A 144,179-nucleotide genomic window follows, 5' to 3' on the forward strand; every position below is an offset into this window, starting at 1 on the left:
GATGAACACGTGCTGAAGATGATATCTCTCAATTCCCTTGCGAAAGAAATTCAGTAATTTTTTTAAAACAAAGGAAGTTATAACTAAGAATGAGATTCTTTAGTAACTTGTCAGTTTATTCCTAATCGGAATTTCTTTTGACCACATAGCGTTTTTCAATTAAAAGTTGGATAGAAAATGTTAAACTGACAATCGAAAAAAGCCCGTAATACATCAGAAATATTATACAACTTATTTTTTTAATGAAGAAAGTCAAAACAAAAATTTTCTGAAATAGTTTAAAAAGCAGCCTAAAGTAGTGTTTCTATTGCGAGCTCATACGTACAGGGTGTCTCAACTAAAATTTGCACCCCTTGAAATCTTTAATCTCGTACAAGTTTAGAAAAAATGCTGAAACAAGTCAATTTTTGTTAAAAAAGGAACCAAATTTTATCATTCTTCTTGAGCCCAGAGCTTCATTTTAATTTTTTTTTCTCGATTTTTTTAATTTTTTCTTTGTTTTATTTTTATTTTTTATTTTTATATTTTTGGTTTGGATAGACTTATCTGGACCACTGTTTTTAAAAATCGATTCTACCTTTTTTTGGAAATTAGCAATACATTAGTTAAAACGATTTGTTTTCTCATAACTACTTTTACTTCCTCTCACAGCAATCTAGTCAATGTTCTCCAAAAGTAAAGGTTTAACATTGAAAAAAGAACATAGTATTTGCTATTTGATTTTGAGTGGGTTTGTTACTTTAAACTAACAATATTACTATATCCATTCATGGCAAAAAACGTTCGAAATTTGAACGAGAGAGTTCAAGATTAACAATTTTCAAAATATCAATAATCATGTGATTCTCGCCAATAAATCGGACAAAATTAAAAAAGTACATGGTTGGATAGACGATAAAACCAGCTTCAAAATGATGTGTCACTTGACCCATCTTGCCATTTAAATTTTTTCAAGTGGTAGCTCTGGGCGCTAGAGGAAGGCAGAAAGAACTTTGAAACCAATATAAAATTTGGTCTCCCTTTAAACAAAAATTGACCTGTTTCAGAATTTTTTCCAAACTTAGACGAGATTGGGGATTTCAGAGGGTGCACCCTGTATGGAGTTTGTGAAAAACGTAAAATTGACAAAATGTCTGTAAATATGACAACATAACCCGTGAAATGTTAATCGTAAATGTTTCAAATTCTTAGATAGTACATTCCAAAACTGTAACTTTTGTAGCTATCTACAGATAATTATTTTGTCTAAAAAAGAGCTTTATTACCACTGGACCCCTTAGTGACGTATTTTTAAAGCCACTGAAACTTTATGGTTTAATGCAGAAAAAATTTAATCTAACAGAATTTCAATAGATGTGTTATGGAGTAGGTACCATGTGATCATTTTGAATTTTTGTATTTATTAATAATGTATAATTAATTAGTATTACAAATACTAAAAAATTCATTAATAACTAAAACATCTAAAACGTTTAGTAAAAAATATACAGTAAAATTTGCAGTTTCCATCAAGTTCTATAAATTTAATAGTTTTATTGAAATCATTTCTCAGACAAATTTTGAAAACTTAGGTAGTCTTCTTTAGTTGGTTTACCCTTCCAAAAATTGCAACAGGTTAATAAAATTAGATAGGTTACAATCATATTCCTCCAAAACCATTCGTGCCAGCACGTCTTATACAACTTGTATAATGTTATACTATTTTAAAAAATTTATTTTTTATGGTGTAAAACGATTATTTATTGTAGAATATTAATGGCAGGTTTACAGAACATTTTAATCTCAATTAAATATTAATTTGCGATTAACTTGACTTTTGTCAATATAAAATAAATGGCAACTTAATTCAAATTACTTTAATTTTGAGTAAAGTTTTAATTTCGCTTTCTGTAAACCGGCCCTAAAAGGCAATGTAAACTGAAAAAGTGAACAAAATAACTTTGAAAATTTACGAGAACTTTTTAATATTACACTACCGCTGTCTGATACATTCCCAAGAGTAGGGATAAACCCAGGACTGCATTAAATATTTTTAATAAATAATATATTTAAAATTCAGGTACTACACTGGTAAAAGTAGAAATGCTTAGGCGCAAAAGTAGAACTTTTAGCCAGTATCTAAAAACTAAAACTTTTACCAATGACGGATAAACTGTTATAATATTGCGATTGTTTTTGAGTCCTTTGTTTGTTCTTTGTTTTGCAATTTTTTCAAATGGCGACCCACCTATAACAAAATTTTTAAACAAACAGTGTACGAATTAGCGAATAATATGTTTGTATATTTTTAAAATGTTTTAATTATACAGAGTATATCAGAAATACGTGTATACATTTTACCACGTAATAAATTTAGCAAGTGTAACAACTTTTCTATATATCATTTTTTCAAAATTCTTGTTTATTATTTTCACTATTTTCCTTGTTTCTTTTGGGCAAACGGGCTGGTCAGTGTTTAGTAATTAGTTTGTATTCATAGCAACAATGTTAATTGTTGTGTTAAATTGTTCAAATTGTCCGTTTCTATAACAAAGAAAATATTTTAGTACTTTTATCTTTGTATTCATAGGCGGGTACACGTTTCAATATGTTATTTTTTCCAAATTGTAAGCAAATTGTTAAAATTTGTATTGAAAAATTACAAATAAAAACACTGCTTTATTTATTGAGCTTTGTTACCTTTTAAAATTAATACATGTATTCCTGATACACCGTGTATACAAATTCCTAACAAAATACAGAGTGTTTTGGGATTTGTTTCAAAGGTATAAAACAAATCGAAAATTAAGAGAAGAAAATTTTCTTATTGTCCTTCTATTAGTATCTCCATCAGTTTGAACAATTATAATTAAAAACAGGGGCCTGGTTTCAAAGTGTAATTCTTGATTTTTTAAACAAATAAGATTGGCAAATTTACAAATTATCTAGATACCTGCTAATTAAACAATTTTCAATCTACAAAGCATAGTACAATCTAAATTAATTGATTTTCCGATGTGTACACAAGTATAGACGGTATTTTCAAAATAAACTTCGGTTAAAGCCAAAAAATTACAAACAGAGTAGCGAAGAAGTCAAATTCCGGTTGTAAATATTTATGAAGCGTTCTGTTAAGCTACTCCTTTGGATAAAAGATTCCAAATCTATTAACACTAATATTGAAGTTTTTTAATGAACTATTCTTCACTGCGATTTTAATTTTAACAACTTTTATGTTAAGTTTTGAGATTAAAACATGTTCCATGGCATGAATGAATAATCAACAAATTCATAAGGCGAAACTGTTTAGCAAAACACAATTGTGTTAATTCCATAGTAATTTGAAACAATCACTAATCGGATAACAGCACGTGCAACACCGGCACTGTTGATAAAATTTATCACACCGATTTATCTCACGATAAACTGTCAAAGTGTAATGGCATTAATATTGTTGTGAATGAAGCCCAACTAACTGACAAGTCAGTTACAAATTTATTTACACTTTACCAACAATTTTTTCAATGTCGCAAAAAACAAAGCAATCATTCTGGGTATTCCATCAGCAAGTCTGCCGCATTTAAGCAAATGCGTTCGCCCCCTTCAACACACATCAAACATTCATCCTATTGAGCCGGTCGTCGGATCGAGGGTCCTCCGAAGGCTGTACTAGCTAGTAGTGCCCGTCATTGTAGGGACTCACAGTCGTTATCGTGCGGACTGTCATGCCAAAACACGGGCCCAGAATGTTATCAGAGATCTCTTTCAAATCTTGCTGAATGCATAAGGGCGGCCGTGATGTTATCGCCATCGCCGCTTGCTGCAGGCGCGGCAGCTGGGACCTAGTCCGACTTCTTCTTCGTTTTCTTCCTCGTCGTCGTCTTCTTCTTCGGGAGCGAATTCCGGCGTTTGCACATTTTCCGCAATCGTTCAAGGAGTCGTGCGTTTGACGTCTTCATCTGGGCTTTGGCCGCGGATAAAGAGATGTATCTTGGAGATAATCCAGCGATCTGGGTGATAAGGGCCAGCGGTGTGCACCCGGCTTCATACACGCATAGCCAGGCTTTCTGTTAGTGTTCTTTTATGTCAACTCTACTCAGTTTACAATGCCACAAATTTGTTCGCACAATGAGGACGCGTATGTTCATTATGTCGTACAACATCAAAGGGTCACAACTTTATTTTGACTAATTTATGCGGCGACATATTTCTCCAAAGACTTTTCACTCAGCCTGTTTCAGCGAATTGATAAAATCTGTTATTTTCCCTTAAATATTATTTTTGTACGTTATAAAAAAAATGATAAAACTAGTGGCGGAATTAATTTCCGAATTAAAAGTAAAAGTATTAATTTTGAACACAAGCTGTTTTGGCGAGTTGGTAAAGTGCAATTGCAGCTATCGAAAACTAAGACATTTAATTCTGGCATATTATTTAATTTTTAGTTATTTAATTATTAAATTATTTTATTCTTTGACACTGTCAAAATTTACGGTTTTTCTCCTGTGTAAGGAAGTTTTGACAACTGTTTGGCATTTCTCAGTACGAAACGTCAGATTATTTTTAACAAATTTAAAGCAATTTTAAGCCTTGCTGTGTCTATTTCGAATAATAAAATGTTGTATTCAACTCGTTTTTGTGTAAATCGGTTCATTTATTTCGCCTCGTGGATGATAAACCTCTCGTTTTCATTCGTGGTTTAAAAACCCACTCGTGAAATAAAGCGTCCGATTTACAAATAAACTCATTAAATAAATAACTATTATTAGTATTTAGTTTAAAAAATCAGGTTTTCCAATTTACAAGTTTTTTTTATTCTACATTTGAATTTTTTGTTTCTCAGGCTTCTAGTCTTTCAGTCTTATACTTTCAATCTTATACTTTGTAAAATTACAATGTGTTCAAAAATGGTTGTTCATTAAATCACCTATAAGAAATTTGAACGTAATGTGCCGCTTAATTTAAATTGTGCATGCCGCCAAAGAAACATATCCATCAACATAATGCAAAGAGAAAACGAAAGAATACACAAATCAAGTCAAACCCTGTACTTGAAACAACTTTGCCGAAAAATGCAAAAAAGTGAGTAAAAAGCTAATTTAAATATTTATTTGACAGAGAAACTACAATAGTCATTTGAACGAAGCGGCACATTAAATTTGACCTCCATAGTCGACTTGATGAATAACCATTTCTGAACACATTGTATAAAGAATTAATGATCTTTAATCCTGATTTAAACCACTAACAACAATTCTTGTGACAATAGTTGCTATGCGTTTCAATCAGAATTAAAGAAGATTATTTTTTATTTATACACGAACAGTGTTCTTAATTTGCAGTTCAATAGTTTTTGTATTTCCTGTTTTGCATTCTCTTAGTCTTAATCTCCCAGAGTGTTGTTTTTTTATTTAGAATGTAAATGTTTCAATTTATTAGTGTTTCTCTTTTCCAGTTCTAGTTTTGTTTTTTGTTTCTCAGTTTTCAGTCACTTAGTTCTACCAAATTTCTATCTCACTATTTTTTAGTTTTTTTGTGTTTTAGCTTTTTAGTTTTTTCGCGTTAGTTACTTACTTAACAAGTGAGTTTTTAAATTTTTTATTTTTCTAGTTTTTAGTTGAAAATATTAGTTGAATATTATTTTTTTTTGGTGACATTTTAAGCCTTCTTTTTAATATCTGAATCCTAGATTATAAACACCATTCTAAAATACGTTTCCGATAGCAACATATTTTCACTATTTTAAAACACGCTTCCCATAACAACGTGTTTTAAATTAATGTCTTTACTATTTTAAAACACACTTTCCGTAGCAATGTGTTTTAAATTAAAATGTTCCAACAAAAAAAAATAACACTTGTGAGAAAACGTTTAAAGTTCTCGGGTGTCTAGATATGCAACTCGGATACGCTCGTTGCATAACGACAGCCGTCGAACTTTAAGCTTGTGGTTTCGCACTCGTAATATGAACTATTTTAAAGTTGCACTGTTTAAGTTATTGAACAAGTGAATAACTATAAATGTTTATAAAAAAATACCCCATTCTACTGAATTCTACTGAAAATAAGGATGCAGTTAATTGAATATAAAAATATTGGTAATGATTGTAGTAGGTTGTTTCCATAAAGTGAGTTTATGTTCTAAGTTGATATGAATTCTTACAGACAAATGAACTAATTTTACATCAGCAAATTAAGAACAATATTTAGGTTCAACGATTAATTAAAGTTTAGATACTTTTTTTGTGTAATATAAAATTTAAGCTTTTTAAAAACGTATTTCGTGATTAGTGAATTTTCTTATAGAAAATCTTTCTAAAATTAGGTACCTAAAAATTTTTTGGGTTCAACAAATTCATTTTGCAAATAAATAATAAAAAGAGTGCAACAACTAGTAATTTTTTTTAAATATAAACTAATCGAAAAAAGTTAGGGACAAGTTCTGCAAAAGCTTGAAAAATTATAACATGCACAAAATGAATAGATTTTAACCCTCTGCAGAATTTTGTATTATTTTCAATAAAACAAAAAGTTTCAGTGATTATTTAGGTGCAATATAAACTTTTTAATACCCTGACTTACGAAAATTTTTAGTGTCGATACCGTGTCTTTTCTATTATTTTTTTAATAAAATCAGAGTTTTTTAAGTCTTTGTTAATTGGAGTAAAATGTAATAACGTTTGGACTGCTTTCTTAAAGGTATCTAAGTAAAACAGTCCTAACGTTAAATTTTATTCCAATCAATTAATCAAAGACGTCAAGAACTTTCACATTAACTATAAACCCAAAAGTAAGTAGAGATAGAATAGTACCTACGTGCAAAACGAAAACAGTAAAGAACAATAATAATAAATAGAGATTAATATTTTTTACAGTAATAAATATGTAATAAGAAAAGTTTGTAATAATATTAAAAAAAGTAGAAAAAACACAGATGAAAAACAAAAACATCTCAATTTTAAAAAAATTTATCTAGAATTTTCTAGATAGCTGATTTCTGGATTGAAAGAGTCGATTATCCAAAAATCTTTGACAAAATAATTAATTCACGTACACTTTTTAAGATAATTCAAACAAGTCTTCAATGTAAAAGAGTAAAATAGATATTTTTGTCATTATTTAATGTTTCTTTGCAAGTTTTTTCTAAAACTTTCGGATTATCCGAAATTTCGATTAACCGAAAGGGTCTTTCCTCCTCATGTTGTTTCGTATAATCAAAAGTCTATGTAACGATATCTATGTAAAAATTTGTTAACAGCCGAAATCCAATAAATGTTAAAACTAGAAGATAGTAGGACCTAACGGATTATGATTGTGTACGAATTTTCAGATGAATTATTATCACAACTTCCAATACTTAGTATAATGTGGTTCAGGCGGAATATAAACGTCAATAATGGACGTTTCTAACTTTTTGGGGACAAGCTGTATAAAATCAAGATAAGTGAGACAATCGCTGTGGACAATAGTGGGCTAGGCATTGTACAAATGGTAGTATTTTGGCAGTTTCCAGTTGACCAAAGGTTTTACCTGTGTAGCTGACCTATCTGCGGTCGCATCTTATCTCTGGTAGAAAATCAAAAGCGTGCCTCCTGTAACGAAATATTACAACAAAGCTTAAAGTGTCGATTGCTGATCTCCACCTCCTTGGTTTCAAAAAGTTGAGATCTTATTCCGTCAGCGACTTTATGGAAATTTCAATCGTGAAAAGAAAGGGAGTGATATTCATTATGGAAAAGTTTTACGAAAGTAATTTAAAAATTCTGTTTAAGCTCGTGCTAATATCGGCGAGGAAACTTTTCTAAAGTATATTCATCACAAAAATTAATTCTGTTTGTCTTAGGAAATGCGACGTAGTGGGCCTCCCTATTCGTTATTTGATTTACCACCAAGTGCCTAATATACTAAATCAGATGGGTGAGGTTGATATTAATTAATTGGGAATTAATTAATGATACGTTAGGCGGCTGATTAGATAATGCTGCTATTACTGGCGTATGCTAATTCCTTGTAAATCACCGGATATGATTTTATCTAATTGTATGAATGCGAATAAACGATTCTAGGCAATCATCTGCGACTGTAATATTTACCTACAATTTATTATTATTACATCTATTTATTATCTTTACCGTCCTATCTTCTTATTGTTTAATTTTTGAAGAATGCCTAAACTGCCTTATAATTTCACATAAATTTATACATAAATAAAGAATAAACAATAATAAGAAAAAATATTTAAAAATAAAAAATAATACGTTCGATGTCCAAATTTAACACGAAACAATTTTTAAAAAGCAATTGCGTGCAGGAAACACTTTATTACACACGTTTGTGGTAGGTACGATTGTCAACTATACATTCATTTGCTTGCAACAAACACGCAATAACGCAAAGATGGTGACAAATGCAAATAACACTTTTTCATTTTTTCTGAAAATGAAAAATTTAACTTGAATTAAGTTGTTATTTACCAACTTGTAAGTTGTTAAATGGCAAAAAGGTGCATTTTAAAATTTACATTCTAATGTAAAGTCGATTTACACTACAGTAGAACCTCAATTATCCGAGCTCGTATACACCATTACAGGTTCCAATTCTTTAAGATGTATGAAGAAATAACAATTTAATGTATTTCAAAGCCACATTGCTCATTTTTAAGCAAAGAATTAAGGCGATTTGTCGTATTTCTGGTGATTTAGTTCGCTTTTAGAAAATAAACTGAATCGCAAATTTCAATAGGTATTTTTTTTGTTTTGTAACTTTGTTTTTAGGGAAAAATTTTGAGATATTCTGCCCAAAATAGGCTCTTTTACCTCGTTTTTTACAAACGCAATTATATTGCTAAATTACTCAAAAATCAGTCAGAAGATCTAAAAGTGCATTATTTTGGCTTTTCAGGTATTTTAGCATATTTTTAGTCAAAAAAGCAAATTTTTGAGCAAATTTTGCATTTTGCTATCATATAATGCAAAATTTTGCTGCACCTCGCTAAAAATTAATCAATAAATTGAACAAAAGTTTTATCGTTTTACCATTTTTGCAAATTTATTTGCACATTTGTTTTATCTAAAAATGCAATTATTCAATACAATTTCGTCAAATATTAGGTAAATTAGGTCAAAAATAATGTTATTTTTGTTTTTTTTTTGAGAATCTTGAAAGAATTATGAAATTTGTTTGAAAATGTCATTACTTATCCTGGCGTTATACATATTTGGCAAGTTTTTCGTTTAAAAATTCTTTTGTGAAATTTATTAGCCTAATTTAGGTTTGGTTTTTTCGAAAAATTAAACAAATTTTCAAACAAAAAATAAATTAAGTATATAATTCACAAAATTTCCTTAAAAATATAGAACAGAACATTTAATAAATTAATTGGAAATGGTGTAATTTTGTGTTTTTGTGTGCTTAAACATGCATTTGAAAAATAAACTCAGATATTTAGTGAGATTTTGTTAAACGTAAAAGTTAGGTCAAAAATAATATTTTTTTCTTATCAGGCTTTTAGTGCGTTGTTGAGCCAGAAAGGTAATTATTTTTAAAATAAATTGCAATATTTTTTTTATTAATTATTATTATTATTCATGAATTTTAAACCTGACACAATATGTATTTGTTTTTTATTTTGTCTTGTTAATACATTACGCCTCCCCATCTACATATTTTACTTTATGCTATGTAAATAAATGTTGAGACTTGAGACCAGCTTTTCAAAGTAGCAGATTTAAAAAAAATATTCATATTCGTTTTTTTGTTTTAATGTAAATGACTTAATATCAAATCGATTCTAATTCTTTTACTGTTCTGGTATTTTTTTGTTTGTAGTTTGTTCAAAACCAACATCATAAAAATTTATTTTTACAAAAAAAAACACGACAAATAATTCAACTTTTATCATTCGACCATCACTACCATCAGGTAAGTTATATTTTAATTTATTGGCATTTTTAATAGTAATTATTAATTATAATCATTAATCCTTATACTATCAATTAATTTGTAACGTATAAAGTAAAATTTTCGACAGATGTTATAAAGAATTTTTTAGTTCATGGTTTTAAAAGTGACAATCTGTAACACAGGTAGTAATAAGAATACTACTTAACAAAAATTATACAATTTTTTTTAAATAATTTAATTTGGCACCAACTGTATTTCATCAAAATTTTCTATTAGACGTCGAATTATTTGTTCAGAATTTAGAGCTTAAAAGCTTTACAAATACATACACCCAACAATTAAGAAATTATTATAATAATAATTCAAAATAGTTAATCAAATTACTAAAACAAAAAAACTGTTGGTATTATGACGATATGAACAAAATGATAAGATAAATTTTCTGACAAAAATTTTGTGGCCAACATGATGAAGGATCAATTAAAATCACTCTGTATTAAAAATCTAAATCATATCGTGCTTTTTTGTGTTCCCTTAGACATTTTTAATTCTTGATAGTTTTTCTTCGAAATAAAGCAAGCATGCAGCATGGAGTCAGATTCAATAAAATATGTAAATTGTAACTTGGTTAATATAGACTTGAAATAGATTTAATTCAGTTTCAGTAATTACATTATATTTTCTGCAATCAGCGTTAGTTTGAGACACAATGAAAAGTCGCGATGTCTGAAAAACATCACAGCACAATCATCGTCGATGTCATTGTGAATTCGCGCTATTTAATCAGTAAAATGCTTTCCATCCCTTTGAAAACGAAGCAATGTTTTAATGGTATTCAGAGTGTCAGTTGGAGTAGTCGAGTAGCACTTTTCAATGAAATTGTATCGATTCCATTGAACGTCTAGTAAAAGAGGAGGACGACGTTCTATCTGTTGATTACTGATAGAACACGATTCGGACCAAGTACGTATGAAATGCTGACCTGAAAGCTCGTGTTCAACAACCGCCTCTCCTCATCATCACAACAACAAGACGAAAAAAAAACAATTCAACCACCCCTGGAATCAATTCAAATCACACTTTCCATATTTCCACGACGGAAAATTAGCAAAGCTTCTGTCATTAAGGGAGAGTATAAAGGGAGATTCGTTGTCAAGTTTGGGGTGTGAGGAGGAGGAGAAAACTAAGAAGAGGCACTGGGACTGATAAGAGCGAGATCCGGGGATCGCTCCGGGACAATTTATAGCGGCAACTTTTAAAACACACTCCGGGGGCGGCGTATATAACGTTCGGTACAGTCCGGGGATGTTTTTAAGTGCGCAGCGATGGCGGTTTTATAACGATGAAAGTTTTAATTGAGCGGAAATAAATCGGGAAAAATCGAAACGCGCTGGATTAGCCGAATTCAAGTGTCAGGGTTTCGGCTCCGGTTTTGTGGAGTCGTTTGGAAGCGTTATAAATTTTTCCATATGAGTTATCTTGTGGAGTTGGTCCCCGAGTGTACCGATGCCACAGTGAGTTTTATCAGCGCGATATTATTTTCGCTGCTGTTTAGATAAGAACGCCGGGGTTGGAAAAATAAATTGCCCTCCACGGAAAATAGCTGAACTTTTCCAAAGAACGGATTCCCCCGTTTCTATTGTGCTCAGCCGCAGTGTTCGACCCACCCCATGGCTCACTTTTGCCAGCACCACGCGCGCTCTTTTACACATAAATTTCACGTATATATAACCGTTTTGATTTATTTAACACAAACATATTTTACGAGATAAAACTAAAAAAGGGAATTCTGGAATCGCGAGCATAAATCTCAACGTGGGGGAGTGTTGCAATTAAAATTCTAAATTATTGTTTTACACAGGGCTATTCATAAATATAAAGCAATCTTTGAAACTCATAAAAGACAAAAGTATCAAACTTTGGCGAAAATTAATGCCTGACACCTTTTTTTGCATATTTGTTGTGGACACCACAAGACGAAAACAGTTTTTTTTAAAAAGTATCAAATATCTTCGAAAACTATTTGGAACTAATAAAAACTAAAACCGACCTTTAAGCACAGACCTAACAAAATCAAAAATTCCGTTTATTACAATTTTATTACAACTTGTTCTGCACTGCTCAAATACCGAATGCGGATCCTACACTATTGAAAACTTTACAGACAGAAGCAGCAACAAATTATAATAAAATTCGGTCAGTGCTTATCAACCAAAGATATTTTGGTTACCAATTTATTTCCTGTTTTGACGTATTTCAATGCTTGGCTATGATTTGACCAAGTTTAAATTTTCACCAAACGAAATGTTTCGGGTTTACCAACTTTTTTTCAGCGTTAGTCATACTCATGCGCAGTGTCCTTATTTTTTTAACCTAATGTTTTTTGCGAGATGTCACGCAATTTTGCCATTTTCTGCAACCCGTTTTTAGTTGTGTTTTAGTGGCGTTGTAATTATTCTATATGAAACATGAGTGCTGTGGATATCTACTGCATTTTAAGGAATAATAAAAAAATCACCAAAAAATCAAAAACATATTCCTACTTTTCAACAACAACAACGCATGCGCATTAAAACTTCTTAAGCGCGGTTTTGCCAAAAAGCTGGGTGTTTAACCCAATTTCTACTAAAGCACTCAAATACGCATTCAAGGTTAAAATCTTGGGTAAGAGTTAAAATACGTTAGTTATCAAAGATTTTACCCAAGCACTGAAGTACTGGGCGTGAGAGAAGGTATTCCTACATAACCAATATAATCAATAAAATTAAAAATTTCACAAAACATATACATATCCAGGCTGTTCCGTGTAAACCCCGCATTAGACTTGTTACTTTTAATAAAAGAATCCTTCTGAAATTCTGTATATAGCCAAAATTTGTACCCTGCTCGTTGAAAATTAATACCTTTATCATTTAAAGCATTTCCAAAAAAGCTAACAAAACAGATATTAACGTTATACGTTTGAAGTATACATATCTCAACTTTTTCAAATTAAATGTTCCAGTTTTTATTTCCTTTTTAGAAACATAATGTTGAAAAAAACTTGGTTAGAAATAATTAATGAATTTTCCACATTAAATACAATTTTAATTTGCAAAAAGGACAAGGGTTGAACCGCAAAAAAATCACAGGAAATAATTCAAAAAAAATAGGAAAAATCTTAAGAAAATCAAGGGAAAAATTACATGAATTTCAAATGGATGCTTTTTATTAGAAGTCACAATACTTGCTTTTGCTGAATTGTCTTTTCATATACATCTATCAGAATAAATTTTTCAAAAACTATAAATTTTATTTCAATAACCATTTAACCTACATTCCCATTCCAAAAATGCTTTTTTTGTCAAAAAAACAATATTTTACCTGCCAAAAAAGTTGCACCATTAAAGGAAAGTCCAGCTAACAAGCCGAAATTTTCACTGTTTTAAAAATTACAGATTTTAAAGTAGAAAAAAACTAGACAAAAAAAATTGAATACCACAGTTTACATCACGTTTTTTAAAAGACCGACGCATTTCCTCCAAATTAATAAAGTGTTTATTACTACGACATTTTTAGTATTTATTTAGTAAAAAATTATTACATTGCCTTTTCCTCTCCTCAAAATCGTTTACTTTTCCTATTGTTCTTCACTATATATCCTTAAAATTACCACAAAACTATTGAAGTACCCTTTACAAAAATTTTAGATACTATATACCTGCCATCTACATCTCAAATTAAAAGTATTGTAAGTTTTAATAATAATATTAATGAACTGCTGTACAAATTATTTTCTAAAGAAACTAACCATAAATGTTTATAAAATGGCGAATATATTATATTTTTTGCTATACAATAAGTTTCTTGTCTCCAAAATTGTTATATTTGTTTTGGAAAAGTATTAGTTTTGAGTTTTTTTATTTTAGAGATTTCTTGAGGTATTACCTATTATTAGATGTACGGCTGGTTTGATTTGATTAATTTCCAAAACATACAATCTATTCCAAGTGAGATTTCAATTTCAGTACAAAAAAAATTCCATTTAGCTATATAAAACAATATTTTATGGAATAACTAAATTACTTGGACAGTTCAAAGACGGTATTTATTGAATAATCAAAAACACAAATTTTGGTTATTAGTTTAATTTTTTCATAAGAGGTTTTGCCACATACGACTTCGTAGTTCCAGGATAAGGGTAATGACTAATGACCATCTGTATAAACCAATATTAAGTGGTTGTGGTGTGCTAAGAATATTTTCAGTTAAATTTTTGTGAAGAACAATGATACTGACTGCATTTTTATAATGTCATCGACAATTAAGGGGGAGAATACCCACGCTATACAGCGTCGAATTTCAGCCATTTTCCTTGTAGTCTTAAAGCCGTTGTAAGTAAAGTTTTTGAAAGTTATTTACAGTATATATTCTCCTACGTGAGCTGTAGGTGCGAAAGTGTTTTAAAATGCTGTAAGTGCTTTATTTAATTTAAAAAAAATAAATAAAAAAAAATCTGAAAACTGAAAAAATGGTGTTTTTTGAACATTAGGTATTACCCATGAACATTGTGTGTTAAAAAAAATAAATTACTTTTGCACTTGTAGTGGACTCCTGGGAATAAAATTGCTTTTGTTGTAACCTGAAATTGGCAATCATTAATTCGTAAGATTATTAAAACAATCTTGCGCTAGTGGGCTATGATTTCCGCGATCAGTGTCGTACGTCCGCAGATGTGGGTATAGTGGGATATCAGGCAACCCAGATAATGGATTCGTTTAGTGAAACCTGATTCTTATGCTAAACTTTATGCTGAATTTGAATCCGGATTTAGAATTGCCTTCATCATGAAAAAGAGGCTTATGTGGAAATTTTCGAAAAACTAAAATTAGTCAAATTTTGCGTATACAGTGTCGTATCTTCCTTCTTGATACAACTACAAACTTTATTTTGCAAAAAATTGCTCAATCAATGTTGTTTTTACATAAATACACAAGTTTTAGTTTTGAGATAAGAAAACTGAGGAAATTGGGCAACAACGGGAAATACGCGGCAATGCCATTTCAAGCGCATATCGTAAAAAAATTAAATTGCAATAACTTTCTGATTGTTAAAGAGGCAAGATGATTCTTCCACCAATAACATATTTAATCTATTAGCTTCATTTCTTCTCGATTATATATAAGTCTATCTTTTAAGATAAATAAATCTCTTATCTCAAAAATTTCACTACACAAAAAAGAAACGTTACAAGAAAACAGCAATTTTCTCACTTTTATTTTATCAAAACGAAAACTTGTGTCTATTCCTTAGAATTAAAATTCAATGATGAATTTTGTGCAAAAAAAAGATGTTTCTAGCTTTATCCAGAAGGAAGATATGACGATGTAAACACAAAATTTGAACAATTTAAAGTTTTTTAAAAATTGACAAAAAACGACAAAAACGTCTTTTTCGTGATGAAGGCAATTCCAAACAGAAAATCGTACTTCGAATTCGAAGTCAGCAGAAAATTTTTGGATCAGATTAAAAAAATGTATGTCCTCCGACTCGGATAGACAAATAAATCATTAATTATTGTGCGCTACTGATAGACCCTCTTCTGGCAATTTGACGTAGAGTACATAAAAAACATAACGTCATAACGGCAAATGACTTTTTGCCGTTTACATTCGAAACAGAAGAATTCTTATTCTTGCCCTTCATCATAGTTGACTGACTGTCGTCAGAATGAGAAATGGTCTTCAGTATGATTCTGTATTTAAATTTTTCAAGTAACATGTTTTTTTTCAAAACAAAACAAACAAAAAAGTAAAAAAACATCCTCTCAACAAATGGTACTAGCTTATCGTTAACAAAAAAATACTTAGGTACTGCTCAAATATCTCAGAGAGGTATTCCATAACTATCAGAAAATTCACTCTCGATAGGTAGGTAGGTACAGTCACATCAAAAAGAATGACACCCCGACCAACCAGGCCGGATAACAAAAGTCCGACTAAAATCTTTTTGGTCAGAAATTTCAACAAACAAGTTATTCTACAAACTAGCCAGCTAGTTTACACAATATCCAGCTAGTTAATAAATTAGCCAAACGTACACATTAACCGTATCATATCGATAAGATTTGTGGCTGCGATTTTAAAGTGTAATTCTTTTTGATCGTGACTGTACATCTATTTGGTTTTGTCTGATATAGTGAGTAACGTATAATTCTTGGTGAAATGATTCCAAAGATATCATGAAAAAATGAATTTCCTTACCCCTAACTTTGAGAATTGTTATACAGGGTGTAATATGTGTACAGGAAATATGTGTCTTAATTTTAACAGGTAACAGAGCTCAACAAATAAAACATATTTTCCATTTGTAATTTTTCATTAAAAAATTCGCAAATTTGCTTAAAATTTGAAAAAAGATAACACTGAAACGTGTACCGCCTATAGGTACAAAAATAAAAGAGCCGAACTATTTCGTTGTGATAGTAACGGACAATTTAAACAACTTTAAACAATAATGAAAATTATTGCTACAAATACAAACTAATTATCAAACACTGACCGGCTCGTTTGCAAGAAAGAAAGGAGGAAAACGGTGAAAATTATAAATAAGAATTTTGCAAAACGTTACAGAAAAGTTGTTGTATTTGATAAGCTTTATTACGTGTTAAAATTAACACACGTATTTCTGATACACCCTGTATATTTATCACTTGTCCGCAAAGATTGGACTCATTCTCATTTATTAAAAAATCCTTTTTGGGTCTAAAATATTTACGAACAACCTGTACATTGCGACCGAAAGTTGAGAGACGCTGGGGGAGCAAATAACAGGCGTACTTCGGTGGACTATTATTAGTTTTAGTGCATAGTTCGGATAGATACTGAAGATTCGATACTCTCGGGCATTAGGCGAAATGCTGAATCATTACCACTTACAGTTGCAACCTGTCGCGATGAGCCGTGAGCGGAACATCTCCGATCGAAAAACCCCCAGACCCAGTCTCACAGACACGTGGCGACTTTTCCAACGCCACTTGTTCCAAGCGGAAAACTATCACCCCGGAAAATCCGGCATCAAAGCGGTGAAATCCCCGTAAAGCGTGTGGCAAAATCGCACGCTCCCTCGAAATGTTGGCTCGAACTGGCTAAATGCACCGGGTCGATTTTTAATTTTAATAACATATAATTTGATTCTTAAAATGTTGTGATGTGGCCCCTGTGGCTTTTGCTCCATATTCTTCAGGACGGTCCGAGCCATTGTTGCTTAATTATAACCTGCTCGATGAGGCTGTACGCGTGCAATGTGTGCTGCTTTCAATATTATTTGTATCGAGATCTTATCACGCGCTGTATAGATGAAATTCCTCGATCGTTAGGGATTTGCTTAATTTAAAATCGAAATTATTTTCATAAACAAATTAAACAGGCAATTATTAATAATGACGTCTCCGAATTAAATTATAAACGCGTTCATTGAACCATTATTACGGTCGCGGTTATTTCACTTTTTTTTGGATCACTAAATATCAGATGCTGATGTACTTCCTTACTGTCAAGATCCTAGATTAGGCAATACAAAATGTTGGTAGCAACTACTGCGAGTAAAATCACATAAATTACATTGTTTTTAATGAACTTCAAAATTAATTAGTTTATTAAATTAGAAAAAAAAACAATATTTATGAACCATCCCACTAAATTAGCAATAATGCCTACGTGTTTTTGGCAGATGATGAAAGTTGTTTTGTCGTTATGATAAATGTTTGCATTAACAATGCATAACCATAATAAATGTTAAGCAGTAAGGTGATGTTCCTTTGATATTCATTCGTTAATGCATGATCTATTGTTGTTTCACATTTACCATTTAATTTTGCATTTAAATAACGCTGTTTCCAAATTAATTAAAATGAAATATTTAAACAGATAAGAGATATGTAGGTACCTATTTGCGCCCACATGTGTTTGTACATTTATATTTTTAAGATTTTTTGTTCCGAGGAAACTTTTGTTCAATTTACAAATTTTCGTTTAGTTGCTTGAAAAATATACATGTTCTACTTGAAACATGTAGCTTTTAGCTTAGTTTTCAGAGCTTCTCTTTCTTAAGCGTTCATTATTCAACATTCTAGCATTCTCTTGTTGAATTCTCAAAAGTGTGTTGGTGGTACCGACCTTTTTGTTAATATCTTTCAATTAACTGTTTTCTCACATCTTAAAAAATCTTAAATTATTGCTCACCAGTCGACATTTTCCAAGCATTTTTTCTAAAGACATCACATTCTTTAGAAACTTGTAAGTTCTAGGTACTTGTTATTTAGAAAAATTCATAAATTTCCATTGTCAAAAATTTGAATCCTTTCCGTTAAAATTTTAAAGCTTTTTCACTCGACATAAAAAATAACGTATTAAACAAATGCAAATACTACCCACTAAATATAAAAAATATAATATGGAAAAAACTCACACTGGAGTGTCTGTCACAACACTGATGCTTAAAACAAATAAAAACAGTGGAATACTTTATTTAAAAAATCAGTGCTAAAATATTCAAAAACTATAATAATGAACAAAACAGAGTTAATTTACCCTTGAAAAAACTATAAGTTGTGAAACAACAGCAATTTTGAGCACATTAGAAAAGCATTATTTTTTACAAAAATTGGGATAAAAATATTGCTTGTAAGAATAGGAATACGAGTTTATTAACCAGGAAAGATATTGTTTGATCAGATGGTTTCGAATTGACTACTTTTGTTTTTTATTAATTCATTTAGTAACTGATATAACTAAAAAACATATTTATTAAAAAATCGATTTTTTACAGGTTTAGAATTTTCTAATTAATTAGTTCCAATTTACTAAAAATCAGCTTATTACATAGTGTTTACTGATAATTTTGATACTCGTACATGTTTAAAAAAGTCTGTACGACATGACGACAAATTATATCAGTAATTTCGAAAAAGTCATCTACTCTTTTAGTCTTTTATAAATGCAAGAATTAAGAAAGAAAAAACTTACTACTCGTTTTTCTATATGTCACATTAAATGTATGCTCATTAAACTAAACATTTTTTACTAGTTAAGGTTTATTTAGGAAAGAACCAAAAAGAAAAGTGGGATCTTCTGCAAATAAAATCAAACCCAGCCTAAGTATTAAAAATTTCAGTTTCAATTTTTTACATTGTTTAAATTACAATTTTTAAAAAATTGTTTCTAATACCAAGGAACCCCTCAGCAGAGTTCTTATTAATTTATTTTAATCCAAATTTATATAGATCACCGACAATTTGTTTCAAACAATCTTTTCTATTTAAAGCGAATTTTAAGATTTTAATTTCGTTTTATGTCAATATAATAAATTCCGAAAGCGCTAGAGCAAATAAACTACATTTATATTCGAAAGGGAAGACTTCGTGTTTCTTCATTTATTCCTTTATATTCGACTACAGAAATAACAGAAACACTGAATTTGTTTATTTATTTTTGTTTAAGTTTTTTAAATCATTTCAAAATAATAAAGTAGCTATTTTTCGATTTGTGGAAGCACTTAATTAATAATTATAAAACAGATGTCTTTAACAATTTCCTGAATTTTTGTTGATTCATGCCCTCATTATATTGATTTTCTTTTGAATAACATCGTATAACCAAAACACACCTTAAATCAAGACTTTTTGGGCCTGATATTTACAAAAGATTAATTTGTTTATAAATATAGTCGAAAATCGAAGGTAGGGGAAAGTGGGGCAAGTTGTCGCTCACCATTTTCACGAAAACCTATTTTATATATTTTTCAAATAGTTATGCCTGATGCCTAGAAAGTACAAAAAAACAAAGATAAATCTTCGTATTTCTGTAGTGGGGATGCCTTCTATTTAGGTTTTTCCATACTGAAATTATTTGTAATTTTTAATAGTCGTTTTCTAGAGCGCATTTCTGGAAAATATTCTTAATTGTAAATAGGCCAAGGTATTCTATAGAATGTATGTTTATTTATTTACATATTTCCAAAAAAAATCAAATGTATGCAGTGATTAGATAATATAAAAAATAATAAAAACGAAATGAATGAATTTTGCACCTTTATAGTTTTAAATATTAATTATAAAATCCAATAAAAATTGAAAATAATAAACCTAAGTTTAACGTAGATATTACCAAATAAAATAAGGTCAAATTTTTAGAGCCTTGTTAATCAAATTGTGCCTAATCAATTGCGCCTATTTTATACACTATCAAAAGTTAAATCAGACCTCGTATCTGCTTTTTTCTATAGTCTTTAACACTGAATTAAAAAACGAACATTTTTTTTAATTACAACCCTATAGGAAATCCGAACACATTTGGAGCCGTTTGATAAAAACCTTTGAGTTTGGGCAATAGTACCTATCTATAAATAGGTTATGGTCTAAAATTGGAATCTAAAAAATCCATCAAATAACACTTTTTGGTAGTTAATCATCAATAATTTTCTACTACCTATTTACGAAAATTTTCTTCATAATTATATATATTATAAATATAAATATATTATTTATATTAATAAATATATTATTTATAAATATATATTTTGATTGCCTACTTATATTTAGATTTACTTACTTAGGTATAAAGCTTTTGAATCAAGCGACAATAATTTAAATGTGCCGCTATTTTTGTTGCAAGTAGTGACACTGAGTTCCTTGTCAAGTAAACATCAGTGTTTCAACATACCTATAGGTTATTTTGTTTTGTTTCAGTGCTCTCTATTTTTTTTTTGATTTCGTATATTTCGATGTTTCAGTATGACAATTTATTGTTTACTTTTTTGATAATAATGTGGCTAACTAGGTAAAGAAAATTGGTAGTGCACTACTTCGCCTAATAAGGGAGAGTTTGGTAAATCTAAACGACACAAAGATATAAAAAAGACACATATTATGTAATAGATGTATATCTTTCATTTCCCAGCTTCTAAATTCAAAGTTTGCCCGTCTTCTATTTTTAAATTAAAATTAACGCCTTTTTTGTAAAAAAAACTATATTGATTACAATTAAATTAACACCAAAAAGTGTAAATCATCGGTGGTTCAGGTGCAGCTGTCGTCCACAGCCGGCCATCTAATATATTCGCGAAATCCTTAGATTACAGTAGCTCTCAATATTTCACAGCCAAGTGATAGCTATAAAACAAAAGAATTACAAGACAGATCAGCTTAAAGCTCGAACTAAAAAGAAGAAAGAAATTGAACAGAGAACCAATACCAGACATGGACATGAAAAAGGGGCAGACAATCGTTAAAGAGGCGGAGCGAGTTGATTTGTGGTCGCCATTTTGTCAAATAGTAGTGTTTTGTTAGACGCTTTATCTCATTGGACGATCTCCCACTTCTCGAAACCGGACTCAAGACTTTTAATGTTACAGGACCAAAAACAAAACTTTTGCGATATAATTACTGACATTACCACCTGAACTAACTAGATCAAGCTTAATTACCCCCACCCCCACGTTTTAACCGGATTTTGAAAAAAACGCGCCAAAATAATTCAAACCGGGCGCGCTTCGCTTGTAATAAATCGCATCGTTTCAAAGCATTTTTAATAACATGATGATGATAATGGTACAAACAAGAGGACAAAATTAAAACGTCTTGCATCGCGTGTAACGCCTACGTAGGGGAGACCCGCCCCAGTGCCGGGTGTCCACCAATCACAAACCGGTTCTAACCGAACTGGGCCGAGTTTGGACGAGGCTGGTTGCCAGGGGATACGCTGTGAAGCTGCCTATACCAACATTTAGTGCGATCGTGTTGTTGGCCGTGTTAGTATCGGGTAGTTCACTTATCTACTGTCAGAAATTATTGCAACAATGACACCGTTGTTTTGACAAATAGCGTCGGTTCGAAACCCGGCTGACTGTGATTCTGTGAGTGTGTGCGAGTGCATGACAGCCTTAGGATTGTTACATTTAAGACGTAAGTAGCGATAAACTGATAAGGGAAAAAATTGAAGTATACAATCAAAAATAGAAAAATTGTACGTGACCACTTGACAAATCGATGAATTGAAATTTTTTGGTCTTAGATATGATCTTATCATGACGTAATTAAGTATTCCGTGATAAGGAGCAAAATTTACTGATACCATCTAAATTTTTAGTTTAACCCAATTTTGTTTTGTTTAACCGAGAAACGATAATAACAACAGGATTGTGGTTGAGTTGGTCAAAAATTTTGACAAGAGATTACGATTTTATTGCTAATTTAATTATTGATCATTGATCTATTAGTGTAAAAAATATGCAAATTGTACCAATTAATTATTCAGATTTGGCGATAAATAATCAGATTATATGGGTAATTTCAACCATTAGTGTCTCGAACTTATCTTCTTTCAGTAGCAAGTGGCTAAAGACTGTTTCAATTTCCTGAAATAGGAGCTTCTGTTCCAGTCGCTAATTGAAGTCTCTTCTTAAAAATGCGTTTTTAACACGTTATTGTGACTTTTTGGCAAAATTTTCACTTCTCAACTTCTTGCCTTGAGTAAGTTTGTTACTTAAGGTGTGAAATTTTTTTGCAAATATCAATAATAGTCCTCCAAACAACCAAAATTGGTGGCATCAGCAAGTTTCGTCTACAAATTAATTTATAAATTTTTACTGTGATTTTTCCAAGATTAAAATTTCCAAGTCCTTGAGTTGGATAAGTTTATTTACATTGCAAAATTCTGGCAAAAATATCATTAAGGATCCTCGAGATAATCAAAAATGACTGCATGATCAAGTCTTGTCTTAAAAATTTGTTTATAATTTTTTATTGTGATTTTTCCAAGATTTTAATTTCCAAGTCCTTGAGTTGGATAAGTTTATTTACATTGCAAAAATTCTTGCAAAAATATCGCCAAGGGTCCTCGAGATAACCAAAAATCACTGCATCATGAATTGACGCATGTTATCAGTTCTCCAAAACTTTGATAAACCACTTTGTTGCAGATAGCGCGTCTTGGATCACCGTCAGCTGCGTCCGTCGCAAACCAATTGCTATGCCGACCAACACCAACCCATCGTTGTGTCCCAGCAGCAGCAACTGAAGAAAATTTCCGTTTTCTTTGCGTTGTTTTCCTCCAATAAATCGTTCGTTTTTCGCGTGTGAAAGTGGTGCAAAAAAACTGTTGTAACCCATGATTATGGAGATGACGAACGAGTCTGCGGCGGTCGGCCGGTGGTACGAATCGCCCAGGACTGGAACTTCGGCGAGTCCTGGTCAAGGGACTCTCGAAAGTGGTAATTCGGACATAAATACTAGTGTTGCCGAACATATGGGCGCGTTTTTCCTCGACCCATCGGGCACGCAAAGGGCCGCGAGGTACTACCATCAGAGCATGCATTCGCCCTACGGGACGGTCGCCAGCCACGGTAAGGGACCATCATCACCCAGAATCTTAAAATTGCATTTTTCTGTCTCTATCCCCGAAACTTTGCGTCGAGTCTTTAAAAAACAAAATTTTACTTGTGAAAAATTTTTATACACGAAGTGGACTAAAATAGTTACGAAATAATATCTAAAAATTGGTCCTTCGAGCCGGATTGTTTCACAAACGAAACTTAATAAATACTTACAAAAATAATAATTCTAAGCATATAAGAATTAAATAAAAATACATTTGGAAATTACTTAATAACTAAAAACGGAAACGAAAAACTATTGCCAGCCGCTCAAGGAAAGATGAAAATTGAACAGGAAAAACAATCTTTTGGCTTCATTTTCAGCGTCAATTAGCTAAATCAGTTGAACAAAGTTAATTATTAAAAAGCAAGAATTTTACTCTTAAAAGTAGTAATCACTGAATTTCTAGAATTAAAATTATCGATGCAACAATTTTGTTAAAGGGCTTTTATTAAACAATAATAAACAATAATATAGAGATGAGGAGACAAAGTCTAGCTTGAAGGTATTCAACTTAAACTTAATAACTAAAAACTTAAGTAGAAACGAAAAATCATTACCAGTTTCTCACAAAAGCAAAAGCAACAAGAAAGGATTCTTTGAGAAGAAATGTAGAAAATTGATAAGAATAAAATTCTTTTACATTCATTTTCAATATCAGTTAGCTAACTCAGCTGAGCAAAGTTAATTATTAAAAGTCAAATTCATAAGTTTACTCGTGAATGGAAACACTGAATCTTTAAAATTAAAAATATCGATGTAATTAATTGTTAAAAGACCTTTATTAAATGAAATTAATCAAAAATAAACAGATGAGGAAGCAAAGTCTAGCTTAAAGCTATTCAATTTAACCTCAAAGGAAAATTAATAAACAATTATTATAATTATTACAAACAACATAAAAATTAAATTTTGAATTGGGAAACAACTTAATAACTATAACTAAAAAGAAAAACCATCGCCAATTTTTCAATAACGAAAAGCGACAAGAAATAGGTAATCCTTTAAGAAGAAAAGAAAAAAATTGAACAGGACAAAAATCTTTTTCATTTACTTTCAACATGAGTTACATAAATCAGAGGGAACCAATTTAGATGACTAAAGTTAATTCTTAATTTTATGTAAACACTGAATGAATTTCTAGAATTAAAAATATCAATGTATTTGTAAAATGTTTTAATTCCATTATAAGAAAATGATTTTTGATGTAATTCTTTTTCTAGAATCAAATTTATTTCTCAGGTAGAGAGGTGTTGATGGTAAGAATAAGCGATAAATAAATACTGACAAATAATATAAAAAAAGACATCAGTTTTTAACCATTTTCGGTCTTTAATTTTTTCTGATACATGATCGTGTTTTTATAAAACGGAAGCAATTGTTTTGTATTTTTTGTAGACGATATTTTTTTAGACAGTCTAAGAAAGAATAGTAAATAATAACAACAAACGAGTTTCACAAAGTTTTTTGCAAAGTTCAAAATTTAAGATAAAAGACTTTGGTTTAACAAATTTCACATTTATATTCCGAATCTTCGAAGTTTAGGTACGTTTATTTGGTAGTAGAGTAGAAATTTACATTTATCAGAATTTAAGAAAATATAAATTTATTAGAAAATATGTATTAAAAATTTCAGTATTTCGGTAAATAATTTTTACTTTTGAATTTTGCATAAATACCAACCTTGAAAGCGATTGTCATTGAATTTTTTTTATTACAGTTACGTTCAATTAGACATTGGTAAATTAGATTCTAAAATTTTTTCGCCCATTTATACAAAGCCAAAAAACAAATATTTACAGTGGAACTCGGCTATAACGAACCAGGTTTTTAACGAACGCTCGAATATAACGAACAAATTTTAAAGTTCCATTTTAAAGTCCTATATTATGGTAACAAATTGGTTCGCTTTTAACTTCCAATTTGTAGAAAAAAAGCGTTATACGACTCGGTTATATCGAACACACGTGAACTTTTGTTACGGTCTACGAAACAATAAGCATTTTCGATAGTGCTAAAAGTGATACATACCTCGAAAACAGCTAAAATATTAAGTACAAACAATCAAATGTACCTATACCTATGTAATTATGTATCTTTTTTAATTAAATAATTATTTTAAATCTTAGCATTTAACAAGAAATTCAGAAATTTCTTAGGTGTTCGTTATAATCGAGTTTCACTGTACCAAATATTTTCCACCAAAAAGGCAATTACTGATGTTTATGCTAAATAATAATTGATTAATAAAAATTAAAGAAAACATATACCAATTAGACTATTAAGATTTAAACTATAAAATTGTCTTCGTTGGTGAGCTTTTACTTGAATTTTATGTAATTTTTAATTTTTATATTATAATATTTTTAATTCGTCATTATGATGCTTTCGCATATCGTTGGAGAAAACATTTGTTGCCATTTTTTTGGTACTGTTTGCAATGGTCTCAAATTACTGTAAAAGAGCTTTTCGACTGTTTTATTTTGGCGGAATTGGCTTAATTTTTTGAAGCAATATGGACAAAGAACATAAGTGCCTTTTTTGTGCCATTAAGTGAAAATGGTTCCATTTGGTGGGAACGAGCCTCTTCTCGGAATTGTTCTATGGTTTAGAGCGTAAATCAAGGCGTGCATACAAACCATCCTGACGTCATTTCATACCTGTGCGAATACAATAACAAGTGGGCATTTAAAACAATCTGTTCCACTACTGTCTGAAAAAATCGAATTTCTCGGTGTTAATTTACCCGACGATAAATCCATCATTTCGGGCCGACGATTACAATAAATATAAGTTGGGAGATGATCACACATTCCTCCCAGTACGGGATTTTTGAAATTTTTCAGCTTTCTCACACAACAACGTTGTTTTTTATTTCGTACGATGTTGACGTTGTCGGTTTGATTTAAATTCAGGTTGGGTGCGGGCGGAATATCACAAACGGTATATTCGGGGAATAAGTCGAGGAATAAAAGGCAGTGGCGTCCGGTCGTTGCATGAGCGCACGTAAAAATCAATAAGTTCGAAGTATTCGGAGAAGAATTCCTGGTTTCATGGCGAGTTAACGACGGGAAATTTCTAAACAATAAGTCACTTAATAGAATGGGAAAGGAATTATTGGTAAAACGAAAGAAAAATATTAATGGCACGAATCGAACGTGGAACAAGGTTTCATTAGTAATTTCCTCCTGATTGTACTTTTATGACACGTGATGGAATAATAATGAGCGATTTTGGGTAATAGCAAAGCGGTAATGGAAGGCTAAAGAATCATTCACTGGAATTACGACATAAGTGGACACTAAATAAATACAAATTGTTTAACAATAACCATTGTGCGCGAAATTATAATAACATTTTTGTTATTTTGAACAAATGTAACCACTTTATAAAAATCGTAACACATACAACTGTAGCACATACTTTTCTATTTTACTGATAAACTAAATATTTGTCCCCCTGATTTACTTAATTAATCACAAGATCAAGAATATTGATATCACTTCTCAAAACATTTTAAATTTGGGGTACAATATTTTTTTGGAAATTGTGGTAGATTATCAGATTATTATGTGTTTATCTAGACCTCAGATCATGAGATAATAATTTATACCGATGTTTATTCTGTAGTTTAGTTTAGTCGGAGCTTATCTGGGGCTTGTAAAATTAATTTTTTAATTCGTACCTACTTGGAATAAATATAAGTTATTTCTAGATTACTAATGTATTGTAAAAGGGTAAACTTAATAAACTTTTTATAGAGAGAAATTATAAGTTGTTAAAGATTCTTAGGTAACATACTGAGAAAAATTAAAAAATTATTTTTTATAATCTGTCTATAGAATACAAACATCTTTACCAAATATTATTACATGTATTTTCATAAATAGCACAGTTATCGCCTTATATTTCTTTTAAGTATTTGCAGATAACTAAAAAATACTTGAAGCATAAATGAGTTAATTCTGAAATTATTTGTTTCTAAGTGAGCTATTTTTTATTGGAAGATGCGAAACAGATACAACAAACGATAAAATAAAAAGTTTAAAGAAAACACATATAATATAATATTGTACGTTCTTGCTTATATTTTTTCATTTTCTAAACTTTTCAAGCTTTACAATTTTCGTAGTTATAAGGTTGTCAAACTAAAGAACGTGTTTTGATCTTAAATTAATTCAGAAACATTACTGCATTCTCAACTCGCAGAATGGGTTAGTAAAGTTAATAATAATTGCAATGCTTTTTGAATTTTGAGGAAAACAAAATAAGGTTTGGCGAGGAAATTTCTTTGGAAAATTTAACTGCATTAAATTTGTTTGTATTCTGTTTCTTATTTTATTTTTATATTATTTTATATTATTCTTCAGTTGGAGTAGGTGCTCTCACAAAATGAATCATTTCATCAAAATCAAAATAGTTATCTAACTATTCTGTAGATGGCAGCTTTATTGTAAAATCAAAATAAAACAATAAAAAAAATTGTTCCGATGTATTTAATGTTTTTTTAAATTTTTATTCGTATTTTTGGGTCTACTCTATAACTTTAAAAACTTCCTCAAAAACATTTTCCTTTAAAGATTTTATTGTTTCTAATTAGCTTTTTTCCAATAAAAACCAAATTCATATTAAAATTATCTTCAGTTTTATTTTCCAACAATGCATTTTCCCGTAGTTTCAAAAGTTCAAAAGCTGTTGGAAAAGTGTTTATAAGAGCATTACAACAACAAATTTTGATATCCACCTTTTTTGGCAGATTTTATTCGATGAAAAATATTGTGAAATACATTTTTACTAGAGATTAAATTTTTAAGAGTTTTAAATGTTTAAAAAATTTTCAAATTTTTTTTATTATTTTTTACGTATTTCAGTAAATAATTTTAACTTTTAAGTTTTGCATAAACATTATTTGAAAGCGATTTTTAATGAATTCCGTTTTATTACAGCTACGTTTGTTAGACATTTGTTAATGTAAACCTAAGTAATTTAATTTTTTTCAATTAAAAACCACGAAAATGTTAATCCAACAATAATGATTGTTTACGAAATCAGAAAAAAATACCTATTAGATTTTAACCATGTTAACAGTGAACATTATTTTTCTTGATGCGCTTTTACATCAGCCGTCAAAGTTTTATGTGACACAAACAATTTCAGTATAACTGTTGGATTAAGACCAGTCATCAAATTTTGTTAATTTTATGGCAAAATAGTAAATAAAAGGCTCCAAAAACATGGGATAATAATCTCAGTTGAATAAACAGAAATATTTTCAAATCGATTATTTTTGGAATGGCAGAAATAACGCAAATAATTCGAAAACTGTTGACCGCGGAGTTCTAGAAATCAAAATTTTTTATAAAAATTTTTATTCGTAATATTTATATTTATACTCGTTTTTAAAATAAAAGATATCGCGGTAGGCCATGACTGTGTAATTAGAAGTGATAAAGTTACGTTTAATTGTCAAAACTCAAAACGTCAAACAAAATTTGAGGTTACTTTAGAAAAAGCAATGTCACAGTGCTTGAAGAACACTAAAACTTTATAAAAAGCTTTGATATTCAAATTGAATAATTCACTACAATAACACACAACACAAAAGTGACAAATCTTAGACACATCTAGTTGGAAAACAAATACCAACTATTAATATGTGAATATACTAAAAATTGCCGTATAACCAACCTAAATTCAAATTTTCACAGCCTACTAAGACATCATTTAATTTGAAAAAGAGTACCTCTAAATATCGGCGTAATTTTTGAGAAGTTTCTTTTATGAATGTGTTAATGCCTTCGTGATTCGGCGTGAGCTGTACCGGTCTGAAAAGGGAGTAAAAAACCTTGTATAGCAAGTAAGGTCCTTTGTAATAAAGGTTTTTCCTAATTTCCGTGAACAAACCGCTGTAACAAATTTAAGTATATAGTATGCGGTGGCGTATTATGTTGCATGCCGATTCTGTAAATGCACTTTATGATAGCTTGGTTAGCATAAAACAAGAAAGCTCTGCTGTTTTCGTTCGCCGTGCTATATGATTTGAAGCACATGTTGCTGAAAATAATGCCACAGTTTATATTCAAATGAAATTATAGAGAGACTGGCCGAGAGATGTCTGTCGCCACGGGGTTGAATCGAGATAATGACCGATCGTAACAAAATGCCGTTTTTTAATGACATTTAACTAATTATACCTCACACAACCAACAAAGGACTATTAAATAAATAATGCAAATGTGGCCCAGTTCTTTATTGCCAATAATACGCTTATAATAATAGATTTTCAGTAACGTGAGCATATAGCGTACAGGAAGGAAGTCCAAGATACGATCTCATCAGATCTGAAGCTACGTGTGTGGAAACAAATGAAAACAAAACATATGATTGCTAAATACATGCTTTTCGTATAACAGGACCCAATTAATTCATTCGCCCAACAATTATTTATAACAAGAAAAAAACAATTAAATTTGTTGCTCGCCACGCAATTAACTCGAATTTATTTAATTTGTAGTTTATGGTTTTGTGAGTTTTTGGCGCAAGACGCACAAATCGATCACTACTTTCTTCTTTCCACTAATTCCGTTTTAATTAAATTGGGAAATCGATCCCAAATTTTAGAAATATTTATTCAAGAAAAAATTAAAAATGGGTGGTTTCTTTCTTATGTTTTCTTTCTTTACTGAGGAAATTAATTCCACATAATTAACACTTTTGAGCATGAGGCGACTAAATAAGTGTTGAATGTAAAGATTTAAATCGATTTTAGTAAGTAAGAAATTGAGTTTTTTAACTTGATATGTATGAAAAATTTAGGGAAGTATATACAGGATTATTCTGGTAAAAGTACATTTATAATATATCTGTAAAATTAATGATCACAGGATCAAACAGAATCTAACGTTTAATACTTAATATTTTAACTCATAAGTAATAATTAATTAGTTAATATTAAGGGCCGGTTTAAAGAAAGCTCTTTTTGGTCACGTGATTAGTTAATCACGTATTTAATTAATGACGCTTTTATAAACCAGTCCTAAGTCGTTGAAAAAATATATCTTATGTCTGTCCAAAAAATATTTAGTCATTTTCACGTTTAAAAATTTGCTTTATGGAGGATTCTATGTTTTTTAAAAACCGATTTACAATTTATACCCCACCTCATTCAAGTCAGCAAGGATGTATAAATTGTAATTACTTAAAATAGTCCTTTGAGGTAAAATTTTTGTGGCTCCTGGCGGTTCAGTTTCCGGAAAAACACTAACGGCATTTAAAAAAAACGCAAAAATTGTGTCTCACACGTTAAACTTTATCTTTTTTGAATAACATACAGCGTGCTCAAAAACTGGTGCACCAACTCAATGGTGTGTAGTAGAGAAGTGGTTACATATAAAGGTAAAAATAGTAAAAAAAATCTTTGCATTAAAGTTATTGATAAATAACTAATTTTAGGTAAATGATATGTGGCAACGTTGTCTAACAGTCATGATCGCAATAGAATTTGAGCAACAATAAAAATAAATTATTTTTGAAACGGTTTCCTAGGAAATTATTCTCAGTGTTGGCACATCTACATATTGTGATTTTTTGGATGAATTTAAATTTTTTTTAAATTAAAAAAACTGCTAAAATCTGATAGTAAATTTTAAAATAATTATTCATCGTTTTGTTACGGAACGATTACCTGGTGTGAAACATAATAATATAAAAAAATAATGAAAACTAAAGAAGTTAACACAATAAATTTATAGCTCCAGATTTTTTAAAATATAACTTTAGGAATTTTTTCAACATTTTTCCCGTAATCTGCACTTGCTTCTCAATAACGTACCACTGAGTTGGTGCGCCAGTTTTTGAGCACTCTGTATAATCAATTATTTATTAAAACAATTTTCTTACACTTAGTTCACAATAAATTTTAATAGCAGCTGATGGTGCGATGAAAAAAATGCAATTGGTTTTGATTATATGGAATTAATAATAATAAATTATAAATAAATAAATGTTTATAATCAAGTTGTTTGTTAATGGGCTATTAATAATCTAAACTATTAAACACCCTCACTACACTCCCTATCCCTTGTTCGTGCTTTAAACAGAATAAATTATGATTACCACTTACATTTATAAATTAGTTGAGTAAATACCTAATAATTAACGTTTGTTTAAGAATAACATTAGATATAATCAAATTTTGATTAATTAATACTTATTTTTGTTATGAGAGATCTTGTAGTAAAATTCTGAAAAAAAATCGCTTGTAATAGAAAAAGAAACACTGATTTTTGTGTGATTATTTGTTTTTAGCAAACTTATCTTATACAGGGTGTCTCCCTTGTAACCACAGATTAAAACAAGCATTGATATATATTTTGTGCTGATATCGACTGCATTTTTTCATCACATTTTATGATTTTACTTAAAAACGGTACATTTTACAAAAAAATTACAAGAGACAAAAATTTATAAATTCAACAAGCTTTCAAATTCTAGTTATAACAAATCCAAATTAATTTGTACTATAAAGCTATGAAACACTTTATATCAAAAGGGCCCTTTTACAATTTATACTGTTAAATAATTATTATTATTTAAAACACTACTTTTTTTAAACATAAAATTATATAAGCTGAATTTTTGGGGTCATTTCTGGAGACACAGTTTTTAGAAAAAAAAACGATGGTTCTAAAATATAACACTAAATGCAACACACGAAAATAAGGCCAAAAAAAACCACTTCTCCTTTAAACAATTTACAATGTACAGAATTTTTGTTCAAAGGTTTGTGTACTTTACGCAAGATTTAGAGTATGACAACAGTAGTGGACTGAAATGAATTCAGTAATTAAAATAATTAGGTAAAATAGTTAATTACTTCATTTATCCGTTCCTGTATAATTATTTGATTACCTTTATTAATTCACTTAGATGTAAAATATAAACATATCAATTTCATGCTCTGATTTGCAAAATTTGTTATTTTTGCGTTTGTGTAAATTGTTGGCGGAGATTATGATCAGAGTTGCAAAATGAAGTGGTCCCGACAGATATTAGTGGATTTCGGCTGCAAAATATGAACAACAGACGACTGGCAATAAAAATCTTGGACGAGATTGTCGGCGAGATGTGGCTGTAAATTGTGAAAAAATGTTTGTTAATTCTGTTAGTGTGATGCGATCCGTCGCATATTCGGCAATAAAAACTTTAGGAAATGAAGTTGTCTCATGTCGTGTCTTGCGGCAGTGAATCGTGGAACAATCGATGGAGTTTCGTCATTTCAGTGTGTATCGATTGAGAGTTTTGTTTTAATTGTTGTTTAGCTGGAACGGGCTGTCGACAAGAGAAGATGTAGAAAATAAAAAAGCGCAATAACATTGTGTAATTCCACTCGAGCAAGCAAGGGGCTTAATTGGTAGCGAGGATTGCATATAAAGGAGATGCTTATCGGCCAATCAATTGTTGTCACTATTTCTGAAAAAATCGTCAGGAGCGGTCCGCGATTAATTTCATGATCCCAATTACTTTAGTTGAAGTTGGTATGTTGGGGCATTTGTGCCACAAGGGCGATTCTCGCACGCTACGAGGACATTTTTATGATCACGTCGGCTGAGATATAGCGCTATCAACTTACCAACTTTTATACGTTGAAAACAAAACGGATCGTATTTCAGACCAACTTATATACAAGTGTCATTCAATTCGAAATTGTTGCTTTTTTGCCCCGCATTCAGATGCTCACTATTCTTGTTGTGTCCGTTCCAAGATGGGAACCGCCGCCTTACCTTCGATCTATTTTAATAGGCCTTTTTGATAACAGAATCATTACAAGTGTCCCAAACACGCCAACGACGTGTGATCGTGTTTGTTTACGGTATTTGCGGTTGATAAAAATGCTCCTGTCTGAGATAAAATTCAGCTCGTCCGTGACCCTGATGATGGGGAATTTAATTTGGAGAAAACTCCAACATTATTAAAAAGTAATAATGCACATTATCGAATTAATAAGAAAAAAGTTGGCGGTGTAAGTGGGTCCCTAATAAGTAGCTGTGCTCGATCGATGACTATAATTTTCTTTTATCTGCGTCCACACATGTCTAGATAATCCGAAACCCACCCATTTACTTCGATTATCTATCCATATTGTTATTTTAATGCGGTAATATGCTAATCTATACGGTGTTTTATGATTGTGTGAGATTTCCATCTTATATTAAGATGTTAACTGGACGCATGGACATTTGTGCATGGAGGTGTTTATGTCTGTCACGTGGTCCATAAAGCTTTTACTTTCGTCATAAAAACATCACAATGATTTATGGTGGACACAAAGCGAAAGACAATGGAGTGACTGGACAGCCACAAGCGAAAACCACACAGCGAAAACATCAATCAACAAATAATATGCCCCAATTTTAATTATTTCATTTTGTACAATTTTAATCGTGTATTCAATGATCATTAGAATTTTGATAGTTAAAGGGTTTCAATTTATATAGTTAAGTAGCTGCAACTTAAGACAAAATAATTAAGACAAAAATTTTACCCAAAAAAAAAAATTATAAATAAAATTAAGCAATTTAAGTGTCGCTTCGCTTTACGTTTTAGGCATTTTTTCTAAAACTGCGATTATTAATGCGTTAATTATTTATAAAAGCTAATTTTGAGAGAAAATGCGACGTTGGCGGTAAAAATTAAGACAAGCCATGTTTTGCATTTATTATGTAACTGGATGCAGAAATTGTTTGATTTTTACTTTTTGGAGATTCAAGTGTTAAGTTGGACCAGAAATAATATTGTTTTATAAGTGTTTTCGAACAACAAAAATAATTTTATCTGTTTTTTGCTGAAATTTTGTGAAAAACTTATAAACTGAAAAGCTAACATTCAACAAATAGTCTCACCTTTACTTCGAATAACATACACTATTTTATCCAAAAACCTATTTATTCAGATAAATTGATACAGATAGAGGGAGAAAAGTACAGGGTAATTTAAGTAAGATGACCTATCGTGTTTTGTTGATTTTTGTGACGCAGTCTATAAATAAACAGAAACATTTTTTATTAAACCTCTTTCTCATTTAAATTTTTAGACCAAAAATACACCATACAGTGAATTTTTTATTGAAATTCTCAGAAAGAATTAAAAATCCATACTAAATTATGTCAGAAATAGTATAAATTTGCTATATTTTCCAGGCCTTTAAAACAATTTCCAGCAAAAAATTTTTTTTGTGAAAGTTTGCAAAAAATCACAAATTTTGGTTAAAAAAAATTATTATGCCATTTTAAGCGTTTTGAGAAAACGCAACTAATTTAGTCAAAAATTTTCATGAAAAATAAAACCAAAAAATTTGTAAATTTTGTGAAAAATTGTGTCCCTTTTGCGGCTTTTGAGAGTTAGAGTACATTTGTAAACAAAATCGCAATTATTTGGCGGAATTGTGTCAACAATAACACGAAACATTATTGAATTAAGAAAAATAACACGATTTTTATCAACTTTTTCGACTAAATTAATTTTCGACATCGATTAAATCGTTAGTCTCAGTTCGATCAAAATGCTGCAAAAACTATCTTGTTCGAGAATTAAAAAACTTAATTGAGATTAATTATTAAATTTAGTTTCTGTTAAATGACTTTTTTAGCAAAGGATTTCAAAATTTCTTAACAAGATTTTTGTTATTTTGGATAATTATTGTTAATTTGAAATTGTGAATTCAGCTATTGTTTTGATCTTGACTTAATTCTTGACAGTACCAAGTAATAAGAACGTTTCTTGATTTTTTTGATAACTATTAAAATTATGGCATTTTAATATTTTTTTACAAAAAGAGCAAAACAAATGGATTTTAGTAGTTTTACAATAAAAAAAATATAAAAAAGGATTGCACTTGAAATACTCCATAATCTGATGGCTAATCCGGACTTCAAGAGTCTTAAAATGTCTGTAAAACAAGTTTTAGATGAGTAAAACTATCAAAAGCCGATTTGTTCATAATCTGTATTATAGATACACATAATCATGATTCGAACATAAATAATTATTATTGATATCTAATGGTTTAGCCGGCGTATTATGTAGCAGTAGGTACACCTAAGTTTATTTACTTTCAACAAAAAAATTTAAAATTTTTGTGAAAATTTTAAAACGATAATTAGTTTTTTTGGCCCATTAATTTTATGCATGTCCCGGTATTGGTTTTAATAAGAGTTTTGAAAAATTGACAACAGTAATAACCCACATTTAAAAAGACACAGCAATATTTCAAAGTCTGTAAACACATTAATAACATTAATTTTCACTACATCATACTGCATAAAAATGCATTTTGTGATAAATCCTTTGATTTGAATAGTCAAGGCAGCTTTACACTCATCCATTTTTTCTAGCATCAATAACATATGAATACAATTAGAACCAACTATTCCAAAAACAATTAAACAGTTTTTTAGACTGAATCCAAGTCTCACATTTTTGCATTTTGACTGCTTTGTATTACGCGATATAAAATATTTGCTGTGCTTTTGTCATTTTTACGATCTATGAAAAAAAGCTTGAGCTTTCGGAACTAATCCAATAACTGATTACAACCACATCTAGAGTTGCATATAAAGGTTTCACTCCAAAACCAAATCAATTATTTCTTTGCCTGTTAAATGAGTTTCTGAGAAGATTTGATAAACTAGCTGGAATTTTCTAATTTCTCATCAGGAAATGACTACAACTCAAGGATTTATGTATTTATATCCACACAGGAGACAGCCGTTTGTCTCAGTTTTTTCCTGCTTTTTGTGACTAAAACTTTCAATTACAACCGCCATGTGAACACTCGTGGGGTCCTTTGTTCGCCGAAAATTAGCCAAAAACTGTGGCGAACCCGCATCGCTTTTCCACGCACACATCTGTGTTAGGGTCCCTCCTCTTCAAGCTCTCACACCGGGAAGCGCGTATGTATATAGGGTGAATTTAACCCCTCACCTGCCGGCGGCCATGTTGAAGGGCGGCCACAATGGCGGATTATCTGGCGATCCCATCGCTGATAGCGTCGAGATTAACACAGGGATCCTAACGGACTTCCGCAGATGGCCAACGAAAAACTTTTTTACTCCAACAGTGGCAATCAGCAATCAGTCATTAATTCAATCAAATCTTTTGACCCGGGAATGCTGTGATGGTTTCAACGCAAAGAACGCGGAAATGTTAGTGAGGAGAATAAATTAGAATATACAGCAAGCATTGTTAGTGCACAATTGCATCGCGATTTTTGCTCTTTCCCAGGTGAAAGGTTGAAAGAACCACCGAAATTATGATAAGCGGTATTATGTAGATCGGAGATAACGTCACAATTAAGTTAATTATTTGGCAAATGAAGTTGTCGTCTGATAGAAGGTCGCGTGGCTGCCACAGTTAAAGCCATACGGAAATTATTATTATTAATATGCGGCGGATTATTTGCATAAATTAGTGTAGGAGACTTTCGAATTGTAATTTATTACAACGTAAAAGTCGATTTGTGACAGGTACACGGACAGGCGGCGCACTTAATTCTTCATTAAAATACAGAAGAGGACGAATCGATCAATTATTTCCACTGTAAAAAACAGATAAGAGTTTAATATGCGGAAATTAAAATGGGAGTGGATGAGGCACGTTTATTGTCTGATGTTAAAAACAATCAAAAGTTTAATATTCCTTGATCGGCGAATAAAAGTGTTAATGTACCTTAAAAGCTTTTGGGACAATATTTACTCAGTCGGGAGGTTGTTTGCCCATTTCGGTAGTAGGTCCCCCTTGGATTCTTAATTTGCGCCACAATTTAAACGAAATTTATTCAAATGATGGCTCCTGGAATTTTAAACGCGCTACGAGCTAATGCGAAATACCGATCGGACTTTTCAACTGCATAAAAAAATTGTGATATGTAATGTTTTTAATTTTCCTTCACAAATTCAAAATTTAATAATAAGAGAGAAATTTAATGAAATTCATTTTCAAAATAGTTAACTATTTTTCTGTCTCAACAATAACGTGCTAAAAATCAGAACACAAAGTATCAAATTTGTTGATTTCTTTTTCCGGTTTAAGAAAATCTCTCGTGTTACACTGCTCGATCAAGACGGTTTTTAATCCAAATAAACAATATTTTTGGTATTACTTGAGCAAACTTAATAAAATAATTGGTTTTTGGACTGAAACATGGACATGCTCAATCGTAAAAAGCTAAGTTAACATTTTTGACCCAAATCGGTGATTATTCGGTTAATTTTTATGGAAATTCTGCAAAATAAAGTTACGTTTTTGGGTCAAGAAATTTTCCACATATAACGCCTAAATAAAATCATTTTCGATCAGATTTTGAGTTATTAGCCCGAAAAAGCAAAAAACCACTAGTTATTTCCATCTAATTTTGTGATTTTTAGGTAATGGTAAAAGCATATCATTGTCGATCAGTTTATTGATTTCTCAGCCTAATTTAGCAAAAACTGAATTTTTATCTCAATAATAATGTCTTTAGACGCTCAAAAATTGCTAAAGTTGCTCAATTTTTGAGATTTTTTTGGTTACGTTTTGTCGAAATTTCACTAGAGATGAAAATGTGCTAAAACATTCAAAAAGCCAAAACAGTGTAAACTCTGCGATCTACTTAAGTGATTTTTTGAGAAATGTTGCAAAGTAGTAAACATTTGTGTTTCTGAAAAACGAGGTAAAACACCCAAAAAAATTGAACTAAATGTCATTTTATAAGTAGGTTCTCCCTAAATACTGAATATTGATTAAAATAATAATTCTTAGAACAATGTACACGTTAGGACAGAATTAACAATAAAATGTAAATTTATATTTGATGATATATTATTTTAGTCAATCTTCACTATTTGGGTTAGACAAGAGCCTAACTATATATTTTCAAAATAGTCGCGTTTCTGGTTAAACAAAGTACATGGAAAAAATATCGAAATTTTTTATTTCGTCTAGAGATTTTATGTTCTATTTCAAAGAAAATCTCGCTTGGCTAAGAAGCACCAAAAGCTAATATAAAAGTAAAAATAATACCATTTTCAAAACAATTTGGTGTTTTTGTTTGGTAACAATAATGATTAATGTAAAGAGAAAAGATAATATTATTTCTATATATTTAGTGTTGTTATGCTCTTCAAATGTATTCTTAATGTTGATAGATACATTTTTCTTCCACCTCTTCCTTTACGATTTTCTTACGCTTTCTGGTATTTTGTTTCGTCACAATAATTCCCTTTTGCAGTTTTGTGGCCTTTCTTTAACTTTTACTTTCTTTCCACTCAGTGATCGAGTTTCTATCAATCTTTCAGTCTTCACCACCTTTTTTTTTCAATCGTTCTCTTTTTCCTTGTTGTTTTTTTAGGCAAATCATTTCCTCAAGTTCTGTATTAGGTACTCTTTCCAGATGTTTTTCCTTTTTGCGACGCTTTTTAGAGTTAGTTCAGTTGCTTCTGATTACGAACCTACGAAATGATGCTTTTCAGTTACTTCTTCAAAGTGCGTTTTGGTGATTTCTTTAACGTTTTTTTTCTATTTTCCGTCTTTTACCTTTTTTATTTCTATTTTTCATCATTTTAACTTTCAATACTCTTTTATTTTCGGTAAGTGTCTCATTCTTTTTTCTTCGTCTAGTTGTTTACGCAAACTTTCCTCTTATCTCAGTCTTTGAATTTTATCCTGACTCTTGATGGACACTTTTTTTGTTCTACTTCCTCCTCTATGACCATTTTGTGACCTCTGGTAATAAACTTATTATTATTATTATTATTATTATTATTATTATGTGAAATTTTCACAACTTCTTTTCGATACACTTTCCAAATCTATCCCTTTTACTTTTTTGTATTTCTGTGGCATTTTCATGTTCAATACGTTTGCTACGAGGTGACGCTTTTTTATACTAAATACTTCCGATTTCGAAAATGTGTCTCTCGCTACATTCGTAAAGCCATTGGCGATTTTTGATGATCTTTGAGTCAACCACTTTTTTAAAAAACCCAAGTATCGGTCAAGCAAATTAAACATTCAATAATAATTTTATTTATTTTTAAAAAGTTTATACCTCAACATTTGGTCCTTCGAGCCGGATATTTCATTTCGCCATTAAGAGTCCACCGAAATTTGGTGTTTACATGGGTAATTGTAAGTGTTTTGACAAAAGTTCACTTTCTGGATTTAACTCTTCTCAGAATATGACAAAACCTATAGCAACTTATCTACAGAACCAGATGATTTATTTAGTAAATGACTGGTGATTTCTGGAGTAACTAAGCAAGTGATACTGTGTTTATAAAAATTGATTGTTGATGTTAGTTCCATGTGAACTTTTTGAAAATTGTTGAGACTGAGTGTTTTCATAAAACTTTTAATTTGTTGATTTTTGAGTATTGTTTTCAGTTTCAGCGTCTCGGATGTCTTCGGGTCAAGTGTGCCGGTCACACTTCCACGCGCCCCTCCACCCTTGGCTATCGGACGGCACGAAGCCCCTCGGCCACTCGGGTTGGGTGCCGTTCGGTGGCGGCGATCCGGACAAATCGCAGTCGCCGAGTTCCGCCCCCGGCCAGCCGCACAACATCTTCTCGTTCCCCCCGACGCCGCCAAAGGACAGCACGCCGGACAGCGTGGCGCCGACGGCGGGCGCCGAGTACGTGGCGGCGGCGATGGGCGCCTTCATGCACGGGGGCGGCGGCGGCGGCGACAACCCCCAGAGCTGCGCCCTCGACGTCAAGCCGACGGCCGTCGGAGCGAACGCCAACAGCAAACAGCGCGAAGGTAGTGACTATGAAGGGGGCACTGCCGGCATGTTTAATGGTAACTTTGAAAGCTCGTACGGGTCTGCGTATGGCCACGGTATTCACGGGGCCGCGTACTCGCCCCAGAACAAGCAGCATCTGGGGGCTGCCGGACAGGGCGCGCAATCGCCTAACAAACCACGCAACAAGTCGAGAACCAGCGCCGGTAAGACACCACACCACATACCAACACTGACCGCAAAAAGAACATTACCCACTATACACAAGCAGACGACACACACCATAAACATGTTCTTCACAGAGACACATGTACACGAAGCTGCCACATTTTAACGCAAAAGTCAATTAAAATGTGGCCGCTTCGGTGCTCGTCTACATTCTACAAAAATCTTAAACTCTCACACACTCTATTACGCCTTTGTTTGTTTCCTTAATTAATTATTTTGGTTTTGGTTTGTTGCTTTATTTCCGTTACACACAATTTTATTTTAGTTTAACATTTTGCAGGTTCGGTAAAAATTGCTTCTGATGAATAGAAATGTAACAATTGCAATTGCATTTTCTGGAAATTCATTCACTTTATGCCAAATAAACTTATTGTAAGAATAACCAAAAAAAAATAATTCATTCATTTATTTGACAAAACCATTGACAACAAAATTTATCAATAGCTTACAGTTTGTTAAGTTTCAAGTGATTGTGTGGCTCGCTTTTGAATCAATATTTACTTTTTGCAAATGTAAGTATTTCAACATAAGACCCTATAGCTATTTAACAATTAACATCTTTAATAAAACTCTGTAGAAGTCGACTTAAAAGTTTCATTAGGTAATTGGTTAAGTTCCCAGCACTTTGAAAATTGAATCAACCTTTACACACTATAACTATTTGTTTACAAATTTACAGATAATTTTTGTAATTATTATGGAATGAAAAACAAATGGGAAAAGCTTGATCTCACATGTTAAGTTTTGTGGTAAAATTTCTTTTGACAGCAAACCACACTAAAAATTTGCAGTTGCTAATATCTTATAACAAATCAATTCATTTACTTCCCTCTTCAATACTTTTGTATTATTTTTAACAAAAATTGCGAATAGCTTATGCTAAAAACAATTAATTCAAAGAAAAACACAAATGTACATTGTACTACTTTGCGCTCTTAGTACAGAAATAGCTATTAAATATAAACAACTTACGAGTACTATAATGCTTTCTTTTCTCTAAAATTTAACTTACTAAAATGTTTAAGACAAATATTTTGTCATTTTGTGCTTCTCACATTGTTATAACAAACAATAAATAAACAACAACAGAAATCAACAAATCGTAAAGGAAATAAATTATTTTTGCAGCAAACAAGACGATTGTTTGTTTACCAGTCCTATACTTTTTTGTCAGTAACTAATTTTTTAAGAATAGCTCATTCTTAAAATATTCACTGTAAAATAACAACGGAAAAATAAATAACACAGAGAACCAAAAACTTTTACTTTTTTTACTGAAACAAACTTTCAGGAACCTTCCACTCTATATTTTGTATTTATATCAAACTGTTCAATTCGCACCAAATCTCTTGACACTTATGCGTATTGTAGCTGCTGAAAGAATGAAAACGAGTTTTTTTTATACAAAAATTGAGTTTTGCACTTCTTGCTGTTTGTCATTATATTTATATGGTGTTAAAGTTTGCCACTACTTCTGCAGATTTTGTGTCCATTTGAAATAAAAAAGAGTCAATAATTTGATCGGTTGGTCATTCAGAAAGTGCAATAATAAAAAATATTTCGATTTTAGCTAATTTGAATTGGAGTATTTTTGAAGGTCTTATTCACAGTAATCTATAAGAATAACCAAATTTTAAAATTTTTGTTTGATAAAAAAAGCCAAGGAAAATCTCTTGGTTTCCAAAATTGCGTTAAAACATTCAAAGTTATTCACTATTTTGCCCTCAGATAAATAATTATCAAAATTACGGGCGAAAACTAGTCAAACTGAGTCATTGGCTTGGTTAGAGAGACGAAATGTTGTCCAGACATGAATCCAATAGAAAATCTTTAGGGAATCTTAATCCTGCATATGATGACTACAAAAAAATTAACAGTTGTAATTTGTCAAAAATTACATCATTTGTTGTAATCATAAAGCGGATAACTTTTATGAAAATGTAAGTGGTTGGGTTGACTTTCATCAAGCCACTCAGAAATCAGGTTCATTGTTTCGTAGGACATTTCCATTGCTTTGTCTGCGAGTCCTTCAAAAAACCATGGGAGAAGAATTTACCAACAATTGCATTTGCGTTAACAATAACCGTAACGTTCTTTTTTCCAAATGAAGCAATTTTTACTGAACCGTTGCAACATTACCTTTTCTTTACCATATATATATATTATACTAACACTTGTCGGTCTGCGATTTTTGGAGCAAGCTTTTGGGCCACTTATTTTTGGTGTGCTGGCACGCACACATCACAATTTTTGCCCAAGTTTTTCTTTTCCAATCACACGAGTGTGCGCTGTATTGTTTTCACAGTTTTCTGCGTGTTGCACACAAAACTCGACGATGTTGCAACTTCTCTTTTTCTTCTGCTCTGTTGGCAACATCCGTTCTGGGCCCGTTATCTTGCCAACAATTAGTTGCACAGTATATCCGCCGCCATTTTACGACGATGCGTGAAGCAATCTAATTAAAAGAGAGGTGAAAAATAAAATGGCAACGAAACTAAAAGTGACTACGTAATGAGATTTTGTCCCTCCGGTTTGACCTTCGGCGCGTGGGAATCTATGATCAAGGGGTGCCATGATGCTAATTAGCGATGTCGCATTACTGATCTCGACGATGTTCCATTGTTTCTCTACCCGCATACTTCGATATTGTCGGAGAACACTGTTTGGGCTTTTTTCACGTAACTAATTGAAGTGCAATACTTGTATGGTACTGAGAAGACGAGAAAATCAAGCGCCGAGCTTCCGCCACTTCCGAGAAGCACAAGCTCAAAGATTTATTAATTCAATTTCAAACGAAGGGTAAACCACTACTCATATTTCCGATAAATCGAATATATTATATTTTCAAAGAATTTCAAAGACACTTTCAATTTTGGTACAAATAGTGTCATTTCTTTTGTTATATTTTAATTTAACACATTTTGGACATATTTGTGTTGTACAGTTAAACAAAGTGAAAATGACGCAATAGTAAATCAATTTACTTTTTTACTGGTTTACTGCAGCGTCATTTTCATTTTGTTCGACTGTACGTTATCCATAACTGTTTTTTATTCGAAAAGTATCTTAATTTTTAACAATTTGTGGGACTTGTAAGTTATGTGTTATTACTTATTAGGGGTGAACGTGATACTTTATGAAGCTGGACATTTATTTGACCAGAAATGAGGCAAATAATTCAGCTGAGCCACATAAATTCACTTTTACTTCTAGTAACTTATACCTAGTAGTATACCTGTTGACCTGACCTGACCACAATTTTTTTTTCGAAATAATAAATTACTGCTTCTTATTCGTTTTAGTCTACGATAAGATTCATTGGTAAAAAAATGATACATTGGTAAAAGTTTGTTTTAACACAAAGTAGAACTTTTACTTTTCTTATCTTTTCCTGTGACATCCAGTCATGAAAGTTGTTACTTTTGTGTCCATTGCGGATAAAATAATTTAAGTACTAGACGTATCGGAGGTTAACCAGGAAAATTTATTACTGTAGTTTTTTTATTCTTTTTTAAATTTGCGTTTTAGTTTCTTTATGTACGTTTATATTTATTCACAAAAATGTAATTACTTGTTATTTTAAACATTTCATTTAACCTAATCTGACCTGACTAATATTTAATTTAATAAGTGCATCTACAGTCTACACTGATTAAAATCGGACCGTAAGTTAAATTCCTAATACGGATACCGAGTGTCATATGTAAATTTCGAAAAAAATTCTCTTCTTACCCAATAGATTAATTAAATAACATTTACATTGTCGTTTTGAAAAAAATAATAATACCAGTATGAATATGAATTAAATGGAAGTTTAAAACCAATAATAATGATATGCGAACATCCAAAACTTTTTTTACTTCAAAAATTCAAAAAATTTGAATATTAACAAACATTTTTTAAAAATGTAGACCTTTTTTCGAACAAAAATATAACATGGATAATGTAGGTATAACAAAAATAAGGTTTAAAATATACGTAAGTACTTTAAAACACCACAAAAAACAAAAGAAATGGCACCTAAACAGTCGGTTTTGTTAGAAAACTTTATTAAAAATAACGAAAAAATTAATTTAATTATATAACGTTCTATGGTTTTTTAACGGTGCAACATTATTTCACTTTAGTCAAATCGCATTATTATGTCCTGGGGAATATATGGTTCCCCACTTTTAGTTACACCTAGTAGAATTCCGAATTGTTCCAAGTTCTCATACACCTAAACAGTTATTCTTCATACATCCGAATACTATTTCCCTATTTAAATAAAAGTAATTTGTTATTTATAGTCTGTATTTGAAAAAATAATTTTTTGAAATTGTTTTTTATATTTGTGATAGTATTTTTTAATACTGTTATAACAGTATTTCAAAATTTTTCGAATTGTATAATTACTTTTTATATCTAGTTTTTGTTCTTTTATTTAATCTTTTGCTTCTTATAACTACCTAATCTCGTAGGTATAAATATGAGAGAGAGTACAAACATAATCAAAAATTATTTTGAAAACATAACGTTGGCAAAGAAATTCTCAAGTGAAGTAATAAAAAAGTAAATAAAAATACATTAACTCTGTGAAATAATATTTCACATAAACGAATATTTATTACTAATCTGATTTAAATCCCCGAACTTATTATTAAGCATTGTATTTCGAACATTATTTAATAATAACTTGACCTGACTTGACCTGACCTGACCTGACCTGACCTGACCTGACCCGACCTGACTATTATTTAATTTAATAAGTTTGTCAGCACAGAACAAAATAGGTTTCCAAATTCTAGGTTTTATGTCTAATTTCGAAGTGTTGTGCTATTACTTATTACGTACCTAACTCGTTAGCGGTCGAGGCTAACTGATTTGTTTACTCGTTTTTCTTAAATAAAATAAAATTTCAATTTACCAGGGATTTAGGAAAATTTTTCACGTAGATAATTGTTGTTACGAAGACCCTGTGTATTACTGTTTAACTCGCATAATTTGCAAACCTTGATAGCTGCGCTCACTCGTTTTGGCAAACATTATGCTCGTTAAACAATCAGTCTTTTCATAATTGATTATCAAGCAATATTTTCAACTTTTGATCAAATAAAATCCTTGTCGCTTCTTTGTATTTCTTTAAAATTAAGTTTAAACTTCCGTTTATTACATCGATTATCGCCTTTCTTCATAACATTATATTACATAAAACTGATTAATCTTAATGTTTTTGGGTTAATAATATTACTTTCCTCTTTTTCATTTCTCTGTTTCATATGCGAAAGAAAATTATTTTTTAAAAAAGAGTTTCGGTCAGTGTCAGGTTTTCGAAAAATATAAAAAAGGGGAATATCATTTGGAAGAAGGGAAATTTTTTTTATTAACCCTTTGAAAGTCATATTTTTCTATAAAAAACCACTCTGTGGCATATTGTAAACGTTTTTTTTTGGAGTTTATACCTGTCAGTAACATGTTTTTTGGACATGTTTTGTTGTTACTTGAAAAAAAAAACATCTTTGAAGTCAGTAGGTTCTAATTCTTTCTTTATTCAAGTTGCCAACGTATTGAAGGATTTTTAATTAATATAGAGGTATTGTCAGATATTGGCTAATATGTTTGGTCCAGAAAAGTTTTTTAATTACATTTCTTTCTACAAATTTTAACTAGCTTTTTACTATTATCTTCAATAATTTTTTTCAGTGTAGTTATTATTGCCCTACATCCTTACATTCCTGTACTTACATACCTACGGATTAGGAACTAATAATGAATACACAGTGGTTTACCCCCGATTTCAAAAATTGATAGAATTGTGAGTAACATGAGCAAACAGCATTGAAAGTGTTTGACTTTTGAGTCGTAGCAAATCGCTTAGGGGCTTAGTGGTCCCTTGTCCGAAAATGCGATCAATCGTTTCCTCGCTTGAGTAGTTTTCCAGGTGCTCAATAATTTGGCACAATTTGAAAATAAGCAAGTAATTCTGTCCAAATATCCGCAACATTGTCCTTTAATCCGCTCAGCAAGCCCCCAGTAAATCCTAACCATTGCGGTAAAGTGGTTACTATTGAATTTTTAAGTGCTTCCTTGACATATTTTCGTATCGATTGTTGCGAATAAAGCCTTGGGATGTTTACCGTCCCGAAGACGAACAGCGTGCGTGAAATTTAATAAATTCAGCCGTGAAACGTATTAAATATGCTTGTATAAACTGGAGCAATGTTCTGTGAAATTGATCGGTTTTGGTGGGCGAGGCGAGGGGCGAAAATCGATCACCCTCTGGCTTACTTCCGGCTGAATTCGGTTTGGAAATCTGATGTGATGAAAATTTTGGTGATGGGTGAATACCGCGGACAGACGGAGAACCCACTGGTGAATGTTTGCATGTCTAATAACTTCTTTTCCTTTTGTTTCCAACATCCTGTATATGCATGGCGCTTGTTGTTCCAATTAACAATCGGGTATGGTCTTGGGGAGATTTCACTTGTGACCCTGTGGAAGAGCTTGTTAAAATTCTTCGATGTAATTAAGCCAACTCGGGTAAATTCTGAATTTAATTACGCATAAGACTACATTACACGTTAGACCACACACGATTGTCTATGCTTTTGCTTGTTTAATTACCGACAGTGTGACAAAGCGATTAAAACGATCACTCGATGGGAAGATCGATACGCTCTTAATTAATTGTTGAAATGCAATCAAATTGATACGAACATGACGATAATTGTTGAACTTTGTGGCATACTTCACAGTCAAAATTCTTACTTTTTTATCTAATCTTATCCAGCTCGATTTGTTGATTTTTAAATCGCACCACTTTACCAAAATAGAACGCCAAAAAACCCAGCCTTATCGAAGGAAGGAACACTGATAAAATTTAAATTTGGAACGTATTTGCAATTTTTGTCCTATTTTACATCAATTGAATCCATTAAAATTAAATAAGAAAAAAATTATTTCGGTAAAAAGGAAAGGGATTCGGTTCAAAATTGCGAAACCAAAGTCATATTCCAAAAATGAAAGATGTTTAGATTTATTTATAGTTTTTTACTAATTTCAGTGGTCCTCCGGAATACCTAATTAAAAAAAGTGACATTTTGTGTATTTTTTTATGCTTGTTTCTCGAAAACGATATGTAAAGCTGATAAAATTTCCTACAAAATGGTTTGGATGCGTGTTATTGTTTCCCAAAGAGTTTGGGGCGTAGAAAAAATATTTTGATTCGTTGGTGAAAATTTCTTTTGACGAAACAAAAATTTACAGAAAATATTGTGTAAAGTGAAGTGATTAGTTTACAACTTGGTAGTTTAATAACAGAAGGTTATCCTTACGAGTAATTGAAGAATTTATAGAGACCTGAAAAAATCCAGTAAAGCACTTAACATTAACAAAAGAGGTATCTTGAAGAGTACTAAACCATATTTGCTTTATTTGATTTATGTCCACATATGGTACGCAAATAAAACAAATAAAATGATAAATAGATCAATAAGCAAACTTACAGCAACAGTTACAGATGAAGCAAATAAATACAAAGAACACATAATTTATTACAAATATAAAAAATTAGGTATAAAGAAAAGTATGGAAAGTAGGTATTCAGTAACCCAGCAATTTAGACTAAAACTATTTTAAAAAGAGGTGAGTTAAAAAGATGTAAAGTATTTAGGGGAGAATAATGAAAAAAAAAATGAATAGGTACACTCATTTTTAGATAAATAGCTTTGCAGCTCGACTACTATTTTCAATTCAATTCAATAATTTTTGTTTATGATTTTTTAAGAAAAATTCTAACTGGATAATGTGCAATTATTAAATGCAATACTAACAACAGTAACAAACCAAATTGACGATTTTCTGTCTTTATTTTTGACAAACGTTTGTAATTAAATATGTTTTTGAACGAAAAACATTTTAAATACATATAACGTTGAAAAATGTTTTGACCCAGTTTTGTGATTTTTCACACTTCTGCGAAACCTAATTTTGTGCATCAATTTTGACCAGATTTTGTGATATTTGGGTAAGTCTTACCGAATAATTACCATATTTACCAATATTTTATTTCTTGATTATGCCCTTAAATGCTCGAAATATGTAGAAATTACTAAATGTGAGTTTTTTGTTATTACTTTTTGGAAACAATTGTGTTTTTGACTGAAAATTCTTATGTTGCAACACGCGAAAAAGTTAATTATTTCCGATCAAAATTACAAATTTGTCGGCTAAGTGGAAAAACGAAGTAACACGACTGGTAAAAAAAACTGGTGTCATATTAAGTTTTCGGCTAACAACGAATAATCGCGTTTTTGATTAAAAAAACGTGCTAATAAATAAAGTTGTCGGAAAAAGGAAAAGGTAGTGAAATTTTTGATATTGTTTAGTGACTTTTGGTTCTACTTTAATAAAATTTTGCTTAATAAGCAAATTAAACCAGTTTGATTTTTTGGTGTTAACATTAAGAAAAATGCAAAGCTTAGAAACTTTGTTTTTGAACAAATTTTGAGTTTTTTTCGTTAGTTTTGTCAAAATTTTTCTAACCAATTGTGTTTCTAACTGCAAATTCCTATAGTGAAACACACAATAAGGCAAAGTACTTTTTGATCCAACTTAGAAAATTTTCGGCTGATTTTTGAAAAATTTTGTGTGCCTTTGTGAAAAACGGGATACCATGTCTACAAAACTACCCATGTATCCTTTTGAGATTTCGGCTCACTTTGGACGAGTTTTCTCAAAACTACTGTATTTCTGTTTAAACAATTTCGAAAAAGGAAAAAATATTGCATTTTTTTCTTGTATTTTAAAAAATCTTGCTGTAGCGCCCAAAAAGCAAAAATAACACAACTTTAGACACAATTCGGCCATTTTCGGCGTTTTTTTATAAATAAATTTGGCGAAAAATTTCTTTTTCTCGTCTCGCTAAACAAAGTTCTAAAACGCTTGAAAAGAGGGAAAAAGAAGAGAAGATTCCTTCGGTGATATTGTCCAATAGAGTAAAATAAATATTTGGCAAATTTACATTATTACATATATGGTTGATAATAAGGACTAACATTTTTGACACTGTGACAACATGCAAATATGAAAAATAAAGGTTAAAAATTTAAGATTTTCAATAAAATTCAATGTCTGATAACTTTTGTTCAGTACACTTTTGCTTTAAATTAGGAAGCAGTGGTACAGAAAAATGTTAATTAAAAGTACGATGTTTGTCAGCGGATATCTCTACAACAGTTTGAAATACAAGAAAACAGAAAACACCGTCTTGTAGTAAATTTGACCAGCTGTAATTTTGTTCATAACTAACTTTATCGTAACTCACGTAGAGTTTTCGAAATATGTTCTCGTATAATAAAAAATATCGTGACGTGGACTGGACTAAATGATTAATTATTAATTTTGTATTTACTTGAAAAGGCTTGAAGTCACACGAAATCGATGACATTTAAAAATGCATATAATTTTGGTGTCCTCCCATCGAATGATGAATGTGCTTGCGCATGTTTGATTAGCTTATGAGGGGAGTAGTTGTGGTGCGTTGTGAATGCGTAACATATTGTCTAACATATGTTTTTTTAATTTTGTCCTTAGAGGGTAGGGAGTGCGTGAATTGTGGTGCAACGAGCACGCCACTGTGGCGACGTGACGGCACAGGCCACTACCTCTGCAATGCGTGTGGATTGTACTACAAGATGAATGGACAAAATAGGCCACTCATCAAACCCAAAAGAAGACTGGTGAGTGGAGAATTTTTATTTTATTGATTATATTTTCCACATACTTGCGATAATGTACTCGAAAAGTTTGAAGAAACCTGAGAAATTCCAATAAAGCGCTTACCATAAATTAGTTTTAAGACTGATTTTACAAATGGTAGAAGTGTTGGAAAATTTGCATCTATCAACTCAAAACAAGTATTAAACCATATTTGAAACTTGCTTTATTTGATTTCTGTCAATGAAAATTTATGACAAAGAATTAGCAAAGATATAAAAACACATACCCAAAGACAAATTAATAAATACATAACCCAATTATAAACCCAATTCGGCGATTTTTTATTGCAATTTTGTAAATAATCGTGTTTTTAGACGAAAGACTTTCCAAACATAACGCTCAAAAAATCAGTTTCGACCCAATTTTGTGATTTTCCATATCTTAATACAAAAAAACGTATTTAATAAGCATCTGAAAATGACAAGGTTCGATAATTTTTTGGGTAATTTTTGTCGAATAATTACGTTTGCTAATGTGTATGATGCAAACATCATAAAATTATGTCGGTTTTGATCCAATTTATTTGTCTTCATCTCAGTTTACCAAAATTATAGTTTTTAATAATGCACGTAGATGCTTGAAAAAAGCAAAAATTACTTGATTTTTGAGCTAATTTTGAGTATTCAGTTCATTTTTGGCGAGTTTTGTTATACAACAAACAAAATGCTTTTAGATCAAATTTTAGGATTTTTCGGATAATTTTTTAAGAAATGGTGCCAAATAATTGATTGCTTTTCTAAAAAACGAAGTAACACGCCCGAAAGTGAGAAAACTGCAAATTTGGGTTTTCGGTTTGTTTTGGAAAAATTTCCTCAACAATTTCCTAGCATAATTTCGTTCCTTTTTAATAAAAATAACACCACTTTCGACACACTTTTGGTCATTTTTTGCATTTTTTGACGTCTTTTTGATTAAATTTTGCAAATAATTGCGTTTCTGTTTTCGGTCTAAACGCTTTAAAAAAATATGAAATAGCTACATTTTTTACCAACTTCTAATGAAATTTGTCGTTGCGTTTCGCCAAACAAAGATAAACACCAATTTGGCCCGATATTGTAATTTTTATTGGTATTTTTGGCGAATAATTGCGTTTATTTGATCCAATTTATTCATTTTTACCATTTTTTTACCATTTACCATTTACCAATTTTTTTATGTTTTAACAAATGCTCGAAAAATTCAAAAATAGCTCTCTTGAACTGATTTAGAGCTTTTTCTGTTGATTTTTGGCGGAATTTTACATTTCTGACTGAAAATTCTTTTGCTAAAACACCTGAAATTTGAAAAAGCAAGAAACTTTTCCAAGCAATTTTTAAATTTTTCATCTGAAAAAAGAGTTAATAAGTCTGAAAAAGACAAAACTATACGTAAATGTCTTGCTGAGTTTTTGGCTAATTTGGACAAGTTTTCTCAAAATAACCGTATTAATTGTTAAACAATGTCAAAAAAGGAAGAAATAATGAAATTTTGGAATTTCCAAAATTTTCATTTTAATAAAAGCTTAGTGCCCAAATAAAAATAACACAACTTTGGACACAATGAACATATTCAAACTCGACTAAAAATTAAAAAGATTAAAAAAGAATTATTTTGACATAATTTACAGTTTAGAATTTTACGAATTTTTTTGATTTATTTTTGTCAAAATTACTTAAATAATAATTAATCAGTGGGATATGGTAGAGTAAATTGATAAATAACAGTATGTGGCATCGTTATCTAACAATTGCAAGATCAAGATCAAGAATAAAAATGAATTATTTTTGAAAATTAATACTTAGTGCTGGCACACTATTTCTTTGATATCTTTTTATATATTTTAATTTTTTTAAATTAAAAACATATGAATTCATTATTATGTTATAGGACCATTATTTAATGTGAAACATAAAAACGTTAAGAAATAAGAAATAAAAAAGTTAACAAAATAATTTTAGATATTTTTCAAGATTTTTCCCGTAATCTACATTAGCTTCTTTACAACGTACCACTGAGTTGGTGCACCAATTTTTGAACACTTGTAGGTACATCAGAAGTTTAAAGTTTTAAATGTTGTAGGCAGCTTTCTAACAATGAACTTAGATAATAGAAAAAAATAGAGGATATAAAGATTAGCTTAAAAAATATTAGTATTTATTATTTATAAACATTTCAGGCAATCGAGAAAACAAAATATATGTAAAATTGTGAAAAAGTCAGTAAGAACATTATGGTTTTTAGGTCGCAAATTGTGATTTTAGATGAAAAAATTTTCAAATTATAACGATAAAATAAGGTCATTTTCGGCCCAGTTTAGTGATTTATCCCACAAAAAGACTGGTGAGTGTCGAATTTAAATTAAAATCGTTAAATGAAAAATGTGGATAAATGCGTACACGCCTCGGTTCTGGGAAGCGATTTCGGTTACTGCAGAAAGGCATTTATTCAGTGTCACTAACTCGCCTAACAAATGGGATGAGTGTACGGCCGTAATCGTCCAGAACTCATTAGCCTATGAAGGAGCCCATTGAAATCGTTGTTGGCCGCCTCTTGCTCTCCTCCTCCTCATCTGAACGCGAGTTAATTTTAAAAACGTATTTCGAGGAGAGTAGTTGCGATGTCGTCGGTGATAACGGCCACGCTACTGCCCGGCGTGAACCATTGTGTCTGAAATATGACGATAAACATCGCTGATTTAGATAACAGGCCACAATGCCTCAAAGAAATGCATAGAAAAATAACACACAATACGTCATGGAGACGAACCGGGAGCACAAACACAATTCAATTTGCCCCAATGAATAAAACTCGATAATTATTATTATGATGTTACAGCAAGATCGAGGAGGGCTTTATGGACTCGCCTCCAATTAAAGCCTTTCTTAAATGTGAAGGTTTGACATTAAAATTCTTCTTTCGGACAAAACATATCGTTAAAATGATGCTTCGTGTAAACAACACAGAAGCTGGACCTTGTTGTTTTCGTACTTTTGTTTTGAAACTTTTATTTTTGGCACAGTCGCCATGAAAAATAAGAATTGCATCTAAAGGAAAAAATCGAACACATTTATTTAGAAAGGCGTGAATGTAATGTAATTTTATTGATCAATAAAATTTTCATAAAATTATGTCACCATAAAATTCAATCAGCCGTTAAATATTTACTAGTTGCGATTTGCGTACAGTAGAACCTACCACGATTTAACAAATTTTCAGAATATCATTTGTTTTACAGTTGTAAACTGATGTAACTAATCAAAACAATTTCTAAGAAAAAAAATAGGGAGAAGCTGTTAATTAATTCTTCACACTGCGATTAAGTACTAAGGCGAATTCTTAGTCCAAAATACTACAGTTCAGTTGAGAAGTCTGTCATTGTTATTTTAGTTTAATTAGATTGCTAAAGCGAATATTTAGAAACAAGCAAATACTTAAAAATGGGAAAAAATACAATTTAAAAAATTTGAAAGTTATGTGGGTAACAAACGGTTTTGACATCTTGGTTGAATCACTCTGTACTTAGTCTTCATTGAATGCTGAAATCAAAAAATGTTAGAGAATTATTCTAAGAGCCGGTTAAAGAACATTTTAATTGGAATCAAATTTTAATTCGAGATCAACTTGACATTATTTGTCAATGCATTTTAAATGGCAACTTAATTCGAATTTTTTTTTTTATTTTTGGCTTTCTGTAACTCGGCCCTAAAAGATTCCGGAAAAAAAAGAGCTATGATTCTTATTTTGATTTTAATTTTATGTTTAGGGCGAGTTGCTTAATAATTCCAAGTCAACATTTATTATTAGTGTTATTATTCTAATCTTGTTTATTTGTAAATAGAAATTGTTTTTTGATCTAAATTGTTTACGCCACTCGATGAGTTGGAACGCTCGAAAAAAGCAATTTTCGGTTCGTTTTAGCAAAGTTTTATAATGAATGTATAGTTAAAAAGGGCAATTTTTGGAATCATCTTAAGGATTTTTTAAATATTTTAACAAAAGTTTATTTATTTACTTTGTATTATTACTTATTTTAATTTAGATAGATGACAATAATTTCTAATATTCGAAGCGAGTATTTATTTAGAAGACAAAACTATAAAAATCAAAAAAATTAAGAGTTACTTAAAATACAGATGCATAACTTTGTACATTTTTTCCATTAAAGTCAAATGCAAGTAGTTAAATACTCTAAAATAATTAGAAACCAATGATGACAATTTCACGGTCTATTTTTGACAAAATTAAAAAAGATAATTCGAAAACCTACTTAAACATCCGAAACACGCAAGAAAAACACAATTTTCCATACTATAATTTATTGATTTTTTGGCTTATTTTGAACATTTTTTTTATTGAAATAGCAAATGTCACAAGATGAAAAATGTACTGAAGCGCTCAAAGTAATATTATTTTCGAGATAGTTTAGCAAGGCTCACAAGAAAACCCCTTTTTTTTGTTCTGATGAAAACTGTGCTTCAAAAATATTTAAAAAGGCAAATGTATTTTGCTATTTTTGAAATTATTTGGTAATTTTTTAATACTAGGTACATAAATTACGGGAAATAATTGAGTTTTTGCACATAGTTTTTTTTACATTTTACCAAAAAAAACATGAAATTAAATGTCAACAATCGGATCATTTTGGACTTTTATAAACATTAATAAAACAGATGTTTAGAAAAGGACAAATTGACCCGATTATTGATATAATATCCTGATATTTTTGTCAAATTTTTCGTCAAAAATGAGCCAAAACGCTCGAAAACGGCTGAATAATAGGTATGTATTTGGGTTCAATTTTATGTTTTTTGCTGTATTTTAACAAAATTTCCCAAAAAAACAAGTGTGCGAAAAATACCAAATTCACTTGGTTTTTGACAATAATGTAGTGATTTTTTACGCAATTTTGAGAATTGTTGCGAAATAATTGATTGTCATTACCTAAAAAACGTACGAAAATGTAATAAACCGGCAAAACAATCTGTAAATTGATTATTGTTCATTCTCTTTGCAAAGTCAGACTCATCGATTATCCATTTTTAGTAGTTTTGGACAAGTTGTTTCGATCTTTGTTTTTTGTAAAATCTAAACTCCAATTGAGTTGTCTTGAAACAAAAAAATTGACAAAAATTTTTGCTAATATTCAAGATCCCACAAATGATAAAATTTTGAGATTATTTATTGATGATTTTAATCAAAAAGCTTATGAGCTTTTATCTTGAACGGTACTGTCAATTTTCAAATCGCAATTTTAAATTGTAGAACCTTTGCTTCGTGATTATCTAATGGTAATTTAAAGGCCGTTACATCACTCGATTTACAGTTTGGCAGAGATCCACAAACTCGAGTTCAAGTTTTTTAATTTGCTCGTCCTCATCGGAAAAAATGATCCACTGCAGTCAATGTGTCAATTATATGAGCCTCGTGGGCAAGCCATGATTTGTGTCTTCACCTAATCAGCAGTATCTCATAATTAATAAGTTTTATGGGCCATAAATCTCGTATTAAAATAATAAATACACTTCTTGCGCGCTTAATTACGCACTTCCGCTATTGATTAATCCTTGGTCCTGATGCGCTGGTTTCGGTTTATATGTACATGTATAAGTATTATTGCTAGTTTGTGAATAGAGCGTGTGTTGTTGGGTTTGAGATCTTGAAGATACCATACAGTAGGATTATTATTAATCATGATGTGCCGGAGGCAAGTCGGTCCAAACACCTGGCCCGGTGCCATTGTTTTAGCTTTTCGTACTTTCCTCGTCTGAAAGGGGGCATTTTGCATATTTGATTTATCTGCTGCCTCTTTCGCGCTTGCATAAATCAAAAATCGACGAAATAAACGTTTCTCATAGTGCCATAATAATTCCGTATGCTCCCGAGTGTTGTATACTGTATACAGTTAAAACTCGCTCGACAACAAAATAAAATTGCGTATGACGTGGTGTTTGACATTTCAGGAGGAACGCTCGCGCTATTTTATGTCTTAGGAGAGCTGGACGGAAGGCCCTGGGCACGAACTCATTCTGTTTGTTTACGGGCCGGCGATTGTGGGCCTTACACAAGTGCACAATAGATACGTGGGGCCCTGGGGCGGATAATATATGTTAATATATGTGCTCTACATATTATCTTTGTCGGCGAGTTCGAGGCCCTCGGCTCTGACCGCTGTCTTCACTCCATCGCATCTGACACACGTATGAATTTTTTTCCCTTTTCTACCAACATCTCACCATCAATTACCATTGGTAATTAACTTCCTCCGATATTCATGAGAATCAATTAAAATGCAAAGTACTCATAATTCCAATTCGAAATGAATTATTTAACTAGTGCGCTTGTTTGCTTGAAAATTCACCATCTGAGCGTCGTTAAATTTCAACTAGACACTACCATAAAAGTGAGTTAAATGTTTTTACGATCAATTTAATGCCTCCACTTGGAATATTTGAACCGTGGAATTAGGACTTTTCGCTTGCTACAAAAATCGAACAGCGAAACTAGCATTCCAAACAGTTGCGGAACAGGTAGTGACACTAGTTATATTTTATTAAAAATCTACGATTCTGCACTAGTTTTGTAATCGATATCTTACCGACCAGAGTTTTTGGCCAAGATTACAACAGTTGAAGAATATTCAAACTTTTTTCTAAAAATGCAATGTTACCTGCATTGTCCATTACTGATATCACATTTTCAGAATTTAGTAGTTTTTCTGTTACGAAACCCACTCTTTTTTAATTGGCGCAGTCAGTAGGTTAGTAGCGTCATTTTTCCTTTCATAAATTTAATGTTCTTAAAAAAATTTTGTTTTCTCAAAATTCTTGAAAGTGTTATCACGTGTAGCGTTTTCCTGATTTTTAAAAAAAAAATCTTTAAGTGTAAAAAGATAATAAACTGACAATCACTATCTAGGGCCTTATCGAGTATATTTGATGTTTACCCAAAGACAGACTGATTATTTCGGAACGAATTATTTCGGATATCTCACAAATTAAAGAAAAATTAGAAAATTCAGAGAAAGGTTGTAATTAGGAACAAAACGATTTTTAAGAAATAGAAGTAAAATAGATATGGCTTTCATAAGAAAAACCGTTGTAATTCTGACATCAAGACCAAAATCTGAGACCAAAATTTGACCATCAGCTCAAATTTTCTCGTTCTTGTTAGAAGTGTAAATTTGTGTTATTTCGATATGTTTTTGCATGAAAATAACTCTGGACTCCTAATTTTGTTCGCAAATATTCTGTAACATAAAAAGATTATGTAAAAATGCTAAAAAACTCCTTTGATTTAGAATAGGGCGAATATATGCACTAGGATTTACACGTAAAAGTGCTAACATGAGTTAGATACAGTCACCATTAAAAACAATGACACACCTCATAACCGGGCCGGACAGCAAAAGTGCGACTAAAATCTTTTAGGGCACAAATTTCAACATACAGATTAGTTTACAAACTGTCCAGCGAGTTTATACAATATCTGGTTAGTTTATGAAGTAGCCATATGAAAAAGATTTGTGGCTGAGGTTTTAGGGGTGTCATTCTTTTTACTTGTGACTGTACCTCGAGCTAAATAAAAAAAATTTGTTAGAAGTTTTGAAATCTATTATTAATTTTTAGATCTCTTCCTGCTTAATTTTAATAGAAACTAATCAAAACTCAAAACAATTGACCTTTCTTGTTACTTATTTACTTTATATCAGTCTTAATACGTAATTGTTTTGAAGTATTCTTTTAGGGTCAAAAGGAAAACGTTCATAGGTATCGGTGGCAAGAGCAAATAAATGTTGTTCCCTTTTTGAGCCCGTACTTAGATTAGGAAATTTTACTCTTTGTACACAGGACTATTCAATAAACCAGTCTGTCTCATTGGCAATCGCACTACCAATGTAAGAGCCTCACAAAGCGTTAAAACCGCTCAATCCATTCAGAGAAGCCATTGAAATAGATGAATAAATTGCAAAACACTCCACACTAGCTTGTCATTCATCACACGCCGTGGGTTTAACGTAGATAGCAATACAGGCTGATTTTTTAGGGCCTACATTAGAAACTTTTTAGCTTCTAATACAAGCTAGAGCTTTAAGATTTTGTATGCAATCTAAATCGAACATTCTGTGTTCAACTAAATTATTTTCAAAATTGGAGCCAACTTTAAATTTTATATAGGAACCAACTATTTTTATTACATTTTTGAATTCGCCTCTTGAAACTGAGTAAAATGTACCCTAGTTCTTAGTACTTATCTGTCATAGTTTTTGACGTATGTCAATTGTTTTAAATTTTCATTTGCAGGGATAATTTACAATGTTACAGTTCGTGAATCCTTTACAATAAGTGAATAATTCTATTTGCATTTAATAACCAAAGGTTTAAAGGGTCTTCTCAAATCTTTAGGATTGTCAACTGTCAAATTGCAAAGTTACTATGATTTTTTTTAATGATCATTAAAAAATGATTATAAAACAGTTTTTTGAAGAATGACCCTGATTTTTCAATGGCAATGAAAAAAACATCAATTTTTATGTAGACTTTTATTAACATGTTCCTTATTACAGTTTTTGAAACAATTGCAAAAAACTGAATTCTGACTCATTATTTTTATTTTTCATCAAGAGAACTTTTGAAAAATACGATAAAATTGTACTACTAATCAAAAGAAATGTCCTGTTTGTTTACTATTTTCATTCAAGAAATTCAAAGTTTGATGGCAGACTGAGTTACTTTACATAATTCACTAAGTTATAATAAACTATATTGTTTTATTGCTTATTCGATAATGAACCAGGTAAAAACTAAATAAAATATTGAAGTCTGACAATCGTTGACCATTTTACAAGGTCTACTTGATTAACAATGAAAATTACGAAATCAAATCCGTTTTTTGTGATTTTTTTCAAAAACTGTAAGAGGTAGGTATAGGACGTATTGATGAAAGTCACCATAAATATCAATATTCTTTCGGTTGCTGTCAAGAAAATAGGGTCGTTTCATTTGAAAAACTGAGTTGTAGCAGTTTTTTTGAAAACCATTCTGAAAAAATCATACTAGCCTTGAATTTTGACACCTGAAAATCTGAAAATTTCGAACATTCTAGGAGACTCTTCAAACCTTCGATTATCGAATGCAAAAAAGCTATTCACTTGTCTCAACGGGTTCAAGGGCTGTGATATCTTCGATAAACCCTTACAAATAAAAATTTTAATAAAAAATAACATGTCAGAAACTATGACAGATAAGTACCAACAACTTGACTTCCAAAAGCTCAGCCATTTTAAAAATAATTTAGTTAAATTCAAAAGGTCGATTTGGATGTATACAAAATTTTAAAACTGGAGCTACAATAGAAGTTGAATATATAAATTTCTGGAACTCGTCTCACACATTGTTCCAGAAAATCGTCCTCTGACAGGCCAATCGGTAGTGTAATTAATTTTCGCATCGGCAATAATAACAGCCGTCGGTCGAAGGTGTTGAACGCCTTCTCCTTGGCGCGAGATATTTAAAGCTGAATTATCGAGAACGCATAAATCGCGTGTATGGTCAACCTGTGGCACCTATTCGCGGCAGATTTACGCCGGTTTACGGACGTCCTGCCGTAGGCGCAAACCGCAGTCCTGCCTCATCAATAACTCGTCATTGAAAGGTGCTACTTACGATTTAAATATTTAACCTGATAATAAGACGGTGTCCGCGTATTTGCATAATATACGACACCTGTCCTCGTAATTGTTTTGGGGACGATTCCGACCCTCGCTTAGGGGCGGCGACTGGATTTAATGACATTTTTCGTTCGGCTGGCTGCTGGATGATTGTGCCCAATTTTAATGATAGAGCCAGTTTTTGACCTTAGTAAATCATAACACCGCCACGCCTAACTTTCCAAATCACAATACGACAATTAATGATCTATTGTGGCCGCAATATCGGTGTGGTAATAGCCTAGATGGAACCAACGGTTGGTTCATGATCAATTAACGAAATTTGTTCGATGAGGCGACATTTTTTATGTGGGACTAGCGATGATAAATACAATAATTTAATGGCACAGTATACGAGTCGATAGATAGTGGGCGTATCATTAAAATAGTATAGTAGCCGGTGTATGGCATTACAGTGTGGGCACAAACGACATTAGGAATAGAAAACACGTTTTTATTGATGTACTTGCGATATAATTCCAATTGAAGACATTCAGGAAACGCATTCCACGTGCAAGGATTGATTTCTGGAGGAGGAGGAAGATTCCAATCAATCACGAGATCATTAGGCCTTTTTATGTATGCTGATTAAACTAATTGTACCCATAAATAGACAAATACTTCAAGTGTTTTCGTTATTTTATACCTACGTGTCCAAAATTAAAATTACACTGCTTGTTATCTCACAAGAGTCATTAATTCGAATTGAGAAGGCTAACTGATTGTGAGACATTAAAATATCAGATAATACCTTGATTACTAAAAAACTTTGATATATGTGTAAATAATTTAAAACTGCATCTGTTTTCGCGGGTTTGATTGGATTCAAGTCACGGGCTACTATTGTTCCGACGATGGCATTCATGTTAATTTTATGTGGTTAAAATGAGCATTGCATATTGCATTTCATTTCAACCTCAAACAAATTTACAACGTTTAAAGTTTAAAGTTTAAATTTGAATTCTACGTTTTTTGGAAAAGTAAAGAAATTCTAATTTTATTGATTTTACATTCGAAAAATTAATTGATTGATGATATTTTGAAATGTAACGTTATTGTTGCCTGGAATTGTCTGAAACATTTGTTCTCTTTTCTTTAAAAGCTCGATATTTTTTGAGTTTGTAGTCAGGTCAGGTTAGGTCAGGTTATTGTTTACTATGTTTTTAAAAAAAGGCCAACAAACCAGGTCATTTTCATTAAAATGACTAATTTTGGTGATTTTCTATTCGAACAATTAATTGGTTGAAATTACTTTAAAATGCAACAATATTTGTTTCTTTTTTGTTTTTTACCTAAATAATGCTAATATGTGCAAACTGTTTACCGAGCAGTCGCTAACCATTTAAAAAAGCACCAGGAGGTTAATTTTTGACCTTTTCATTTTATAACGTGTTTGTTATGAGACGAATTCAAATGAAAAATTCGCAATAGTGTTATTTTGTCTTTTCTATTTTGTGAGTTTCTAAATAAATGATCATTGATTTGGACATCGATGAATTAATTGTGCTTATAGTGTTGAAAATATAGAAGAATTTAACAACAGTTAAGAAATAATATTTTAGGCACAAATAATCTATTTGATTTGAACGGCAAAAACACATCTAATAAATGTTTAGTTTAACAACTTTTGATGGTTCGATATATTCCATTGGTAAAGACGAATCTCTGAGTTTATTTGGAATTGAAACGAAAAATACGAAAATTAATTATTATACATGAATTTCATAAACTGGGTTGTATTTATAATTTAGGATTTACGCGAAATTGTAAAATTTATTATTTGATAACAGGAACTGTCGAACTTCTAAGTCGATCTTTTTGCATGGTTTATTTTAGAACAACTAACGAATACTGTATTAGGTAAGCACTTCAAAGTTTATTAAATTAAGAAAAAAATAATATTAAGTGAAACCTCCCTTAACGAACACCAACAACGGACATCTCTTCACAACGGACATTTTTGTAAGAACGTAACAAAACCTATATTAAAATTTCCACCTCTCCACAACGGACAATTAAAAGTTCCCCATCTGTGTCCGTTGTTTTACGTATTAGTCAAAAAAATTGCGAAATTGTGCGGAAATGTTATTTTCACTGTTTTCGAATGTTCATGAATGTTTTTAATTCAATTATTTCGCAAAATTGCGTTAAAAATTATCCAAAAAATCTTAATTCCGCTCAACCAAGACAAGCAAAGGGTGTTGAGTAAATTATGTTGAGAAGATTACGCTAATTGATTTTTTTTATTATCAGATCAGATCATAAACGTCTGTTATCTTTATTAGTTAAAAAGGCTTAACAATTTTTGTAAAAAAGTGTATTTGGTATTTTTTCCTTTTTAAATGAAATACTATACCTAATTTTGTTAAATTGGATCAAAAATCATTATAAGGGTAAATTTTTAGTTTTTCTACCAAATACACGATTGTTTTGTATAATTTCCAATAAAGTGACAAAAAAAATTTTGATTTTAACCACTTCTTTGAGATAAAACTCAAAAAAGTCGAAAAACCACAGAATCGGCGAAAATGTTATTATTCTTGCGGTTTTCTAAAATTAATGCACGCTTCTGCATTACATTAAAAATTAGCCATAAAATAAAATTGATCTAATAACTCAATCAAATCAAGAATATTGCATATTTAAATATTCAAATTATGTTAAAAAAATCTAGACTAATTAGTCTTTTGATCATGAGATCAGATCGTGATCATCTATTACATTATTAGTTAACAAAAACTATGTAAAAAAGTGTGTTATTTTTATTTTCCAGAACCCGTTCCTTCTTATCAGTCACTGATTGGGTGTTTTTAGGAGTTTTTACAAAAACTATGAAATTACATAAAAATATATTGCAGCATGAGTGATAAATTGATAATAATTTGGTAATGGTAATGTACCTGTTTTTATTTAATTCATTTAACTCATAAAATAAATTCACTGTTAATAGATACAGGATACAGGATTGTCAATAAACAGTCAAATTTTCGAACTCGAACGTTTTTGAATTCCGTAGCATAAGAGTTGCGAAATCTTGTAACTTTTATCACTTGCAACATTATCGATATTTTAAAACCTTCGTTCAAATTTTAAGTTTTTTAAATTTTTAGTTACTTTTGATATCACAAATTTTTGGTAACCGAATTTTAAGTTCGACAAACCTGATTGTTTTTCTTTATGAGAATAAAACTGGTATAGAAATTTGAATATCATACCTCATTTCACATTCTTTGCGTTTGTTACATCATAATCGTGAGCTACGTTTCGACTGCGTTCTTTTTGGATAGTCACTACCTTTGGGAATTTACACCGGCCTGTTCGTCTGCCGATTCGCTGGAATGTAAAAGTGGTACGCTGGACGGATCCATCGATCAAAGTCAATAATATTAATAATCAAAGTCAAATATCGGTATGAAAAAAAAATTCGTGTGCACGTATGTACCCGGGGCCTCGAAAATCCTCCGCCATTCAATGCAATTACACGTATTGTGTTTGACATTTTTCGAATACCGCCTAATTGTACGATAATACCACATTAATGGTGCACACAATTAGAAACCGATTTATTCCAACAAATCGTTTTTCTAATATGATTTTGTAAATAACACACACGATGAGTTAATGTGAAATTTCTTTTGTTGAAATTAACGGCAATTGTTTCGTTTAGATTTTGCAACAACGACGTTTCGCTTTCATGTTATTATTGCACCTTATAAAAATTCTAACCTTGTCTTTATATCATAATTCCACAATGGATGCTTCCAAATGATCGTTATTAGGAAATATAGACGCAATAAATTTGAATAAATTATGCACCGTGTACACGACCACTAATCCAAAATCGATAAAAAGGTAATTATTCTCGATTGGTTAGTCGATTTTACGATCATTTTTGTGACAATGCCTGGTTATCTGAATCAGTATTAATTACTACTACAAGCAATCACCAAATATAGATAAAAGGAAATTTTCTAGTAGTGCATGAACCCTCAAACTACAAACACTTGTGATTTGAAACCTTTTTCCTGTACATGTTCTAGGAATACTAACTAGTCAGTTTCAAGTCACATAGGTCAATGAAACTGATTTTATCAAATTGTTAGGTTTAATCATATTAACCCGAAAACGTCGATTGCAAACGTTATCACGATTACCAAATAAACAAAAATTATCAATCAGTAACCCTCAGAATTTGTACTATTTGAATTTAAAACTGATTTCAGCATTTCCTCACATTTTGATAATACAGTCAAACATTGATAGATAATTCGAAGCATTTTCCAGAAAAATAGTTCAAATTATCGGAAATACGTGTTACGCTGAAATTCCAAGACAAACAATGCTTGAATGTTGTTTTGTGCAGAAAATACTCAAAAGTATGAATGATGTTTCGATTTAAAAAAGCAAGTTGCGCTTGTCAAAGCAATTAAAGTTCGACTGTATTAAATGACCAATTTGTTGACAAACCTTGTATCTAACAGCGAATTTATTTTATGAGTTTAATGAAATTCTTAAATAAATACAGGTGCATTGAGTAATAAATAAGAAAAGGGATAGTATTACCAAATAATTATCAATCTTTCTGCAACATATTTTTGTTTAATTTCATAATTTTTGTATGCCTACACCTCCGTAAACACTCGATCAACTGATAAGAAAAAACGAGTTTTGGTAAATTAAAACGAAATAAAAAAGTACAATTTTTCCAAAAAATGTTTATTCTTATTAACTAATAAAGATAATAATGATCACGATCTGATCTGATAATAATCAAACAATTAATTAGCAAAGACTTTATCTCAACATAGTTTGATTCACAATTTTTTGGCTAGTTTTTGTTCTGATACGAGAATAGTGCAAAAATATTCAAAAACAGCAAAATTAACAACATTTCTGCATAATTCCGCCTAATAATTTTATCTTAGACTTAATTTAGCTTTTATCCCAACAGTTTCTGACTTTATTCGGCAACGTTTTCTTTATACATCATCTTGCTTGTCTTAACACCATTATCTGTTGTAAAATTTTATGGTGTACAAAGAAAACGTTGCTACAATTGAACAGAGTTAAGAGTACTAAAAGTTTAGTGATCTTCGATCTAATTAATGACATGTTAATTAATTAAAACTTAAGACTCTAATAATCAAAAAAATAATTAACGTAGATTTCTTAACACAATTTGAAAAACTAAAATAACACTTTTTTTGATTTGCTTGAGTTGAATCGAGATTTTTTCATGGAATTTTCCAAAATAATTGAGTTTTTATATTAAAAACGTCAAACCTCTACAATAGCGACATTTCTGCCTAATATACCGCAATTTTTCGACTTTTGTGCAATAATTTTATTTCATTTCTTTTGTGCACGAATGTGGTAAATTTTTACTGCGTTTTTATCACAAAGACGTGCTCAAATTCTATTACCTTTTAGTCAATTTTAGACTAAATATGTATAAATTAACAATCGTTTATTTTTGTTGAAAAATGTACAATCAATGTGTTTTTCTACAAAAACTGTTAATTATTACTAACTAATAAAGAGAACAGACGATCATAATTTTATCTGACTCTGGTAATCACACAAATAACAATTAGCATAGACTTCATCTCAACATAATTTAAGAAACTAAAAGTAGCTGCATTTTCTCGTTGTGGTTTTTGGGTAATTTTTTATTTAATTTTGTGCAATAATTGAGTACCTTAATTTTTAATAGCGTTTTATTTCAAAGACGTGTTTAATTTCTACATTATTTTATTATATTATTTTTTGGTCTGCTTTATACGAAATTATTTGAATAATTCAATTCTGAATGGTTTAACGAAAAATTGGGGCCTTTCTGTGTAAAATAATTAATTTACTGGGAATATTTTAGAAGAACAAATTGTTTCAATATAAAGAGCACAATAAAATAAAAAAAGAACTTCGGAGTTTATGGGATCAGGAAGTGTTTTGAGCTTAATTTAAATGGCTTGGAGCATTTTGGATTGAGAAAAGTCGAGAAAAAAATATTCAATTTTCAAGCCAAGTTTTGTTCCTTCAAAATTATTTGTGTGCACATGCACGAATGCCTTCTCGTTGATCTCTGCTCCCTGTCGCAGCAACGTCCTTTGTTTATTGCTTTTACGAATCGACTACATTCTAGACTTTATCAGTAACATGTTCAGTACAAAACCTGCAAAAAAATAAATTTTACGATGTAGCAATCACACAAAAAATCGCCATGTACTGTTTAGTGCCTTGCACAACAGTTCGTTTTTTTTTAAGTATAGTATAATATAAACGTTTTCCATCAGCCGCCATGTTGCATTATGGCGCCGTCGGGAGCGTGAAAAGTCGATATCGCCGTTGCTAGGCTAGGGGTGCGAAGACCTGCCCCCGAGCTAACTCGCGCATGTATACACGCACTATAAGTTACCTGAATCCATACACATGCAAACATTGCAACCCTGAAAACGAGAGGAGCTTTCGAAAATTCACATCGATGCCCCGAGGGTTTTAGAGGGGTAGCAAAGGCTATTTATAGTCTGTTGCTTTCACCATTTGCACTTTTCGTGTTCGAGCTTTTCCGAAACGAGGGTCACGCTCGAGGGTAATCGATCGATTAAGCGATTAAACGAATTACTAATCGATTAAAGACGATCGGAAAACACCTGCTTCGGAAAAGGGGGTTGTTTAGCTATAGTTAGCCCGGTTTATTTATTTACGGACTCTAGTCTTTAAATATCCACTGAAGCCTTTGATATATACAAAGGTTCAATTGATAGTGTTTTTATTTTTAGTTTAGTGTGCGTTCAATGAAGTTAAATTGCTAACACTTGTGCAATATTACAATAATCATGGTTTACAACTTCATTTAAAAATCACAGACTAATTTTATAAGAATTCAATGTTTAGTACTAGTATAACCTTTATGTTATAATTTAATTAATTAAATAAGGGACCTTTAATATTATCAGGATTTCTCTTATACCCATAATTAGAGTCTATGTTCTTACAACGTCTGCAGGCAATTTACAATTGTGGATTTTTCTAGCCGTCAAAATCAAGTTTTTGTCAAAGTTTTGTTAAAACTAAACAAGGAATCACTAAAATTAGGTCAATATTTTTTCAGTCACACTTATTGCGCCAAATTTAATAATAAATGCGCCAACAAATTGACGAATTGTGTCGAAAACGGTACCAAACTAAGTCAAAAATTTTAATATTGTTTCCTGTTTTCGACCACTTTTTGGCACGTTATTTAGCCATTAAACATGCCATAATTTGGAGGAATTTTGTCCAAAATAAGCCAAAAAATAACAATTATTTCGCAAAAATTTACAAAATTCATCCAATAAATCACTAAACATTCAAAAGTTAAATATTTCATCATATTTGAAAAAACAAAGTTTTGTTAAAATATAACAAAAAATCAAAATAAGAAATCCCAATATTTTTTCGACAATTTTAGACTATGTTTTTTAACCAGAAATGCGGTTTATTTTTACTAGTTTTACTTCATTCTTTAGAAACACAATACAATCATTTCGAAAAATTTTCAAAAATCATAATCAGTCATAAAGGGTATTTTGGCCTTTGTGGATATGTTAAAACTTTTCAGTTCTTTTAGCACGTTTTTAATTAGAGATGCAGCTTATTAGTTTAGTGGAATTTCACCAAAAATTTAGTAAAAAATCTGAAAATTAGTTAAAAAGTTAAGCAATTTTTGCATTTTTCGAGTTTTTAAAAATGCTACTGGTTTTTTGAATATTAGCTAAACTGGGCTAAAAATCAATAAATTGGATCGAAATATGATATGATTTCATCGTTGCATTACATTAGGTATCGCATTTTTCATCCAAAAACATATGAATTTTGTCACAAATTATCCAAAAAAAAGTACTGAATTCTGTCGAAAATGTTGTTATTTTAGCCTTTCTCAGAAGCAAAAACAAGTGTAAACTTTGATTTGATTATTTCGATTTATTTTGAATTCAGATTCAAAAAAATCAAAACCGCATTTATAGTTTTGGCGTTTTTACGTGTTTTACCCATTTATTTAAAAACACAATAATTTCTTAAAAATTCTCAAAAATCATCCAAAAAATTACTAAATTATATTGAAACGTATATTATTTCGCCAAATTTAGTCAAAAAATACGCCAAAAAACGCTAGATTGCTTTTAAAAAATTTTGCTAAAATGAAAGCAAAACTCAAAATTAAAAATTTATATATTTTTCCCTTTTTTAACAGTTTTAGCATGTTGTTTAACTAGAAACGTAATTATTTTGACGTTTCATTCAAAATCAACCAAAAAGGTAAAATGACATAATTAGTCTTGTATTCTTTACGCGTTTTGACGCGTTTTTCAGAAACAATTTATTCGCAAAAATTTTCAAAAATCATCCAAAAAATTAATAATTTCGATCAAAAAGTAAATTTTTGAAAAAACTTTCGAAACACTATTGTTTAGTCAACGTTTTGACCACAAATTAACCAAAAAATCTTAAAATTATTTAAAAAAATTTGTAATTATTGCATTTGTTGGACGTTTAGGAACATTAAATTAAAATAAAATCTCAATTTTTGCAATAATTTGTTAAACCGAGCTAAAAAATCATTCTATTTAATCGAAAAATAATATGCTTTAGCTATTTTTATCCTATATCAACATATTTTTATTCAAAGATGCAATTATTCAGGTGAATTTTGTTAAAGAGCACCCAAAAATTAACCAAAAAACAGTTGTGTCTAAATGCCGTTGCTGTGTTGACTTTTTTGGGCGCTTAAATACTTAAAAACTAAGTTTTTACGAAAGTTTGAAAAATCACAAAACTGGATCAAAAATGGCATTATTTCAGCTTTATACATATTTGAAAAGTTTCTCGTTCAAAAAGGCAATTACTTTCGAAATTTAGATAAAAGTAAACCGAAAAATCGACAAATTACGAGTAGTTCGAAAATATTGTTTTAGAAGCGATCATGGTTATTTTTCGATGAAGCAATCTATTAATTTACGAAAGTTCTTCAAAAAATGTCAAAACAATCTATGAAATAGATTGAGAATGTGTAACTTTTGTAAATTTTATTTCGTGTCTATTTAAATTAAAAATCCACTTTTCAAAATTAGTAAATTAGAATAAATAACATTTTTTCTCAGCTTTTTAGTAGCCAGAAAGGTAACTAATATTTTAGTTATATTCCGTTTAATTTATTGTTGTATTTCGTGTGTGATTACTAAATAACTATTTGGAAAAATAAAAAAGGTTTGATGAAATAGTTATTTGTTGGAACAATGCAAGGCGCGTCCTATATTTTCTGTGTAATATAATACAGGTTGGCGCCTGCCGTTTTTGCTTCACATAGCAATTATCAACTACCAGTATCGACATCTGATACATTTTAAAGAATGGGAGATGATTCCTGATTGAAACAATACTGACTTTCCGGCAAATTCTTGTTGAAAAAATATTGCTCTAAGAATTTGATTTATATATGGACTCCGGTATGAAGAAATCAAATTAAACGCGTGTTTAATTATACCTATATGACAATTATGACATAAATGGAATTAATTATTGTATTAAGATTGTTGCGTTCTAAGAAACTGCCGGCATCTTGCCCAGATGAAAGGAAGTATACAGGCAGTGATCATAAAAAGAAGTTTAACAGTTGTCAGATATAACTTAATTCACAATTTGCTAATGCAGCTCCTTTTCTTTTTAATTATAATTCAAGTAATAAATTACGATCAATTACACTTTGCATACATTCCACTTTAACTTTGATCTATCCGTCAGTTCAGATGACAGCTCGTATCGATTAATCTGTGATCGAATATTAGCGGAACATGATTTTTGCGGCGTTTTGTGGCCAATTAATCATAACAATGTTGAGTTAACGGGCTTTTTATTATATCGCAAGATCGGTCCATTGTTGTGCGACATCACAATCGTTTCAGGGTGGTGGTCCAAGTGAGTGGAAGGTGCAGACGACTTCGGTGGCACTCGCCATCGAGTGTAGCTATTCAGGTTTTTGTCTCTAACTGAATTATTCGTGTTTGGGAGAATGTAAACTCCTCGAATCGGTGCTGGTTTAGTTAACATATACTGTCAGCCGGCCACGAAAACCGCATATTTACTAACTCGGTCGCACTTTTAGCATTTTTAGCAAGCGAAGGTCCGCATTTTATATTCGGTGGTTTTTTTGCTTCGTAAACATGCTTAAATCTTGTCCGGTCGCAGGTTGGTTTTGTTGTCTCGTCGTCGAAATAATCCCCATATACCTCCTCAGCCACAATTATTCGCTGTGATGGCAGTGTAGGAGCATTTCCGTTAATAAAAAGGCGGACTAAGTACACGTATGAGTAACAAAAAGTTAACAACAGAGGAGAGAGCCAGTCTATGACTATAATTTTCGTGTTGGAGCGGGACCGGGAGGTAGTGTTGTGTTGTTGGTTCTACCTGTGGTGCGTGGATCGCTGCAATATCATCTCAGATCGATCGTGATAACACTGCCATCTTGTTAACTTGTTAACGAAACAACTAATGAGTTAACTCATAATGGACCGAACTTGCTGGTGCAAGTCATACTCGGACCTGTTCGTCTTATTTGCTCGCACGGACACTGAAATCTAATTTTGAACCAATTATAACCACCCGGGGAAAGTCACTCTTCAAAATGTGGACGACTAATCAGAATCGCATTCCATTTGCTCAAAGAAATTTAATACTATTTAATATACTAGTCAAAAACATCATCCAGCTGAAAATGCTACTATACTATTTAATAGTAGATAGGAAAGCTTCTGTCTACAGAGTAATTTACTACAATTAACTTTACGTATTTTTTGTTCTTTGTTGTATTTTCTGCAAATTCTTTAAAACTTTTAAAACTAAAAGATTTAGTTGCATCATCAAAAAAAGTTTCAAAATTGCTATTAAAAATGTGTACTGTACTACACATAATAGATAACATAGGAAATAAATAAAGAGGCATTTTGCCAAGTTACGAAAACTTGTCGGCTGGTCCTCTATCTAAACCTCCTGACAGGTGAAAACTATAAACATTAAAACAAAACAAATTAACTTTGAAAGCCATCAAATAATAATAAATATAAAAAATAAGTAAATATAGGAAAGTAATTATATTGTCTCTATTGGGCATGTATTTAACATTCTGATTCTGAATGGATGTAAACTTGTGTAAAAAAAATAAAATTATTTTTTTGGTAATGTGTATAGTTGTACTATCATCAACAAAGTTTAATTAGAAAATACTATTATCAAATCCAAAAATGTTTGCTTCTTCTATAGCTTTTTTAGAGGCCTGTTTATTAACACATGTTAAGAGCTCAAATATGGAAATAACAACATTTAACACTTTTGTTACAAAATAATCGATTATATTTTAATAAATAAGTAGGTACTACATTTTGAGTTATTCCAAAATTTGTGTTTTTGGTATTGGTTCTTGAATATTGGTCATTTTTATTTTTTAACAACAGTATCTTGTTTTATTTTATAGTTTTTGTTTTTATATTTTCCTAATAATTATCATGACAGCACTTAACATAATAAAATTTAAACACCTTACCTACAAAACAAGGCACAGAAAGATAAAGCTTCTGGCGTGTAATTAACTAATTAATAATCGATAACTTTTTTCTTATAAAAAACAATAAAAAATGTCTGATGCCATTAAAAATAATAATAGAATAAGGAAAACAACATAATTACTCAAAAACAAACAACGTCATAAATATTTCGAATAATGTTGAAATGTAGCATTTAGGATAATAAACTCGACCTATTTGAGTTTTTTAAATATGAAGTTTATTCGTTGCTTTAAAGTCACCTGTATACCTTATAATCTAATATATAATAATTATTATGTACGAAGTGTGTCTGCTAAATTATTTTTTACTAGGTTTATTTGTAAAATCATAGTTGCACCGAATTCAGTGTTTGCACTTGTTTTTCCCTGATATGTGAATTTTTCAGAACTTTTTTTTCCTTCTCTTATAATAATTACAATTAATTAATTAAGAATATTAAGAACTGAGAAATCTATTGTAATGATATAAGTGAAGAAAAAAATAGTATCCAGTCAAATACATTATCGCACTCGGCTTCGACTCGTGCAGTATAAGTTTTATTTATTTTTTCTTGATAAAATTAGTTTATATCCTTTTGAGCAATTGTTTCTGTGGAAACAAATCCGTAAAAAAAATCACAAAAAGTGTGTTGAGTATTTAACTCAATATTTATTTATTTAAATTTAACTGTTTTTTATATTTATTTGTACTAAATATGTCGCAGGCTAATTTTGTAAAATCAGGCATATTATAAAACACCTAGGGCCGGTTTATAGATAGCTTTCTTAAAATTTAATTCGTTGTTAAAAGTTAACAATGCGAATGAACCAATCATATGTGTTCAGTTTGGTCATGTGATCAGTTAATCACGCATTTAGTTGCGAATTAAATTAATGACGCTTCCATAGTCATTATTTTGTGAACGGTAAGGCAAATTATAAATAAGTGAATAAATGCAGGATTCCTACAATAGACATGACTAAAAATTTTAGGTGTATTATGAGTTTTAATTTGATTCTAAAATGCTTTTTAAACAGTCCATTTAGTAGATCAGTGTTTACATTTAGTCGTTGTTTATAAGAATACAGAAATTTTATTCAAAAAACAATTTAGTAAAAAAACAGTAAAAGTTGCACCCAAAACCTCTATCTCCCAATAACTAAACCTTTAGTAAAGCAAGTTGAATTATTTTAATTTGATTTTAATTTGAAAATTTTAATTTTAATTTATTTTGAGTTATTGAGTTCTACTTATTACCCACTGAAATATTTCCACCACTAACAATATCACCCTGTAGTGATTTTTTTTCTTTACTTATGTTCACCGCATTTTTTTTAGAAGTTGATAATACGTCCTGTTAATGACCATGGCATTGCTTTCTGTGTCTTCTAGCATTTTAAAACGATATTTTATAAGTTTAATTTGAAATATCAGTTTCAATATTTGCTGTATTTGATTTGCGCGTTAATTTTAATTTTAATAATGTAGGTTCATTTTAGTCGCATTGTAAATGAACATAGGTATTTTACAATAAGACGAAAACTAGTTAAGCGTTTTATAAACGCCTAATTTACAATTAATTTCGGTATCTGACCGCGTTTGTTTTGATTAAAATTATTCAATCAATTTAACAACATTGTATAATATATAATTGGTATAATTACCGATAGAGCTAATACCACCCATATGGTACAATCGAGAAAAACTAGCCAGATCGTTACCCCATCGCATTTGCATATGCGTCAAACAATACGCTGTAATAATCCGCCAATTAATTTGATAATTATGTTACGCAAGTCGGTCTTTTGTTCGGCAAGTTGCTAAACACGCCTCCACTCCCTCACTTTTTCTCCATCCATTTGTTTGAAATTATTTGGCACACGCGCGCAGACGAATGAGTGCTTTCGTTCCGTCTATTGTCCCAAACAGTGGCCCGAGTGGTAAACACTTGTCGAAGAACACAATACTTTAATAAATACCTTCGAGTGCTTTGTAGACGTAATGAGTGGCTTCGAAAGGACCCTGGCGCCTCAAAGGCTTAGACTGACAGGCTCCAGGATTACCGACGCACAAAGACCTACAACTTTTTTTTCTTCTTCTACAAGAAGATTACTCATGTTTTGTGGCTTTGGGATGATTTGCAAAATGCCGTTTCGTTTTTTGGGTAATGGATACATGTCCCCTAAAAACCTGTTTCAACTTTATGGACACACATAAAATTTTGCCTGGTTGTGGTGGCATAATTAAGACGTTGGCTTATTAGTTCAAAACATTCAAAATGCCTTTTAACCAACAATGGAAGCCACTATTTACCTTCCAAAGCTTGTAACATTATATGGTACTTTAACGACAATAACGAGGGGATTATCACTGTTTACATTCTTTGAAACCAATTTTCCAAATTCTGTGACAAGTCTTTACGAGAAGTTGGGCACAGGTACCGAATAACTCGTCATCGAGGTCGAGTTTTTGTAACTTTTGGAACAAAATACAAGAAATCAAGAAATAAATTCCAAGCTGTGGAACTTAAAACAATTTATTTGTCTTGTCGTGGGTGAAAGCCGGATTTTTCCTTACCAAATAATTAGATTTGTTCACAGAATGAGCAAGTTTTATTAACACCGAACTATTTAAAACAATGATCTGCAACTTTTTTTATATGTCATCAATTAATAAAAGTTTTGTTCAGAAGGTCTTGTCCCACTGAGTTGATAATGTAGGTTATTATTAAAACAAAACAAAAAATAATTTAATATTAACTTACTGCAAAAATTTAAAATTTTTTTCAAGCATACAGTCACAATACTTTTACAAAATATTTTTTCTACTTTGGTTTCACAAATTGTTCATTGTGGAACTGAAAGTAGTTTCACAGAGAGAACTTTTGTGTAACTTCTTTTAGTAAATTTTTAGGAGTTTTATTGGCAGTGCTGGGCTGGGTGTTATCAGTCATCACTCATCACTGTAACTTAGTGTTTCATCTGTCAACAGCGTCCAGTCGTTTATTGATAAAGCCCGAATAAGTAACAAAATTAAGAGGAAATAGTTTGATCACATTTTGATAAGTTAAACTAAACAAAAACAAACAAAAATAGAAAGTAGAAAAAATAGTATACTCCAAAACCGTTCGTGCCACAATAGAACGTCTTATAATAATAATCTATCCTGCATTTTTTGAAGTAGTTTTTTATAAGACTGTTTTTAAGTTGATCAAGTTTTTGTAGTTTTCGGAATAATTTGCCTTTTTTTGTCGAAAACGTATGTATAAAGTTAAATATCTTTCGAATGTTATAGCTTTTAAAAAGACAATTTTAAAGCTTTAAAAATAGAGTGACTTATTTAAAAATTTTAAGTTATGTAACTTAAGAGACTTTTTAAAAATGTTAAACCCCTAAAGCTCATATTTTCTTCTTTTAAGTTGAATCATTTTCTTATTATTCGTGATTTTGGTGTAATAAATTTCTATAAAGAGTGCGTTTTTGTGTATCTTTATAGATTATTTTTTGCAAAAATCTACATTTAATTGATTATTCTAAAACTATATAAGAAATATTTTTTTATTTAATTTATGGTAATGATGGGGGGTATAAAGAATATACTATAAAGATTGTAGAAAAATTCTGAAAAAAATCATATGTAAGTATAGATAAATATATAAATGATTTAGTAGCAAACGCTGAATTTTGTATGCAGTTAGTTATTATAGGTACAGTCACGAACAAAAAGAATGACACCCCTACTAACCGAGCCGGAGAGCAAACGTCCAACTACAATCTTTTAGGTCATAGCTTTCCGCTTTAGTTTACAAACTGTCCAGATACTTTATATAATATTCAACTAATTTATGAACTAGCCACATTAAACGTATCACATGGAATACATTTGTGAATGCGGTTTTAGAAGTGTTATGCTTTTTGAGCGTGACTATACTCTGAGTAGACTCACTTTTTTATAAACATCATTCGAAAATACAATAATTATAAACAATATCCAACAGACATCCATTAATGAAAATTGTATGTAGAAAAATAATCACCACCCAATCAATTTGGTCAAAAATCTACTTTTTTGATAGATTTTTTTAAAGATTTATTTACCATAAATTATGGTGAATATTAGTTTAATTAGATGACAACCTGTTATAGCTTTGAGTGCATGCACTTATTCCAATTTTTTATTGGCAAAAATTTATATCGTTGCTAATTTTAAGAATTTTGGGGTATGAATGAAATTTATGCAGAACGTCCGGGCCGTGTTGATTTGTGATTGTCTGGGTAAAATTCAGCGTGTCTTGATAAATACGACGTCTCGTCGGCCATTAATATGCAGCACCTAAAAGTTGTCAAAGTGAAATATTTCGAATCAAAAGTGCGGGCGAGATCGTGTTCTACCGAAGCTACCACATTCCAGACAACTCGTTATATCCACCATGCGATTTTAACATATTTTGTCTTCGGGGCCGTTCGTTCTGGGGAAACTTTTTCCCTCACAACAAAATTTTACGCATCAAATTGGGAATAATAATTTAGTGTGTGTCCGTGACGGGCAACAAAGGCAATGGTATAATACGAAGAAATAATACCATCAAACATTAATAACTTCATATAAGTAGTCGTGTTGCTTATACGGTTGCAGCTTTATAAAATTATAATAAATTGTCACATGCGGTGGTCCGGACACCAGCTGAGGGGACTCTTTTTCTTGTTGTGAACGCCATTCAAAACATCGGAAATAAATTATGGACGACAATAAATTGTCGGACAAAAAACAGTGACGATTTTATTGAAATTTATGCCCACGGTAATATGGTAATTTTTGCCAGAGATAAAACCGTTTTATTGACGATAATATCGGTACACGCGTTTTGACGATACAATTTATCATAATGCTAGCTCAACTCTCAGTCAAATCGAAACTGATCGATCGCTGATCGAATTTAAATGTACATTGATTAGAACCAAATGTGGATTTGATAGCATCACACTAATTCATTAATAATTTATTGACAGTGTTTTGATTAAGACGCGTGGCGGAAAACCTTGCGTAAAAAGAACGCCAAAATCGCTTTAGCTTAGACAGCGCACTCTCTTCGGAAGTTTTTGACCTATCCTGACCTGACTAAAAGTATAAGAGCTTTGTCCTAAAATATTTGCTCTTAAACTATCCATAACACAATGTGTTTTTAAATGATTCTCATCTATTCGTCTGTGAATTTCCCATGTAAAGTCAGAAATGCCGCTTTATAGAAATAATGACAGGTATTTACACACTGAATATTACCATTCTTCATTTATTAGGTCATTTATTAGGTCTTATTTAGTTGCATTTTATTGAAATTTTTAAAATTAATTAATTGACAATTTGTGAATTTCACAATTGACAGTTTTGATATTTATTGACAGAAAAGTCAATTGAGCAGAGCGGCACAATTTTTTTTACATGTAAACCGATTTCAAAGTTAACTAGATGAAAATCATTTAAAAACACATTGTATGTATTAGTAATCAATTAATAATAACTCTAGCGACAACAAATCAATTTTTTTTAAATTTAGGTGAGGTAACTCTTTTCAACCTTAATTTCTTATAATTTTTCTAAATGATTTTTCATAAACTCAACAATCATTGCAAAGTTCTCTTGATTCTGTCATAATTATTTAGTTATCGTAATATGCATTTTTGTATTCTGTATAATAAACATTAATCTATTGAAGAAGGAAAATGTAGAAATTTCATTTTTAATGCATATACCAAACACTAAATTTAACTGAATTTCTTAAAGATTATAAAGCACTGAGTTACAAAAAAAATTAAAAATTCCATCATATCATGTTTAAGGAATATGTGATAATAAACTTTTTAGTGAAAATACAACAGTGTAATTCCTAAACCGCAGCACAACAAATTAAAAATAAGATATTTTACACAGTTTTTTTAGATTAGTTTAAATCTATTAAAGTAAACACAAAAAATTTATTTACTTTTGGAATTGTCTTCTAATTTTAATGATTTTTTCAAAGAAAAACGCATCTAAATTTACTTAACAATTTTGCCATTTTCTTCTAAATTCTGACGAGTTCTGATGTAAGTTTATTGAGGAAATATGTTGTAGAGTCATTTTAAACTTAGTTCAAGCATTTTCTACTATATTTTTAAAAATAGGTTGAATTGGAGGTTAGATTTAATATATTTTTTAATAATTTCAATTGAATCGTCTAAATTTAGTGAATTTTTTTGCAGAGAACGCGAGTACGTGCACAAGTAACGCAATTTCGACTTGATTTTGCGATTTCTTACGCTTTTGCAACATATGTCTAATTCAATAATAATACCTAATAATAGTAAATTTGTTTCCAACAGACAAAAAAAGTGTCTATAGTGGATACATAATTACATATAGCTTAGTAGAACAAAATATAAACTTAACACAAACAAAATTTTAAATAACAATATAAAAGCATAGATAATACAAAAACAAATAACAGGAGAACAGGAGAAGATTATTATTTAACATTTAATTATTGGTAAAGCTGACACAATAACTGTTTAGTAGCTGTTTAGTAATTTATTAAAGAAGATTTTCATTAAGAGTTCATGTTTCACATTCACAGAAAATAACATATTTTAGTCCTGATTTAACGATTTTAAATGTTGTTGCAAAATGTGTTCAACTTATTTATTTTTTTTTATTTTTTTTTAAGCAAATATTTGTTTGATTTAATTGAATTGCTTGATTCTAATCGATTAAAACAAGTCCAAAAAACACATTCAAACTTAATGTTTTTCTGTATTTTCGTTAAAATATTTCTGCTTTAGTGCGCGTCAGTCTTTCACTGAAAAAAGTTCCTAAATTAAAATAATGCATTCGATTTTCTGTTTTTTGTTTTAGCAAAATAATTCTTATTTAACTAAAAATCATAAAAATTTCAGGCCTAATTTAACAATGATTTTTAAGTTTCTTGTTGAAAAATGAGATCCTGGAAACGCTCTGTTTCGTTTTTTCAAAATCTTTCAAAATTGGTTGGCAATTTCTCGTCGAAAAATACTCTACTAAGGTCACAACTTTGGTTAAATCTAATGAATGAACAGTTAAAATAAACGTTACGCTTCTAAATAAATCTGTAGAAAGAAGGTTTTTTGAGAATTTTTATTCTGCATTTTTGATGAATAATTCCTCAGATCTTTAGGTTTTAATTCCAATATCAGTTATTAATTTGTCACTTATTAGACAGTTCTGCAAACTCCGGAAAAAGACGAAAGATGATATTTTTTCCTAATTAATTTATCACATGAATTTTGACTTGGCTTCATTTAACCTAATTTGTCTTTTGGATAGTTGGTAACCCTAGGTTCTATAAACTTTTTAAAATTTGCAGAACTGTTAGTGTTACTTTTCAACAAACAAATTTTTTGCAGGAAACATAAAAATTTAGTGGTAATTAGAATCAGATTAAAATTGCGTCTTGTGACATTTTTAATTGAATATATTGTATGTAAAGTTTAAAGTAGAGATAGTTTATCAAGTGTGATATAAACATAGGTGTAACATCATTTCCATATAAATGCAGTTGATCAAATCTTGAAGTCAATTAGTTCGGATTTATCAGTGGCTTGATGTAATTGAATGCACACGGATAAACCTACTCCGTTATCTTCGAAACGAATTAAATTAAGAACGTAATTTTGCAATTACAGGATTTATCCTAACCGGCAATGAGGTGGTAATTGATTATGAAGTAGCTATTAACATTTCGTCCGACAAGATTACATAAAATGTTGTTTTTTTCGCTCTCGTTGCAGTCCGATCAGCAAACAATCGCCGAATCCTAAAAAGGTAGTTCGTATCGACGTGATCTACACTGATGGAGATCGATCGCATCCATCAGTTGTGTCAATCAATGCCTCACGTGTCAATCAGACGAGCGGACAGTTGTTATAGCTTGTCCTACGACCAACTGGACGCAAGTTCCAGATCTGCGATATCCTTAGCAGGGAGGGCACCACACATTGTCCCGTTAATTTATAGCTGCAGCGAAAATGAGTAATAACACTGGTCTCAGGTAGCCGTTTCGCGTTGATATATTTAGATCGTTAGTACTGTTATTACGCGTTTTTGATTTCTCGCAATAAATTTGTGGCAAGTGGGAAAATGCCTGACATGTGCTTGTTAACCAATTAAATCATACGAGGGGCGAGTTGGAAAAATTACCATAACTGGTGAGATCTGTCCGCCGCCGTCTCGCGATGGTTTTATATTTAACTTGAGTAATCGAATAAAAACAAATTTGACATTAAGCCTGATTGATATTGGAACATGACAGAACATGATATGCGCCAGGACGGGGAAAAGGGGCGACATACCATCAGGTATGTGGTCCGAATACCATCGTCATCGAGGATGACAATAAACCACTTAACTAGAATGATTCTGGTGAATGGACACACGTTTGTTCGACCTGACATTCGAGTAAAAAATCTTTTGTCGCCGGTAAAAGCTTTTTGACACAACCGGAGAGGAGCTTTTTTCCCTTCTTCTATCTAGTGCACGCTTTGTTTACGGAGAGCGGCAACTGATTAATCCATTGAAATCGGCGCTCCTCCTCGTGACCATCGGACCGCGGTAAAGTGCCTTGCTGTCTCTTCCTCCGAAATGACATTCTTCCAAAACGATCAACGCGTACACCGACCACAGGTGCGTACTTTATGCGTTCCCAGACCTCTACAAAAATTCCACGACCGATTTATGTTACAAAAATTTTAACGGACCCGACCGAACGACAGCCAGATCGATCACACAACGACTAGTATTTAATTTTGTCTTTAAAACAGAAACAGAACAAAAATGTTGAAGCTTGACACACTACAAGGTCTTTTTTTGGATTTAAATTCTACAAACTTACAAATTTGAGATTTGCAAATTTTGAAGCTTCAAAAGTTTGGAAGACATTGTATTTGAAATATGTATTAGAAATTAGAAGTAGAATCCGGGTTTAAGTTTAGAAATGAAATGCAGCACTATAGCCACAAAACTTAGAAACACTACCAGTTCTACAGATTTTGTAAAGTATATATAACCTAAGGTTGCCAACTTTTTAATTTATAGGTTAGATCAAGTCAAGTCAAAACATATTTGATAAATAAAATTTTAAAAAACATTAAAATCTAAACAGTTTTAATGTCATTGAAAATATGTATTACAATGTATTTATATGAAAAACCCAAATGTTGTTCTAGGATTTCCTAAAAGTGAAATTAAAATTTCAAGATGAGACTAAAATTTCAAGCTGATACTAAAATTTTGAACTCACAATGTTGAATTTTAGAAAATTTTAAATGATAGGCAGTTGTTATTTTCGAAACTTAAAAAAGGAAAATTGTAATAATTTAGAAAGTTAGAACTCGAAATACTGAAAACGGAGACACTATATATTAATATCTTGCTTTAGATTTAAAAAATTATAAACCTATAAAACTGGGCTTTTAGAAAATTTAAATATGGAGTTCTAAAGCTTCAAATGATTTTGTATTTTATAGAGTTTCCAGGAATTTAGAAGTTTTGAATTATCGTACTTGGAATATTAGAAACTATAGAATCTATAACTGAAATTCTCAAAATTCTTCATTTTTTAAGTCTAGAGTCGAAAAAACTTATATGCTATAATCAAAGAATTTTAAACACTTCACCCCAGAAATGCAAAACTAAAGTCACAAAAGTCAAAACTAAGAAACAGCAACAGAAATAGGTTAAGAATTAAAGGACGATTTTGTAATTTCAATAGTTCCATCTATCTACAGTAACAATAATGATAATGATTTAGAATTTTGTCGTCTGATTGGCAGCAAATTTGAATTATTAGTTTAACTTTAACCAAAAAGTGAGGTATGAGTTAAATGCTACGTTTTGGTTAACAAACAAAGTGTATGTGGTCTCATTGTCATTTATTTTGACTTTTATTTATTCAGTGAAAAGCAAATATTAGTTAATTGTGCATATTTCTCGTTGTCCGTTTGTGATTTTGACGTATAAAACAAGAATTCCTGTTTCATAGAGCTTCTAAGTCTTAAAAAACGTTTTTTATAATTTGCCGCAATTTTAATGCTTTAATCGGCATATTAAAGCACTCAACGTCATCAAGTGCGATGTCATAATAGTCACTATTTGACGGGACATTTTACGAAAATCTTTGGGTTGGTAAGGAAATTCGGGATCGTATTTTTGGTAACTTCACAAATTTCAGGGGGTTACGTTCTATCCATACTCTTGTTTTTTTGATAAAATTTTGATAAAACAAAAATTTTAAATCAGTTTTTCAACATTATCAACCGTAATAAAAATCTCTAAATCGACTAAAATAATAATTTTTGTTTAAAAACGGCAAAAGGGGGGCAAATTACAAAAAATGTTATAAAAAAATTCGTTTTTTAAGACCTTGAAGCACTCATTCTTTCAAAAAATTTAATTCGTGCTTCAAGACTGATCTTATGAAACTTGTTTTTTAATATACTATTATCCACGTCTTCCAAATCAGCAAATGTACCTACATAAATTATTGAGGGACAATAATTAATTACCGTGGGTCCTAGCGACCCCTTTTTGGACATACTTTACAGAATAGTGCCTGCACTTAAAAAATGCAAAAATTACGGATCACATATTACACTTTATCACTTTTAATTATCCACAACTGATTATTACCGAATTTCCATCAAATGACAATCATCTTTAAATGACTGCTATTAAAGTTCAAATTAAAGTTAAAATTAAATTTGTTTTATTTAGTATTACATTCAAATTTTTTAATAAAAAGTTGAATCATTTCGGGCTTTTAATAATCTTAACTATTAAAAGCACTCACCCGCTATCGTTCGTACGTGCTGTAAACACTATTATTAATCACTTTCAATAAAAAGTTAGTTTAATTGTTTTAATGAAATTCGCCTGTTAAAATTAATTTTAGAAAATTTTCTTGTCGAAGATCACGAACTTTTTCAATACTAACTATTATCTGGGAAAGTAAAGTTATTTTATAGTCAAACAAACTAATGATTCGTTGAGTTTTTGTAACATATTTCACAGCTTATTTTAATTCCATTAGCATTAACCAATGATCTAGAAAATACAATCATGTCTAGTTAAACTCAAATTATCCCATTAGTTTGTGGTTGCGATACTTGTGGTTATAAAAGAGACAGCTCATGGTCTTGGGGAAAATTGTTGATGGTTTCATCCTGTTCTGCAACCAGTTGTGTAACCAGTTGAATTATGTCAAGTTTTGTGTAGTCTGTCCAAAGACACAGACTAAACTATTTTTGCAGAAAACCATCATATACTTGTACAAATTATTTAGTTCTAGAAGTCAAAATGGAAAAGTACTTGGGTTTTGCTTAGTTGTTATGAGAAAAGCACCCGCAGCGATAGCATCACATATTGTTTGAGAAGTCTTTAACCTTTAGTCAATACTGAAACGACGGATAACAAATGCGTTTTTATGTCGATCATACTTCATGAATTAATCAAATTACAAGACAAGATGTTGTGGTAATTGGACGCCGAGTTTGAGTTGTGGGCTAAAGCCTTCCATAAATTGATAAAGCAGCGACTTGTCTCGCTTTTCCTCCTGATGCAGGAGTAAAGAGGGTGTTTTAGGCTAGTTAGCAAAATTACAGTGCCTTGTATGGAGAGGAAGTCGTATAAATCACTTGGTCTACCTACTTAATTATTTGCGAATTGCAAATGGGTGCATAATGGAGCATTAAGTTTGATTGATTGAATGTTAAGTAACGCTTAATTGGCAATTTCGGGACGGGTGGTTGGTGGTTTCGGGATTTAAGACCACGTGAATAATTGGAGTAACCGCAGAGTGGTAGTGAAAGGCCGCACGTGGCGACATCTGCGGCGGAAGTAGTTAAAATATAATTCCAATACAAGCAGACAGGTGAAATTCAACCCCCCGTTTAGGGTCAGATCCCCTCACCTGCCACAAATCGTAAATCAAATTTCAAATAGATGGGCGTTAACTTATTAACTTCGATACGTAGCAAAGGTCGTTATTTTAGGCTTGCCACAGCGAGATAGCTGCACGTTTTACAGCATCGCTTTGTTTCGATTGTGATCCGCATTAATTTCAGACTATAATTACAGAGCGCGTCGTGGAAAGTGAGACTTTTTATAATAAAATCGCCCCGAGTTTATCCGATATACGGACATAAATAAATAGTAAAAAAATGGACCTATATATTACGGGGCCCATGGTACTGTTCTTATGGGAAAATATCGATGAGAATTTAATTTATTAAAACGAGATTTATGCCAAACGTGTTTTTGCCCTAATGGAATATCGGCCCCCGACTCCGGGCCACGATTTTCGACTTTTTTCAATTCCGGGACCTTACTACAACATTTTTTTAATCGAAACTGAAGACCAGTTGCATTTTTTAACTCATACAACCATTAAAACGTAGTTAATTTTTGAATTCTAACAGCAAACTCTAGTTATGGAAAATGCTGATTTTATGTAAATTTAATAATCACAGTGTAAAACTGATAGTAAATTTTTATGAATTATTCATTTTGTGCTTCTTACCATCCCAACTTGTAAACAAGACCTACCTTGCTTTGTTTTGACCTATGACAATAGTTCTGTAAATTCACACCGATAATCTACTGTCTGCTAACTGAAACTGAAAGAATAAGAGGGCCGTTCAAATTTTTGGGTTATTTTTTAAAATGTCAGCAAAAGAGTTCATTTCGAAATGAAAACACAGAAATAATCGTAAAATTTTTCACCCTAATTTTTAATAAAGAAGTGACGAGTAATCATGAATGAGTATGGACAAAATAGTTATAAATAAAAAAGTTTTTTTGTACAATTGTGAAGCAAACTAAAAAAATCCCTTTCTTTTTCTTTTTCGGTTCGTTTGATACAAATGTTTAAATTAAATTGAAGTATAGCTAATAATCTATTGTCAACCTGCATTTTTTAAATCAATTTTTAATTTATTTTATAATGAAATTTAATTAAACATTACGAATATAATGGTCAGGTCGGGTTAGGCCAGGTCAGGCACTTATCTGGTTCAATTAAAGATTAAGGTTTTGAACACCTATAAGTATAGAACTATGTGTTAATACTTATAGCACAATAAGACAAATAACACCATTACTACTTTCTTCATTTAAAAAAATTCATATCAATGCATTTCTACAGTTCTTAGATCTTATGTATTATTTGGTATTATTGTATTAGCCTATGTTCAGTTTTAGTAAATCCATGTCAATGCATTGCAAGCAGTTCCATAGAAATGCCAATGTTCAGTAGAATAAAATCTTCCCTGCATAAATATCTCAAATGTCACTGGTAAAAAATAATTGTTATAAATTTTAAAATTGACTGTTTTTTCTAATATGTATCGGATTTGAATTTTCCCCAGGAACATCAATATTTTTAAAGGAAAGTTTTAGAGAAAACAAATTTATAACCAGGAGGTTAAACGTACAAAATAAGAACGATGGAAAAAATCCAAATATATTAATTGAAGTTAAGAAGATAATATAATTTTGCTTCCTCAAATCAAACACTTTCTTGTACAGTTCAAACTATACTTATATATTTTTATAGTGCAACTTTGGGGACTAACAGACATTATAATAGTCCGTAACTTATTACATGTTCAGGAAGCTTTTATTTTTGAAGACGAAGATTGTTATTTTTTGTTTTAGAACTTTGAACATCCTTGTTATAGCAAACATTTTAATAGTTATTAATAATACGAGTGCGAAAACACAAGCTTAAAGTTTGAGGGCTCTCGTTATGCAACGAGCGTATGCGAGTTGCATACCTAGACACCCGAGAACTTTAAGCTTTTTGGCATAAGTGTAATTCAAATTTTTGTTTTTAATAACAATTCTGAATTTCAATCGTAAAAAGTTATTGGTTCACAGAAAAACTACTTTTTTAGATTTCTTCTCTGATTTTCTTCTACTTTTCCAGGCATTTTCTTACCATCACTATTTACGAAGGAAATTTTGAGTGGTAATAAACATGTAACCAGGTCTTTGTGACTGTAATTACTCACATTATTTAGTCGTTATTTATCATCCAACATACACATAAGATGCACCTTTTTAAATTTAAACTGATAGCAATTTACGTTTTGATTGGAGAGTAACCAACCTTATTTTTTTCAAATAACTCCAACTTGTATTTCTTAACGAAATTTATGGCACTAGTAAACGTTGATCAGATCTTTAATTGCTCAGATTTTGTGCTAAGAAAATATGAAGTTTTGATTTCAAGTCCATGCGGAATTACGTTTTGAACATCTTTGTATGTAACAACAAAATGTGTCTTGCATACTTCTATCTAAGATTTTTTAATACAACTTGATAGATCTAAACTAGATCTATAAAAAAATATTCTCAATCTTATTGTAAGAAATTATTGGTTCACAAGATATATATATTTTTAATTTTTCCTTTAAGAAAAATTAGTTTCTCCGTCTGATCAGCTTTAAACTTTTCTCGGGCGTATCAAATTTTCGAAAGAAACTTTGGGAAGTAACACATGTAATCATGAGTTCAATGTACAGAGAAACATCATCGTTAACATAGCATAGAACCTAAAAGAATTTGAGGAAAAACTATAGGTTTTTACCCCTCAGAACAAACCCGAATTGTTTTTCAGTTAGTTTCAATTTATATTTTTGACAAAATTTTGGGCGCTAGTCGACGTTGACCCAAAATTGTAATCTCAAATAAATTCACATTCAGAAGTTACGTAATTACGTTTTGAGCCCTTTATGGCAAACAACCGTTTTACGAATATTTCCAAACAAGATTTGTTAATGAAAATTCATGCAGACCCTAATTGGCAAAATTTTTAATGTTTCAAATAAATTACGAAGAGTATGTAACTTCCATCTTCCACAAGACCCTTTTTTCGCCAAAATTTTACCTTGAATCAAAACTCGATATCGATTAGACCAGACTCCATGTTAAATTGTTTTTTCAAAGTCTTTTAAAAAGTCAAGACCGTTGTAAGTTAAAAATCCCTTAGTGTCAGCATTGACCCGGACTATTAATCCCGCAAGTAAGAATCCCACCCGGTCGCCACTCAAACCTATTTATCTTCTAATCAATCAAGACGACGGTGATTAGGACACAATTCCCGTCGTTACGGTCCAGAATAGCAACTCCTTCTCCGAAAGTAACCAATTCGAATTCGCGAGCTTGTCGCAACCGAACATCGCCCCTAAAGCTCTCGGATGTCTTATCGTGCTGAGATCGCTATCCAATTAAATCTGACAATAGGTTTACTTCAGTGACACAAGAGTAGTAGTGGAGTACATTCCGGTCGAAAAATCTTGTTCTTGGTGGATACTGACTCTTATCAATTCGTTGTTTTTTTTGCAGAGTTTACAAAGCGCTGCCAGAAGGGCCGGGACCAGTTGTGCTAACTGCAAGACAACCACCACAACACTCTGGAGACGCAACCAAAACGGAGAGCCAGTTTGCAACGCCTGTGGACTGTACTACAAACTGCACAACGTGAGTACCTAGCATTTTTTCGGGTCGATAATTTTTTTGCCCATCGTGTATAAATGGTAGTGCGATTGTTGATCATAATGACATGTTCTGGCGACGGAACGCGTATGTTGAATGCCCGAAGCCGGTCTCCAGCCAGTATATCATACCAGTCCCCACGCCCACTTTAAACAACGTCGTTACCCAACAACAATAACAATTTGTTACGGGAATAGCTCGCGTCGTAATAAGCTGAACAGATCGGGTCAGATCTCTTGATATAACATCAAGAACAGACATCCTACTGGAAGCGCAAGCTCGAGAGACGTGATAGATCCGAAATCGACAACTCGATGCAGTTGCAATGAAAACGACCCGAAACTAATTATAATCCACCAACAAATCGGACTCATTTCAACAATGACTCGACAAAGATGGAACAGAGATAACGGCAAATGAAAAAAGTAACGAGCAATTATCTTCAAAAACGTTTGTTGTGGAGTAGCTTCATTAGATGGAAATTAGATTCAGCAACCAGTTACTAAACACTGAGGATTTTCAAGTGTATTCATTACCGAAAATTTTGGCAAAACACTTTGTAGTTTTGTTTGGTTCAAAGAACACTGTTTAAAGTCGAACCGTCGGGTCTTACGTTTACCTCGCACAAAAGGGATCAGGATTCTATAATTAAATAATTTTGTCCTCCTGAATTTGAAATTTTATTTGGAGGTTTTTGAGGAGATTTCTGAAAGAAAGTTCTTATCTGTGTTTGAGTGTTTTTCTTGATTTGTATTTTCCTGTTCAAAGTCGGTGGTTTTTGTCAAGTTTTTCATGCAGAACTCAAGTGTAATGAGTGAATAAACAATAAAATGAGTTTAATAGTGTATTGAATCCTTAATCAAAACAAAGCAAAATATATTTTAATTTGATTTTGATTGTGTAGTAGCTTCATAAGATGTAAATTAGATTCAGCAATCAATTGTAAATTACGCTCAGTATTTTCTGTTCTTGCTGCAGAATCGCACACCAACAATTCCAGAGTGCCTCCTATTACATTGGTTTACAAAATTTTACTTTTTGTTTGTTGTCACAAATTTAAGAGTTAATTCCAGATACTTTCGGAGTGTAGATTTTAAATCTGACGTCAAAATTTGGCTTTCAGCTTGAGTTTCCATTTTAAAGTAAGTTACGTTTTTCTCAAAAAAATACAGTTTTGAAATCAGCCTCCAATAGTTAGTTATTCAACAACATCAAAAAATTCTGAGGCAACAGAGAAGTAAATGACTAAAAAAGCTATGTGGATTTTTCTAAATGAATACTAATGTGAGTTACCTATTAATTTGAAAACTAGAGTTTGAAGTTTTGAAATTAACTTTCAATAATCATTCAACAACACCAAAAAAAATGAGGCAACTGTAAGTAAATGACTAAAAGTTGTGTCCTTTTTTTAAAGAAATGCTAGCTTAAGTTACCTATATCTCATAAAACTAGAGCTGATCTCTTTGCTGTTTTAAATTCAGCTTCCAACAGTTACTTAATGACAGCAAAATAATTTGAAGCAATAGATGTACTGTGAACTCATTTTCCAAAATTTTTACAGAAAGTTCTGTTAAGATTTAATTCGTTGTGAAAAGTTAACAACGCGAATGGACCAACCAAATTGCTTCAATTTGGTCACATGATCAATTAATCACGCCTTTAATTGCGGATTAAATTAATGACGCTTCTGTAAACCGGTCTTTAGTAAAAAATACATTATATTGGCATTATATTGTTCAGTCACAAGAGAATATGTTTTCTTACAAGTTAAAATTCCAAAATTTATAAAACTTTAATTTAATTAACGATACAGACTTGTATTGTCACGCAGATTACGTAAGTATGCAAAATTTCCATTCATTCAAACAACAGGAACTCTTTTAACTTTGGTTCGGAAAATATGAAACAGACATACAGACAACAAAGCAAGTTAACCAAATCGTACACACACTATTTCCAAAATTTTGGCAGAACAAACACTTCATACTTAATTTAATGAGAGGAAAACTTTTTGAGTCAGAGAGCACAACTAAAGCTTACAAATGAATTTGCTGAAAGGACGTATGAGATCCTTCGATTAGGTAATATGTCTAAAAAACCTACGAGTAGATCAGCGGGAAAAATATGTTCATATTTAAGCAATGTTTAATTTAGTGTCCTAAAACAAATTTGTTGCACATTTTTGCGTTCAGATTTGCTAAATTAGAAAGTACCTACATTTTAGCCATTATTCTGTTGACATCAACCATTGCAAACATTTAATTACAATAATTGTTCTCAATTTGGCTACAACATAATTTGGAGCGTTCTTACTTGTCCAACCTCGTTTGATTGCCAACGTGTAAAGGTCGATTAGCAAAAAATTAATCAACTGTAAATCTGACCATAAATTCATGCTCGATGTCAATCGTGGAAAAAGTTCAATTAATATCACTGGACGAATTTGAGCTTTTGTCAAATGTTCAGCCAATTAAACTGACATTGATTAATTTGATACATGGCCAGACAAAGACGTTTTGTGTGAGTTCATGAAATTTAGATTTTCTTTGGTTGTGTGTATATACATCCAATGTTTCAAGAAGATATATGTGAAGTTGGTATTATTTTTGACGTCCCATCCGGCCTAAGAGCTGCGATTATGTGATTATGTGCTCTACGTTGAAAAATCTAGTAGCTACCAGCCAGAGGCTCTTCGCAGCTTCCAAAAGGTTACGACCGCTGGGATATCAAAATAAAAACTCGACTGATGATTCGTCTCGAAACGAAGCGAATGTTAAATTTCCTCCGACATCGGGAGAAATTCGTAACAGTAAAACCGTCGGTGCCCACGCTGTGAAAACGACACTGACGAGCACACAAGTGTATCATATCTCTGTAATTTAGTTTAGATCTCGGGAGTTGATTATCAAACGGATCTCCGAGCGAAGATAGTGCATTCCGTCGTCTAACAAACTCTTTCCGAAAATAGACAAGTCGTTATTTTTACCACCACGCAACTTATTATTAATGTAGTAGCCGATCACCTGTGGAGTGCACGTTAGATAACCGTGGTATCTGTCAACTACCTTGAGCTACCAAACGATCACGTATTATTTAATGGTTCTCATGATTTATGCGGGTGTGGTGCCCCGGCCTCTGCTCATATTTATCATGTCGCCTAGTGCGAGCACATCCGGAATTGGACCGGAGAGAAATCCACCAAGGACGAACCTGGATTTTTTCCTTCATTGAAACCGAGAATTGATTCAACTTTACAGTAAGAAAACTTGCATTTCTTAGTGTTTTTTTTATTTTTTAGACCAAGATCTTAAATAAATAACGATCTCCTACCTAGTTTAGAAATAAACAAACAATGGATACATCAAATACTATAGTTTTGGTATAAGGACGAATTTTTGGTGGTTAACCGAACCTTGAGGTTTTAGAGCATTATGCAATGAAAGTTTTACATCAGCAAAAGTAAAGTGACTATGCTAAAGCTTATACAGGGTGCTCAAAAACTGGTGCACCAATTCAGTGGTACGTTTGTGAGAAGCAAGTGCAGATTACGGGAAAAATGTTGAAAAAATTCCTAAAGTCATATTTTAAAAAATCTGGAGCTACAAACTTATTGTGTTAACTTCTTTAGTTTTCATTATTTTTTAATGTTTTCATGTTTCACACTAAGTAATCATTTCCTAATAAAACGATGAATAATTATTTTTAAATTTACTATCAGATTTTAGCAGTTTTTTTAATTTAAAAAAATTAAAATTTGTCCAAAAAATCACAATGTGTAGGTGTGCCAACACTGGGAATTATTTCCTAGGAAACTGTTTCAAAAATAATTTATTTTTATTGTTGCTCAAATTTTATTGCGATCATGACTGATAGACAACGTTGCCACATATCATTTATCTAAAATTAGTTATTTATCAATAACTTTAATACAAAGAATTTTTTTACTATTTTTACCTTTATATGAAACCACTTCTCTACCACACACCATTGAATTGGTGCGCTAGTTTTTGAACACGCTGTACAAGTAATTTATAAAACAAAAATAGCCGCAGAAAGGATTGTATTTAAAAATGTGTTTTATTAGTGTAAACATTATTAGTGGAATAAAGAGCAAATCTGTTTAAAGTAAATAAACTAGGATACTGTGTACGAATATACATACTTTTAATTATTTAAATAGCAAAGAAAAAAATAGGATAAAAATTTTACTAGAAAGTCCTTACACAGAAATACAATTACTTATAGTGAAATGGAAATGGAAATAAACAATTACGCCTAATACAAACATACATAGAAATATAAATAAATATAATAAAATTTTTAAAACATTTATTGTATAACAAACATTGGTAAAAGCCAACAACTTACAAGATATTGTGAAGAGTATTTGTTTGTAAATTTAATTAGAAATTAGAGAACTTCACCCTTAAATTGTTTTAACACTAATATTAATTTATTATTATCTAGCATAACATGAGATCAAAGATGTGCTGAATTAGAGCAAGGCTTGAAAGTGAAGTGTAACCTTAGGCACATCTTATGCTGTGTAAAACCAGCATAAGACTACATAACCTCAAAAGTGCCGCGGTAAATAAACGGCCAAATGTGGCTAAAGTTTAAATGGCAGGCATAGTGTGCTCTAATTCAGTATATTTTCGATCTCATGTTATCCCACTTTATCGCTGTACAACTCATTTCACTTATTTTGATTTTGAGTCTGTGAATTAGTATTTTTTTTTTTAGTTTTATGCACAACTTTTTTCAAATTCTACAAAATGACTTAGATTTTCAAACATAACTATTAATAATTAATATTAATACTTCTACCATAGACAACAAATTAATAAGCTTAAATTAACCTTTGCAACAATTACGTGCCAACCATATAATTCGGGAAAAAATCTCTATTTAAATAATGCATCCATATTCCACTTTTCGAGTTATTCCATATGTTGAACTCCTTGGAAATATGTGTAATTGTGTAACATAGCAACTTTTAATTAGTTTAAATTAAAATTTTCTTATTTGTTGCATTTGTTAAATCTTTTAGACATTTTGCTAACTTACACAAACCATCGTAATTCCTAAAAAGTTTGTGTTTTTAGTTGAACTTATCCCATGTTTTGCCAGATCTTTTGAGAAACATATATAATTTTTCTTTTTAAAGAGAATACATTTGTTCCAGATTATGTATAACATCGTTTACTTCATTTGATATATTTCAATATGAACCTTGGTATCGTCCTCATTATTATCCAACTTTGTATATTCTCTACTACGCCAGAACATTAATTATTATTATAAAAAAAACAAAGGGCCAATTGCACTGCCTTGAGGAACTCCTGTTTTAGTTTCTAAGGAATTGGAATACAAATGTTCTATTATTTCTTCAATTTTGAGAAAATTATTTCTGTTTTTAAGATTCCATTTAAACCAATAATGTGCGTTTCCACGAATCCCAAAAAGGTAAATCTAATTTGTTCAATAAATATTCAATGTCTAATGAGTCGATAGCTTTTGACAAATCTAGAAGGCATCCTATTGGAATATTTTTTCAAGTGATTTATGCATTCTCGGACTTATGTTGAATGCATAAATGAACAGAATAGCTGTTTCTGTTGACTTATTTTTACATAGTTACTCATGTTGGCAGTTAGAAAATAAATGATGATATTTATTAGAAATTGTTTATTAGGATTTTGAATTCTCTAAAAGTTACCTCAAAAATTTAGACAATATTTTTATTTTTGAAATTACTTATTCAACTTCAGTTCATTTGTTTAAGTAATCATTTATCCACACCTCAATTACTTTTAAACTTGGTAAATTTCAGTAAATTAGAATTAGAGGAAGAGAAAATTTGTTTTTGAAGTCGATTTTGTGACGATATGCCGTCACCTTCGTTGTCACCTTCGTGTGGTGTATTGTGATGCGCGCCGCGTCCAGATAAACACCCGGAGCGGACTTGGAGTTATTGCAATTAAATTTGCTCTATGTGATGAGAGTGCTGATCCACCTCCAGTCGCATTCCCCGCCGGACAAATTAGATCGAGAGCGGCAAAATACTTCAATTAGGAGTTTTAGAGAGACACATATTGCGACACACTAATCACATATTCAACAAGCCGCGCGGTCACTGGACTGTGTTTGTTGTTGCAATTCTTCATAAAGAGAAGGTTCTCTCTATTGTCGCCGCCAGGACATCTCTTGTCACGTACTCGCTTGGTTTGTAACATCATTGAGTTGACGGTCGAATATTGTGAATAATATGAGAATAATTCAGGATTTTTGCTTGCGGTTGAATGACTCGAGGCTCACCCGAACATGGACTGACTTTTAATATGCAAATAACGAAACTGTTTCTCATGTGTTTGTGATGTTCAGAAGCCGCTTCACGCTCTCGTCTATAACAAAACGGTGATAGAAATGGGCCATGCCGACGTATTTACTTCAAGATTTATTCTGACATGACTCGCGAATTCTAAATTCCTGTCACAGCTTGCATAAGTGTAATTACTCATACTCTCTTCGAGGCTTTCACATTAAAAACCTGCACCTGCAATGGGACGGAATATCAAAAATGATCAGTGAACGAGAAAAAAAATGACACCAGTCAGTATGGAGGCTTCAAATTCATGAAAAACTGAATTTAATTAATAAAAACAAAGTAATTTAAGAAAATAATATTTACTTTTCTATCTCTACAACGTGCCAAAAATCTGAGAAAAAAGTCATTTTTGATCTACGTATTTTTTTTCCGGTTAAAAAAAATTGCATCATTTTCACTAAAATCCAACGATTTTTTTGTATTATTTTTAAACTAGCAACATTTTCGCAAACTTTGGCAATTTTATTTTGGTTTGTTTTTCAACTGTAATGCCGGAATGAGGATAACTAAACTCACTTTTAGATCAATAAAGTGATAAAGCGCCCCAAAAAAGCAAAAATTACAACGTTTTGGAGCCAAACCTGTATGTTTCGGTAATATTTGAAACAATTTTGCTAAATAATTGCATTCTTGGATGTAAAATGCAAAATATGATAAAATTTTGTACTTTTAGATCAAGTTTATTGTATTTTCAGCCCGTCCTAATAAAACTTATAAAAAACTGCGTTTTAGAAAAAATAATAAGCATATTATTAATAATAAGCAAAAATTACTCCATTTTTAAACTAGTGATTTTTCTATTTTTCAGCTTTTGTAAAATTATTGCTTTACTGAAAAAAGGCAAAGCTAAACGCCATTTTAACATATCGTTTTTCTAAGATAAACTAAAACGGTCCAAAAAAGGAAAAAATATTGAAAATTTTAACTTAGCTCAGGAACTTTTTGTGCAATTTTAATAATATCCCACTTAAATTAAATGACACTAAAATTTTTCGGCGTTTTTTTGATTAAATAATCGCGACAATTCAGTGTTTTCTCGGCTGATTGTTCAAATTTTGAGAAAAAGTAGCGTTTTTTGAAAAACGTTCTATTTCGCTGGCAAAACAAATAATTGTAATTTTGACTTTTCGGATTATTTTGGACTAAATTCCTCAAAATAATCTCGTTTAAGATCAAAAAACCTTTCAAATTTAACTCTGAAATAATGTAATATACGATCCAGTTTTGTGATTTTTCAAACTTGTGCGAAAACTGAGCTTTTATCTCAAAAACGTGTTTAAGCGCCCGAAAAAGGCAATCATTTTCGACAAAATTCGATGATTTTTGATCTTTTTTTATTAATTTATTATCAAATTATGTGTTAACCCGTTGAAAGAAATAGGCAAAAGAATATAATTTTTTACAAATGATTTCTTCACGTTTTATAAAAATTTCGCCAATTTCACCGTTTCAACGTTTTTTTGTTGTGTTTTTAATAAAAAAAAAGTGCAAATATAACGTAAAAATGGTAAAGTGGTATCATTTTCAATAAATTTTATTGAATTTTCAAGAGCATTTTTATCACAATAATGTTAATGTGCTTTTAAACGTTCGAAAACTGCTTCGTTTTTGAAGTAATTTTAAGACTTTTCAATTAATTTTTGTGAAATTTCAATAAAAAACTTTGTTACTTGACTGAAAACGTGCTCAGGCATCCAGGTATAACACACAAAAACTTTTTGTTTCGTTTTAATTCAGTGATGTTTTGGCTAATTTTTGAGAAATGTTCTGAAATAATCACATTTTTAAAAAACAAGACAAAACAACTTAAAACACAAAACTATATATTATTTTGATTTTTTGGCTTATTTTGGACAATTATAAACACTTGAGTAAAAAATCAATTTTGTAGTTTCTCGTTCCATTAAATAAATTGATAAAAAATGGGTTTTGACAAAACTGGCTTGTCAAAGGCATAAATAAGATATTTTCGGTTCGATTTTACGATTTTTTGAACAGTTTTGAATCTAAATGCGTGTCCAAAACACTCTTAAAAAATTAAACATATATTGCATCTAGTCGTCGTAAAAAAGAGCTAATGCGGCTCTGTTTAAATTAATCATGTTCGAGTATAAGTTATAATATTAATTGACTAGGGGCCATATAAGGACAAACACACTTTCCTTTGAGAAAGTTTATGAAAAGAATTCACAAACATTAGATAAATCATATTTTGGTCAAAACAGGAACTTAAATTCCAGTGTAGTTAAATAAAAAAGCAAATAAAAGAAAGGATTATGGTTTGACAATATCTGAGCTCAAAATACTTGAAAAATTCTTACTTTGTAAAATTGTTAAAGGTCGAATAAGAAATTAAAGTGTGTATGAAACGGGGGGTGAGTGCGGTAAAAGCCTGACATAGGTAGACAAAGTCATGACACAATACAGGGCAATTTCCTGGCTACAAGCGTCGCGACAATAGAAACGTTTCAAGTAAAATAGATTACCATTATCTCAAGGGGACATGCCGCTCCAGTATCAATAGCCGAGCAAGTAGTAAGTATATCCCGGACAAACACCCCAGGATTCCGCCCCTATTGTAAGGATAAAGTATCATTTCGGGAGCAATTCAAGACATGTTGTCATCTCGGTCCGTCGGATAGTCTAATGACAGAGCTCTTCGACAAGAAGGGAAACCATCTAGATCAAACCGTCCAGATAACAGCGATGTCGTTTTGTATCCGATTTTCGAAAAAATCCCACCGTATTATACACAACCAGGAATTGTGAAATGAAATAACATCGTGACTGCTCGTCAGAACTCTTTAAAACGCCAAACCTAATTAAACTCGATCGGATCACTTGTATCGCATTCGAATCGTGAAAAACACGAGAGGGTGGCTGACGGTGCTTCTGACCGGAATCCGGGCGCTTCCTCCGGAAACTTCCGGGTCATTGCGTCGTGCCAGTGCATGGAATTATTCCAGACGGGTGTATATAAATTATTTTTTCTTGATGAATGGCCAAGAACGAACGGTAGCCCAGCTTCAAATCCCGTGTTCCTATTACCGCAACTCGGTGAACGTTTTTTGATTTATACTAATTGGAAATAGCTCACAAGTTTGGCCCCGAGCGGCCTGAAAACTACGTGGTTAATTGACCGATTTCGGGACCCACCTACAGTGGCGGATTAGGAAATTTTGGGGGCCTGAGGGGAGATTTTGCACACAAATAACGCACCCACACAATGGGTAGGAACAACAGTGACAAACTGTCTTCAACCGGATTTTTAGTCCACTTTCTAGATCGAGGTGATCAAAGCAACAGACAACACGTACAAATAGAAAATTGGTTTAATATGTGTTTGTTTTCTCCTTCTTCGTGATAAAGTGTATTTGCGAAAAAATTTCATTTGTTATGAGAGAATCAAAACATAATTGTGTATCGACTCGAAATAAAAAAAATTATCTTGCAAAACAAAATTGTGTTTACAGCGGGACTTAATGTAATTATAATTGTGATAGAGAATCACTAACTTTTTAAAACGGCATTAATATGATATTTGAATAGATTTGAAGTAAAATAGGACAAAATTATTTTATTCGAGTTTTTACATGTAAGGGCTTTTAGCAAAATGTATCCCATCTTGCAACATTTTTTTGATTTGAAAAATGTACCTAGTTTTTAATTTTTTTGTTTTTTTTTTATTCGAGCTATTTAATTAATTGAACGTTCGCACTTTTCTAGAAAAGATTTCGAAATAACATTAAATTTTATATTTAATTTTGTTTTGTTACAACTCATAATAATGCGTTTTTATTAAAATTATTTACTGAAATGCGAATCGAAAAATAAAATTAAAATCAGAAAGAAATTCTTTAAAATAAAAACGATACACAAATCAACGTAAAATTGTAAAGTAAACTCAAAATTACGAAAAATCAAAAACTTGTATCTGTAGCTAATGATAATAACATTTCTAATCAATACAAAAAAAATCACTTTGGCAATAAATCGGAAAATATAAAAAGTAAAACTTTTATCTTGAGCTTTGTTTTTTCAAGAATTCGAGTTTTTATTTTTCTATAGGTTCTGATTTTTTAGGTTTATAATATATATTATATGTTTTGAAACCTATTGAAATTTTAGGTTTAAGCTATATATAAGTGGGCTGTTGTCATTTTTTCTATAGTTTGGCAACTATATCAAGAGATAGTATTTGCAATAAACTTTGAAACTGAAACTGAAAAACCTAAAAAACTCAAACGGTCATTACACAAATTAAGGAAAAACGTGCAAATTTTAAATACCAAAAACTTGTATTTTGAGAGACAATAATTCTGATCAAAAATGGATTTTACACAGACTTAGATGGAATAATCTTAATCTTATTTTGTCAAACTTTTGTTTGACTTCGTAACATTTTTGTCTTTTTTATACTTTGTTTTCAGGGATTAAGTTAATAATTTATCTTTAATCTTAATATTTTTGTATTTAAACTCTAGTTTACAAGATACTCTATCATAATATTATTATTCGATTCAGAATTTAAATTATTGTGGCGATTTCTTATTAAATACTTAGTGTTTGTTGATAGAAACAAGTTTTAGATTATTTCATGCACAAAAATGAGTTCCATGCTACAAAAACTTGAACCTTTATACGAGTACCAATAGAAAATAAGCTTCAATGGTAGATACACAACGGGCAGTATTTTTTTTAATTGCTTGAAACGAGCTCAAAGTTAATATATTTCGAGGTTATGTTTTAGTCTTGAAATACTTTAGCCTTAGTTTAAAAATCTCTTCAAATTAACACCCTTGTTTAATTGCTTTCTTAAAACGGTGGACCTTTTACGACTCTAAAAACTTCCAAAAACTAATAGCAGAAACGAATTTAGCCTTGTTTTATCTTGTCACCAAATTTTTAAAACATTATTTTTTCTACAATATAAGTCAAAAAACTTGAACTGCCAAAATCTTTTATTAAAATTACAAAATTTTCGGACGGCCCTGAGTAAAAAATCTTGTTTTAAGTTATCTCCAAGCCCGGCCCTGCGCTCCCCATTCACACATTCATCTTTCAATAACATGTTCCACGACCATAAATCTCCTCTCCAGTAGCGGGCATTTTTCTGAAATGATCGTTTTGGTTTCAGGTGAACCGACCATTAACGATGAAGAAAGAGGGCATCCAGACGAGGAATCGAAAACTATCGTCGAAAAGCAAAAAGAAGAAAAGTGGTGGTTCCTGTCTATCACTCGGCGGAATGATGGGTGATATGATGAAGCCGTTGGACAGCAGCAAGGGCGGTTTCGGCGGCGGCGGTTTTGGGGGCGGCATGGGCGGCGGACACCCGCATTTGAACGCCGCACTCCATCCCCATCATGCCATGAGCCATTGGTACCAGCACAGTACGCACCCGCAGGGCTTCGTCTCGGGCCCGCCGCCCCCTGCGCCGCCTCCCACCGCCTCCTACCACCACCACATGAGCTCGCTGAGCGCAGCAGGGCTGGGGCTAGCATCGAATGGAATGGTAAGTTAATTTAATATTTTTAATAGGAAATGAATTAAAATTTTTCAAGTCTATACAGCCAAGTCAAGTCAAGTCAGTATGCTCAATTCCTCATATGTATAGCACCCCAAGCATCAAGATAGCGTTACAATAATTAATCATTAAAAATTGTGTGATCTGAATAGTTAATTACAGGAGAAATTTATTAATTACCTATATGAAAACAATTTCATTTCACTATAAAGTCAAAGTTTGATTAAAAAAAGTTGTGAAAAAAGATTAATTTTCTGAAATTGAAAAGTCAATAATGGACTTTTTCAACTTTTTACGACACCCTGCATTGCCAAAATTATTACATAGTAATATACAGGGTGATTCTGTTAACATTTCACTATATCTCAAAAACTAATAGCCACACATAATTGAGCGTTTGATATTAAATACTTAACGTTTTTCTCTATTAATGTGATTTTTTTCAGACATTTTCTAACCTTCCATAAATTTAAAATTAATTAATTAATAAAATAAAATTAAAAATATAGAATTATTAATTACCTAATCGAAATTTTATGATTTCTAATGTTATTTTAAAACAGTGATCTTTTCGAGCAAAAAATATTTACTAGAATCAAAATTACGTTTATTTGAATTTTTTATTTTTACTTCATTAATTGTTATTTTTGGTGCTAGCAATATTTTCTTACGGATTTTTATCACAAGACAACGTTTGAGCATCTTTTCTCCTTTGATGACGCAAGAAGTAACATTTTTGCAGCTATTTAATACTAATTAATTAATTAATTAATGAATTTTAATTAGAAGTAATTATAGAAAGATTCTGTAAAACATTCGCAGACATAGAGAAAAATACAAAGTATTTAATAGCAAACTCCGAATTCTGTGTGATTATTAGTTTTTGAGATGTAAGTAGTATAAATATACTTTTAATAGACTAACCCTGTACCTTTACTACACAAGTAAAGTAGACTTGAAAAATATTAATTCATTTCCCATAAAAAATGTTTTTCATGCACTCCAGCTGAAATGTTTGCATAAATTAATGCTTGTTGTTTCTTTGCAGACTAGTTGGCGGTCGGAATACACGTGATAAAATGGAGTAACCTGAAAAACAAGGAATTTAATGTAAGAATTGTAGATATTAACGTTAAGGATTTAATTAATTGAACGTGATCATGAGAAAAACTGGTCATCTGTCATTATGTACATTTTATTTAGTTTCTTTTTGTAAATTGGGTGATTTCATGACCAGTTTGTATGTATAATTAAGTACAAAGATGCAAACGTTTGTAATGTATTGTATATAGATGTTAGTTTGTTTTAAGGCATTTTTAATACAAGTGATGTACATAGAAGAAGGAAAATTTTAAAGACATGTGCAATCTTCACGTTATTATAAAGTATTTATGTGTGGACGAGAGATATATGTTGGTCCGAAGGTCGCACTCGGACCGATTATACAGACTGCAAATATGTAAATATGGAGAAATATAACATTTTATGAGTTGTATGAAAGCCGACCAATTTTATTATAATTAACAGTTTTTAAATTATTATTCATGTGCGCAAGCATTTTTATTGAAAAAATCTAGTTTAAAACACCGCGCCCTGTATAGGATCAGGACGCGCTATATTCAAACACATTATATTTACTGATTTCATTCACAGTACAAATTCGTATTAAGTTTTTACATTTTTTAAAATACTGATCCAATTCAGGGTGCACCAAAGCCATGTTACAATACGGCGTTTTGAAACGCTGTGTTGATTTTTGAATCGATTTTTCGATTTGTAATTAAGTGAAATAGCATAATTAAATTTTCAAAAAAAATGTAAATAAAATTCGATGTATGTATATGCTCTTTGTGTGATATATAAAATATTCAAACCATAAACCTGCGTTTTATTGTTTATGCCCTGAACGTGTTTTAAAGCTGGAACGAGCGATGGCAGTGAGTGCTTCAAATAGCCACTCTGGTGATAAAATTTGGAATTAATACCAAATCAAAACAAATTCTATTTCATCACACTATCTTTAACTTCACTTTCAACTGTGACATCCTGCCAAATTTACTGTGAAATAAATGTGTCCAAGAAAGGATCGCCAGAAGCAACTGTAACTTACTGACTTGAAAGAGGTAGGTGATTTTTCTAGAATTAAATTTTTAAACGTCCAAATATAGACTAAACGAAAAGTAACGCACAAAATTCATATTTTCGTTACTCATTTCCCAAAAAATTCTTGAACAAGTCCTTCTTATTTTTTAAATGGTACATTTTGACACGGTGACATTTATGATGTCGTTTTTTTTGAGTGACGTCTATCTTATTTTTTTTAATGATAACCGATACACAACGTGCACTGTTCTAGATAGTACCCATTTTTATCTTTCTGATAATAATAAAAAAGATTAACAAAATAAAATTAAAAATGAAAATAAGAAATTTATTAAAATAAAAATGTATTGAGAATTAAGCATAATTGACTTTATCTTTCTGTTTTTGACTTATTTATATTCTAAGCGAAAATTGTTTATTGTAAATCTTTTTGCTTAAATACCATAAAAACACTTTGAAACCTAAACACAAAAAAATAAACAATTAAGAATCACCCTATATAGAATAAAGCAAGAACTGAAAAATAAAGTTTCTTGTGTAATATTTTCGATAATTTTTATAACGTTTTTATTTTATTTGTTTACTGTTTTAGATAGTACACATCTTCATCTTTTTGGTAATAGGTAAAAAATAAAAAAAATAAAATGAAATAATTAATAAAACAAAATTTATTTACAGTGAAACATAAAGCGCTTTTCCTTTTTGTTCTTGACTTATAAAACGCAAAAAAATAATAAAAAACAGTCACCCTTTATAAAATAATACGAGAACAAAAAGATAAAGCTCTTTGTGTAATACTCTCTATAGATTTTATACCTTTTTTGTTTAATTTTTTTATTTTTTTAAAATAATTTTTTGAATTTTCTTATACTATCAGTTGTCATCAACAAAATTAAACAAAAACCTATGACAAAAACGAATTACGTCAGAAATGTCATTATGGTGTCAAAATGTAGCATTAAAAAAATTAAATTGACCTGTTCCAGGATTTTTTTAAAATTACTCAAGATTTGAATTTTGTACGTAATTTTTGGTTTAGTTTTACGAAAAGTGTGACGGTATGAATAAAGACTGGATTTTAGAAAACTAACCTAACCCGCAATTTTTAAGGTTTTTTTTTACTGGAAATTAAGCTGTTCTGTTAAAAATGTAAATATGTGGTACAATTTAGTACTCACAGTGTCTTATCAGTTTATCAGTCGCTTTTTTCATCAGAATTGTAAACTCATTGTTTTTTAATTATTTTGTGTATCAACTTCAGCTTTGAAACTATCAGCATTAAAGTTGCTTTCTCTGAATGACAGTTTGAATTTTTAAATTTTCTAATTTTCAGTTAAAAATACTAGATGTGCAATAAATTATTTGTTAAGGTTGCACTGTATTTTAATTCTGAAGATTCACGAGACTTTGTGAAAAAAACACAGCATTATTATTTTAGTCAGGCCACTTTGAAATTTTAAAAAAGTAGTCTCAGTTACCAAATTTTAATCTTCAGTTTTTTGAGAACCTTCTTGTTATTTGTTTGATCTCCTAAAATTCAGATCTGTAGTATATAAAAAACTGTTTTAGTGGCGTCTTTTTTACTAAAGAAACTCAAAAATTCAGTGAGTCGTCCAATCACGGGCCGGTGACCCTATTAACCTCTAACAAAGCACATTTTGTTTTATTATTTAGTCGGTGGATTTTTCCATATTTATGAGCGGATGCCGAGTGCATATTTTAATAGTAGACTTGCATAAAGTCAATATTTAGCGTAAAAAATGGCATGGAATTATTCGGCCCGGTGTTGAAAGCAGGTGATCAGAGGCCTGAATAAGTTGATGTATTTATTTTCCGAAATAATAAGGCCACACTAGTTAACAATATTGATTCATCATTGGCGCGTGTAATTCGTAATCGGTGCGACTAATCGAAAATTTACTTCATTGCTCAATTACCAGAAGGTAAATTTGTGGATTTTGCCGAAGATGGGATAAACTTGTTCAGTGAACTGAAAAACTGGGTCTTAAAGGTATTAGGGACGATACATCGGCGACACTCCGTATGCTGGACCTCGCACCTCACTGATTTTAGTGGATTTGGGCCAAGATTGATTCTGGGATTTTACCAAATCTGGACATTTATTCCGACTTGCTTGAAATAAACTGAACAAATAAAAATTCGATCAATAAGTGCAATTATATGTGGATTAACCGACAATTTTGATTTTTAAGTGTAGATAAAATCGTTGGTATTGTCATTTCAATTAGACAGAAAGTAGACAAAACAACTCAGTTTTGTGATACAGGGTGAATTTGTCATAATCAAACGAGTTAAATACCCTTATAGCTATTTTGCCAAAAAAAATATTGACCCACTTGTTGAAAGACACTGTGTACTTTATAGTAATCTATTAGCAGTTAATTTTTTCCATAAACAAAGTAGACATAGAGGCGCATTCACGTTTTGAGAATTTTTCAAAATTGATCATATTCATTTCTGGCATAAATTTCTTTTTTTTATTTAATAACAAAACACAAATTGAAAAAAGTAATTACGGAGTGTACCAAAAAGTTAGTTCACCAACGCAGTTTTGTCAATAACTTTAAAATTTACGCTAATTTCCATCATTCTAGTTCAGCAGTTCTGAACAATTTTTTTGGAGAAACTATGCATTTTCGATGTACATGGTGTTAGGGAATGGCTTAGCAATGTTTCGTATGTGAAAACCGTTGACTTTTCCAAAAAGTTCGTACTTTCCGCAGAAATTTTTATTAACGCACCTGTTGAGAGCCACTGTGTGGCTTATTGTAGTTTATTATCAGTTAGTTTTTTATTAAACAAAATGGAAATGGTGGCGCATAGGCGTTTTCTCAAAAAAATTTATAAATCCGCGGCCAACATATTCATTTGTGTGGGAGGTTCGAATCCCGGTTCTGGCAAAAAAAATATTTTTTTTCGTAGTAATAAAATTTAATAACAAAACAAATTGAATAATAGAAGAATAAAGTAGTGTACCATGAAGTTAATTTACTTCTGTTGTTTTGTCAATAGTATGAAATTTACGGTAATTTTTATAATTCTAGTGCAGCGGTTCTCAAAATTTTGGGACTTTAATTTGAGAACAATTTTTTGAGAAAACCATGCAATTTTTATTTACAGAAATTTGGCTTAGTCGCCTTTTCTTGCCATTCTCTATTTACCTTTAAATTTTTGCTAAACTATCTCCTGATATTACAGATTGTAATATCAAAGTATTTATTGAATTGGGGTATTTTTAGAACAACTATTAATTATTTGTTCATTTAATTTATCACCTTACACCTTACAGTTTTAAGAACGAATTAAATAACATAAAAAAAGTTTTTTAGAAGATCCTCTTGTGAAGAGAGTTGAAGGATTAATGGTTAAACGGTGGAAAATGGTAAAACAGGAGTTAGAAAGGGTATTTCAAAATGTGATGGAAAGATTATTCAAAAAAATCATAAAAAAATAATAATAAACATAACATGAAAATTTTAAAACAAAGTAGAAGAATGAAAAACATCAGTGATGTAGCAGTTTTGGAATAAAATTATAGAAAAAAGTGAGAAGCCAGTCTTGGTTTTGCTGAGCTAGAAGGAAAATTTGACCTTGAAGAACGAAGAAAAGTTTAGCAATGAAATTTTTTTGAGACAGAAATTATAGTTGTTTAAAAAATTAACGCAGTTTTCAATCTAAAAAATCCTATGCTGCATTCTTCTACTACGTTTTTATAACAAATAATATGTGGATTTTTTTAATAAAATTGTTTTAGTAGTTCTTGAGTTATTTTGAAAAAAGTGGTTTCCTAAAATACAAAAAAAAAAAACGTCAACGTATTTCAATAAGATTTTCTTCTACCTTCAGTTTGTAATTCCTGGACAAAGAATTTCAATATTAAAAATATATATAACAAAAAACATGTAAGACGTCAATAGACTATTAAGTGGTACTCAATGGTTAAAGAATTTGAAACAAAAGTTTAATAGTGTATAGAATAAAGTTTTATAGTTTTCGTTATCAGAGTAGAAGGCACATGACCTAATATTCCTAGATTTATCTATGCAAAATTTATACGAAATAAAATCCTTAAACGGTAGTTTATTCACACTCAAATGTTGCCAGATTCTTGCACGCACGAACTAGGAATTATGAGTATTATAACAAAAGTTTAATATAAACTTATAATAATGACATATAGCTAACTTTTTACCCCCAAAACTTTTTGCAACAAAAATTAAAGCCTTTTTCTGGAAAAAGCCTTTTATAGCCTGAATGAATTCATGTTACAGTGCATGTTTATTTAATAATAATAATAATAATAATAATAATAATAATAATAATAATAATAATAATAATAATAATAATAATAATAATAATAATAATAATAATAATAATAATAATAATAATAATAATAATAATAATAATAATAATAATAATAATAATAATAATAATAATAATAAATAATATTGAAAAAAAAACTTAACAACTTTTCACTTTTCACTTTGCATATTCTTTAAATTGAATAGTTTTTCCGTTTCACGAAAAAAATACTTGGTTTTTAGCTTCCACAGTATATGTGGAACTGTTCTACCGCCCATTGTAACTTTTCACAATGTTTGTTCGATATTAAAAAAATTGTTCACAGTGCATAACACAGATTCTTATTTAACACAAAAAAATTTACGACAAAAAAACGGAATATCGTAAAATGTTTTTTTTTTAAATTTAAAAACAATTACTAATATTTCTCTTTCTTTATACAAATTTACAAAGTCACTTTTGCTGTTGTGACGAAAAGTGGTAAAAATGTGGTTTAAATATGTAAGTAGTAACTGTTTCAGAGCTTTTTAATGGCTGATAATATGTAACAAAGTAACTTCTGCAATTATTAGAAATTATAAACTTGAAAGTTTTTTTTGTATTCATTCCAGTTTTTAAAATTTGGCTTCTGTGTTATTTATAGCTAGACTAAAAACGTCACTTGAATGAACTTATAGGTATTATCATTCATTAAATTATTTATTCCTATTTATGATTTATAAAGACTGAAAAATGACGTTGCCAAAAAAGTTAATAAAAAATTAGCAAAAATTTTGCATTTTTTGTTTGGAATTTAATTTTGTTTTCAATTCCTTTTTGTAATAGTATAACACAATACGGACTGTATAAAAGAGTATAGGTTTTCAGGTGGTTCTGAAATTTAAATTTGTTCCATTTAATTATTTTATTTCTAGGAAATTTCTGAAAAGTACCAATTTTTATCTACCCAGGCATCCAGTAAGACAATTTTTTTTATATACTAACATTATTCGTTTTCTCTTGAAAGAAGCGGCCAACTTTTAATACCTACTACGATGCTACATTCATTTATAGACAGATTGTATAATACGATATTTACAAAGTGAAAAGTGAAAAGAAAAAGTTGCAAAGTTTTGCCCAAAATAAATTAATTGTAACATTGTGAAAAAGCATAATTAATTAATTCGAGGTAATTAATCATATTTGTCGTTCACACCAGGTGCTGCAATTAATTGTGGTCATACCTTCGAAAATATCACCATCTGTCAAAAAAAATATTTTCGTTAAGTATGGAAATTTTAGGTGTCTCCTTCCACATTTTTTACCAAATCTACAATTTATTCTTCTGTTTCTAATTATAATTCAGCGTTGCTAACTTCCCCTTTGTAAATTTATACGTTTCGAAAAAACGGGCACGAGTAGGAGCGTGGCAATTTAATAGGACTTTTATCGAAATGTGTAGGACAAGAACCTTAGATGTCATATAAGTAGTGGACAGGTGAATGCATGCACTAATTACACTCAGGTGTATAAGACGCGTGCCGGCAGATGTCCGATTCACCTGCCGAAACAATTCGGCATTGAAAAACATCGACCTGTGTGTTTACCTCTATTTTTTTTACATTCTTGCCAATTACCCGCAAATCTTCGGGATTTAGAGAAAAAAGCTATTATTATGGTGCGGTTAACGTTTCACTTAAAGGCGATTTTAATAATGATTTATACTGAAACATGCAATTTCTATTTTATTGAGCGTGGTAAAATATTATTTCTTTTTACCTGTAAAATGTATTTAGCGAATAAAAACGACTTATTTGCACCTTGATCAGTATTATTACAAGTCTTAGTCGATAATTTAATCGCGCTTTTAAACTGCTAAGGGTATTAAGAGTATCTTAGATATTAGTAGTAGATATACATTATTTACAAATTATCTGTTAATATTTTGTTATTTTTATTTACTATTTGTTTAGAAAGACGTAAATCATCAAAAACCTTTAATTTTTACTATATGAAAAATTATTTTTCAAATATAGTCTGCCAAAAAATTCTTTCAGTAATTCCATAAATAAACTTCTTTTATTTATTTATACAAAGATCACGGAAAAACTTGAAAAAATTAAAAAAAATTGTAAAAAAAAAAAATCAAAAAAGAAAGAAAATAAAATAAAAAAGTAACTGATAATTTTATACAAAGAGTTTTATCTTTTTGTTCTTGTAGTATTTTATACGAGAAAATTGTTTTTTGTTATTGTTTTGGGTTTTAGTTTCAAATTAAGTATTTTCATGATTATTATTAAAAAAATATGCGAAAAACAATTGTTCTTTATAAAATAATTCAATAACAAAAAATAAAGCATTTTTTGTGTAGTTGTCAAAATTTTAAGTTTATTTTATTTAATTTAATTTATATTCTATTTATATTTTTTTGTAATTACTTATTAGAAAGGTAAAGGAAAGATATGTATTATTAAAAACAGTAAATAAAAATGTATCTCAATGGATTAAACATTTTGCAGAAATTGCAAAATACATAGTTTCTGAAACTATGCATAAAATTTAACAATTCTACACAATTTCAGGAAAATCTGCAAGTAAGCAAATTCTGTAAAATGCTATTATTTTTCAAGATGAAAACACAAAGCAATACCATTTAATTTTTCAGTCAATTAAATTAAATTAAATTCTTTCTTTAATGTAGCAAAAAATTAAGAAGTTCAAATTTTTTATAGTTTTTTTCCAATAAATTGAGTATTTAATGGGATAATATTGTTAAATTTGTACAATTAAAAAGTTACCAGGTACAAGATATGTAATAGAAAAATTTAAAGTAAACAAATTAAAGAAAATCGATTAAATTCACAAAATACACAATAAAAACATAAATTTGTAGTATAGTATTTCCAGCCAGAAATTAGTGAAAAACAAGTTACTAACAATGTTTGAAATGCTTTATTTTACGTTTTTAAGAGCCAAGTGTTTTGGATTAAGCAAGTATTTTTAATAAACTAAGAATATTTGTAGTAACCTTAAGAGAATTGTAAACATTCTTAAAAATGGTCCTCGTATTAGTGTCTTCAAATAACCAAAAACAAATCCACTACTAACAATAAATATTTACTAGAACACAAAATAAAAATAAATATTATCACTTTAAAATTGGCGTTAAAGAAAAATAATCCCAAATCTTTAACACAACACATTTAAATTCACATTTGACAGACCCACAAAAGATGACAGGTGCAAAATCCGCGGGAATATTACCAACCTAACGGTAGGTACGTACTAAACATCCCGCTGGTAGGTATAGTTTAGTGATTTTAATGTTTCCAGGACAATTAAAAAAGTCAAGTCTGTCGCTGGAAATACCATACTCTTATACAGCGTGTATACAAATTAGTCCATAATTTCTTCAGTACGCTATAGCACACGTTCCAACGAACTGTAAAAAAATAACTAAAAAGTATCCTCTCAATTATTATTAGTAGTATTAAGAAGTAAAGTAGAGCTTTTCTTTTTGTAATTTCCTAAAATATTTTTAATTGGTGATATGACCAAGAACGAAACCAAGTTCCTCTACTCTTCCACGTCAGGGTAACTGAATTTTTTTATAATTATCATAACATTCGATCTTAAAAGTTGTGGTTTTTAAACCAGAAAGCTAAAAAATGATCTTTCAACATAAAAAATATCCATAGTTACTACTGTAACTACTCTACAACAATTAAAATAGAAGTACGGCGAAAACACTCAAGTACTGACAATGATGACAATTTTACTAAATAGTTTAGTGGTGATAAAAATGTAGATAGTTACCTGAAACCTGAAACGTTTCCTATCCTATGTCGTACCAGATCGCTTATGCGCTATTTTGTATACAACTTGTATACACGTACAATACAATAAAAATTGGAAATTGTTGAAAAAACTAATCCAATGCACATGAGTAATACAAAAAAATCAAAATCAATTTATAGTACTTTACAAAGAAGAGGTTCAGAAAAAAATTATATTGATTTCTATTAGGTAATACTCGGAACCAGCAAAATCGTTTGCCTTATAGAATTTTCGAAATACCGGGTGCTCAAAAAACGGCGCACCAACTCAGTGGAATGTGGTAAAGAATTGCTTCCATTTAAAGGTAAAAATAGTAAAAAAATTCTTTGTATTAAAGTTATTGGTAGAGAACGAATTTTAAATAAATGATATGTGGCAACGTTGTCAAATAGTCGTGATCGCAATAGAATTTGATCAACAATAAAAATAAATTATTTTTGAAATGGTTTCCTGGGAAATAATTCCCAGTGTTGGCACATCTACAAGTTGTAATTTTTTGCTGAATTTTAATTTTTTTTTAAATTCAAAAAACTGCTAAAATCTAAAAGTAAATTTAAAAATAATTATTCATCGTTTTATTAGGAAACAATTACTTAGTGCGAAACATAAAAACATTCAAAAATAATAAAAACTGAAGAAGTTAACAAAATAAGTTTGTAGTTCTAGAGTTTTTTAAATACGAGTTTAGGAATTTTTCCAAGATTTTTCCCATGATCTATATATGCTTCTCAAGTTTTTGAGCAGCCTGTATAGGGGTTTGACTTACAGAAGTTCTACTGTATTTGGTACATATGGCAAGACAACAATGAACGTGATCATCGTGTTCTGAGTACACGATACCTACATATTTTTAGTTTTAATTAAATTACAAATGATTTAAGATATTCAACAAGAATAAATAACATCATATATCTCATATAAAATTTGTATACCAAATTAAAAAAAAATTACTTTCTTACGACACATAAATAAGCGTAGTTCAAGATTGTTTACTTAAAATGAAACCGTAAAGCAGGTTTGTTTTTGTGGCCACGCAGTGACATTATCATTTTATTTAAAATGTGCCAAACAATAAATTTAATTGTAGATCATCAGTTAACGTCATTGTGTCAAGCCACACAACTAAATCATGTTTTTGGCCTCAAGTACCAGAACCATTGAGAACAATCGAGTCGAAATTAGCCTCGGAATTCTCTTAACAATTCAAATGAATAGAGTTTTGGATGGGTGAAATTCCGCAAATTACCATTGTAACGGTTCGATTAACTTCTTCAGTACCACTCGAAAAGAAAAAGTACCTACTTTTCGAGACCGTCCCGACCGTTTGTGACAATACGGAAGTACCGATTCGTTGACTAATTTGGAATAAATCCGGCTGTTGAAAAATGCAAATGGTGCCAAAACAGTGCACCTTGTCATGTAAATGTGGTCAATTTAAATTTATTCGTTGGCAGTTTCCGCTCCGTTCCATTATCCTGGGCACTTGGTGTGAAGTGTTATTGTTTATTAGTGGTGCTTCTACTGAAGATGAGCGGTACTTTCTTGGCGTTCGCCTTGTATGTGGTGTGTGCAATGATGGCATAAATAGAATAGCTAATAAGTTTATAACAGGATGGCGGCTGATGGACGTGTATTGTGCGGACCCATCAGGCGGGTCGCGTTCCGTGACAGCCATGAAATTACAATGTTCACTTCGGAATCGATTGAACAGCGTTACATGGTGTATTATAGCGCTGCTAATCAAACCATCAGCCGCACCACGGGCGACTTGGGCCATGCGGACCGGCCTTAAGTAAATTAATACAATGATGGAGCGTTTAATGTCCTATTACTTTTTATCCGAAGATTCGTCACAGATTTTGGATTAGCAGATGCCGGACGGCCACTGAAGCCGATTCATCGGCTTGTTATTTAAACGCTTCGAACGTGACACTGTCACTGAAATTTTCATACAACGGGATGAGGCGATAATTAAACGAGATTTATGTAAGATTCGTCAAACATATGCTTAGTTAATTAAATCAAAATGAGGATCTTTCGAATTTTGACTATTACTAACCTCTACTGATTTTATCGCGGTTTAATTGAATCGGTGATGGCAAGGGAAAAGTACACTTTTTACGATAAAATTAAATACCATACTTAATTAGACAGTTGGTTTGTGGCACGACAGAAGTTGCGCAAAATTATTAAAGAACCTTCTAAAATTTTTATTTTGTAACTACGTAAAGGTGTAAGAAAATTAGACAAAGACAAGCCTTTGGCGAAAATATATTTTTAATAATGAAGTAATATAAGTGATAACATAAGATCAAAATTGTTCTAAATTAGAGCAAGCTGTGCCTGCGGAACTTTAGCCACAATTTAGTCATTTATTTACGGTCGCACTCTAGAGATTATGTTGTCTTATTCTGGTTTTACACAACAAAAGATGTTGCTAAAGTTACACTTCATTTTCAAGACCTGCTCTAATTGAGTACATTTTCGATCTCATGGTATAACAAACGTTTCAAATATTAAAAGTGGGAAACATTGACCTACGAGAGTTTTTCAGTTGCAAAACTATGAACCCCAGTTTCTGCAGAGATACGTTTAAACCCCGCACTTAAAACATAGTTATATTCACTACCTTAGCAACTAACAGAGAGGTAAAATTTAACTGAAGTTTAGTTAGTCGTACCAGAAGGGTTGTAGTTTTTTTTTTTAAAGAATGTGTTCTTTTTGTCAGTGAGATCCATTTATTTCACAACTTAGCAAAATCTACTAGTAAAAAACATTCTGATTAACAACTATGTACAGAGTGAGTTTAAAATAACGCATAAAGTTAATATTTCTGTAGTGGGTTATTTTTATTAGTTTTCAAAAAACTCCTCGAAAAGGTCGATTTTATTTTTGTAAATGCTACATTTGTGACGCCTCTGGTTTCTGAAGAGTGACGCCATTTTTAATTTTTTTGTTGATATTTTTAGTCACTGTTTTTGATGGAAGATATACTCTTTTTTTTCTTTCTGGTAAGTACAAAAAAACTAACATAATACATTTAAAAAGAACGTAAAAAAAGAAATAAAGTAAAAATGACAAAAAAATTTATTGATAACTTCACATAACAGACTTTATTTTTGTGTTTTTGCCTTATTTTATAAAGGCGAGTGTTCCCCCTTCCCCCAAATTAATTTCTAGATCCGCTCCGGCTCTCGACAGCAAGCCTTCAACTTCAACAAACACACAGATTATCAAACATTCAAAATCTACTCATATTTACAAACAAGAGAAACAAAATGACCGGCACAAAAAAATTGTAGCATGGACATAACTTATAGACATTTGGATAACCTACTGGACCTACAATAATTCTTCCAACGCTGATCTTTATGAAACCTTGTCAAAAAAATCATGACAATCTACAAGAAAATTTTGTTTATAATCTCAAAAACTCTGAAATCTTAAGTTCTTTAAAATTAACCTATCGATAAATTTGCTATTTTCGTTATTATATTATGCAGTCTATAGTAAAAACAGAAAGGTGATCTCTTCCAGAATTTTGAACTAATAACATCACCTTTTTTAACAACTACTGATTACTGTGTTCTTTCAAAGAAAGAAAAACCGAAAAAATCAGTTATTATTTTACAATTCTAGTTTTTGAAAATTTTTCATTACTTTTCTTTGGATCATAAAAATTTCAAAAATTATTAACATTCCTTGCTAAAATCTATCAAAACGTATACTAGATATTATATTTATTTAAAACTGAACCATTAAATTATAAAATACAATCTACATGTTGATGTCTGGACATCTTTTCCTATCCCATGTTGAGTGCCCCAAAAGATCGATTTTATGACTCATTAAGTGTATTTAATTTTTAAACTGATTATTAAGGAAAAATTGTAAAATCGCTGATTTTTTGGAATATTTTACTATTCATTTGTTTTGCATTGTGCAGCACTTTCATTCAATAAAACATTTTCTCCTAAAGCAGCAGCAGTGTAGGAATATAAATACACAAATACAAAATTAAAGAGTACATTTACTACGTTTTGTGATAAGGGTATAAAGAAATTTGGCTATAATAAACAATTCAGGGGTTTTGGCCGCTACGAGTTTGTAACAAAGAGGTTAAAACTTGACAATATTTTTATTCTCGATTTACTATACACTTATAAAAAACTAAAAAGTAACTATACAGCAGTTTCATTTCTTTTGCGTCCAGTTCCTAGCGAAATTGAGTCTAACTTATTAGTGTAAAGCGCTCTTTCAACATTTTTTTTATTTAAAGAGCAACTTACAGAAACGAAATTTTAGAAATTTACACTAGCGAGCAAACGCTAAGAAACTACGGCTTTTAGATACAATTTTTTTTATCTATTTAAGTCATCATTTCTGCATTTACTATTATACTCGTAGGGCCCGTTTATAGAAAGCTTCTTTAAATTTTATATCGTTAACAACGCAAATAGACTAATAAAAATAATTCAATTTGGTCACGTGATCAGTTTATCACGCATTTATTAATTGCATATTAAATTAATGACGCTTCTTTAAACCGGTCCTTGGTGTTACAAATAGTAATCCCTAAGTAAAAATTGTAAGGGTTATAACTTAAGACTTATAAGTTATGACTTATGATTATGAAAACAGTAAGTGGCACTAATAGATATTGTTTATTTTTACGAAAATACGTCATTAAGGCCCAGTTTCTGAAAACTTATTTAATGGAGAAATAATTTTAAACCTCATTTAAATCATAGCAACGCAAATCAGATATGCACTACCTTAGCAACTAACAGAGAGGTCAAATTTAACTAAATGTGTTCATTTCATCTCTTTTACAAAGATCTAGAATTACATAAAGATGCGATTTTTGATAAATATACCTAAAATTATCATTTCAAATATTTACCTTACTAAACACCTACACCGTTTTTTAAGTAGCATTTTGTTGCTTAGTAAATCCAATTTAAATACACAACCACTTGCCTAGTATTTAGGGTATCTTACCCTACCATTTAGAATATTTTACTCAGCAAATTATTAAACTAGTACCTTATTAGTATCCATTATTTATACATCAAGCTGTCCAAAAACAGATTTTATGGCATTTGGACCGTGTAGTATTAATAAGCAAGAGCAAAAGACAGTGTGATAGTAAACACTTTAAGGTTAGATTACATTATTTTTAAAAAAGTATGTTCAGCATCTACAGTTCGTAATTTTCGTAACAAATATGATCAAAAACGTGAAAAGATTAATAAAAATTCAGAAAAAAGGAGTCAATTAATGATCGTTGTCCCTTAACAAGTCGTCCTTAAATAAAAAAACTTTGAAACAGTTGATAGAATAGAATTGGACATTTCGGAAAACCATTTGTCGGGTATTCTGCGCTATTCGTAAACCCTCGTTGTAGATTTTACGAATCAATAAAAAAATTACAAGCATTTATTAAACACATGTGTTTTATATTAAATACATCATAACGAAATCCAATAATCCAATAACTCTGTTGATCTCTTAATAAAAACCGTTCTATCGAGGTTATACTGTATTACACGTACACTTGGTACTACATATTTCTTCAAAATGTTTTTATCGAAACGCACTATTTCTTGTGGAAAGTCTGCCGTAACCCTTGAAACAATGCACAAATGGTTTTAGTTATTTCGACCATGGAAGCTTAAGATAATGATCATCTTCACATCTCATTTGCAAAGACTGTTATTTAAAAAACACGTGGCAAACGGTTTAGTTTCGCATTCGACAGGTATTAATGTTCTTTTTATACTTTGCATTTATAATACGATTATTAACGTCTATCAGTAGGAGTCGTTCATGGCTCATTAAAGTACAGTGTACTTTAAAGAATTTAGGGATATTTAGTTTTCAAGAGTTTCACCGACAATGCGTGGAATACACATACTTATTCATTTATTATTTATTACCGTTACCAACTGACATAAAATTCCCTAGACGACAAAAGATTTTTTTAATTAAAATAAGAAAAACAGAAGTGTAAATTATAAAAAATAGCATAAAATACTCATTTTATAAGGGTTGATTTGAGGCACTTGTTCTTTAATATACTATTATCTATTGCACAACTAATTGCAGATTCTCTGTTACTTGAAATAGAAATTCAACTTAAAATTACAACAGTTTCTTGAGTTAAATTATTATTTGCAGCCTACGACAGCCAATACAAACAATAACACAATCTTAGCTAGCATGCGAGGAAACGTAGATAAAATGCGTGATAAATATGATATAGATGGTATTTAAAAATAAATGACTTAATACCTAGACACAATAATGAATTCTCACAGATAATAACTTGTTACTTTGCACTCAAGAGGAAACATAAAGTACTTCATAACAAAAAAAGCAACAATAAATATATCACATGGGAATTTTACTTCCGGTATGAAAAAATGAAAACCTTGTGTACGCCAATCAGTTTTCACACTGAAACTGGTATTTATTACGAAATTGCCGTCAAGGGATCACTGTAAATGTATTTGTTCAAACACTTGGTATAGATATATGGAAGTAATTAAACGCGGTATTATTAATATGTAACAAATCATAAATTTTCAAACAGCGCACCAATTAAAAACCGGACCAATAAATAAATCACAGGCTCGTATCCAATGGTCAATTTTTCTATTACCGTTGTTTCGTGACTTGGTAAAAGAAACGTTCACGTTCACGAAAGGACAAAGAGAAAATTTAAACAGTATCGGATGAGGTTGTACAATATCGTCCATAGTTTGTCGTGGACAAGTGTTTTTCACGTGTCATAATTAACCACTGTGGCCAGCATATGTTGAAAAAAAGTCTAACGGATACGAATATGCTAATGAGTGTATAAATTAATATGTTGCTCGCATGCATATGCATTCGAAGCCAGTCCTGCTGAGTTCTCCCCAGCCAACAATGACCATTATCCTGAAAACTCGCCTGAACGTCTGGATCTACATAATTTTTCTTTCTCTCGCGCAAGTTAGTCAAGTCTAAAGATCGTCAGATAATGACTGAAATTAACACCAACAACCAGAAGTGACTTACGTCCACGTCTCTCTCCAACACACGAGTGCGACAAAGCCCAACCGTGCGAATATTAGGCCATTGTGTGTGGATTTTTCAGTGTGTATGTGTGTAATATTTTTCTTTTTTATATTTACGGCGTCCCGGTTTGATGGCTGCCGTCGTTACCCGCCTGTGAACGCAAATAACAGTCTCGGAACCTATCAGTTCAGAGTGTGCCACTCATTACCTTTACTGAATTTTTATCTTGCATGACAAAATGTACTAATTTTGACAACGTGGACAATCGAACAGTTTTACGCGTCGCCGATAACTAGCACGAGGTTTTATCGTAAATGACATTATCTTTCGGTTTCATTTTTCTTATCAAACACAACATTTGCTGTTTGTTTTGTGTTTTTCTTTAACTGTACCATGTAGTTTAATTTGACCACGCTATTGCCACATTTCACAGTAGGGGAGGCTGTAATAAACCCATAAAGCTACGTTTTAATTACATATTCACTATTTCATATTTTTCTGGGACTAATTAAATGATGCTTTTGCCAGTAAAGTCCTTTGTAGCGAACACAGATAAGCAAATTTGCCTATTTAAATGGCAATTGTATTCAAATAAGTGTACGAACTTGCCACAAGTAATAAACATTTTTATATGCATGAAAATTAAAATTTTATTAATAGAAATTTGAATTTATATCAGTTGAACTTTGTTTACGTTTTGCAAACGTCAGTGATGGCATTCTTTTGTGAGAGAATGTAAATAACTTATGCGGTCTTTTCTTGCAATGTTATAATCTGGTACCAAGTCGTCTAGTCGAAAAACTGAGTAACCAAACAATTATTATTTTTAACGTAACACAATTCCATTTTTTTTCCATCCAACTTGCAGTTTGATTACAGTTGTACCTAATTATTGTGTTTCTATTGAAATGCGGGGAATGAATAGAAATATAAAAAAACTTCCAAAAATGTAGTACATAGCTTTCGTACTTAAGTTAAAATATTGTTTTTATAGCACTAATAGATTTAGCCCCCAAAAAATAAATGTTTTTAAAAAATACTGCAGGAACACAGTGGCTAAACGAAAAACAAGAAACTTCCTAGAATCCTAAAAAAACAAAGATATTTAGAATACAAGAACGTAAATAAAAAAACTTGTAAACAACTTTTTAAAAACATTCAGAAAAGCCTTGCAAATCCTGTGACAACATTGAAGAAATATGACAAACTTGCAGGAACAAGAACAAAAGTATGGTTCATACTTGCAGGAACGCAAAAATACACGCAAAAACCTAAAAAATAATTACAGGAACTCGGTAAGACTTAGACTAGATATACGCAAAAGTCCGAAAAGATCTGTAAAAATCCAGCCACAAAAAACTCACATGAATAGTAAAATAAGTCACAGTATTCGAAAAAGTTTAAAGTAATCTACAGAAAATTTTAATGGCATCTAAAAAACAGAATAAAGCTATTTGGAAACTAGTGGAAACTTAAAGAAATCAATAAAAATAGAAAAAAAAACGAAAATAACTGGCAGGAACTCGGAGGTAAAAGAACCCAAAGTCTCTCATCTTCAGCAATAAAGAACAAGTGTGGGATCTAATAATTTTATACGACTATCTGGTCTAATGATTTGGAATGTGAATAATAAAAAAATGATTGCTTCTAATGTATTAAAGTATCTACAACGTGTACAAAACTTCTACTTTTTCTTTAATAATAATTATATTCTTGTTAATTTTTGAGAAAATTGCAGAAAACTGGACAATTCTTACAGGTACTTTCCAAGCTTATCGGAACCCAAAGTGTAGGTACAATGATACTCTTAAAACCGCAGCCACAATTTTTTTCGATATGATACTCGTACATTTAGCTTGGTTATAAACCAGCTGGATATTGTGTAAGCTAACTGGACTGTTTGTAAGCTAACCTAAGTTGTTGAAATTTATGACCTAAAAAATTTTATTCGGTCTTTTGCAATCCGGTCTGGTTGGTAGGAGTGTTATTCTTTTTGATTGTGACTGTTCTTGTAAGACCAAAAGAGGACTTGCACAAAATTGTAAGAAATCTTAGAAAAGAAGCATTAAAAGGTCTGGAAAATCTCCTAAGACCACAGAACTCTAAAAAACAAAAGTACCACAGAAAAAGCTTACTAAACGATCAGAAAAGCTTTCCAAATCCTCAGGAAATTTGGAAATCAAGGAAAACTGCAGTAACTGAAAAATTCACATAAATATGGTTATTAATTTCAGAAGTCCAAAAAAAATTTTGAGGAGATCTAAAAAAGTGTTAGCCATAAAATGCTCACAGGAATCGAGAGCAAAGTTAAAAGACCTAAAAAACTTCTAAAGAAATATTGGATAAGACTCAAATTAAACACATTGTGGTTTCAGCGTGAACTTAAAGAAACTAGAAAAAACGGGAAAAAACTGGAATAACAAAAAAAAAGTAGCATAATTCAAACATTTCAAAATTTTGCTTTCTTCTAAAAAAAGATAAGAAAGCACAAAATACATAATATGTAAGTATAAATCCACAATAACTACAAAAGATCTGGAAAAAAGTATTGCAAATTCTTTGTTTCACCTAAAAAAGCTAGAAACACTGACAATAACTCGGGAGTACTTTGCAGGAACCGAAAAAACTAGAAAAATTCAAACATTTTGAAGATTTGCTTTTTCATAACAAAGTTTTTTAAAAAAAAGAGTCTCCGAAAAATATCTTAAAGAAAAACGAAAAAAAAAATTGCTAAAAAATCATTCAATAAATTCTTGCAAATCTTTAAGAAACGTCCCAAAAATCTGAAAAATTTGGAGACAATAGGAAAATCTTGCAGGAATACGAAAAAAAATCTGAATAATTCTGAAAAAGTCTTAACCATAAAAGCTCACAGGAATTGGGAGAAAAGTCAGAATCAAAATCTCAAGTAAGCTCAAAGCAAAACCTAAAAAAACTCAAACAAAAGCAGCATTAATATTGCTGTGATCCACTGAGAACTTGAGAAACTAGTTAAAAATTTTGTTCTTCCTAAAACGTTTTTCAATGCAAGAAAACGATGAGAAACCAGCTATATGTAAAGAGTCCAAAAAATCCAATGCACTTTTTCTCTAAGATAATGTTCCAAATACTTGGAAAGAGTTGCAAAAATTTGGTAAACTTGTAGGAACGTGATTAATATTTGTAGAAACGCGGAATTTTGTTTAATGTTTTAAAAATGTTCTAGTCACTTAAGCTAATAGAAATCAGGAAAAGAGCCTTAGAATCTCAAATTAGCTTGCAGTAATCTAAAGAAAAATTTAAAGAAACTCAAAGCAAGATCATGCTTGGTGAGAAGAATCTATTAAAATGAAAACAATCTGAGAATAATTTACTCATAGAAACCCGGAAGTAGTAAAAAAATGAACATAATAAAAGTTTGCATTTTTCTGAAATAAAAAGTGTTTCAATGCAAAAAAATTAGTGAGAAACCGGCCACATATATGTATTCTTGAAATAATGAAAAAATTTTGTCGCCCTTTAAAAAATTGTAAACTATTCGTTTTGTGATTAAATAATAAGCGATATCTAGTTGTTTTTGTTGAAAGATTTTTCCAGAAACTGTGTTGAGACGAAAACGAAAATGTAATTCTCATCCCAACATTATTAAAAAAATTTGAAAAACTCGTAATCATTTTAATTAGCCTATAGTTTTACATCAACCAGGAGTACCTTTCTTATACTTAAGTGGCTTAACTAAAGGGCATTTTAACAAAGTTAGAAAACTTCTATGTTTGAAGGAATTATGTTTGAATTATGTTTGAATTTATTATAAAGATGACAGGATCCACAATAAAAAAAGACATTTTCTTAATTAACATTAAAAATTTTGTCATATCCTGAGTCTTTAGGTTTAAGTTTTTTATTGAGTTTTCAATTTCAGTAATTGAAACTGAAAATGAGACATAAGATTCAGGTATACGAAGACTCTTATTAAAGCAACAAACATTTTCATAATATGTTGAAATCCACACAAAATCGTTCATCTTCAACAACAAAACTAAGAGTAATAAGACTTAAGTATTCGAGAAGTGACTAAAAATAAGGAAAAATTTTTGGAAAACACCAAAAATTATCTTAAGGGCGAAATAAAACTTCTCCTGTATTTGTAAAATTTGTTCTCATTAATCTATTTTTAAAAACCTTGGCTCAAACATATGTTTTAATTAACACATACTAATTTAAACAATTATATAATTATTGTTTGTATTAAAGTTACGAGTATAACAAAGCTCTAATTTAAAAATAAATGTTTCAATTTACCCTTAATTTAATTACGGTTTCAATTAGTTTGCATTTTATTTCAGTTTTCCGTAAAACTGGGTTAAAAACGCTAGATAAACAGCGTGCAAGTTGTTCCAAATATAAATATCCTCTGATAGCATCAAAAGCTCGTCGGAAGCTGGCAATATTTCGAGTCCGATCAGCTCGGGCTCATCGCTTCTTAATAAACTTGACCTTTTCGTGGGCGTCCAAGTGAAAAAGTGACCGTCAGTAAATTTTTACTTTATGTGGTGGAATGAATTGAACACCGTCCCCTTTTAGTGTTGTATACGCTCCTAGTGCGAAGTGAAAACCGACGGGGTGTATCCGGACCATCACACAAAGATATATGTGGAAGGGCGGAATAGATATCGAATTGGATTTTGATTTATCGGATTAGAACGCCTAACGGACATTAATTTTTCCCCCTTTTTACTCGAAGGAAAAACTTGGACGCGTTCATATAATTTCCAATTTCTTTTCATTCACACGCCTCTGTTGTAACTTTTTTATGAGCGAATTAAGAGTTTCTTTAACGCCAGTCATTTCAATAGACTTTTCTGTACTAAGCTTCGGGCCAGAACCGTAAAAGCTATCTAAATTCATAAGCACACCTTCAGGCGGTGTTTACCTTCTTATACCTTGTTATATTGACAATAAATTTTATGGCGAGGGAAATTTCATTACGCGTTCGAGCGATCCGAGGAAAATCTTATAATTCCAATGCACTTTTTCTCCAAAGCAATAAAATAAATATGTGGCAATTAGAGCAAGTGCATCGCACATGCCAATACTTTTTTGCCTCAGTTTTACTTCTTTTACCGTAATAAATAACAGATACAACATTTTATAGACGCCGGTTGTGCATCTTGAATTAATTTTTCCTTTTCGTGAAATTAGACGAACGCGTGAATTCGCAAGTGATTTATTGTATTGAATCATAATACTACAACTAATGGTTTATTCATAATCTTCCGGCCTTGAGTGATAAATAAATTAAACGCATATACAAATACAAATCTTCGTATCTAGATCCAGATGTTAGAAAACTAACCAACTTTTTATTTCAATACATTGCACTGTTATAGTTTCATTTAATTCAAAATTAGAACCAAGTTGTTGTTTTTAGATCAATTTTCACTTTATAGTTTTGAAGGACGAATGCAGTAATTGCAATGCATTGTGTATGACTCACATAATTAACTGAAACATCTTTGCAATTGTAGTAAAAGATTATTATGAAAGCCTAGTTTATTTTGAAATTTTTGTAATTATTCACGAAAGGTTAATTATTAAAATGCTCCACATTTCAGTGCTAATTTGCTTAATAGGTTTGTTGTTTAAACCGTAGTTTTGCAAATAATAAATAATAAATTAATATTGCATTTACCATTTCAGCTTAGATAAACTTTTTGGTTCTTTCATAAGAGGAAAATTTCACAAAAATTTGTTTAAATAATTAAAAACAGAACTAATAACAATGCAACTAAATGTCAAATGCATGTTATTTATTAAATATTGTATTTTAAAAAATCTAAAAAAAAATCAAAACTTCCAGAATCCTGTAAACTTAAAAGAAATATTAAAACAAGAAGTGGGTAATAAAACTAGTAATCCTAAGAAACAACAGGGGAAAGCTTGAAAAACGATTAACACATTTAAACAATTCGATAAGATACGGAAAAATTACTAAAACTGTAAAAAAAGGAGAAAACCGTGTCGCAATTAGGAAAATTTGTGACAACTCGAAAAATACTTTCTGAAATCTGATCAATAAAAAAGGTATCCCGCCCAATTCCCAATTGGGCCTAGAGAAAATTCGTAAGATGTCACAGTTGCTCATTAAATCTAGGAAAACTTCGGGAATCCTGAAAAATTTAACAAAATACATTAAATCAACTCTTAAAAATCAGAAAAAAGCTTAACAAATCTAAAAATGTTTGAAAACACGCTTAATACCTGCAGAAATAAAGCAAAAACTTGTCAGAAATTCCGATGAAAAAAGATATCTAGGTAAAATAATAAAAAATAAAAACGGAAAAACCATGCCAGAATCAGAAACAACTTGCAACAACTGGAAAAACACTTGCTTAATTGCTTAATTCAGAACTAGAGACACCTCGCAAGAACTCAAGAAAATTCTGAGAGAACCGTAAAATTTGCACAAACTAAGAAATATAATAACGTAGGAAGTCTGAAAAAAGCTTCGAAAATTTTGAAAGCTAGAAAATCTAAAAAAAACTAAAAATGGTAGAAAGCTTGAAAAGAAAATACTCGGAAAGACGAGTACACAAACCCGGAAACAAAAAAAAATTAAAAAATCTAAAATTTTTGCCCATTTTAATCTTCTTATGACCTAGAAGTCACCCGATTTTTTTTTGAAAAAAGTCGCAACATTTAAAGTATCTATAATTTTCAGGATGCTGAAAAAGCTCCTAACGACAGTATAAAGCTTGACAAAATCTAGGTATGTAAAAAAAAATTAGAAAATTCTCGCAGGAATTTCAATAATACTTGCAGAATCAAAGAAAAAATTGCAAAAGATTCTTAGACACTGGCAAAAATCTTGAATAAACCCGAAAGAAGCACGTTGGATTTCAAAAAAAAATTTGGTAATATTCAGAAAACTGGAAAAAAACTAAAAAATTACAAAAGTTCTAAAAAAAGTTGTAAGAACCAGAACAATAGTTGCAGAAATTAAAATAACGGACAAGAACCATGGTAAACTTCCAAAAATGCGAAAAAACTCTAAAAAGAAGAATCTAAATAAACTCACAAGAACTAGATGTTGTTTACAGAAAACGGTATATAATACTTGTTAGAAAACTGAAAATAGTAAAAAAAAACAAAAAAAACTGCAGGACCCTGAAAATAGTCGCAGGAACCCCCGAGAATAGTCACAGGAATTCGGAAAGTACTTGCAGGAAGCCTAAAAATAGTCGCAGGACCTAAAAAGTACTTACAGGAACCATGACTATAGTCACAGAAACCAGAAAAAGACTTCCAGAAACTCTAGAAATAGTCGCAGGAACCCGAAAATTACTTGCAGGAGTACGGTGTAAAATAAATTCAAAGAAAACTCCACAGTATCTGCACAATACTTAAAAAAACACTCGTAGAAATTACAGAGATCCGATAAACATTTCTGCAATCCGTCGAATAATCGTAATAAGCAAGAAAAAAATTACAACTTGAGGCAAGAAAAAAACTTGAGGAAAGTATGCTAAAGTCCGGGAAAAGTTGGCTAAGGTCCAAAAAAATTCCAGAAAAATTGTAACTACAAGAAAACTTATATTTGGTAAAAGAAGTCGAAGAAATTGAAAAAACCTAACGAGATTCTAGGCTAAGCTTGCTACCACACAGTAAGTGCTTGAATATCTAGAATTCTAGAATATCCTAGTTTAAGAAAAAAAATTAAGAAGTAATGGTTTTTTAAACCTTTTGAGAAAATAATCCCAGTGCATAAAAATTGCTAAAAACGAACAATTAGCTATTATTCGTCAAATAATGACATAAGTATTTATTACGCTGCCTTGGAATTCTCTATTTTTCTCTATTTCTCTATTTTTTATTTATTTTTATTTTATTTTATACTTTATTTAAAAGTATCTAGAGAAAAAGTAATATGACGTAATTATTTCAGACGCAGAGAAAATAATCAGAAAAGAGCGAAGAAATAGTGACTAAATTTATTTACGAGTAAATTAAAGTAAAATAAAATCAAATACATGGTACAAAAAATTTGTATCCAATTTTTAATTTTGTGGGTACATCTAAATATTTGTGATATCGTGACAAATCGAAACAACTACAGTTACTTTAAGATTTAGGTATTTGCAACGCAAAAGACAATACACGAAAAAATGCCCGTTACCTCCAGAAATACTGTTGTTGAAATAAAAAATAAAATTCCTGATGGGAGATAAAGATGAGGTGAAAGAGTTTGGAACATAGCCCTGCAGCTCGAGTTTCAGTTACGTTGCATACAAAATCATGACCTGAGCAGTACATGAATCAGATCGATATCCAACAACAATAAATATCAACACTAAATTATCCATAAAATTATAAGCATATATATCAGCAGAGCAGAACAAAGTAGAAAACATTTAATATTTGTATATCGACATCACGAGCTCTGATCACGACCTGAACCACGGTCTGGTACCGTCCCATCACACTCAAAAAATCCCACTTAAAGGAAACGTTTTCCATTTATTTAATTAAACAAATTTAATTAGTCGGTGAGTACAAGATGGGATAAAAAAATATATGTGGGATGGTCGACCAGGTGTCGGTTATGGCCGGTTGTACCCACCAATAAATATATTTATTGTTCAAGTATTTTAATTGGGGGGTTCGGTGCTAGATGTCAGATCGGTAATTAAAAGCTGAGGTCGAAGAAGCCGAGTTTGACACCTCTGTACATTGTTAAACAGAACTGTTGCTCGCCGATTCTCCGGTTGGTTATCTTCGATCAGAAGTTCTCTCTCGTTCGCTTGATTCGTGATGTTGAAGAGACCCGTAACGAGATATAAGACTGGCTCATTTGTTTATCTCTCGGACTTGTGGGGAAATTATTATGGCCGGATAATTAACAAGCGGACATCACAGCTTCTGATTTTCCCAATCCTTTCTTAATTAGATGTGAAACGAAAAATTCGGTGCCACACCGTCTGTGGAGGTTTTATTTAAACTGCTTTCAACGTACTCTAATTATTCAACTAAACGATCCGTCAAGTGAAAAATAAAAGTTATCGTTACATCAGCAGCAAGGAAAATGTTTATGATTCATAAATTTTGTAATTCTACATTATGGTGTTTAACCAGAATACACCAAATTATTAATCTGATGTGCACTCAGATTGTGGCCGGCTGTAGTTTTCCGAAATATTTTGTAACTATGACTCATACACAACTAGTAATAAATTTTAAACCGTTTTTTACACTAAGCAAATTATAATTTTCTATCTGGGGATAGATTTTTGTGTTATACTGGATCTCAGTAACAAATTTAGTGCCAAGAAAAGCAACCAATTACTAATCTACGATTGTTTCTAGTTTGCAAATCAAGTTTAAAACTCTTGAACTCACCTCGAATTGTTAAAAGGTTCAAAAGGGTTAATAACTCTTTGAAAATTAAGAAAATTTTTACTAAAAAATAGCTCAGATTGCATACAAAAGATATATAAATATGCATACAGTTCAGAGTGTTATTCAAAATAAGTAAGAATTAGACACATTTTTGCAATAAACTTTTGAAAAGATCGAAGTGTTTTTTAAAAAAGTTGAGATTTTTAATTTGATGGATTTTAGGAACAAGTCATAATAACACATTTCAGCAAATATTTTAGCATAATTTGAACCCATTTTAGAACAACTCTGAGTTTAGTCGAACGAAATATGCGATGCTATCTATATAAACTTTCTCCAACACACTTCCAATTTTTCATTTTGTACTTTAAGTATTCGGCAAAGTAAAATAATATAAAAATTAAATAATAATTTTATTTACTATTCAGTTTAGTGTAAAATGTTTTGCACAAAAAATATAGAATGAATACTTTTTATGTCGTCCATACTGTCACTTTTCACAAAGTTTTTTTTTGTTTAAATTAACCAAGCGTTTTGACTGGAAACTTGGAAGTTGTGATACAGATTTTTTTTACAACAGAAAAAAATGTGATAAAGACTGTTAAAAATAACCTAATTATTTGATAAAATATCACAAAGTAAAAAGGTTATTGCAACTTTCTTCATTTTTGAATTACACCTAAAATTTTGTTTTTCTGATTAACAAAAATTGAAACAATTAGAATAAAAACTTTATTCGGCTTAATTATGCTAAAATGTTTCTAAAATATCTGACAACTGTGTCAAAATTTTTAATAGCGACATTTTTAAGAAAGTAACTTTAATTTTTTTTAAGCTATTAGGAATAACTTTGGTAAGTGTTAACTTTCTGTCTGCCCCCATATCTGTTTTCAAAATCCGCTTTCAGTAAGTTATCAGTGCCAAGATTCTTTTTTTATAAATCTTTTTTCTTGATCTGTTCATTTAGGTTTCACAATTAATAATCATGTTATTACTGGCATATACAGTGGGTATCAGAAATACGTGTGTTAATTTTACCACGTAATAAAACTCATCAAGTGCAACAAATTTTCTATATAACGTTTTGGAAATTTCTTATTTATAATTTTCACTGTTTTCCTCCTTTCTTTTGTAAAACGAGCCGGTCAGTGTTTAATAATTAGTTTTTAGTCATAGCAACAATTTTCATTGTTGTTTTAAATTCTTAAAATTGTCCGTTTCTATCACAACGAAAATAATTCGGCTCTTTTATTTTGGTACCCATAGGCGGGTACACGTTTCATTGTGTTATCTTTTTCCAAATTTTAAGTAATTTTGCGTATTTTTTAATGAAAATTTACAAATAGAAAAGATGTTTTCTCAGTTACCTGTAAAATTAAGACACGTATTTTTGATACAGTCTGTATAAGTAAATGGAAAATATTTTAAAAAGATTTCGTTATTTGTCCTCAAATTGAAAAAATAAGTTAAGATAAAGGAAAAATGAAACGTAATTACAGGTAACTTTGACATTGCTTTACAACTTTTTTATTGTAGTGTGACAAGTAAAAAAAACAGAGTTAAAAAGTTTGTTGATGAAATAGGACCCTCTAATTATACAAGCAAAATTTAATAATTTTTTTGTACAATCTATCCGAGAAATACAAGTTAAAGAATATTTTTAGGTATTTGTTGTTTATTGTAAAAATCTGTTAGTTTCGAATGTATTGGCTGTTTCAAAACTATATTATATTCAATACACATAATTCTTAAAAAAAAAACGATCAAGCCAAAATAACTCATCTCAAACCAAATTTTTGCAATTAAACTTTTTTTATTCATTAGAAAAGTTAGAAAATAGAAACTTAGAACCTGTTTTTAAACCTGGGTTTTGAACCTACTAAAAAAGCAAGATGGAATCACCAAATCTTCTATATTATTTTTGAAAAGATAATTACAGTTAAACCTCTTCACAATAGACACCGATCAGGAATTTTTTGTCGTGGAGAAGTGTCTACTAATGGGAGGTGAGCTATTTTAATATTAATTAATTAATTAATTGTTTAATGAACAGATGGGAGTAACTGTGGCAAAGTGACCATAGAAGGTATATTGGATCTGCTAAACCTCGAACATAACACCAAAAAAGGGCGTTGTTTATAGGGAACGGCCCATCAAACATTCAAACTGAAAACAGCAGCAAAAATTTATTTTACAAAAAATTACTTACTGGTAGATACGCAGAATAAATAGGTTAAATATATTTTGTATAACTGTAAGTATATTTAATCTTTCATTTTTTAGACCATATTTATATCTTTAAGATACATGACAGTTTAAACATTTTGTTAATAAACTTACTATTAGGTACATTATAACTAAAAATCGTTTTAAAATAAAATTAAAATTATTAACATATTTATTTATAAACAGATTTGTTGTCTTTAGGAGTCGTGTTTTTTACAATATTTTTTTACAAAACACATAATTTCAGCTATTTTTTGAACAGGTTTAAAATATTTAAAAGAGTATGAGTTTTCTATGGTGCTAAGGCAACTTTCTCCATTATCACAATCTTTTCATCATGTTTTTCTAAAACTTTTAGCATATAGGCACTCATCGATGTTAAATGTTTATTTATTTTATTTATTATACCACCATTCTTTCATTCTGTTCGTTGTAAAAGGTAAGTTTTATGATATTATAGTAGTTGGGGATTTTTGTCTGAGTCCGCTACATGTATAAAGTGTCAATTTTAGAAAGGTTTTCTTACATTTTTTCCTTTGCTTTATTACGTTCCTACGAAAATATCCATTGTGAAGAAGTTTCACTGTACCTCGGTTATTACCTTTAGGGTCCGATTTGATCGGCTCGACAATGTAAAATTAGAAACTTGTCTTTGCCTCAATCAAGTAAAATCACTCAAGGTACCTAACCAAATTTCCATTAAAAAATAAAATCACTTTGCGATTTGTGCGTTTAATTCAACAAAACAAAAAATTTGAATAAAATAAATTCCCTTAAAAACGATTCTTGAAATAAATCCCCCTTTCCTCACTTCTGCTTTAAACTTTAAAGAGCTGAGTTTTGAATAAAAGTCTGCTCAGAATTTATTAACACATAAGGAATTTTAAAGAAGTTTGTGAATAATTACCGTTCATTTTTCCACCAGTTCGCATACAGTAAATTATTCTGTGAATCTAAAGTACATTATTATAAAAAAGTTTAATTTATTACGAAAAAGATTGATCTGGTGGTTGCCCAACGGTTTTACATTATTCGTGTATTATTGTAATAAAATTTTTCTAATTATGTAGGGTTATTTGTTGACCTTGTAAATTTTCATTTCTCGTAATATAAAAACTCTAGAAAGTGTATTCATTAGCATACATTGATGTTTGCAATTTGTAACCTGTGTACATCAAAATAATTTCAAGGAAAATTAAAAATAAAAAAAAAATCTTTTTCAGAATAGACCACTTTGTATAAAAAATTAAATAGTACTTCAAAAACTGAAAAAATCTAACCTTACACAATTTCATTGGTGTTTGCATTTTCTTATAATTTATTTTACGGAAAAATAATGTATCTAGGTGTGAAATTTATTGGTAGAGAAAGTAGAGGAACATTTTTCAAAAAATCGCTACAAAAAGATGAAATATTTGTCGTGTAGCCCCTTGTTCGTCGGTTGAATGAAAAAAGCAAATATAAACCAAGAGTCTTGAAAGATTTATGGTCGTCCATTCCCGATCAATAAAACCATAATCGAGACAATAAAGATTTAGAATTACAAATTTCTTAAGAGCGTATAAAATTTGTTTAAAAATCGATTCGAAATTTAAAATTCCGGCCCTTATCGAAATTTCATATCGGCAAACAGCATTCACGAAGCCAAACCTGCAGCTATTAGCTCGAACATACGTCTCAGTATTTCCACTGCCCGATTAAGCGAAACGGTAAATCTTCGTTTGCTCGCTCGGTGCGGTGAGCAATAAATTCCGTCCAAAGCCTTATAAATTGTCTCATGCATTTTTGAATCACTTCTCGAAATTAATTCCGTAATGATTGTCGAACGAGAGTCACCCTCTACTTGTATGACGTATGTCGCAGCGACATAAAGCGCGCTCACGCGAACTTAATTTACGGCGCCATATTTATTTCCAACACGCGATATCTTTTGTTTTAAACGTGTCATGGCGAAATATAGTTTCGAGCGATCCATGAAACAAAGGAAGAAGGTGTAACAATGGCGGGAAACGCGCGTTTCATAACGTCCTCACACAAATAAAATCCTCTCAAGGACAAAAGCGAGAAAATCCGCTCAATAGGACGCAAATCGGGCCGGAAAAACAAACCGGGGGCTGACCAAGTCGTTACCTCAACGAGACGAAATCGCCTGTAATTTATGGCCAAATTCCCCTGATTATGTTGTAATGACAGAGCTTATTTCTTGAACCAGTTGCAAAATCGGCCCGAAGATCGCTCTGCCATCACAATTACCAGCAATAAATAAAGCTATTACAGTCATTATAACGTAATTTGGTTACTTGGCTAAACAAACTCCAAGCATGCATATGAGGATTTTATACATTTTTCCAGTTAGCGGCTATCAAACACGATGGCGTGAGGTGACTGCGAACGCACAATGAGTCTTTCTTTGGGCGAAAAACTAAATTAAAATATAACGTGTGTTTACTATTTTATCTACGAATTTATGGTTCGTGGTAAATCGACAAGAATTTCGTTTTAATGTTGCATATAAAAAAATATTACAATAAACTTGCCGGGAAGACTACTTGAAATTATTTACATAAATTTATCGTCGTGTGCATTCATAATAATAAATTTAAATTATCTTAATTTGAAAATTTCAGCCGCATGCATTGTCGTCACGGTATTTTTGGCACCGGTGTTAGAAAAGAGTGATGTCATCATACCGCTTTTACATAATAAACTGCACTTGCAAATTTAAAACCTTGAATCCAATTTTAAAAAAAATAAATTTTTTATTTCGCAATTAGTAGTAACTACAACGCGGTAATCAAAATTAAAAACAGTATGTAACCAGTCAACTCTAACTCTATTAGATGATGAAGGAGCAAAGCAAATGGCTCTAAGAATTTCGGTACCTACTGATTTCTAATTAAAATCACTTCAAACTCTACAAGGTAAATCCAATAAAAATGTATTTTTACTTTATCTCAAAATCTAATAATCGCTAGAACACAGGGTGTCCGTTTTTCAAGCTCCACCATAGACATCCCAGTTATTATAAGAGATACAAGGTCAATTAAATTGAGGCAAAGTAGCGAATTTTTATGCTGAACAATTATCTAAAAAAAATTGATGTGTGGTTTTTCGTTTTGAAATATTAAAAAAAAATTGTTTTTATTTTTTAATCGAAAACCAAACGAACTAGACATTTTTAAGTTAGAAAGTCTTCAGGCACTTTTTTACAAGAAATCTAAATCTCTCTTTGCCTTTTGCAAGGCATTCTTGGTATCATTCAACTTTGTTTGTTTTTATAAACTTCATATTTGATACTTGTATTTTTGAAGTCTTATCGTTCCTGATTACAAGAATGTATCTCATGATATAAACGAATCTTACAAGCCGATTAGAATGAAGAAAAAAGTGCAAAAAATGCCTTGGAAAATAACGTTTTGTTTTGCGAAGAAGACACTTCTAGCTTATCATGTCATTTAGTTTTTAAATAAATAAGCTTGGAGGAAAAGTGAACCTTCCAGACCCAAACTCAATTCAACCTCCAAAATCTAGTGTGTTTTAAAAACAAAACTGTTGACGTTTTTTCCAAAGCACTCTTCGAAAAAAGGTTTTTCTCTATTGTAATCAGAATGTAAGACTCAGTGAAATCATGTGATACATCGTTGTAATTAGGAATAAAAACACATTTAAAAAATACAAAAAACGAACATGGCTTCCATAAAATAAGCCCAAATTAAGTGTTGTACTTCTGACATCTAGAACGCCTTGGAAAATACAATGAAAGATTTAAATTCATTGTAAAAAAGTACCTGAAAAAGGTACTATTTAAAAGCGTTTAGTTCATTTAGTTTTAGCTTAAAAAAAAAACGAAAATTACAAATTTCCATTTTTTCTAATATCAGATAATTGTTCAGCATAAAAATGTGCAACTTTGCCCTAATTAACCGACTTCGTATCTCTTATAATAACTGAAATCCCCATAGTAAAGCTTAAAAAAATGGACATCCTGTATAGTGTTTGCTGTTAAATATTTTATGCTTTTCTATATGCCTGTATTTTTTTCAGAATTTTTCTACAGTGATTTTTTTTTCTGATTCACTCTGATCAAGTGACAATTTTTCTCTTAAATTAAGTGACTAGGGAAGAAGGAAGAGAGAAGAGATAAAAATAAAAGAAAAAAAACAAAAGAGAAAGAAAAAAGAGAAGAAAGTTATAGAAGAGAGAAAAGAGAAAAAAGAAGAAAAAGAGTTAAGAAAGAAAATTAAGGAAGAAAGCGCAAGAATTAGAAAATATTCCCAAAAACTCTTAAGAACAATTAAACTCTAAACTAAAATTTTTGAGAATTCCGTAAACCTTAAACAATCTAGAAAAAAATTAAAACTAATTAAAAAAAAACTGAAAATATTTAAGAAACCAGAAATGTAAAGAAAAAGCCAAAAGGAAATCTGCGCAAGCCTCAGTAAGACCTGCTGGGATAAAAGATATACCTGCAGAATTTTAGACAATACTTTTCGAAGTCTTAAAAATCCTTCAGAGGAATTTATTGAAAACCGGAAAATACTCGCAAGAAATGATTGCAGTTCAAAAAAATCCGAGGAATCTTTAAAATTCCCATAAAAAACTCGCGGAAATTGGGATAAAAATCCTTCGATCATAAAGTAACAAAGTTATCTGCTATCTGCTTTGCTGAATTTTAGATAGAGGAATTAAAAAAAAATTTAGATAAACATGGAAAACTTGCAAAAATGTGGTAAATGTCGTAGGAATCTAGTTTATACTGACGCATAGAAAAAACTCACAAACAGTTAAAGCAATAAATCTAGAGAAAAACTTAAAAGAAACTTGAAGAAGAGCAAAACGAAAGAAGAGCAAAAAAATGCCGTAAGAAAGTATGTCAGTTTTCATATACTTAAATAAAATTTAAATTGAGATACTGTGGAAGAAACAATTTTTTCTGTGTAAGTAGTTAATTTATACATCAACTCTCTTTGCTCTCGTGACATACAGAGTGTCTCAACAAGTAGATAAAATCCATATATACCTTTAAATGTTAGAAAAGTATATTTTTCCTGGGCTGTAGATACTAACCTCTCGCCCCACCTAAAATTATTTTTAAATATACAAGGGGTTTCGGGAATGAGCTACAATACAAAGTTATGTTATTCTAAATGGAACACCCTATATTTTTTGCATTTTTGGATGTAGCTTTTTAAAACTATAATTTAAAAATAAATATAAAAAGTGTCTATCTAAAAACAATAACAGTTATGTGCCGCTTGTTGATTACTCAAAAGATGAACTTTAAACATTAAGGAATTATTAAAAATGGATAAATATTGTCGAAAAAAACCGAAAAGTAAAATTTTAAGCTAATATTATCTGAATTGTTACTCGTATTACGCAATTATTCAGCGTGTTTTAGAAAATTTTTAGCAAATTTTTAAGATAAGAGAAGAGAAAAAAAAATTTGTCCTTTCGAGAAGAGAAATTTTTGATTTATTTAATACTAAATAAGTTAAACCAGAAGATTATGTTTCCACAACCAAAAACACTTGATTCTATACTTTACACTGAGATTGAGTATAGTTGACGTGTATTGATGTAAAGCTGTGGAGCTTTATATAAATTTCAATGAATGCAGTGTATGAAAGCATCCCTAAGGGTTAGTGTGTTAATTCTTCCACATAGCCAATTTGATTTTACGAGTCGAGTTCGTCAGTTGTTCTAAGTGGCAGTTGTTTCGCGTGAACAAGCATTTGTTTGCGCTCTCGATCGGTAATTCGCGTGCCCCATAATGTAGCCCCGTTTAACGTTACAACCCCGAGGCGCACGAATATGTTTCGAAAGCACGCCAGGATTATTAGGAATTTTATATAATTTATAATTTCCAAGACAGATCGCGCTTTTTTATTGAATTAGATTAACTTTAGATAAGACCACAACGGTCGAGCAATAAATTAACGCAAATAGCCTATTCGGACGGGGGAGGACGAATGTTATCGTACGATTCAATCGGAATGAAACAATTCAACGAGGGAAAAATCCAAGAACTCGAGCTGATCTTTGAATACCATTAAACATTGCGTGAATTCGAAAACGGACCCAGTGGTGCGTCAAAACTGACACGTTTGAAGGTGTTTGCAGATTTTTCTTGTTTTCCGCGCTTGTTGTAGAGAAAAACAACTTTTTAATCTCACTTATCAGCGCTTTTCCTGCGGTCAACGAATCCGGAAAGTTTTAATTAAATGCATGAATAAAAATGGAAAACTAAAGATGATGTGGTGCAGATTGACATATCTGATTGAATTGTGCATACTGTGACTGTTCTTTTTTACAAACGATTCCAAAAATTTTGTTAAAATCCTTCTTTAGCTTCAGTTAGATGCTTTTGCTTTTTTGGTAACGATATTTAAAGGCATTTTATATAGTTAAATGAAAAACTAGTATTATATACTTCTGACGTAACCTTGAAATTCATGTGCTTTCAGTATAAACCGAAAGATAACGTATGACAAATATTAAAGAACAAAAGAACAAAAATAAAGAAAAATTTCGGAAGAGATCTCAAAGTCAAATCAGAAAAATTCTATCGATTCCTGAAGCTAGAGAGAGTATCTACACTCATAAAAAACGTTCATAAAGTTTTGAAAAAGAAGCTTATTAGAATTAGAATAATTTATTAGTGGGCCAGTACAGCATAAAACGTCTATCACTAGCCAAGAAACAAGTGCATCATAAAAAAATTCACTACACATCAAAATATACAAATACATTTTATACGTTCCCAAACAGTATAGAACATATAAATATCAATTATATCAAAATCATTAACAATTAGATATACATAATAAGCTTGTAATAAATCTCTAAAAATAACCAACACGTTTTTTAAAGAGTCCAGAAAAGAATTAAAAACTTCAAAAGCTGCAAAGAAACAAATTTGTGACCAGGAAATTTGAGATGCAATTTCCTGGTCATGAATCAAGTTTAGGAATATTTTATTTTTTCTTAAAAATAAAAAGTAAAGTTTATAAATGTAACACGCAGTTACTATCGGAATTTTATATTGTTTAAAATGATCTCTACAACTGGAACTGACTTTGAGACCTAGTACTAGTACTTTCTTTTGAAAACGACTGATTCTGTCAATGAAACTGCTTTGCCCTTCTATAAAATTAAGGTATATTTTCAAAGTAATTTTTAGAATTTATAAATGATAATGTTGAAGGTGTCTATGTTATTTATTACTTATTACTTCTATTTTCTTATACTTTTGATTTCTTATACTGTTCAACGTGAACTAAAAAACTAGTGTTTTATTTTTAAATTTTATTTAAAACATTCGCTGACACAGCTGTCACCGGTGTCCGCTCAGTACTTTCATTGAGGCGCCACAGCGGACACCGGTATCTTTTTACACCAAGCAGACACATATTTTTTCCTAATATCACACACTAATGTCCGCTGTGGCATACTGTGACCACGTGGAGTGTCCGCTTTGATGTGTTAATTTGTTAAAACATTATCGATATAATGTACTGCGCCAAGCGGACATAATATTACATACTCGTACACAAAATAACGCATGCAGTGTCCGCTGCATTAATACTAAAACCTTCGAAAAATTGTTATACAAATGAAAAATGCGCATTGGTGTGAAAAAAATGTTACAAAATTTGCTTTGGCAGCGAATGTGTTAAATAATACCAAACTGGGTAGTTACTTCTTTAATATTTACTGCATGCGACCAATAGGTTGTGTTGTCTGTATGATTTATTATTATCAGTTCTGCCTCTGGATCTATCCAATTTTCCTTTTAAGAATTTATATTGATAATGTTTGAAAAAGTTACTTGATGAAGTTAGAAAATTATACATTTTATGAAACATAGTTAATATCGTTCTCAAACACTTTGGTTTAAAATTTGTAACTTTAGTGAGATCTCCTACTTTTAACATTTCTAGAAAAATTCCTTCTTCTAACGAATTATACATAATGTGGCTCATTAAGTTCTAAAACACGGTGTTAAGTATTATTTTTAGAAATATCTATAATCATAACCGCTGCTATTTTTTGGTTTAAAATTCCTAATAACATAAAATAAAAAAATAATAAAACTGAATCAACATACATAGATTTACTGATAAATGGAAAAGTTGGACTTACCTAAAGTAGGTATTATTTAGCAACTGTTGTTTATTAGCTTATTTAGAACTACGCAACTTTTTTGAAATCTCCCGGTGTAATTTGAATGAGATCTAATTAATAATATAAGTGACAACTTTTACAACTAAATGCCACAGGCGAAAGCTTTTTTTAGCCATGTTTACTTTTATTTTTAAGAGTTTTGAAAATCGATGTTTTTTTAGAAAAATCGAAAATGCGACCATATGGAGATTTTCTATAAACGAAAATATGGCAAAAACAGTAGCAATGTACTAATCTCACACAATCTTTTAAATAAATACGTTTGTGGATAAAATAGTGTATATTATTCAGAGCAAAAGTAAGTTTATGTGGCTTCGCCACTTAAAGCGTTAGTTTTACTCCTAATAACATAATCTACGATTTTTTATACTATTTACGAAATTATTTATTATTTGACAAGCAGTTTTACAAAAGGTAATGCAATTTGCAATATAAACTGATCGAAAAAAGTTAGAAATATTGTTATTTTAGTTCAATGATTTTTTAAATAATTCTCATCTAGTCGTCTGTAAATTTCCCATGTAAAATCAGAAATGCCGCTTTATAGAATTAATGACAGGCATTTAGACATCGAATAATACCCTTCTCCATTTATTAAGTCTCCGATTCAGAAATAAGCTTTAACAATAAAAGTGTTTTCTTGCACAGTGGAACAATTTAGTTGCATTTTAACGAAATTTTTAAAATTAACTAATTGACAATTTGTAAATTTCACAACTCACAGTTTTGACATTTATTGACAGAGAATTCAAGTGAGCAGAGCGGCACAATTTTTTCACATGTAAACCATTTTCAAAGTTAACTACATGACAATCTTTTAAAAACACATTGTACATTCATCTGTATTTTAAGATTATACGTTTCTAAGGCTGATAATTTCTACTAAGAGGATGAAAAACCAGTACAGCTCTAAACAACAACAAAAATTTTATATAAAAACACAAATGATATCTTTCTTTTGCTTCGGCAGGTTTTCTTTAAAATTCAATAATATCCCTAACTTTTTTGGAGCAGTTTTGCCTTGTGATATCCAAGATAAAATTAAAAATAAAAAAAAAATCAAGAAAAATCTCAAGACATCTTGAGGAAATGTGATCGAGATCGGATTACCGCTCGAGATTTTTTATAAAATAAAACATTGCCTCCTTGTGAAAGGTTCATCAATTGCTTGTAAAGGTCATTTCCTCGTCTAATAATACTCGTCAATAATACTAATCTAACTCGTAATTATCTTAAAATGCATTTATTCTGAAAACCACTACATCATTAGAGTCTAAAGTAATATACAGGGTGCTTAAAAACTGGCGCACCAACTCAGTGGTACGTTGTTGAGAAGCATGTGTGGATTACGAGAAAAATCTTGAAAAAATTCCTAATGTCGTATTTTAATAAATCTGAAGCTACAGACTTATTTTGTTAACTTCTTTAGTTTTCATTATTTTTTAAAATATTTATGTTTCACTGAGTAATCGTACCCAAACAAGACGATAAATAATTATTTTTAAATTTACTATCAGGCTTTAGTAGTTTTTTTAATTAAAAAAAATTAAAATGTATTAGAAAAATCACAATGTGTAGATGTGCCAACTCTGGGAATTATTTCCTAGGAAACCGTTTCAAAAATAATTTATTTTTATTGTTGCTCAAATTCTATTGCGATCATGACTGTTAGACAACATTGCCAAATATAATTTATTTACAATTTGTTATTTATCAATAACTTTAATACAAAACATTTTTTCACTATTTTTACCTGTATATGTAACCAGTTCTCCACCACACACCATTGAGTTGGTGCGTCAGTTTTTGAGCACGCTGTATTTAGATGTACCTACAAAATTGAATACGATTTTTTATACCATGTAGTTTATTTAATTTTACTTTAATTTACTTGTAAATAAATTTAATCACTCTTCCTCCGCTGCTTTACTGACTTAGTTTTTCACTATTTAACTTTGTATGTAAGTAATTTTCTACCACACACCAATGAGTTGGTGCGCCGGTTTTTGAGCACCCGGTAGATAAGTACTATAAAATGAATAGAAATTCACTGTAGTATTATTTATTAATTTATTTGGACCGAATTTCGGGATATTTTCATAAAATTAGTTGGAGCTTTACGTTCCTTGGCTGTGTACCCGTTCGTATGTAGAACCGTGGCAAGTTCAGAGGACGTCCGAGGCCTGGGTACCGCCGAGCGATTGGTCCTCAGCCATCCAGCATCCATGCTGGGCTGGGAGGAGTCCACCCGCTTCTTCTTCGTACTTCTTCACCTACACCACACACCAACGCAACGGCTGGCCCCTCGCCGTTTGATCTTTCCACACCTGTTTTCCCATCTTCGAGTGACTTAATTTATAAGACGTCGTCTCTGCTCTCTCACCGAATAGCCTTTTTATAATTAAGATTGTCGATACTTGGCGTGATTGAGACATTTTGTGGTCTCTCAGCCAAAGTCGCGGTTTCTAAAGTGCCAACTTTCCTAATTTAATAGCGCTTTTAAGTCCGGACACCATATTGAGAATCCGTTGAGTTTTAACCATTTGGATACACAGTGTTCCGTGATAGCAGACGCGATAGTATCTTAATTATGAGTAAAACACGTTATCTAGCAGGCTGCGATCGCGATGCGTGCTTGTCCCTATGACTCGATTCACTTGTTTCAACCCCTTGTGTTATTATTGTGGGCTGTGGAGAAAGACGGCTATTACGAACACAGGGAAATTCAATTAACGCCCAAAGACATTCAAACTTGCTGCCCACCAAACAATGAATAACTTTTTCCGCAAAAAGTAATATAATAATAAATAGAATAATAAAAAATCATACAAACTTACGATTTTTTCATAGTTTTTAATTTTAGTTTTTTAAACAAAATTTTGTTGGTCGTCCTGTTTCAGTTCTGGAATAATCTGTATGTTTTACTTTTTGTTTCACTTATCTTTATGCACTCATACTGCTCAGAACCAAACTGAGAGTCAACGATTTATAAAAAAAAATGATAAATTATTGCGTTTCTAGCCCAAATACAGTAAAATTATTAATATACATATGTTTTTTGTTTAATAATTCGAAATCATGAGATTGAAACTACAGTTTATTTATAACTGAGTTGATTCCCAAAAAAATATAGTAATAACAACGATCAACAACAATAATGACCTACAAATATAAATTATAGAATTTATTTTAAAAATTTAACTAACTTAACATGAGTGTGTAGTTTAAACATGTGCTCAAAATTTCGAAAATCGCAACATAATATAATTTTTTGTAAAATCAAAAAAAGCAATCTCGATTTTAATTAATCGAGAAAAGCTATTCAAAAATAATTGCAGCCAGTTTCTGTTCCGCTTTATTAAATTGAAGTTACCTAGATTTAATTTGTGGTGGGTAATTATAATGACACATAAGGCAAATTTTTATTGTTCTGTATTAATTAATAAACGACTGTTTTCTGTTTTTCTTTTTGTGTCATTTATTTTTAAAATACTCTCAATTTTGATTTTACAGAAGTCGAAAAACTAACGGACCAAAAAGATTTAAAGATTTAAAGTTGCTGGCCATTACATAATATATAACTTGTTTTCCAAAAAAATAAAATAATAATAATATTAATAAAAATAATAATAAATCAAAATGAAAAGGTAGTAAGTGCCTCAAAATTAAGATACAATACAAACGTTTTTTCCATGTTTGCAAGCAGATTTTAATTTAACTTTTTTTTAACCAAACGTTGTTTGAACTACTTGTTTTATTTCTGAAATAAGTAATTTGTTTTTTATCTTTCTTTACCTATGTTTATGCACTTATGCTGTCAGAACCGGAATGAGAGTAAATAATATTACAATAATTAACAAAAAAGTAAAAACAAAGTTAAAACAAACTTCAACAAACAAATAAAAATTATAGAATTAATTTTGAAAATGTTTTTGTGATAAGACGATCAAATTTTGCGAAATCTAGCGCTACAAATTAACTCGAAACCGAAATACAGTCTTGAACTTAAAAAAATAGCAATTTCTAAAAAACAGTTGCAAAATAATGGCGTTTCAAGTTTAAAACATGTTAAAATGCCCACAATAAATGCCTTTCATGTTAAGTAAGTCGAGAAAAAAGATTATTTATTTTTAAAAGGCTTTTGTTTTTGGTATTACCAAGTCGGAAAATACAGTTTACCAATATTGAACAAAGTTTTTAGCAAAAATATAGTTGCTTTCTTGAGAACGAAATATTTGCTTTCCTTTTGTGGTGGTTAAATAAAATTACAACTTTACATAAACGCTCGAAAAATATATAATATTATTTTTGAGCTAATTCAGAGATTCGTCGTTGTGTTTTAATAAAATCTCTCAAATAAACTAAAGTTTTCAGTCTGCAAAAACTAAACTTTTGAAACAGTAAAACAGCTAAAACTGGTAAATTTTAGAAAAAGACAAGAAAGACAATTTTTTTGAATAATTACATTAAAGTGCTTGGTTGATGTTTTAAATGCATAAAAATGGCCTTTTAGACAAATAGAAAAAAAAATTAAATTCATCGCGACGTTTCGATAAATTATCATCTTCAGGCAAAGAGATTTTGTCTTGTTTATTCCTATTATAAAATAACAAAGTCCAAATGCCTGACGTTATTAATTTCATGTTCATAAAGACAGTTTCATTTGGGTTTTAAGTTTTTAAGAGTTATCAGGTTTATCAGGTAAACTTTTTTAGGTTTAGATTACAGTATGTACTGATTATTTCGAAACAAGATCATAAAATTCCACATTTGTCTTTTCATCCTAATACCAAACCTTGTGGCCTGCTAAGAATATGTCAATTAATTTAAATCAATAATAATTATTGTCTTCTGTCCCAGGTTTTATCTACAGTTAAAAAATATTGCTAAGTTGTCTGGATTTTGTCGAAAATAATGCTATCAAGAGTAGACGAAGCACGAATCCGTTAATACAAAAATTCTGACCATATTTCAAGGTAAAAAATGACAAAACTGTCTGAAAAATAATTCTTATTTTAAGATTGTAATAATAAATACATTATTTGACTCAGACACTAAACCAGTTAATTTATATGCACCACACACTGCTTGTCACTCCCGAACTGGTTTCTTTCCGACAGTTGCTTTTGTAGTCACATTATTTATATCTTTATTTTTTAAATAAAAAATTTATAATGCAAAGTACAAGTAGTGACACTTCCAAAAATATTAGGGTATCATCTCGGTTTGTGGCGCGATTAAATACCGGTCCTGTTTGTTGCAGCAGGTGTTTTGGGCATCTGCTTCCTTCCGGTCACTATCTCGCAGTCTATCTCTGATGTATATCAGTGGCAGACCAGTAATTAGACCGCAAGAAACACTAAAAGACCGTTATAGTACCGGACGGGTCGCCCATGTAAAGACAAATTTCTTTATCTGGGCTCCGTTTCATAATCAGGTGAGAAATTACGGTTGCTGATGGGATGGTTGATGCCAAAAGTGGACTAATTGATTATATCGCTTAATTACAAACAGTGATAGCCTGTGAAACAAAACACAATTTAACAACAATGTAACTAATCGTGTAAATCGTTTTAATAAATTAAACATTTTTACAAATTATATCAAGTGCAAAAATAATAATCCTGAAATTATTATTAGCTAGGTGGCACTTATTTAAAAAAAAATAGTGATTGAATAAAACATTGTTTTTTATGTTATGCTTAATTTGAAATGAATTGATTTCCTTAATAAAAACACAATGTTTCAATTTATTAAACAATAACAAAAAAATATATATCATCATGAGATTTACGTGAATTCATTTTGTGCATTAAAATCAGTTAATAGAACTATAAATTCCTTGTTAAAAACAGTCCAGTTACATACAGGGTAAGTCTACTAGAATAAAATATTTAAGTAAATATTTAAAAACTAATAATCCCACACAATTCAGCGTTTGCTATAAATACTTTGCATTTTGTTCTTTTTCTTTGCCTGTAACTTTTTTCAGAATTTTTCTATAAATCCTTGTAATTAAAATCAATTAATTAATTTATGTACTACTGTTAAGTAGCTGCAAAAATTATTATTTCTTGTGTCATTTGAAAACAAGCGATGCTTATTAAATAAAGTTTTACGATAATAACTCGTAAAAAATTTCGCTTGCTTTGAAATGTAAGTATTTAGTAAAAAGTATAAATTGAAATAAACATAATTTTGGTGCTAACAAAATTTAATTGTTTTGTTCGAAAACATGACCTTTGCTATAAAATATTAATAGTATAGTAATGATATTATTCTTAATTAATGAATTTGAGTTATAATATAAGGCAGGGTAGAAAAATTCTGAAAAAAATCACATACTACATACACAGAAAAAAACAAAAAAGTATCTAATAAAACAACGTATCACAGAAAATTTCGTCAAGCAATTATTTAATTTGCATTTGCGTCCATTGGGAAAAAATGGTTTTGTAAAAAAAAAAATTTGAAAACTAAAATTGGGTCAATTTTGTGTTTACTGTTTCATATATCCATCTTCCTTCTAAATAAAGTTTGAAAGTTTACCTTTTTAAAAACGCGAAAATATATCGATAAAAAAAAACATTGTTTTTTTTTGTCTTTTCGATTTTGAAGTTACATTTGTAAGTGAGGAATGAGCTAAGTTACTGAAAAATGACTGGAATCACAAAAGTGCTTTTCGATTATTGTTTAATAATATTTTACGGAATTATGTTATAACAAATTTGTAGATTTTTTATATCTACTAAAAGCCGATAATATTAGATGAATTGAAAATAAATACTGTTATTATTAATTTCGTTTTCCTAAATGAACAAATATAAAAAAATTAAAACTTTATAAAAATTTTACGGCATAAAAATTTTAAAGATCGAGAAATATTTAAACAATTAATGATTTTTTTATTATTATTACACAAATAGAAATAAATTACTTTGTATTTTTTATGTTGATAATTTTTTTATACGGGATGTTTATCTACGTTTATAACAATTTAATCAATCTCAAGCGATTCAAGTCATTTTCATTCAAGTTATTTTGTGACATTATTAATCAATTAATTAATATATTTTTTGATATTTACCTCTTTTTGGTACTTGAAATATTTGATTTGCAAAAAACTTAAGTTTCTAACTATATCCAGAAGGAAGATAAAATCAATTTCCAATTATATTAGTTATTAAGACCCAAACAGTGGTAACTTTTTATTAATATGAAAAAAGTTTAAGCCATATTTTCATACAACTATTTTTCCTAGTTCTGACCAATTACAATTAATCTTTAAAAAACACGTCTTACAATTTTTTATAGCAGATTCCCCAACTTTTTTGAGTAGATAAAATAGAACTTTAACTGGAAGAGCAGATAAAACGTGTTAAATTCATTTAATTCAATCAAATTTACAAATTCCAACAAATTAATTTGAAGGAATAACAATAACTTTTTTCTCTTAAACTTGAAGCCATGTCATAGAAAAAATTTTTGTATTATACATGACGATAAAGATTATTTAACTACTCGTGAAATAAGTCCACTCGTGACTTCGTCACTTAACCTTTCCACTCGTAGACAATCTCTTTATCGTCTTGTATAGTACAATGTGTTCAAAAATGGTTGTTCATCAAGTCGACTATGAAGTTCAAATCCAATTCCCTTTCTGATTTCTGTCAAATCTTTGGGTTAACTTTTTACTCACTGTTTTGCATTTTTCGGCAAAATTGTTGTTGTTGTTGCATTATTTTGAAGGATCTGTCACTTTAAAGGAATTTACAATCTAAATGAAGCGGCATATTACGTTTAAATTTCATAGGTTACTTGATGAACAACCATTTTTGAACACATTGTATTATCCCTATTATCCCTTCTTGAAGCTTCAATTTTTTTGATGCAACCTTAGTCCTCCAAAATTATGTTACAACTTCAAAATATATTTTTATTAATATAAAATATAAATATAAAAATATAAATATAAAAATATAAATTAATATTTAGGTATGAGAGCAAGAAAAAAACCTGTTAAAGTGTTGAACAATTTTTGCTGGTTTAATTCAGCTAACGGTTAATCCGCCAATTATTGGGCACTTGTTACAATGTTTACGTTGAGAAAACTATAGACACAAAAGAATAAATTTCATGCTCTACAATTACTAAAATTGATGCGTTTTCATTACATAATTAAATTTTTTGACAAATTCTCTGTAGGTTTGTGCGGCGTTTGACCTAGTTCAAGCCTCCATAAAATCGGATAAAATATTAAGATAAAAGAATAATACAGCATTAGCATATTTTAATTT

The 144,179-nt window shown here is 30.6% G+C and overlaps 1 protein-coding gene, 1 long non-coding RNA gene and 1 other non-coding gene across 5 annotated transcripts; 2 read left to right on the top strand and 1 right to left on the bottom strand.

The window, feature by feature from the left end:
- Positions 1 to 21,632: 21,632 nt before the first annotated feature.
- Positions 21,633 to 100,670, top strand: grn (grain). 3 transcript variants are annotated; one of them, XM_064360051.1, is made up of 7 exons: positions 21,633 to 21,822; positions 22,839 to 23,261; positions 39,712 to 40,125; positions 49,868 to 50,013; positions 86,726 to 86,860; positions 98,401 to 98,778; positions 99,839 to 100,670. In XM_064360051.1, the coding sequence occupies exons 2-7, from the start codon at positions 23,027 to 23,029 to the stop codon at positions 99,863 to 99,865; spliced, it is 1,335 nt and encodes a 444-aa protein (XP_064216121.1). In that variant the 5' UTR covers positions 21,633 to 21,822; positions 22,839 to 23,026; the 3' UTR covers positions 99,866 to 100,670.
- LOC107399166 (uncharacterized) lies at positions 32,657 to 33,549 on the bottom strand. The gene is made up of 2 exons (XR_001575814.2): positions 32,924 to 33,549; positions 32,657 to 32,869 (listed from the first exon to the last, which is right to left on the bottom strand). It is a non-coding gene; the product is annotated as an uncharacterized LOC107399166 (long non-coding RNA).
- Positions 54,649 to 54,745, top strand: Mir11629 (microRNA mir-11629). Its single transcript, NR_161846.1, has one exon. It is a non-coding gene; the product is annotated as a microRNA mir-11629 (primary transcript).
- Positions 100,671 to 144,179: the final 43,509 nt, after the last annotated feature.

Source organism: Tribolium castaneum, chromosome 2, assembly GCF_031307605.1.
Source record: "Tribolium castaneum strain GA2 chromosome 2, icTriCast1.1, whole genome shotgun sequence".
Taxonomy (NCBI): domain Eukaryota; kingdom Metazoa; phylum Arthropoda; class Insecta; order Coleoptera; family Tenebrionidae; genus Tribolium; species Tribolium castaneum.

What these genes read in the sequence shown, in the direction of transcription:
- grn (XM_064360051.1), top strand. Translation starts at nt 23,027, where the DNA reads ATGATTATGGAGATGACGAACGAGTCTGCGGCGGTCGGCCGGTGGTAC. An exon ending in CGGGACGGTCGCCAGCCACG is followed by an intron (nt 23,262 to 39,711) that starts GTAAGGGACCAT and finishes TATTGTTTTCAG; the next exon opens with TTTCAGCGTCTCGGATGTCT. An exon ending in TCAAACCCAAAAGAAGACTG is followed by an intron (nt 50,014 to 86,725) that starts GTGAGTGGAGAA and finishes TTTTTTTTGCAG; the next exon opens with AGTTTACAAAGCGCTGCCAG.